Genomic DNA, 144,179 nt, shown 5'->3' with positions numbered 1-144,179 from the left:
TTTAAACTTCTTTAAATTCATCAATGGATCCAGACTTGCATTCCTCAAACTTGTAACTACATACGTTTTCTAATAGTAGTTACTGAATAATAAGGCATAAGTTTAAGAGGCCGTATAGCATCTGACATCCGTACCTACAGTAATAGTGCTTTTCATAGTAGAGCTCAATTAACTGCTTTAATTTCTGATGAAAAACTGGCAAAGATTACACACGCATAGCAGTATGTATTCTTTTTTTATTTTATTAAACAAGGTTGCTGTTGCATTGTCGCTTATTTCCCCCTGTATGCAAATTGGCAAGTGTCTTTAACATTTCCCGTCTATTTTTCATTGTTGACCTGGTGAACTTGAATATGGTCAGTATTCTGAGGCACAAAGGAATGACAGTGATGTCAGTATTCACAGTAAACATGAACGTTTGTGTTAGTTTTTGACAAACAGTTAGACTGAGGACTTGTGCATAATTTCATTGATTTTTCACGTTCATTTAAAATATATGAACTCAAATCGCACACAGTTCAGCTGTATGCTGCTACGTGTAACACATTGCAGATAGTGTAAAGTGATCAAATATTATTATTCCTCTGCAAAACAATTTCCTTCCTGGTTCGTGGTGCACATGTTTATGTTTGAGATATGTAATATAGAAGAATACATTTCAAACATCTATTAAAAACCTAACCGAATTGTATCAGCATATGCACTGGTGTTGGTTAAACTTCTGCCACTGAGTTTAGGAGTGTAAATCACATTGATTATCAGGCAATGAATGTTTGTATTAATCTGTGAGTACAGATTTTCTGTGTTATGAAATGAGAAATGAGTGCTCCATGAGAGAGCAGTGCCAGGTGCAGCCTTCGAATGCTGGTTCCTCAGCGGTTAACCGGGTATTGCATTACCCACCACTACTGCATTTTCCTGTCACGTTTCTTGGTCTTACTGTCTCTGCTTTGTATCACAAATAGTTGCATTAAGTAAATATTTTTAGATATTATTTATTGCCTTAAGTGAAGTACTGTATTTTTCAAACAAAAACATTAATCAACATCAGCATTTTTGTTGATTGTATAATCTTCAAATTATATTATACAAGCTACAGCTATCCGACCTGTAGCTTGTACAACACTCAAAAAAAAAAAAAAAAAAAAAGATTAATCCATAAGCCTTAAAGGTTCTTTAGTTTGTTCTCCAGTCAAATCCCCTGTTTCCCTTATCAGAGAGGTTTCAAGTAAAGCTCCTCTAGCAAGCTAAGAACCCTCAACTGTCCAAGGTCCATATGTTGTATGTTCTGGACTGGACTATTTGAAGAATTTTGGACTTCTGTCTGGTAAGTAATGTTGCCAAACATCTGTAGTAATTCTTATCATGGCAAAAGCAGTCTCTATATAAATAAATAAATAAATAAATAAATAAATCACAGATATCGGATTGTATTCTTGATGCACACATGATCTCCAAACTGATTGTTTTGTATTTTATAATAACCCTTGCTGTAGTTGCGCTCGATCATTAGTAGGCCACATGCTCATAAAATGTCCTTGTGCTAGAAACTCAATAACGCCGTGCTTCTCTGACAAGTCCTTTTAAATAACATCTATATTTGATTGTTCTGTGTTTTAAACAAAGCCGGTACTTTGACGATAGAAAGAGTTTTTTTTTTATTTCTTGGAGTGTCTTTATACTGAAGAAATAGCACAGAAGCTGTTTTCCTTTAGGATATGCCAGAATATTTACCACCATGCCACTGGTTATAGTATTACTCTACCTTCCCATGTAAAATTAGGATTATATAGTAGATAAAAACCAGTGCACTTTTTAAAGACGTGGGAAGGGACAATCTATTTATTAAAAAAAAAAAAAAAAAAAAAGGAAGAAGAAGAATAAAAGGTTTACAGTTGAGATTCATATGAGACTAAAATCATTATTCCAGTAATAATTACATAACTCTACCACTCCATGTAAAACTAATCCTGTTTGAACAGAGCTTTAGTTTTGAATTACATGACACATTTTTATTTATTATCCTTCAGAACAATCGTCTTTAATCTCTTCCTGTATTCCCAGTTTCAGGATTAACTACTGTAATAATTGGCCTGGACAGAATTATAAAGAATGGAGAATGTTGGAATGCCCGTTTTACCAGAATAACCTGTTGTCTTTTGGAAATTTGTTTTTGGTGTTAAATTTTGTAGTGCTCTTCTCACGTAGTGTACACCCAGAACGCCACATTGAAATATCCTACATCCTACTTTTTTTTTTGAAGCGGAGGACACCGCATGAGAAGTTGAGACACGGAGATGATCAGACAGACAGTGCCGCTGTTGCTCAGGGCTTTGGGGACTGCCAGGGCAAGACATGCCACTTCTGATGGAGGTGAGCGCGAGGGGTTACAGTGGCGTGAGAGCAGGGGCTGGCCATCTCTCATGCACAGCTGAAACAGCAAGTGCTCTGGCCAAGAGTTGAAACACTACACCCTCCTCCCCCTCTTTCTCTCACTCTATCATTCTCACTCTGCTCCTTTGATCTGAGACCCTTCTCTTTTTTTTCTCTTTCCTGTGTCTCTCCACCTGCTCCCTACATTCTCATGATGGGGTATCAGACACTTACTGTACTGTTAATTCTGCTTTGTCTTTCTATCACGCTTTTCTCTTTTCTGTTTTTTAGCTGTACGACTGCAGTAAATGGCCATCTGTGCAAACTGTCTCTAGCACAATGTAGTGAGACTCATGGCTGGCCTCTTCTCATTGCTTGTTATGCAGGCAATATAGAGAACTGGGACATTTGCCAGGATCAGAGGAGGAAGGGAAGAAAAATCCCCCTTTTTTGCTTGCAGAGTGACACATTTTGATTGTTTTTGTACGTGGGTAGTTGTGCGTGTGTGCATGCTTGCGTTTCTTCATGTGCATTTGTGGCCCTAAAGCAGTCTGAACATGAAATCTGATGAATGCTAGGAGACAAGCAGTCTGGTTTCAGTACAGGGCATAGTCCATACTTTTTTGTACAATCACCAGATGGTTTTCTCTTGAATTGATACTACTCATCTTTATCGACTGAACTACTTGCATAACTCCTCAGAGCACATAACTGGACTAAAATGTGGACTGAGGAAACTTTATTCTGATGGTGAAATTTTTTTTGTTTTTATGTTTGACATGAGAACATCCTGTAGTTTTTTTTTTTTTTTTCCTTAGCTCACTTGTGAGGCAAGAACAGGTGTTTGTGTGTGTGTGTGTGTGTGTGTGTGTGTACACAAATGTGTGACTGTGTAGGTATGTCATTATAGGGGAATTGCTGAGGAATGTAGTGTGAAGGCTTGGGGTTTTAGGGAATATTCAGTAGGGCTGCTCGATTATGGCAAAAATCATAATCACGATTACTTTGGTCAATATTGAGATCACGATTATTAAACCCGATTACTTTGGACTTTTACATTGACTTTGGAAACATCATGCATTTATTGAACTTTAAAAAAAATTCTAATTTTAACAGTGAATTTCATTAAATAAATATCATGCAAATGAAAAAAAATAATGTAAAACAAAATTATATATATGTATTTATATATATATACATATAATTTCTATCACTAAGCCTCTACATGTACTTTCCTTACTTATTCAAGCTAATACAAGAAATTTCTGCGTTTTCCGCATCTCTTTTTACTGTATTGATGTCTCTTTTGTAAACTCATCACATGACGCATTTTGGCAAATCGTATTACCATTTACATTCATGGCATTTGGCGGACGCCCTTATCCTGTGTGACTTACCTTTTTCTCATTTATACAGCTGAGCAGCTGAGGGTTAAGGGCCTTGCTGGGATTTGAACTCATGACCTTCTGATCAGTCCAACATCTTAACCACTGAGCTACCACTGCTCTGATGTATTGCCAGAAATGAACTTTAAACTTCCTTAACCAATTAAATCCCATCTCCTGGTTTTGATCAGCCTGTAGTTTCTCACTATTAGTGAGCTCTAGAAAGGAAATGAGTGTACTTAGACCAGGCTTCATGACGCTAGAGGAAATGAGCCCCATGATACCAAACGTTATTTCTTTTTGTTCCACATCGGACTCCTTGAAACCAAATTGTTTCCAAACGGCTGAAATGGTTTTATCTTCCTTGTGGACCAAAGGCTCACTTTCTGTCATCTTGGCTCGAGCTAAACTAAAAATGCCACAGCCTGGTGGGGATCGAGTTTGGCCTTTTAGGGAGTGGTGAAAGTGCGCTGCTGTATAATAATTTTATCTCGATTATTTTGTTTTCATCATCGTCAGATGCCAGAATTGAAATTGAAATCGAAAATTTGATTAATCACACAGCCCTAGTATCCAGCTGACTTATGTCCTTTTTTGGAATATAAAGAGTTAAAGAGAGTCGGCTCTCACCCACCTGTAGACTGTCAGCTGCTGGGGGCCTTGTAAAACGTCAGCTGTTTCTGTGAAGAGGGGTGTGTGTGTGCGTGTGTGCGTGTGTGTGTGTGTGTGTGTGTGTGTGTGTGTGTATGAAGGAGCGGTATGGAATGGTAGGAAGGTAATGGTGTAAGAGACTCCTTTGCTTGTGTGTGGGCCACTTCCCAACAACTCATAACCAATAAAATGTGTTTATTTAACACTAAAAAGCAGTTGGTTATGCGCACCCTAACAGCCGGCAGCGTGGAGGTCAGCTAACTTCTACAAAACCTTTTAGTTCAATCTCAGTGACTAGGTCATTCCCGATAAACTGGTAACAGCTTTCTCTGTTTTTACACAGATTCTTGTTTTCCCCTTTTTATTAAGCTAATGTAAATTTGTTAGAAGCAAAGCTGAAATTGGGCAAAACAAAAATTTTTCCTCAATGCTTTTACTCAACAATAAGTTGATCTTTGTAAATGTATAATGAAACAACTTTTTTGCAGTATGGTGGGGTTTTTTTCCTGCTTTGCATACAGGCTGGAAATTTCAGTCCCACTTACAGAAAAAATAGAGAACTGAAAGTCCTATCAGTCCACTGCTTAGAATATCTCGCTAGCAGACTAACTAATGCTGCTTGGAGTCAACTGACAGTCTAGAAACACAAATATGACTATTACTCAAAACTATTTATTTTTTTAAAAAAAGTCCTAGTTGTTAAACATGCTTAAAGATTTCAAGCCCCAGGGAACATAGTGTAGAACATAATAATATTTGTATAAAACTAAACTTTAGTCGATCTGAGTGCAGTCAAAGCGTCATCCTAATATTCTAATGAGCATGCTTGATTGACATTCCTCTGCTCGAAACTGCCAGCCTCCTACGCCACTCAGTGATGCAAGTGGGGAGAATTGCGATTGTTCATCTCTACATGTATGAATCTCCTGTCACAGCAGCCTATGTTTGCTCAGGTTGCCAGTTTTCATAACAGCACTGTGGGGAAAGACAACGAAATCAGACAAAACCCCAAGATTAGGCTGACCCAATTAGCATTGAAAACTGTACATAATTATTCATACTTTGTAAACATGTATTACGTACCCGTAAGACGAAAATGAACCTAATTCCCAGGTTTTCTTGAAGCTTAAATTTTTTTTTTTCTTCGAGCAGAGGTTATCTGTTATATCTTTCATAGGCCACTTATTTCCAGTGTGACACTGCAGTCAAATCTGGCCAAAAATAAATAGCAAATTAGGAGAGAGCAATGTCATGCTGCTTTTCCCGAATGAGATTTTCTTGAAAATGAGCATAACGTTGATTATTCTGAGGGCTGATTTGTGTGAAAGCGAATGAGCTCATTTTCACGATAGATTCATTGATATGTTCATATTTCTCAGACCAGACGGGGCTAGCGCAGCGCTGGAGCTGAAATATAAATGTTAACCCTAAAGGCATGAATTATCTTTATCCTTTTGGTCTTGCCAATTTTTCCCCCCCATGATATTATATTTTCAGAAGCATGAGAGCACAGCGCTCATCCTCGGTAAGCCTTGCTTCTCTACAGGCGTGCTGTGCCACACCGGCCTGTGTACAACCAACATGTTGCCCGGAAGAGAAGCAAAGGCAATCACACACACAGATCCCCTTATTAGGCTCGGCGCCAGCACTGTGTGCAAAACATTGAGCACTTCACTTATCAGAAGAGAGGGAGAGAATGTTGAGAGATAGAGAGACAGACACGGAGAGAGAGTAGCGAGAGTGAGAGACCGAGAAAGAGAGAGAGAGTGAGAGAGAGAGGAAATAGGACCAGACTCGTTATCAGTGATGTTTGTTATGCTTGTTATTGTGACTTCAGAGTTTTGGCTCACTGCTCTTGTGTTTTAGACCTCTCTTGTTTGTTTATTTCCACCACTGGCAAATTCTCCTCCCCCTTTTTATAGATTTTAATAGCATTCATATAGTTTATAGAATACAAGTTATGCTATATACAAAATAGTTTGTATACTGTTCACTTTAACCCTTTCTCACATTTTATGCTAGTAGAAACTGTGCTCTTTTGAAAATGCACTGACCCAACTATTAAACAAAAGTCGTGGCCTCCGAATTCCCATACCCCAAAAGCCTGTAGAGACTGCAAGGTCAGAGAAGGTCAAAGCTTGTGTGTGTCCCTCTTTGGGAAGCATTTGTGCACTGTACATGCACTTCAGCTCCACATGGTTATACTATGAGCTGCCTAGTATGTGAAAGTTCTCTTTCAGGGTTCACAACTGTTAAATGTGTAAAGCCCTAAAGTGTATACATGTATACAGTGTAGAGAGAGCTTTGAGGGTGCATACCTCTGCTTACTGCTGTTTATACCACAATGCTGTTGAATTTTCAAATCTGATTATTCAGAAGAGGTTGATATAATTTTCCATAACTGCAATTAAGTTTCTATAAGCTGCAATTCAAATCCTTTTCATGAATTTATATTAATGTGTTCTTTCTAGTACATTATCTTTTCTATAGTAACAGCTCATTTAAAGGTACTTGTATGTTGGAAGATGTACATCTGCTAGATCGATAAAAGATAATAGATAGATTTTTTTAAAACTGTTATTTAACAAAGAAAAATATAATTGTTGATATGGCTGGCTGTTTGTTTAACACTTATGGAAAGAGTCTTAAGTGTACGTTTTCTGTCATTTGCAAGTCTTCAGGACAGAGGAGTTTGCACTTTAATTATTACTATAACAAGCCGTATTTTTTTATTATTATTATTAACTTCAAGAAGGAAAAAAGTGCGGCTGGTGAGAGGATGAGTATGTTTATAGCTGTTATAATGTAAGTGATAGCAGGAACTAACTGGTCACTTGAATGTGTCACAATGTTAAATGCAACTATAAACTGCTGAAAATCGTGACCTCATTTGTTAATAAATTTGAAACGTTTTAATTGTTCACAAAAGTCTGTGGTTTGGTAAGTGGAATAAAACTGCTGTTACTGGAAAATAAACCACTTTGGGGTGATAATAGGGTGATGCACATAGCAATTGTAAAGCAGCGGCTATATTTCAGTGGCTTTTTGAGATACAGTTCATTTAAGACTAGTAGTTGTGGTGTTAAAGCCCCTAATGTGTGAGGGGGAGCTGGAACAAAAGGTGAGTAGGCAGCTGCATCTAGCATGGCTACACACACACACACACACACACACATATATATATATAAGAAAACTTATAGGCAAGGGAAATGAGGATCTGACTAACAGCTTTACTACAAACCCCACAGTAACACCCAGCCTCCCTGTCTGTTACCAGCGTGGACGCTGATGTATTGGAGGCAGTTGTTGAAGGCATATAAGGACAGAGGGTGAGGGGAGGGTGGGTTGAGTGAGAGGAGAGCTGATCGAGGTCCCACCATTACAGGGTCACTGCTGGACAAGTCACTTCTGTCAGACAGGCACAGCACACAGGACACACCATACTCTATTCCTATAAGGATATTGGTCATGAGTGAACACGTGGAACTGTAACCATTGAAGAAGGTTTGTACATGAGAAACAAGGATAACCTCCAAACTAAGTTTTTTCAATGAACTTATGGAATGTAATGGCATTGCTCGAAGTTTCGGCCTCAGGGCTTATGGTTTGCTAAAGTGTCATTTTGAGTGTGGTTTGCCTTAATCAGTTTAAAAACTTATTTCCTTCCGGCTCTCTCGCTCTGCTTATGCCTTTTTTTTTATTTATTATTTTTTTTAAAATTTTTATTACTTACAAAACTTACAAAGAATGGGTTTCTCTGAGCAGTCATATTTGTCGTTTAGTTGATGGACTGGTTTAAGATTTGAATTTGAACCCCAGTGAATTTTAGTGATGTAAGTTTTTCAGTGATTTAAGGGAAGTGTTAGTGAGCGCAGAAATAGAAACCACTTCACGGTCATCTCCCTGGGTCCTGGTGTGTAGACTGCTACAGCTCTGCCCTTAATATAAAGAAATCTTAATCAATCTTAAATAATATACTTTTAATAAATCTTAGAAAAGCGTAAGAGACTATGGAAAGTGTAATCTCTGAGTAGTTTGGACCAGCCGCCTTACTCAGTGTAGTGTATTGTCTCTGCAGCTGTTGGCCTGCAAATCAATGGATAATAGCAAAAGGAGATGTTTTGATTGACATCCCAGGTGGAATAGGGTATAAGCTATGTTAGATGCTAAACAACACGTGGTGTATAGTGGAACTTTGTGTACAGTTTCTCTTGAGGCCCACATTCTCTGGAGGCAGTGTCATTTACTTTACTATAGACTTGTGTGTATTTACTCTAAGCTTGAAGAGGAAGTGTGCATTTGTTAGATTTTAAGTCTGGTGATGTTGATTATAACAACTTATTCCCGCACGCACACACACGCAAACACCACAGGAGAGAATATGTTAACAGCTATGTATTAACTGTAACTAAGAAATTGGATCTGTTTGGTAAAAGTCTTATCAATTACTTCTAAATAATGAGCGATGTTACTGCTAGCCAGTGGTTTATCATTTATCTATAAAGTATGAGAATTTAGCATTCAATACTAATTCAGCCTACCTGCTAATATGTTCCTTCTGAAGGGCTTTAGTAGAGTAACAATAAAGTAAATTGTTGCACATTTTATTTGGCTTACTACATAAGTATTGGAATATTACTGGCTCACTAACTTTGAATATTTCGATATTTATTTTATTTTCAGAGTTACCCTTTAGATATTAAACTCTATAATTCCAAGAAGAAAATAAGCAAGATTAAGCTGAAACTTCTCAATTCTCATTGGTCAGTTTGTTAAGTTTGTAATTTCATATTTGTCATTTGTTGAGTTTGTTATTGAAACATGGACATAATCATTAGAGCAATACATTACTCTACAAAATAGTCAGGAGGAGTCAATAGCTCCTAACTGTGTGTTTTTAATGCACTGCTTTCTTGAAAATAATTCTCTTTGGCTGTTTGATTATGAATTGAGACATTACCAGCCATAAAATGTAAGATGTCATACATCTACATCTACGTGATTCTTGGGTTTATTTTTTGCCTGTCAGACCAGTACACACAGCGTATGACGTGCGTATAACCAGCTTTTCATACGTATTAACATTACTCATGCTGATGCTATTGGTGTGTCGCTGCATAGTGGAGGTATTCCCCTTTTCGGGACGTTTTGCGCCACACCCCATCGTCATAGGACTGGAGTAATGTGTAAGAAATAATTCAGTTGTTTGTTTTGTGTTATTATCTGCTGTTGCATTGGTGTTTGGTGGTTGCGGGTCCTTGCAGCGTGTGATTGTTGTAAGCAGATAGAGCTCTTTCATTATTAGTTCTAGCATTGCGTTGTCAACTGACAGGTCAGACCACATTCATCACACTGCTGCTGAGATAAACAGGTCAGTGTCACCTGCAGACTCTTCACACTCCCACAGCAGTACTGTGTGTCTCGCTGTATTCTCACTAATCACCAGGGTTGGGAGGGTTACTTTAAAAATGTAATCAGTACCACAATATGAAAGTAATGTAATCTGATTATTTTCGGAATACTTCAAGGTCACATGTAAATAAAGTCAAGAAAAAAGCAATATGATCTAAAATACTTTTATGTAGAGCTTATTTTAGAGCTTAAAAACATGTTCAATGTTTGGATTTGTTTTAATAAATAAATACATAAATAAATACATAAGCAAACAAACAAATAAATAAAAGATCACACTATTTACTATTGAAAAGACACACTATTTACATCACATAAATATATTTAAATAAAATTGGCTTTACTCTGCCCATGTTTGACATTTTTTCCCTACATTCTTTGGATGTCCATGCAATAAAATAAAATATTAGATGCCACCTGTGTGTCTTCTGCCATCATTTACACATTTGAATGACCGTGTAATACGAAGCAATGTGATAACATGAAAGTAAAAATGACCTTATATGGTCATGGGCACTGTTTCTATGGGAAATTTATTTAATCCTAATAGTATTCCCGTTTTTTACTAAACATACCTGTATTCTGATTACTTTGTTTTTTTAACGTAACTGTAAAGGATTACAGTTACCAGTTTTTTGTATCCTGATTACGTTACATTACATGTATCCCATTACTCTCCGAGCCTGCTAATCAATATTTGTTTTCTACAAGCAGTTACTGATATTAATAGACATTAATAATAAATACTGGACAGAGTAGGTGTTGAAATGTGTGGAGGCTTAGGGAAAGCCTTCTCATGGTGAAACTATATTAAAACCTTTCTGGATTGTATTAGTTTTTTTTTTCTTTTCTTTCACGTACTGTATGTCACAAGTAAAGCTATAGCATGTTAAAAACTGGTTACTTCCCAGTTGTTGAAAAGTTAATAAAACATTTCTACATTTTGGTGAAATATATTCATTTTCTTATTGTAGATGTGTCAAAGTATATTGCAGGCAGAAACAGTTTTGGTCAAAACTAGATTTTTCGTAAGGTTGCCATACGGCTGAGTGATACTACAATATAATATTGATATTATGATAAATTATGTCACAGTATACTTTGCTAAGATATCATGGATATCACTATCTTTTATTTTATTTTATTTTATTTTTTACATTTTTAAAAGTAGTTACAGCTGATTTGATGCTATGTCATGCTTACACTTGAAAAAATGTGAAATGTAAAACATTTTACAGATCTAAACACTTCTTAAAAATGAATATATTAAATACAAGTGACATTTGTAAATATAAAGAATGACAAATTTTTGTAGATATTAAAGTATTAATTACATTTTTTTACATTTCAAAACATTACTTTATTTCGGGGAAATTGTTAGCAAACCCATGTATCAAAGTACATATAGTGTATAATAGAAATACATGTTTTTGAGAATTGTTATTTTTTTTGCCACACAGGTATTGAATTGTGTGACGTTGAGGGTTTAAGCTATTACATTATGCTATTGATTTTGCCCCAACTTTATCCACCACTTTTTCCATCTGTATGTTGTGTAATGTCTGCAAACAAAAACAAAAAGCCCAGATGATTTAAAGTATATAAACCTAGTTACTGGTGCCTGAAAGTTACAGTTTGCTGGTTTACTCTGTTGAAAGGTTAGACAGTAGCAGCTGAGAATCAGAGCCCATCCCCCTTCCTGTTCTGCCTCTCTCTGTCCTGCCAGGAGAAATGCTGCCCTTGCATTGTAGCCCCCCCCTCCCTTTACAGATCAGGTTCCTCATATGATTTGTTGCTTAGCTCTCATGTTGTGTGTCTGCAAAAAAAAATACAATCATGGTCCTCACTTTTACACACCACTACACTATAGAATCATCATACAGTGAACAGAACGTACACTGAAAAGAAGAAATGGCAGTACACTGTGGTCAGCAGCTGAGTGACCATGTTGGTGTAAGCAAGTGCCTGCCAGTCAGGGAACATGAGGCAACAGGCTGAAAATATCCTGCAGTTGGTGCTGACAATACAACCCAAGGTTGGAGTAAATCACTGGAGAGTGTCCCATAGGGCATCATAAGTGCCATCACTGCCCCACTTAGGCTAGAACGAAGGTTCTGTAGAGCAATAATCTCACATAAACAGTGCATTATCTGTTCTGTAGTGTTCTTTTATTAGCAACTTAATTCCGCTAGTTCATGCTCAAATGAAACAAAAATATTCAATGTGCTAAAAATACCAAAGTTTAAACACAAGACATACAGGTCACAGTGGCCTGTTCAGGCTTAACGTCCATTTCAGGTGATCCAGTAACAACTGGACAGACAAGAAGGATTTCCGTTCACATCAGGTATATTCATGTGCCTCGAATGTCTCTTCAGTGACCATGTGTGGTCATATTTTGTTAGTAGTGTGTTTGCCAGATCTGCCAAAAGCAACCTGAGATCACTTCAAAGCCAGACCCAAAACAAGCCAATACAAGACAAAAAGTCATACAAAGTTGGATGGCATTTCCTAATTAAAACGTCGGGATAAAGTTATACTCTACAAAGTTATACAAAGTGAATAATACTCTAGACTGTCGTCTAACGGTGAGGCATTCTGTGCAACTTTTGCTTAGTTAATCATGTTTGATTTGCTTTTCAGCAATTGTATATGTAAAAATTGAGAGAACTATAAACCAAAACAAAATCACTGTAATATTTAAAAGTAACCATCATACCATATTCTTTAATGAAGCAGTGTTTCCTAATATAATTATTTGACCAAGGTGCTAAAATTGTGTGGTATTATTATAGATAACAGTAGCAGTGAGAATGAGTATACTGTATACAGAGCTGTGAAAAAGTATTTCTTCTGTTTTTGTGTACATCTCGTACTAAATTGTTTCAGAAATTAAAACAAAATCTAAGATAACACAAAGGTAGCCTGAGTAAACACAAAATACAGTTTTAAATGAAACTGTTATTTATTGAAGCAAAAAAAGTTATCCAGTACTAACTGGGCCTGTGTGAAAATGTATTTGCCCCCATAGTTACTAATTCCCCATATGAAACTGAATTCATAATGGGGTTCAGCTGGACTAGACACAAACAGGCCTGATTACTGCAAACCCTGTTCAATCAAATCAACACTTAAATAGAACTTTTTCAACAGCATGAAGTTGGTTAAAATGTCTTACCCAGTAACACACTATGCGAAAGTTAAAAGAAATTCCAGAAATGATGAGGAAGGTGATTGAAATACATCAGTCTGGGAAGGGCTACAAAGCTATTTCAAAGGCTCTGGGACTCCAAAGGACCACAGTGAGAGCCATTATCTCCAAATGAAAAAACTCACAGTAGTGAACCTTCCCAGAACCTTCCAAAATTCCTCCAAGAGCACAGCAACTACTCATCCAGCAAGTCACAAAAGAGCCAAGGACAACATCAAAGGAAATATAGGCCTCTACTGCATCAATAAAGGTCACTGTTCATGACTCCACTATCAGAAAGACACTGGGCAAAAATGACATCCATGGAAGAGTGGTGAGAGATAAACAACTGCTAACCCAGAAGAACATTAAGGCCCCTCTGAATTTTGCCAAACTCACCTTGATGATCCTCAGACCTTTTGGGAGAATGTTCTGTGGAATGATGAGTCGAAAGTGGAACTGTTTGGAAGACAGGGCCATTTTATGCCATTTACATCTGGCATAAACCAAACACAGAATTCCACAAAAAGAACATCATATATACAGTCAAGCATGGTGGTGGAAGTGTGATAGTGTGGGGATACTTTGCTGCTTCAGGGCCTGGGCACCTTGCAATAATTGAGGGAAACATGAATTCTGCTCTCTACCAGAAAATCTTAAAGGAGAATATCCAGTCTTCAGTCCGTAAGTTGAAACTCAAGCGCAACTGGATTATGCAGCAAGATAATGATCCAAAGCATAGGTGTAAGTCCTAGTCCTAGATGTAAGTGAAAGACTAATCTCCAATTATTGGAAGCGTTTGGTTGCAGTTATCGCACAAACAGATTTTAAGTGGGCAATTAATTTATTTTGTTACAATTTATTTTGTAACACTGGTGATAGCTGTTGGATAACTTTTTTCCTTCAATAAAAAAATAAAGAAAGAACAACTGTATTGTGTGTTTACCCCACTTGTCTTTGTCTTATGTTGTATTTTGTTTGAGATCTAAAACTTTTTAGTATGAGAGATACACAAAAACAGAATAAATCAGGCAAATACTTTTTCACAGCACTATTTTTATATAATAAAGAGCGGTGCTTATTTTGAGAGTGGTAAGAAGAAACACCCATATTAGAGCAGACTTTACATCTTCAGTATGCATGTTTTAATGCAGAGATCGAATTCATTTAATGCATGCAAAATGCCCATGCTGTGGACAATTTTTTATTTATTTTTTTAAAGTAGCCCGATTCCTTGAACCTGGCAAGACAGGTGACTGGGCAGTTTAGATGTGACCACTTGCATGTAGTCATTTAGATCTGCATCTAGCACTGTCCACCTGTGATACAATCACCTGAGACAGATGTTAATACCATGCATGAAATGGGTCAGTATTGTATTTATATGCAGTTATATTTCTTGGACTTCTAAAAACCGGAACGGTTATCTGCAGCCTATGTATTTCGTTGATGTGTTTGTCCATTTAAAGGTGATTATGGACAGAATATGGGCCTGTAGCTGTGAAGCTAGTCACATCATGAGTACAGAATAGTCTTTTCAGACAGGCTTCTCTGTCGTAGCTCAGTTTTACAGAATGTTTTGTTCTGCTTTTTGTTAATTACTGTAACAATCTAAAATACAAATCTCATTTTCACCCAGCTGTATACAGAGTCACAATGCAAGCTTGCATCTTCCCAGTACACTCTCATTGAAGCCTGTGCTTGCTCTTCATGCTCCACTGCTTTTGCGTCAGTTTTGACTCTTTTACCAGTTCCAGGACTGGCACCATATGGCTGTCGATGACTGTCATTGAGCAAGCTGTGGTTTGGGTGTTGTTTGTGAAGCAGCTCTTTTGCAATGAGCTGAATTAAACATCTGACAACTGTGCTGTTCAGTACACGGGGATCCTGTGCTAAGCTGCAAAGGTGATGGATTTCTGTGCGCTGCTCTGGCCCGAATCCAGTCCCAGTCCAGGCGCTGGCTCTTATCTCTAAGCCCCAGGCTACTCTGCCTTCAGTTCCAGGCAGGGATGACAAAACTGGACTCTCTCTCTCACACCCTGCAGAGGAGATTACATGTTCTCGCACTCACAGTTGCACAGAATGGCGTATGCCCACACATGGATGTGCGCCTTCTGTGCTTATCCAAGTGGAACTCTGGTGCTTCAGAGCACGTCAGCATAAGATGGATTGCAGCAGCACTGTGTTTGATAAGGTTTCTCTCAGGCAGGAGTACGTGAAAGATGTAGAGCTGTAATTATTTCAGTGATTTTCTAATTACTTCTTCAGTAGATTGTTTCCATTACGTAAATATGATCAGTATGCACTATGCTGCCATTCAATACTGTATTGACTTATTTTAGCGATTATTAAAAATGTCATCACTTATCACTCGGAAAACCACTAATATTACGCAATGAATACCACTATCTTTTGCACCAGATTTGGGAAGAACATTAAAATTGCGGCTGAACAATGTTATTTTTATTGTTACCGCGATGAGTATTGAAGCTTCCTATGCATAGATGACATCATATGTGTAGGACGAGAAGCAGAGCTCAGTGGTGAAGGAGTATCTGCCATCAAAATGAGTAGGCATGTGGGGAAGTACGGAAGATTTGTCTCTAAAACCAGTAGCGCTTTAATTGTCTTTGAGCTATATCTTGCAATAATCTCTCTCAAACATATACTGAGTAACAAAGACAGCTTGTAATCAAACTCTGAAGACCAGCACAAGCAGCATGCCTTTTTCGTTCAGGAAGTGATTGTGTTTTAGTCAGTGCCACTAGCGTTATCTGGTCAGCTTGCTACTATCAGCTTTGTGCTGGGTTTATTATTTATTAAAATACAAACATAATTTTTTTAAATAAATTGGAAAATTTGATCTTGCAGGGGTTCATCTTTGATTTCTTACATCACATATGATTATTGCATCATCCAGCAAGGTAATTACACATTTAATTTTTTTCTGCTTATTATGATCTGTACAACTGCTCTTGGTCCTCATGAACTCGCACTAGTTCCTTATGCCTTTTGAGCAACTGTGGAGTTGTTTGTATTGTTCTTGTGCACATACAGGTGCATCTCAAAAATTTTAAATATCGTGGAAAAGCTAATTTTTTTTTACATAATTTCATTCAAAAAGTGGAACATTCATATATTCTAGATTTGTTACACATAAAGAGAAATATATCAAGCCTTTTTTTGTTTTAATCTCGAAGATTACAGTTTACAGCTCATGGAAATCAAAAATTCAGTCTCTCAACAAAATGTTAGAATAAAGAATTTATAATACAGAAATGTCGACCTTCTGAAAAATATGTTAATTTATGCACTCAATTACTTGCTCTTTTTGCACGAATTACTGCATCAGTGTCGTGTGGCATGGAGGCAATCAGCCTGTGGCACTGGTGAGGTGTTATGGAAGCCCAGGTTGCTTTGATAGCGGCCTTCAGCTCGTCTGTATTGTTGGGTCTGGTGTCTCTCATAGATTCTCTATAGGGTTCAGATCAGGCGAGTTGGCTGGCCAATCAAGTACAGTAATACCATGGTCAGCAAACCAGTTATTAGTAGTTTTGACACTGTGGGGCAGCCCAAGTCCTGCTGGAAAAGGAAATTAGCATCTCCATAAATCTCGTCAGCAGATGGAAGCATGAAGTGCTCTAAAATCTTCTGGTAGATGCTGCATTGACTCTCAACTTGAGAAAACACAGTGGACCAACACCAGCAGATGACATGGCACCCCAAATCATCACTGACTGTGGAAACTTCACACTGGACCTCTCCACTCTTCCTCAATACTCCGGGACCTTGATTTCCAAATGAAATGCAAAATTTACTTTCATGTGAAAAGGGGACTTTTGACCAGACCACTGAGCAATAGTTTTTTTAGTAAAAATGTGTAGTTAATTAGCTGATTAGAGCTCGTCTCAGGTTGACATGGCTGTATTATAAATTCTTTATTATAATATTTTTGAGAAACTGGATTTTTCTGGTATCTCATTTTCATGAGCTGTAAGCCATAATCATCAAGATTAAAATAAAAAAAAGGCTTGAACTATTTCTCTTTATGTGTAATGAATCTAGAATATATGAAAGTTCCACTTTTTGAATTCAATTACGGGAAAATACTTTTCCTTTATATATATATATATATATATATATATATATATATATATATATATATAATATATATATATATATTTAGGTGCACCTGTATATGTATCCAAGAGTCATGTTACCTCTTTTTCTCTAATGTCAGACCATTCCATGCTTTTCCATCACAAAAGAGCTATTAAGAGCCAGGTCTCCGCTAGCATAATCAACTCTGTTCCAGCACCAAAAACCTGATAGTCTGGAACTGAGGCATTGATTACGTCTGGAGCAGAGAGCTGTTTAAGTTGATTGCCATGACATGACTTTAAGCAACTCCAGGCATTCACATGACCACCATAAAAAGGGGGTTTTGTTTTTAGGAGGTTGACGATTACTACTAATAAATAAACCATTTATATCAGAATAATGGGTTTCTCCAATTTGGCCATCTGCAAGTTCCCACCCACTAACCCCTATCATGCCACAGCTACAAACCAGGGAGGATGTAGGCTAACTTCCCCATTAACACATTTTTCAAACTACAACATGCACTATATCACACAGAGGATTAGTCATTGACACAGTGATTGACAGTGAGAGAGCAATGCCATAGATGTCTCTGTTTTTGTCTTTTGCGCTCAGTATTACGGCATCATTGGGAACTCGCAATCTCCCGGCGATAAAACAAACACTGTTCTGCTGTGCCACTTGCAAGCTTGAAAAAAGTCCAACTATTCTACTGGTAACTACATTACTACTGGCAATGCGATAATGGTAATGTTCAGAATAAACCATTAAATACGTTTATGTGGAAAATCTGTGGTCTTCATTCAAGCGCAATCATTGTCTATGATGGTATCCTTTTGGTGTGTGTATGTTATTTATGTTATTTAAAGCAGGGTTCGGGTTATGTTGTGGGCTTAGGAGTAATATTTGTCTATGTATGTGTGTATATATATATATATATATATATATTTATATATATATATATAAAATAAGTACCTGGATTCTATCATTATAAACTCCTGTCCGTTTTGTGATTGATTGCTGATTTGAAAGTTATATGCTTACAGCTCGCACTGTAATTTGGACTTGAATTAAGTTGCTTGAGAGCGCTTTTCTCCACAAGGCTTTTTTACAGACCGATTGTATAGATCTCATTTTGAACTGCCTTCTAGAAAAATCTGAAACCCAACACTTACAGTCAGTCACGTCACGAAATCAACTCAGATTCCACTCAACTGCAATCTATTTTACCTTGTGAGGTCAAAGTGTGGGTTTTACTGAGTATATAGAAATGAACTCCATTAAGATCTTGGCCGGTGAACTCCATTAAGATCTGCCATGCCAAGTCCTGTCTGACAGTCCTCTCTGAAAAAAGCCTCTCCTCTAACTCAAAAGAACTGACTGGTTGGTGTAAGTGTTACAGAATGCAGCTCTCCTTTTCGCTTTGAGACGGTTGTGCAGTGGAACAGTTTAGTGCATGCTCTTAGTGGTTCAGATCAGAGCTGGGGAGCAGTCTGCTGTGTGCTCCCAGGGTTAAAGGTTAGTGTCTGACTCGGGTTTGCAGATAAAGAAGGCTTTTCATGTGTGCTGGCCTCATATTCCAACGCGCAGTCTGACGCAGCAGTGCCTTTGAAGCTGGACGAGTCCTTTCTTCCTATCAACACATACTTTCTATCTGCAGAGAAAGAACGGTCACCACAAACATTTCTCTGTAGGATGAATGCATATGATGGTGTCACATTTACCAACCACAGTGCACCACAGAATGAAATAATCAAGCTAACGACAGGGACAGTTCCATAAAACCCAGCAGCTTGGTGTGTGTATGTGTGTGTATGTGTGTGTATGTATGTGTGTGTGTGTGTGTGTGTGTGTGTGTGTGTGTGTGTGTTTTGAATAAGCCTCAAATTGAACAGGAGTCCTAACTAACACAGTCTTCACACAGACAACTTTAAACCATTCAAATGTAGAAAATTATATAGAACAATAAATTGTTTAATATGTTGTTTTTTTTATGCCCAAGAAACTACTAAAAATGTCAGTACACATTTACTCTCATGGCAGTATGGATAAATATACATAAATAAACAATTTGGAAACATCTACTTGTCCCTCTGCCATCCGTAATCCCAACCCGGCTAGTAAACTATCATAGCTCCCAAGTGGACATGAGCTGGATTTTAGTATTTTGGTATTAGTAGTTATATTAGATTTTAGTGTCTTGGCTGCATATCTCACATCATATCAGTCTCCCTGGGAACAATTGCCAATTTTCAGATTGTTGAGTACAAAATGTGACTGTTGTTACATTATTGTAAAGGCCTTGTCCAAGGGCCCAACAGTGGCAGCTTGGCGGTGCCTTCAGGTGACTTTTCTGATCAGCAACCTAGAGCATTAACCATGAAACCACCACTACCCTGTTTACCCTGCAAGTACTATTAATTGCAGTAAAAGCAGCTAGCACACTCTGGAAGTACATGATTTGAAACGTAGCCCTACATGAGCTTTTTCTTCGAGAGCGTACAAAAAGGAAAAGTTATGTTGTTTTGCAAAAATCCCTCCCAAGCTAGTCTCTTGTCAATTTCACTTTGCATACTATTAAAAAGCAAAAAAACAAATACTACATTTGAAATGATCTTGACTACCTGAAGTCCAGCTTTAAACTAAAATTCTCTCGAAACCAATTTTATCCACTTTAACTATTTTTAAAAAATAGCTAAATAAAAATACATTGATCAATTATTATAGATTGATCATCTTGTTTGTTGAACAATTTATTGAATTTATTGAAATTGTCAGTCTGTTACTATTAGGGCTGCAACTAACGATTATTTTCCTAATTGATTAGTTGGCTGATTATTTTTCGATTAATCGGATTGGAGAGGGGAAAACTTTCAGTACCTTTTTTTTTTTTGGTTTATTTAAAATAAAATCCACAAACTGAGTATTACAAATATAAACTTCAGACTAAAACTTTTGTCCAATTATATAAGTCTGAAAAGAACCCAATACACACAGACACACTCCAGAATATATATTATTTATTTAGGACTGTAGTTTAATTCAGTGCTTTTGTGCATCCATAAAAATAATGCATAAAATCATCATGCGCCGTTGACTAGGAAGTGGCTTTTACTTCCAGTTAGTAAACAAATGCTAGTGTTCTATTTGAGATGATATTACCTTTCTAAAGTTCACACACTAGACGGTAGAGTACACAGTGTATAGTGTATGTGTATATAGGACGTCATTTGGGATACAACTTTAGTATTTACTGTCCGAAGTATGTTTTCGAAACAGAAGTAACGTAATGAGTAAACCCACCCCGTGCCGCGCACAGACCGACTAATCGATAATAAGATTCGTTCACAAAGATTTTCATAATTGATCATTATCGATTTTATCGATTAGTTGTTGCAGTTCTAGCTACAATATAATAATAATCAACTTGACTCTGCCCAATGTGAAACAGCTTCCCATCCTTCTCTGATAAAACTAATCCATCTGAAATTCTGTGTTGCCCTGAATAAAGCTTTGAGGAATTCTCTAACTGAGGATAAATCCTGAATCTGGGCTTTCCCCCCTGACTTTAGAGGGCCTTCTTTGAAGTAATGATGAGGAAATACTATTTCCTTGATGCCGTGCTGTGTGTAGTAAGAGTATGTGCTCCAGTCTCCAGTCATGCGAGTGTGTACGCAGTCTGGATTTGTGTGTAAATATAGAACACTATTTTAAGGCTTTTTTTTGAGGCGGAGATAGTTATAGCAGGTTTTAAAATTATCATAGCCCACATGTCTATTTTGAGGTAGCATTAAGCTCATTCATGCTTCCATTCATTCAGACATGTGCTGACTGTGGAAGTCCCGACTCCCGCACACAGCCGTCTGCGCTTAGTGCTTGTTTCAGTGTATTTTATTTTTAACCGAACTGCTGTATACACAGGGTAATATTTGTTTGTACAGTGCCCAGGCGATTGCTAAACAACAAGTAGGATACAACATGAAAGCTCGATTATTAGCTCTAACATTTGAAAGTTATGATCAGATGATACTGAAATTGTTTATATAATTCATTTCATAACAGATACAGTACATATTCGCACTGCCGCTGGTTATCATGAAGATGTATTGCTGTCTGCTCTCAGACCTGCGTGTTGGTTCAGTTTATAATCACATGCCTCGTGCGCAGTCGGGGATGCAGTATCCTGCCGCAGGACGGCGAGGCTCAGTGATGTGGCTGTGATGTCTCTAATGAAGCTGATACAGCACAGCTCACCTCCTCCTGCCCTAACAGCTCCAAGGGAAATGTAAACCTCCAGAGGAGTGTCTTCTCAGTCTCATCATGCTGCTCATCCTGCAGTCTAGCTCAGATTTCCTTGGCCGTTATCTAAAGAACACTTTCTGTCTGCTTATTAGGCAGTTAAACATGCATAGCATTCGAGATGCATTGCTACTTTTTTTACCCTTTTTTTGTGAACTACTTTAATGATCTATTTCTTTAATTATTCATTTGGCTGAGTAGTGTGCAGGTCTGATGTAGACAGCACAACATTTGTCACATATTTTTAACATATTAAAAGAACTCTATATTCGGCAAAGCTCAATGTAGTGGACTTCTGCATTTTATTTAGCTCCAATAGAGATATTTCATGGCTGAAAAGCTTGGTACAGTTTAATTACACTAACCTTTTTCTTAGCTATTAGAAGCTTAATTAGTTATTTCACCAGATCATCAGCACTGATACAGAACATTTTACCACGATTCATGCATGTGGGCATGAATCTTAATGAGCCAACATGTCGTCTAAACTCTTCATATGCAACAGCGAAGATAGCATGGATTTCTATTCATTTACACTTTGTAAAACTAACTAAATAGTGCAGACTCTGTTGGAAAACATCTGATGGGTAAAGCAAAGCTAATTAGATAGTTAAGATACTGCTGTCAAGTACAAGTAAGGCTATTTATTTAGCTAGCTTGCTTTCTAAAAAAAAAAGAAAAGAAAGACCAACAAACCAAGTCTGAATGCATGTTTTATCCAAGTAGTCTTGTCAAGATGCTGCCACTGTAGGAATGCCACTGCAAGCTTTACATTTTCATCTACTTGACATATCCTTTTACTCGAAGCAGCTGAGCACTTGAGGGTTAGGAACCATGCTCAAGGGCCCAAAAGAGGCAGGCCATCTATTTTTAACACATTTAATGATTTAACCTTAAACACTGAGACAGCACTGCCCTAAATGATGCTTTGTCAGGTACATGTTCATCATCACTGCATTTGAACTTTTAGTGTCACTATTGTCGGTCATTGTTGCGCTCCTAAGTTGAACCTTACTGACATGATCATCTTTAATAACACTACATATACATATACATATACATATACAAATACACAATAGGAAATGGCATAGGACAAGAAACATTCTCAGAATTTTATATGTTCATTTTATTCTTGCAAAGGATGAGGAATTATCACAGATTATTGTTAGCTAAAGAGATGCGTCCAGATTAGGGATGTAACCGAGTAGAAACACATTATTCTGCTTGAACAGACAGTGTGTTCTAAACTGATACAAATACAGCTTTTTTGTAAAATAAAGCTTACCAGAAAGCTTCACAGGCCATTTGATTGAGACTAGAGTGTGCACTTTCATGAAGCTCATGGGACAAATAAAGATGTTCATTATCCTGAATGTGCAGTGGTCCTTAGTAGCTGCTTGGTCCGGGCCATGATGGTTTAAATTACTAATAGTTTGTTTATATTTTGGGAAATAGTACCAATTAAATTAATTTGAATATATCGCTGGTACAAACAAAAATAATTACCGTGCAAGCAGGAATTAAAAACAGTCCTGTGCACATCTCTACTTGAGACCAGTTACTGTATGAACTGGAGTGATTTAACAATTCACAGACCATGCTGACAATGCTGGCATGGCATTCTACCACTTGGTTTTTTCCAAAACACCAGCCTTCAGGTTTATGCCGTGCCCACGTCAGATTTAAATCTGAATACTAGATGAGAATATTTGCATCACAAAACATAAAAGCAAGTTATATGTGCATTTTATTTTTATTTATTTATTTAAAGTCTATGCGTGTTTTTTGGTCTAACTCTTATGCTGTCTTCTGTTTTAGGTCCATAACTCATCATCATCATCATAATCATCTTCATCTCCATCATCATCTGATTTTTTTTCCGAGTGGGATTGGAACACAGTACAGACCCAGAGCGGATGATTACAGCCTGAGCACGCCGTGAACCGAAGGCTCTGCCAGGAGGCCTCGCTCCTTCCTTACTTACATACTCCTTTTTTTTTCACTGTGGGGGAAGAGTCACGAGCCCAGCTGCTTCAGACAGGTGGGACAGGGAGAGTGAGGGACAGTGTGTGGGCGAGAGAAAGACAGGCGCCTAGTTGCCATTTGCGGTCCTGTACACGCATCAAGACGGCCACAACCTTTGCCATCTGATCTCATCACGAGCTCCACCCTGCCCCCACCACAACCCAGCCAATCACAGCAGACATGGGGAGGAAAAAGATCCAGATCCAGCGAATCACAGATGAACGGAACAGACAGGTGAGAAGCTTTTTTTTTTTTTTTTTTTTTAAATTAAGTGTATGTGTATGTGTGTTTGAATTCTTTTATTACTCTTGACATTAAATGAATACAGTTTGTTGTATTTAGCAGTCTTTATTTTTGGTACCTCTGAATTATGCCATCTGTTTTATTTAACAGCTCTATCACTTGCTGTTTTTTTTAACTTTCACCCATTTTACCACCAGCCTGTTGGAATGAGTTGCAGAACCAAGTCTGTTTTTATTTTTCTCTTCTTAGCTACATAATTAGATTTATTTTTTTTTTTCTGGTTTTCAATATCCCACCAAGTCTTATTGACTCCCACAGTGACATTCTGACTGTTCCAGGTGTCTATACTTAACTGGCCTGCTTTCAGCTCTTAGTCAGCTCTGTTCTCCTTCAGATGCACTGGTGGGGTTTTTCTTTCTTATTTATCCAAAGGTCCATGAGTTAATTACAACATCTCTTTTATTCCCTGTAACAGCCTGTTCTAAAAAAATGTTTTTTTTAAAATTTGGTTTGATTGGTATAAAATCAGCGTTGACCAACACAACCAGCACATGTACTGCCTTCCCCTCCCCGCCCCCCAATAAAACAAACTCATAGAGACATATGTGTGTTGAGGCATCTGCAGAAATCCAGCACTGATGGCAGCAGGTGAGAGCATGACGTGTAAAGACCAGTAGATAAGCTCACAGTGCCGAGGTTAATTGGAAAGAAAGAAGAAGTGAGAAGAACCACATGCCACAAATGCACACTTTTTTTTCTTACTTCTTATGTTGCTATTGGTTACCTGCAAGTCTATTTTTTGATGCCAATTATCATGCGCTTGTTTGTGCTAAATTTCACATTATGCAAATAAGAAATACGATTTTCTCTTAATGAAATATATCACCTTCTATTAAAAAGAAGAAGCTGAATTCTCATATGTCATTAGTATGCTCATAGTCATCCACTGACCTTTGGTTTTTCCAAACAAAATCTTAATTTAAGATGGAGCGAATCAAATGTTGCCGTTTTATTTCTGGATAATATTGGATTTGGAAGAATATTATGGGGTTTTTTTGTGTACAGTCCCATTGTTTTAAGCGAGCCTTTAGTGCGGTGCTGTATCTCAGCAGATGGAATATGGTCAATACAGCTCTTTATTTGTGGCACTCCATCTGTGTCTCCCTGTCTCTATATATGTGTGTGTGAGTGTGCGTGTGCACATTTCTGTATTTACATGGAGATAGAGAAGGCCTGTGGAAAAAAATTTATTTGTGCATGCGGGGAACACGAGAGAAAGAAACAAAGGGCACCAGACTTAATGTTATTGAGTTGCATCAGTGTAATATGGAGGGGGGCTAGTTTTGTCAGAAGTAAATGAAATTTGACTGATGACAACTGATGAAATCATTTCAAGAATGTAAACTTTTGTAAAAAATGTGTGCAAGACATAAACATTTGCATACTTAATAATTTAATTTTGTTATTAAAAAGTGTTATTTATTTATTTATTTTTATGAATTCTTGTGGGTTCCTTATATATTTGACCTTCTCCTGCTCTGTGTCCTATGCTTTTGTTCTGCATCCCTCCTGTTATCTGTGCAGTCCTCATCTGTTCCTTCTTTCTCCGGCAGGTGACGTTCACCAAGCGCAAGTTTGGCCTGATGAAAAAGGCCTACGAGCTGAGTGTGTTGTGTGACTGTGAGATTGCCCTCATCATCTTCAACCACTCCAACAAGCTGTTTCAGTACGCCAGCACCGACATGGACAAAGTGCTGCTCAAGTACACAGAATACAACGAGCCTCATGAAAGCAGGACCAATGCAGACATCATAGAGGTAATGCAGCCACGGACAAACAAAGCGTCTTTTTGCTTTAACAGGTTTAGTTTGTAGATTCAAAAAGCTCCTAGCTGATTGGAAGCCAGGTCTCACCCTTGTTGGCATTATAATGCTAGCTGTGCAAATTTATCGTTGCTTTGGATGCTGTCTATCGTTCGTATAAAATAAAGTCAGTTGTTCTTATAAATTTCTCTTTCTTTTCCCTAGCAGTGTATGGTTTTCGTTCTTAGCTTGTATAGGTGCGGGCTTGTACACTTCAGAATGAATGAGAGCAGGTGTCGGGGGTCATGGCCTCCTGTGTGACAGGGAGCAGCTTGCTGCAGGTGTAGGCGAGGTTTACAGGCGTGTGGGTCCCTATAAGCCACTGGCTACTTGCCTGGAAGATGGTGGGACAGCAGAGGTAGGGACAGCTGGACCTTCTGGCTCCCCCTGGCCTTGGCCTGAAAGAGATGGCTACACACACTCACACACACAGCCCACACACCCTGTCCATTATAAGCAATTTGAGATGTGACTGCCAACATACACGCGTGTAGGAAGTCCATGTTGTTAAATATTTTAGATAATGCATTTGCTTCACAAGAATATGAGCTAAATAACAGCAGTTACTGTGATCTCAATGAATGCGTAGATGCCTACGCTTTTAAAGAATCATCAGAGAGATATGTGGGAGAGAGCACTTGCTTCATGTTAGTTGAGTGCATATGGGTAAGAAACTAGCAGTAGGTGTCTTTCTCATGACAGAAGGCCACGATAACAGATGTGCATGTTTCTTACTGGCTACAGCTGCAGATGGTCTGTGTGTGTGTGTGTGTGTGTGTGTGTGTGTGTGTGTGTGTGTGTGTGTGGGTAAGAGAGGAAGAGAACACATGTGATGTGGTAGAAGTGTTGTGTGTTGGTGCCGCTGTGGGCTGTATCAGCTCAAGGCCTACTGGGTAACTGTGTGTGTGCACGCTTTGGTGTGCAGTGGACCAGAAAGCTGCTTCATGTAATATTGAGATGCAGTGTGTTATGGCTGGAGCTCCACTTGCCCCTGACATCCAGCATCAGGGCCTGAGAAACTAGTCCAGCGGAAGGCGGTGCCACTGTACACGCCTTTAGATGCTCCAAAATAATGTCAATTTCTCTCTCTTCTTTCTCACACAGAGCATCTGGATTTTTAAATACCACAGTAAAATATTGTAAAGTCTTTATGCTTAGAAATTGTTAGCTCTGTATAAATTAATGACCAAATCAGTCTTTGCTGATTTCCCATCTCCCTCCATTTATCGTGTTCTGTATTATATCTAGTATAGTTATATACATATAGGCAGACATTCCATCACACTACTGGATGAATGTGCAATCATGCAACGTTTCTGCACTCACCAGATTCTCTCAGTGTCTTGCACAAAGCTCTGTGTGTGTGTGTGTATGTGGCTTGCATTTCCTGCCAGAGTGTGTTAATCCGCTTGACTGCAACTCCCAATGAGAGAGCAAAGGGACATGAGAAAGAGAGAGCAAGTGTCAAGAGATGTACCAAGATGAACTAAGTAAGAGAAGAATAAATTGAAGGAAGGGAACAAGAGAAATCGGAGAACAATCGGAGAACGTGCAAAAAACAGAATAATATTTATGCTGCGTTATCACTTTCATGACGCAAGCAACCGACTGTAGTCTTCAGCTCATGCTAACCGTCCTCCACCACAGAAGCCTTTTCAGAAACTCATAGACTTCAGCTGGACAGGTGCTTCAACTGAAGAACTTGTTCCTGAACCTTTGTGCTCCAAGATAAGCACTTTTCTGTGTAGCAGGAACTGCTGGAGCTTGCCACATTGTGAGTGATTTGATAGGTCAAATGCAAGCTATGCTGAATGACTAAACCACTTATTCAGAATTTCAATAACCTGTGTACAGCTGACAAGCAGTTCCAAAGCTTTTATATTAGCTTAACAAGAGCATATCAAGTGGTGATTTTGTGCAGGAGTGGTATGGCACTTGCACATGCACTTGCAGTTTATGTGCACACAGCAGGGTCAAAGTGTTACATTAAAGGACAACACAACTTATCTTTATAAGACTTTACAAGCCTGATCAGTCTTATCTTCCATGTTTGCTGTGTTGCCACATGCTGAAATGTCATATCCATTGCGCTACTTGTGTATCCATTTGCATCACCTCTGTTGTTTTACATAAGTACAGGAACTAGGAACTTTTCCAGGGACAGTGCACTTTTCATTCAGGAGAAGTTTAATTCCTCAAAAGGTTCTGGAATCTCAGTGGAAACATGCCTGTTGGTGTTTCCAGACCAAGACAAGAGGCCCACGCACTCTACAGCTTAATCTGACCATCTCAAAGAGATCCCTGTGACCTGGCACATCCCTGTATAATCTGCATGTGGTGGAGCAGCAAGCTCTTATGATCCTCCTCAGCCACCACAGAAGTGGATCAGGATGATCTTGTGGTCCTGACACTCCAGTCTGTCCCATGTGGAATTGTTTTGGTGTAGCATAGCTTAGCACACCTTGCCTCTGTACTGACATGCATCATTAGTAAATGGGCAGCAGGGCAGAATAATGCTTTATAAACAGTGAAGAAACCAACAGTTTGAGGTGTTGGTTCGATTAAAAGCTAGCAATACTCAAGCTGTTCTCAACAGTGACTCATATCAACTCCATAAAGCACTCCCTACTGCCTCCCCCCCCCCCCCCCAAAACCCCCAAGCTATGTGCACTGTTATCCAAGCAGCCGATGGAGAAGTCACATTAGACCCATGTATAAATCATGGGCACAGTAATGCAGGAAAGCACTTTTCAAAAGGGGCCACAGCCAAGGTAGGCATATAGGAGGAAATATCCATGCGTTTCTGTGTAGCCTCTCTGTTCTTTGGCCAGCCATAGTACAGCCGTGGCTGGGTGTGTGTTCTCCAAGGATGAGAAGAGGCCCCGCACATGCTCCGCATAGCACAAATGGGACATGACATTACATTCTGCCTCCACGAACAGCAACCCACACCAAACGCCCTCGTACACGCCAGCAAGACAGAGCGCATGAGGCTCTGAAAGGAAAATAAGCACTCTGAATTTGAGGAGGGTGACAGGATGGTAGGGATGGATAGATAGGAGGAAAAGAGGACAGGAATGAGTCAGTCCAAATAGTCGTGGGAGGGCATAAGAACAGGGGAAGAGAGCAAGAGGTGCATAAAGAAGAAGAGAACGAGAGAGCAGCTAATGGAAGAAGAAGGGAGGAGGATAAATGAGAGGTGGCTTATGAAGGCTGGAAGAGCAGGAAGGAAGAGATGGGGAGGGGGAACGGAGGGGGAAACGGAGGGGGAGGGGCCAAAGAGCGAAAACACGAGCTCCAACCATTCAGAGCGCGTGGAGCTCTGCAGGGGAATCTTACCTTGGCAACACAATAGAAGCCGGCCACATGAAAGAGAGAGCCAGCAGAGAGAGGAGCACAGGGACAGGTGAACAGATGGCCCAGGCCCAGAGACAAGCAGATCAGCTGACATACTCAGCCGTGTGCGTGTGTGTGATTGTGTGTGTGTGATTGTGTGAGTGTGTCTGTGTGTGTGTCTCTGTCTGTGTGTGTGTGTGTGTGTGTGTGTGTGTGTGTGTTTTAGAGAGAGAGAAGTGTGAATTAACAGGATTGCATTGGTGCCCTTGTCACTGCCTGATGGAGAAATTTTTTTCCCTTTCCTTTGCTGTCATTTCTGCAGACCTAAGCTTAATTTGTGCTAGTAGAGCACGGAAGTAACTGTACAGCTCTATGTGCTACATGTTCCCCATCCATCTGTTTCATTAATGATGACAATTTGTATTGAATTTACCATCAAATTATTCTTCAACGATAATATACTGTTACTCTCTTCATGGGTGACGCCAAATATCAATATTTGAGGTGCTATTCATTTTGAATCCAAACAGCCAAACAATTGGATTAATTTATTTTTTTGCCAAAACATACACCCTAAAATAATTAATATCCTTTCTTTTTAACTTTTAGAACATTACTCTTTACATGTGTTATTAATTTTAGATATTCATTTCTGCTCATGTTCATTCAAAACTCTAATCATTCTGGTGCTGGCAGTGTGCTGGCCGTGTTCACTTTTTATGAGGTTTTTTTTTGTGTGAGAGTTTCTCTTTGCCTCATACTGCTGTCAGGATAGTGAGAGGAGGATGTATGCTGGTCAGAGCCCCTTTTCCTTTCGGGTTGCCGTCACACCACCAAAGCTACTTATAGGAACGCTCGTGTGGGAAATCCTCTAAAAATAAGCCCACTTCATGCCAAAGCTTCACCAGGATGTCGCCATTTCTAACAGCATTCACACCTATTTTCGTCACTCTTACTTTCTTCTTCCAGCTTTCTGTATACTTTGCAGTTTCAGAAAGTCATGGTGTTAAATCTAAACAACCCTATAACACCTGATATAACACACCGAATGTAACAGTAGATATAAATGTCTCAGTTATTGAATTGATTGTTCAATATCTCGTCATGTTTTCCCCTCTCTGTCCTGTTTTGAACTATTTAAGACATTGCGAAAGAAAGGCTTTAACGGTTGCAACAGTCCCGAGCCAGACGGTGATGACTCAATTGACCAGAGCCCCCTACAAGATGACAAGTTCAGAAAGAACGAGGAACTGGATATCCTCTTCAGGCGATATGGCGTGAGTATTCCTCTTTCTCTTGACATTCTAACCTCATTCCCTCTCTCTCTCTCTGTCTCTTTTTCCCTATCCTGTCCGGACCTAACCGAAGGCTCTGAACAAGAAAGAGCACCGGGATTCGGAAAGCCCGGACCCTGAGGAACCCTTCTCGCTCACACCTCGCACTGAGGAGAAGTACAAAAAGATAGACGAGGAGTTTGATAAAATGATGCAGAGCTATAGACTGTCAGTGAGTACCAGTGTGAAGGGGGCTGTTCATGGCCCAGCAAGCAACTCACAGAGCCTGCTGTCAGCCCAAGCAACCGACTCACAGAGCACCTGCGTACCATGGCTCAACACTCCCCACCCCCCTTCCTCCATTCCTCTCAGTTTCCTCTGAATGTGTGTGCTCGGCCACAGGGACAGCACAATATTTACATCATTGCCCTCCTCCCCTTTACTTTGCTGTTAGAGCAGCTGAAAACAATTTGACCCTGTTCCTGTGCTGGCTCTGTTATTTTATAAAAGAAAAATTTGTCTACAATGACCAATGGCTGAACTTTTGCCAGAAATATGTGTCTGACACATGTGTCTGGGACTTTCCTTTTAGGTGCTAGAGAAAAACATGGCCCTCACTCATCTGTCCAGTATCAGTGCAAGGATTAATATTTCACCAGTCAAAAGTTTGGAGACACTTGACTGAAATATTTCTCATGATCTTAAAAAGCTTTTGATCTGAAGGTGTATGAATAAATGTTTGAAATCGTTGTTGTAGACAAAAATATAATTGTGCCAACACGTTCATTTCTTTCATTAGAAAACTAACATTTTATTTACAAAAATATATATTTTAAAGGGTTGACTTGAGAGAAATATTCCAAAAACCAGGCAGTAAGTGTGCAGTATATGTGGGAACTCCTGTAATACTGTTTAAAAAGCATCTCAGGGAAATTCCTCAAGAAATTGGTTGAGAAAATGCCAGGAATACATTTCTGAAAATTCTAGGCAAAAAGAGCATCTACTTTGAAGATGCTAAAATACTAAATTATTTTGATTTATTTTGGATTTTTATCACAACATAATTCCCAAAGTTCCACTTGTGTTATTCCAGAGTTTTGATGACTTTATTATTATTCTAAAATGTGTGGGGGGAAAAGAATAAAGAATGAGTGTGTCTAAACTTTTGACTGGTAGTGTATGTCCGACTCGTTGTAGAGAATGATGACCAGGCCACCCAGCACACCATTCAAGGGAGATGGCAAACGAAAGCATACAGCACTGCCTTCTTTCTTTTTTCTTCCTTCCGTTCTTTTATTCTCTCTCTCTTTCTCTTTCTCTTTCTTTCTCTCTCTCTGTCTCTCTCTCTCTCTCTCTCTCTCAGACACGCATATAAAAGATAGCAGATCTACAACCCCACTTATTAGCCTGCTCTGGGAATGCACACATTAGGGACTCTCTAGGGAAAACTGTAATACAGTCATGCATATTTAGTTATGTAAACTCAAATTAGGAAATTATTATTTCACTGCTTTCATTCCTGTTTGGTTTCGTCTGAAATTTTAAAAACAATGAGCATAATAGGATCCAAATTTCTGATGATAGCTTCAATTTCCAGTACATTACTGTACAAATCAGCTAAGGCAGTTTTTGGTGGACTTTTTATTCACTTACATTGGATACATAATTGTGTCCTGTCAGAATGAGGCCCCAGCTGTGGGCCATTTTCTTATTGGAACCATCTTGGGATTTTCTTCATTCTTGTTTGTATTACATTAAGCGGTTATATCCATTAGAAAAACAACTGGCAAGAAATGCAAAAAAAAAAAAAAAAAACAGAGCTGGAAACTGTATAGTGTATTATGTTGAACTCGCAACTGAAGTTAAATGCATGTTAAACATGATTCATGCAAGACTATACTGTGACCTTGAGGTTGCTGTAATATAATGTTACTGAACATAATACAGTGTTAAGTGGAGGACATTTGTAACCTTGGAGATTTGGCTGCCTTCTGTAATAGATTCATGGTGAACTAGTCAACTAGTTAGTGTTTTTTATATACAGAATAGCCTACTAGGTAACAGTATGAATTTGTCATTGAGTCCAAGGTGCTGTCCAGTGTTGTATGCTTCCTGTTTTCCTCACGCTTTCTCCACTCACTAACCCCTTCCCCACCGCCTGGCTTGTGTGCAGTGCTGTAACACATGCCCTCTGTCTGTCCCCTGGGCCACCAGCATGCCACAGTGGGCTATTGCTGTCAGAGTTTCCTCTCGGTTTTCTTGCTAATGCTGAAGTTAGAACAGAAAACACAATATTCATTATTTAATCCCCCTATGTTGTTGAATCTATTTTTATAATGTTCTGTTGAATTCTTAAATCTGAAGGTCAGAAGGTGTTGATTAATTTTCTAGAATTGCATGGCTATGATGTGTTGGCTACAAAGTGAATCACGTTATCGATACAACTCATTGTATTGTGGGTGTTCACATAAATTAAGCATAATGATAAAAACACATTATTTTAAGTGATATTTCCCAATGAAAAAGGTATAAAGGTTGCTTTGCTGAAGGTTTGCTGTAAGATGTTTATTTAACATTTATGAAAAAAGACTTTAGTGAGCGTCAGCTATTTGAGGTAACGCAAGCTGTTCCTTTATTTATATGGGAATGACAAGCTGCAAATTTTTGTCTTGTTAACTTCAAGAGAGAGTAAAAACAGAGCAAGAGGTAACTGTTTATAGCTGTTATAATGAAAGTGATAGTTTAGTGGAAGTTCCACAGTATTATATGTAACTATGTGTCATTCTTTTATTTAAAAAAGAAAGTGTAATCGATGTAATCCAAATTAAATCTGCTGTATAAGAGGAATAAAACGTGAATGGGTGTGCTGCTATAGGAAAACAATTAGCTTGGGGGTGGTTAATTACACATCAGACTATTAATTACGCATTGATTATTTTCCTATGACTGCACATCTTGTCATGTTTTATCTCTCACATGTCAAAGCATTGACTGGAACTATTATATGTTCACATCTGTGTATAATAATTTTCTTCCATAAGCTTGATTAGTGTGGTCAGTTTAAATGGTATATCAATAGTCTTGATCCACTTTCACCTAGTTTTGTAAAGGATTAAGAAGAATCAGGCAGGTTTCTTTTTCTCCTTGGTTTGTACTTCAGGGTGGACAAACTCTTATTTACATGATTCAAATAAACCTGTTTGAGAGAGATAGAACAGCAGAGCAGCAAGCAGACAAAGGACTCGAATAAGCAGACTGCTAAACTGGGTCCTTCTCCGGACGCAAGAGGCTCGTTGTGGCCCACATTCTAATTTTAGTGGCCCTGCTTTTGTGGAGGATCATGGTAAAATGGGTCTTCATCAGAGCTAGAGGACAGTTTGAGTGCATAGAGTACTGGAAGTGGCTAGTTGCACGTCACAGAACGCTAAAATGCTAGTCACCACAACTTTTTAAGCTGGCCTGAAGGTGTCTAGTGAAGCAATGCAAAACCCTATGTTTTTTCAGATTGTAAGACGCAACGGAAACAGGGTACAGTCTGGTCTAATTTGGGACTGCAAAGATCTTTGTAATTATAATCATCCTCTGTTTTTGACATAAACAGTTGAAAAGCGGTCCACATTTTAGACTGAACTTAAGATCGCTCATGTAAAAGTAGCAAAGTAGTACCTTAGAATATTAAGCTTCAGTGAGATGAACTTTGTACTTCTGACTTAGCTACACATGCTCTGCTTCTGGAGAGTCTGCACAAGTCACTGGCATGCTATTAAGATGTGTGCGTGTTTACATTACACATTATAAATTTGTGTGTCAGGAAAGCAAAGTCATCACTAACTCTATCATCACTACCTGTGCTCTCAGTCTACAGTGCCAGCGCCCACTTTCTCCATGCCAGTCACAGTGCCCGTGTCCAGTCAGAGTCCTCTGCCCTTCAGCAATCCCAGCAGCCTTGTTACCACTTCCTTCGTCACCTCCACGCTCACAGACCCTCGCCTGCTGTCACCACAGCAACCACAGCTCCAGAGGAACACAGTGTCTCCTGGTCTGCCACAGAGACCAGCCAGTGCAGGTGAGAATGATACAAAAGCCATGCCTACACTAATGTGGATACATTTGGAAGCAGATAAGGTTTTCTCTGTTTTGACCGTTGTTTTTTTTAAACAGACACCAAAAATGCATCTTGATGAAAGGGTAGTTTTCATGTGGTAGTGTTGATTGGCAAACCGGAGAAATACGAAAAACTACTGTCTGTTGTCCTATCAGTGCCATGTGATCCCAGGTCCAAAATATAGGTTGGCTTAATTTGGTGAATTTAACACACTATACATACACATAGTACCTTTTGTTCCCTGCTGCACAACCAGCCTCTGCGTGCTCGGTGTTGTGACCGATCATACAAAGAGTCTTTTTGTTGCTTGACCTGGCCATCATTACTGCCACACACTTGGCGGAAATAATATAAACTTCCTGGTTCATGTAGCATGTGCAGTCCATGCCTGCACAATATGGGCTTTTTGTCTATGGTCTCTGCATTTCTGTGTAGAAAGCAATTTTTTTTTTTAAATTTCTGCCAGGAACAGAAAACATTTTGACACAACAATGGTACTTTCAAATGTGTCTATTTTAGTGTGGAAAGAGAGAGAGAGAGTAGTGTAGCAGGGATGGAGGGGGATAAAGGTTGGTCAGTCTTGTTGATTATTAAGTTGGGTACACTGGGATTAAGACATATGAGATCCAAACAAGTATAAAGGTATGAGGAAGTGATATTGTTGTTCTGGTTCATGTGGTATAGAGCTAGAGCTCCTACACAGCAATAAATAAATAAATAAATCTTAAAAACTAGAACAATACAATGTAGCATAAAAGCAAGAGGCAATGTTTTAAAAAATACAGTTAGACTAATATGAATTGGATTCATAACTTAATCTGGAAACAAGCTACAAAGCTGAGGTCATGAAAGTGTGTGTGAATGTGTGTGTAGTGCATTTTTGAATGAACATGCCATATAATATTCAGTCCTATGAATAAGTATCGCTGTGGTGTGTAATAAATAAAATCATATTCTCTACAGGGGCGATTCATAACAATAATTAATTCATAATGTCATATCTATAAATTGTCATAATATATTAACCTTGAACAGCATTTATGTTGTCCACTTCATTTGCACACTCCACGTTGCACTCACGTGCACAATTAGTAATATACAGTCTATAGTTACGCCTGCTATCTGATTACCAGTGTGCACAATTTTGGTATTAATACCTCACTATGAGTGCTTGTTAACTCTGAATGCAGCCTTTTAAGAGTATTATCTCAACCTGTTCTAGGCATCGAGCTGTACGTATTTAACGGTGTCTTAAAAGTGCCACTGAAATTAATACATATTAGCACTTCAATCCTCTCAACCACTCATTTCTAACTTTCTCTTTCCCAGGTGCTCTTCTAGGAGGTGACCTGAATAACTCAAATGGGGCATGCCCAAGCCCAGTGGGTGAGTGTTGTTCATTGTCAATCCACCCCTCTCCAGGTGCTCAGTCCTCTCAGTCTAGGTAGCGGAGACGGCAGAAGACAGGTGTCCATGCAGTATTGATAGAGATGCTGTTAAAGTAAGAGCTTTTGAGCAGAGGTCAATCTTACAAGCCGTCTCTGTCTCCCTCTCCCCACAGTTGTGCACACACGAACACGCACCTGTTAGTAATCAGCGGCTGAGGGTCACAGTGCTCGCCTAGCTTGTAAACAGCAAGCACCAGGGGACCATGGGAAGGGGCGGGGTGAACAAAATGACAAATCTGAATGACATGAATGGTGTGGACTGATACCCCTTTCCCGAAGCACACACATTTCTGCTTTCCTATCCTGTTCCTTCTCAGCTGTTCCCCATATCTCACTTGTCCCTGGCCTCCAGTAAGTTCAGCAGACCTGGCCAAGAGCTCTTCACATGTAGCCTTGACACACACGGACAGCTGGTGTTTGAAGAGTCTGCTCATCAAAGAGCAAATGTGGATAAAGATCGCAGTTCACTGGTCAGGTTGTTGTGTAGAGACTGTTGCAACAGCACAAGGGTCCTGGTGTTTAGAGGATCAGGATCGAACTTTCAGTTAGCGCAAGTGAAGTAGTAGTCAATTATAGCAGGTTGTGTTGCTCCTACACAGTCTGTCAGTCTGTCTTTTTCTTTCTTTTTCTCTCTCTTTCTTTCTTTCTTTCTTTCTCTCACTTTCTTTCTTTCTCTCTTTTTTTTCTTCCTCTCTCTTTCTTTCTTTCTTTCTGGCTTTCTTTCTTACTTTTCATTTTCTTTCTTTCTTTCTCTCTCTCTTTCTTTCTTCTTTCTTTTCTTCTTTCTTTCGGTGCTTCTCTTCCTCCATTCTCAGCTGTTGCTGTTGAGAAGGAGCTTAGGGAATGTCAGCATTGACGTCACTCCGCATTCCTGCCATTCCCGCCGCCTTCCTGCAGTAATCAGACCCCAGGGCGGGTGGACAGGAAGACTGAGAGGGACATGAGACAGAAAGAAAAAGAGAGAGGGGCCCACACATATATAAACTGACACCCTATCTTACATACATACTTTTTTTTTTAGTCATATACCATGCACTTATTTAAGCAGGTATTTTGGGATAATGCAGAGCTCCAGGTCTCCTGATGTTGAAGGGTTGCTCACTGGCTCTGCCATTTGCGTCAGTGTTGCAGATCTGTGTGGTGTACATTTCCACCGAACTACACTGATGTAGAGAGTCAACAAATGGCATTCATAATGTCATATGCTCAGAGTACCACTGTTGTTGCTGACGCTTGTGAGTAGGCAGTATGATGGGACATGGGAATACCATACAGCAAAGTTTTGATCCCTAGGTAATTCATTAACTTTGCTTAAATATTGGCTAAGAGCATTTAAGTGTTTTGTTGTTATTTTTATTACACATTTAAGTGTTTTCTCTCATCACTGCTGTTTTGTTCACTTGTTAAACTTGTACATTTTTTGGCATGTTCCACACAGTGACTCAATGATCTAAGTATGTTTATAATAAATTGACTTCCATTACAACAGTAATCATTATAACTTTGCAGTAGTGTAGCTATAAGGTGTACAGTTAAGCTAGAATACTGAGGTATATGGATGTCCCATGTTGTCATAGTGTTACTAGTGGAGAGTCTGACAGCCATGGGAAAGCCCCATCTGTGTCCTTCTGTCTATGTCCCTGTCCCACCTCTTGTCCACTTGCAACACTGCCCTCTAGTACAGTTTTAATGCAAGCCCTTGCTCGTGAAAACCAGAAGCTGATAAGACTGATACTGATACTTTATTTTCTATCCCAGTTTGACATATGCCTGTCTTTCATTTCTCTCCTGCAGTGCTTAGTGTGTCTGCTAGAGTTTCACTCTAGCCTTTTACTTCCCTCTTAAAAATCTACCTCTCACAGCACTGCACCACATGGGCACAGACTAAACACCAGTTACCAGTAATTTCCCCTTTAATTTAGTCATAATCGGGTTATAGCTGGTAAGCAGGGGATTTGGGACATTTGCAACACGGAGCAAGTGTTGTTACAAAATGCAAATAACATGGTGGGATAAACTATAACAGGCTTAGCCTGACTTTCTTCCTGCTGTGCAAATATTCAACCACTGTGTTTTTCCTGGTAGGACACAAAAACACTGGAAAATGTCCCTGTATGTGTGTGTGTGTGTGTGTGTGTGTGTGTGTGTGTGTGTGTGTGTGTTCTCGGTCAAGCAAAGTTTTTCCAGCGTGTGTTTTGTATATATACACAACCATGACGCATTTGTCTCCTCTCTCTCTAAAGCGAACGGCTACATCAGTGCCAGGGCCTCCCCAGGCCTCCTCTCCGTCTCCAGTGTCTCAAATGGTAATAGCATGGGGAAAGTAGTCACAGCCAAATCCCCCCCTCCATCCAGCCCTCAGATGGTGAGCAATCGTAAGCCGGACCTCCGCGTCATCACCTCTCAAAGCAGCAAGAGCCTCATGCAGCTGGTGAGAACTACAACACACACACACACACACAAAACGGTACACACAGCACATAAAGGCCATATTATCAATTCAGAACCTCTAAACAAGCAGTTGTGAGAACATCGTAACCTGATGTAAAATAGCAGGTCCATAGCAAACTTTTGATAAGATTGGAAAACTTAAAACCGACAGCAGATTCGAAAAACCGATCAGCTGAGAGAAATGCCTAAATTAAGTGGGCTTACAGCAGTCAGGTCTGATTACAGCAAATGCTAGATAAAGTTTTCCTTCCTTCCTTCCCCTTTGGAGTTGTAATCCCCATTTTTCTGTCCATTCAACCTCACCCCCCGCAGACAGATGAGGAGCTGGAGTTGGTGACTGAGGTGAAAACAACTTACTTTTTTGGCTATTGTGAATTTTTGTTCAGTTTTGAATGGTTGTAGTGCAGTGATTGTTTGATGCCTTTTACTGTGTGTTTGCCTGACTGTGGTTGACTGCACACAAAGACACAATCTTGCTATAGCTTGCCTGCTCAAACAGTGTTTGATATTATTCCCCCTTACATATTCATATCGTACAGGATTGATGCTTGTTGAGAATGTCATTTTTTTTTTTACATAATGGTGCAAATGATCATTGTGTCAAAATGAAAACCTAAAAATACAGAAATGTGAATATATAGTTACAGAATCAAACAGATCACGAGTTCATACACTCAGGTGAACATACAGTAGATTCAGACCTCCAAATTACAGTGTGATGTTGACTTGGTATATTAAAACACAATGTTTGCTTACATAAGTGCACACACACGCATAGTACCTGAGTCACACCTGCATGATCAGACAGAAGCATCCAAGTATAAATCATCATTCTAGGGAGTTCTCTCTCCCTTCTCTCTCTCTGTCTCTCTCTCGCTTTCTCTCTCTCTCTCTCTCTCTCTCTCTCTCTCTCTTTCTCTCTCTCTCTCTCTCTGCGTCTGTGAGTGTGTGTGAGCAGGCATGTAGAGCTTACACGTCAGGCTGTGTGACTTGCCTAGTAGGATTGCCTAAACATTTTGGCATCTCTCTCACATGGCCTATCACAGAAGTAAAAAGTATGGTTTTTAAGTGTGATTGTGTACCAGGACGTTACAGTCCTAGTCTTACACAGATGACCCTGCTTCAAACTAAATAGCAATAAAAGTACTCTTAACCTCCAAACAAAAGCAGAACTTTACATGGTCCTGGTGAGTCACACAGCCATGTTTCTGCTGAAGCCTCTATTGACGTGGCATGTTCAGAGTGCACTGCATGTGTTTGAATCTGCATGATTCAGAGTGACCTTCAGTTTAGCCTTCATTATTGTCGTGCTCAGAGAGGGAGAATGATAGAAAGAGAGAGAGAGAGGGAGAGAGAGTGCTGCATTCTCCAGACTGTTTTAACAGAGGGTTTCTTTCTGATAGTCTTCTGAAGCAGCATTGGAACTTTCTGGAACCCAAGCATTACAGAACTGTTCTTAGGCTGAACCATGATGCAAAATGCATTAATATAAAATCAGATGTTTCCAATCAGAGTTTGTAATTATTAAAATCAATTTAAAATGTTGTTAAAAGATATCATGCTTCCCATGACATCTTAGAAAAGTGCATTGTGGCTATTTATCACAGTTGCGATATTATATCGTGACATTACCCAGCCCCCAGAGTGTGTGCTCTGTCATCCTTCTTGTCCTGTACACAGATTAAGCCCTCCGTCTCACTCCTTCCCCAGAATGCTCAACGGTTAGGTGCCTCCCAGGTGACCCAGCCTCTGACTACTCCAGTGGTTTCCGTGGCAACGCCCAGTCTCCTGACCCCATTCTCTATGCCAACTGCCTACAACACAGGTAAGAGAGTTACAACATGGAAACATGATGGCATGAAGCAGGAAAAAATAACAGCTCAAGGATACTGCAATGAAGCTAGCTCACATATGAAGCAGGACATCAGCAGTTCCTGCACAGTTTACAAAAGTTGAGCACAAATCATGAGATATAATCTCCATTCATTTACATTTTTCCTTATTGAAATCTCCCCCTCTTCCCCACTCCTCTTCCCCTTCATATCTGTAGAGTATCAGCTGACGAGTGCAGATCTCACAGCCCTTCAGGCTTTCACGCCACAGGGTGCACTGTTGCCGAGTAACATGACCACTTGGCAACAGCAGCAGCCATCAGTATCACAGCAACCGCAGCAGCAGCCATCCATATCCCAGCAACAGCAGCAGCAACCACAACAGATCAGTCTGGCCTCACTCAGCAACCTTGTGTAAGTTGTGCATGGACGGACCCACACAGCTCACACTCACACATTAATGTGGGTTATGCACTAACGGACACCTGCACTAACCTAACTTCTGACTGCATGTGTGATCACTAGTTTCTTTTCCTGCCCAGTCAAGCAACACTTGGGCAGCATCTTTATATAGATACATATATATATATATATATATATATATATATATATATATATATATATATATATATATATATATACACATACACACACACACACTATATAGCTATATAGTCCTGTATATAGCTGGACTGATGTGTAGATTGATATTTTAGATTATTTTAGATGTAGATATTTTAAATTAGGTTACATTTAGGGTTGCACAATATACACTATATGGCCAAAGGTTTGTGGACATCTGACCGTCAAACCCATATGTGCTTTTTGAAAACCCCATTCCATATTTAGTCCCAAATTTGCTGTTATAATATCCTCCATTCTTCTGGGAAAGCTTTCCACTGGATTTTGGCACATGGCTGCAGGGATTTTTTATCCATTCAGCCACAAGAGCATTAGTGAGGTGAGGCACTGATGTTGGTTGAGGAGGCCTGGGGTAAAGTCGGCGTTCCAGTTTATCCCAAAGGTGTTCAGTGGGGTTGAGGACAGGGCTCTGTGCAGGACATTTGAGTTCTTCCACTCCAACCTTGGTAAACCATGGCTTTATGGACCTCACTTTGTGCAAAATGGCATAGTCATGCTAGAACAGGTTTGAGGCCCCTTAGTTCCACTGAAGGGAAATTGTCACGCTATAGCATACAAAGACATCCTATACAATTGTGTGCTTCCACCTTTGTGGCAACAGTTTAGGGAAGACACATATGGCTGTGACGTCAGGTGCTCATATATTTTTAGCCATATAGTGTATCACTCATTAATCATTATTGCAGCATTGACCTGTGTAATATTAATATTGCTGAAACTTCTAATATTGAAAATTTAAAATGTGTATAAAAAAAGAAATATATTTTATCACAAGCTTTGCAGTGTAATACGATGCAAGGCTTATTACAGTGTGTAGGAATATTTTGCAGCCCTAATAGTAGAAATGATTGGACACTAATAGAATTATCCATTAGGATTAGAATCCATTAGAATTATAGTATTACAGTTATTAATTTAATGATTATGTACACAAGTCCTTCTGAATACCTTGTCTGATCATAGAGTATTTTTGTTAGTGGCTACCTATAGTGAGCTTTGTTTTTTAGCTTTGTGGCACCGAATTGGCTATGTGATATGCACACAGCTGAGCACATAAATGTAGCATCTTCTTTCTCTAATCTAAAATACTTACATGCCATAGATTTAGCATTTTTCTTATCAAGCATTTGCACGTGTTCAGTGCTGTCCATGAGTTCAGTTCCAGGGTACAGGTCAGACTTTTAAAGTAAATACTGTAATATTATTATACAGTCCTATATATCATATGACAAATTAAAAAAGCAGTATGATTTAAACTTATGATTTTAGAAAGTCATTCATTTTTAATTGATTTATTTTTCTAATATGTATTGATAATTGTGGATACAGTAGATGGAAATACTAACCTCCATTTAAAGCTTTTGATATCACATTCTCTAGTATCCCTATAAGCCCGTGTTTTCCGATGCTAACCAGTTTGTTTACTCCTCGTATGTATATATAGCTCCAAACTTGAGTCTGCAGAAGTTCAGCAGTAGCATTGAGTTATAGTTTCTGGCTATAAAGCATATATATCAGCTATTTTGTTGCCAGCACAAAAGTTGTAAATCAGGCCACAGTTTGCTGTGTGTGTTGTGCTGGAGCGGTGTACCTAATAACCACTGTGCAGGCACATGCACATGCTCTGTCTTTCTTGTTTTTTTGTTTTGTGGTTTTGTGGTTTGTAGTGGCTCAAGGTGTTTTCGCCGTGCATTTCTCACTGCTGCTAGCAGCATTAAGATTCTTCATTTGTTTCCTGCAAAAAGCTCGGATGTTAACAAAGGTTTGGGGTGTGTGTGTGTGTGTGTGAGTTTTGGGTGACTAATACTTTTCTAATTTTCCCTTTGTGTGTATGTTCTTGTGCTCTCTGTGGTCTGTTCACAGCATGTGGGGTGCAGACAAACAGAACGGGGAGATGGCTAACTGCATCTCCGGTCTGGCCGCTAATGTCAGGTGAATAGGCTGCTGAGGGAAATGTGTTTTAGTCAGTCCTGCACTGATGGCTCACTGTGCTAGCCAATCACACACTGTCATGTTGTCTGCAGTAGAGGCCGTCACAGCTACAACTTCTGATTGAGTCTCAGAAATAGAGACTCCGTGTGCTTTTGCTGCCAGCGAACACCTCACTTCATGCTTCAGTTCGCTTTGTAATTGTTTGTGATTTCTCTCTGCTGTTTTCCCTCGTCGTCCATCTGTGTTTGTCGTGTGGGTGGATATCAAGTTATGGGAAGGAGCTTGTTGTTTTTAAGATGGTTTTGAACAGTTTTAAGAAGATGTGACTGAGCTAAAACATGGAAGCAATTGAGAATACAACAGTTGCTAGGGATCTGAAAGCTCGATCAGTCTCCAGCATGTGTGACTTGGAAGTCATTCAGTCCAGCGCCCCCTGTAGGCCAGTGTGCACAGTAGCGTCTAGTGACCACGAGAGGGTGAAAAGGCAGGATCAATCATCAGGGCATTCATTTAACTGTGCCTGTAAATAAAGGGGTTTGAGATTAAAGCTGGGCACGCTGTTAAATGTAAGCACAAATAATCACTATATAATTTATATACTTGTTTGTTTGTTTGTTTTGGGGGTATAATGCCAATATAGTCTTAACAAATATAGTTATATATTGCCATAAAAATCATGAGGAACATGATGTGATTCTTGTAAGCACCATCATCACCAGTGTCTGTTGTCCCATGCTATTATTTACACAGATATAAATTCTGAATCTTTTTGCTGAACTCTGAGTAGTTTGTGGTTTGCAGGTATAGGACCACACATCCTTGCAATCTTAATGTTAGTGGAGTGTAAGTGATCCCCTCTTGCGCTATGCATTTCGCTGGTTATTCAGTAATCGTTTCCTTTTTCTATATTTTGTGGTCTCCTCATTATAAATTGTCCCAGAGTTTTGTTTTTTATTTTTTTTATTTTATTAAACACGTGCACTAGGTTTTGTCTCTTCTTATATAAGGTCTTGACTGTTGCCGGTGGAAATGCTTCACCACGTGACATAAAACTCCCATCAATAGCCAGTGTAGCGTTTGTGCATCATGTGCCTCACTCATCTTCCTGTATTCACTCTCAGCATGCTTCTCAAAGCTCTGTGTGACTGTGTGTGTTTAACCGCATGATCATTTGAAACACTGGAAGTCAGTTTGATGGGGGAGAGATGAGTGTCTGTGAGTGTATAGTGTTTTCCTGCTGGAGTAGACAGGTCATGGAGGTGTGTGTGTGTGTGTGTGTGTGTGTGTAGTGCATGTGGATCTACTGCCACATTGATCATGCCACCATTTTCTGTTTTAAAAATGTGAGTGCACGAATGTGTGTGTGAGTGTGTGGGCGGGGGAGTATTGATAAGAAGATGCTAGTGTGTTTCGCCTGTCTTTCTCTCTGCAGTGTGACCTCTCAGGCCAGCTTACTCTTGGGCAGGGAGGATGGGCTCAGCTGGTACTGTATTCTCCTAATCTTGCTGTTTTCTGTCTGACTGGCTGTCTTTTCTTCTGTCTGTCCGTCCTTTCTGACTTCTGTCAGTCTGTTGCACACTCAGTCTTTTTCTTGCTCTCTCTCTCTCTCTGTCTCTCCCTTTCTCTCTCTCTCCCTCACTCTCTCTCTGTCTCACTCTCTGTTGCTCTCTCTCTCTGTCTCTTTCTCTCTCTCTCAATCTCTCTCTCTGTCTCTGTTTTGCGCTCTCTCTCTCTCTCTCTCTCATCTTCTTGCTGTTCTAAGTGGCTAGGTTGCGTCTTTGTCACTTTTTCATGTTTTATTTACGTTTTTGTTGAAATTTAGCAACGAGGCATATTTAGCTTATTGAGCAAGTCACTCTGTACAAATCTATAAGGCTGAGGTATTATTTGCATTCTTCTGTCTCTGCCTTTCTCTTTCTCCCTGGACTCATAACACATGCAGGTATTGTTTGTGTAACAGCACACACAGACACACACTTACAGTAGGAACTGTTCTGTGGTTGAGGCAGGGTGAGCGTTTGGGCTAGGTGAGTGTGTGAGAGAGAGGGAGAAAGACCAGAATGAACCCTTTTCCACTGATGCAGGAAAAAATATTTTAATGATGTTCATGTAAATGAGAGCATAATTGTGGGGGGTTTCAGAAATTTTTAAATAAATCAAATCTGAATTAATACTGCAACATCAAATCACCGGTCTGAATAGAAAACAACCATTTTACTGTAAATTGCAACAACCTGAATTGGAGCTGAAATGCTAATAGTAATGGTACTAAACTTTCTTTAAGCACCTACAAACTCTATTACTAAAAGCAATCGAAACATAGAGCTCTCCCCTTGCACATCCCCTTGTGCTGTCTAGAGATGCTGGAGGACTTGGCTTTGGATAGGATAGCATGTGCACCATGAAAAAAATTACAATAAGCTAATTCTTCCAAGGTTATTAATATTTATATGTTATTAATTTCTATAACCCGCCAGCACCTAAGTAAGTAATGGTTTGGCTAGAAATGCAGGCTGATTCCTAAAAAAGTTCCCAGCTCCCTAAACAGCAATGGCACCGTGTCAGTGGAGTGAAGGAGTGAAAAAGACTGCATGGCTTAGGGAGCAAACTGCTTTCCTGTTGCTTCTACAGTGTTTCTGTGCTTTATCTTCTGTTTGTCAGAATGCCTCATAAGCAGGACACACACGCGCACACAGACACACACACCCACACACACACACCATGATGCTTGGTTTTTGTCCATTAGGATGGCTCAAACAGCTGCTGATTCAGGGCTGTTTTTATTGCGATTATGTGGCAGATTTGTCAAAAAATGTTGTCATGGGCTCCAGTTTAATCTCTGTGTAGTTTCTGTCAGCACTTTGTCTTTGTCATAACTCACTAAGCTGTTTTCAAAGCTCTTATTAATCTCTCTCTCTCTCTCTCTCTCTCTCTCTCTCTCTCTCTCTCCCCCCCCCCCCCCCCTATTTCAGGCCAGTGGGTCCCATCCCTCACGGTGCCACTCTGACGGTGAACACTAACCCGAGCGTGAGCATTAAGTCAGAGCCAGTGTCTCCTAACCGCGAGCGAACTACCCCAAGCTCCACGGCAGCTCTCAGCTTGTCCCAGTACCCAGGGACCGTGCGGGTAGACGCCTTGGGGCACTCGCCACTCCATACCATCAGCAGCAGCAGTAACAGCAGCGAGCGAGATGAGACAGGCCAACCACGGCCTCCAGATTTCAGTGTGGCTGCACTGGGGCCAATCAGAGCAACAGGAGATCAAATGGCCTTTGCAGAGTCACAGCAAAGCGCTAATGCCAAACGCATGAGACTGGATACCTGAGTCACATAAAAGCAACAAGCAAGAGCCACCCTCTGTCTCACACACACACACATATACAGACCACACACACGCATTTCACCTCCCTCTGACACACAGTTTCATCTGCAACCAAGACACATGCATGCAACTCACTCTTTCCTTGGCCTTTTTCTGTTTTTTCTCTCTAACACACACACACACACACACACACACACACACACACACACACACACACACACACACAGTGCATATATGTACACATACATGCAAGATAGTCATGGACAGAGGTGCCAACGCAGGTGCACATTCAAGCCTGACCTGTTCTGGACAGGTGTAGGATGGGACATTTTTTTTGTTTCTACAGAGCAGAGAAGAAAAAAAAAGCCAGCTTCACTGACCTCTGATCAGTCTTTATTGTCCTCAGCCCTATCTCCACACTGACACACTTTACTTTCTGATCCAAGTCTGGCTAACCCGCTAGACAGCCAAACACAAGCTGTTCATCATGGGGTGTAGATTAGCCTCTCAGAGACTGATATCCAGGGCATGTTATTGTTGTTTGAGGTTTATCCCTTTTGTTTTCTTTCTTTTGTGTGTGTGTGTGTGTGTGTGTGTGTGTGAAGGCTTGTTTTTGATGTTTATTTTTTTACAGCTGTTCTCTCCTCTCATGGTACTTTCTTCTTCTTCTATCGACTATCATGCTCAAACAGCTGTAGTACTGACTTATGAGATATTTGATAATATTGCGTTTTAATCATCAGTCAGGATCTTTGTCTTGGAAATGCAAAAGGATGAATCTCTCATGTACAGCTGACCTAATCAAGGTTTAAAAATATTTCAGGGACGGACTACGGTGACTCATGAGGTGAACTCAGCCGCACCATCTCTTAACGAACGTAGAGCTGCAGACAGACTGACAGTAATAATATTTTTGTGTGTGTGTGTGTGTGTGTGTGTGCGTACGCAGTGTGACAGAGATGATGTGGCAGTGACCGGTAAACAACCAAGTGCTCAGTTCGGTCACGGTTTCAGAGTTTGTTTCCTGCTTTTCCTCTCTGCTAACTTGCGTCAAATCTCTCAGCGGTGCACCTCGACATGAACAGCTCATTAGGGCCTCTCTTCATTTGCAGGAGAGAAGACCGGATTGTTTTTTTTTTTTTCCACTTTCTTCACTTTTGTACACACAAGTACGTATGTTTGTACCGTACGTATGGTGTAGTGGAAATGTAGCCCTATTTGTACGATTTGAACTCAAGTCCTGATATTAAATACAAATGTATACACGTTGCTCAGCTGAACACTCTGTCTTAAAGAGTGGGTGGCTGTATTAGTCACTACCGCTAGTTTATGTGAGAAGCAACCTAAAACTCTGTATTTATTACTTGTATGTCTGGCTTTGCGATTCAGATGTTTGTTAGTTCACTTATGAAGCAAGATTTTCTTAAACTGTCGTTTTAAGAACCCAGATGAGTTTAGAAGCGATCTGAGCTCAGGGTTGCGGGTTTCTAGGCTTTCAGAGCATGTAAATATCCAGTTTTCCCTCCTCCTTGTTTCTGCCCAGGCTCTTGTGTAACGAAAGGAGAGGATCGGAGGCAGAAGGGGGGTTTCTAGAACTCTCAGCACATGGGCATGAGGATTGTAGAACTGGAGAGGAGTGTAGCTTTGTGGTGAAGCTGAGGAGAAGCCAGGTGAGGGGGGACTGTACATAGAGAACTGTGTATGATCATACACATTGTGCTGGATCTGCCTAAAGCAGAGCTGTAACTCTCAGTGGACATGTCTTTCTATTTCTATGTGTAAATAAATTACCGTGTTGCGAGCGAGCCTAGTAGAGATGCAGCAGGGGGCACAGACATGGGTATGACTGTTTCAGGATCGATGCGTTGGGTTTTTTTTTTGTTTGTTTGGTTTTGTTTTGTTTTTTTCTGTAATTGATATTCTGATGGAGTGCACTTTAAATCAACCCCCACCATCCCTAATACACAAACCCTTCACCCTCTTTACTAGCCGGCTGTTTTTCATAAGAGGGGATGTTTTCTCTTTTATTCTAATCCCAGCCACTTCCCTCCATGTGCACACAATTAAGAGAATACACACACACACACTGCATTGCCCTCCTCACTTTTTTTGTGTCACGCCGCTGCTTTCATTTCCTTTTCCTTCATACTGGCTTGTCCACCTGGCTTTCAGTTTCACACAGTATCTGCAGGACTGTCCCTACTGGTCTATATAAAGACAATTCCTTAAACATACACACTTCATCCCTCCTCGCAGAAACAGCGTGTGCCGTTCAGGGAAGAAGAGCTCATGTTTGTTGCCCCACATGTCATGCCTCGTTTTTTGATGGTGAACAATTATTAAAGACAACCGTCACCTTTTGTAAAAAGACGTTGTACTTATAAACATAATAGATTAGACTTATCTCGACATGTGTTGCAAATGTGCAATTCTCAAAATGCAAAAAAAAAGAGATGTCTATTATTGAAACAATAATGTACACAAATTGTTTTATGGTCATTAGTGTAGTGAATAATAGAGTGAATAGAATGAAGGATGTTTCATTATTGATCATGAAGAATAGGACGAGCAGCAATCTCTGTTCAGAGACTGTGAACAGAATGGTTTTTTAATTATTTTAAACAGTGCTGTACGTGTATCGGTATCCCAAATCTGTAGTCGCTATCTGTCATTTCCCTCAAATGCTTAAAAAAAAGAGCGATTCGTTGTGGCATATCTAATGAGATGAAGTATTGATGATAAGAGTACAGTCTTGTTCCATAAATCAGGAGTCACCCTGAAGTGTATCAGAGGTTGGTTATTTTGGCTAAATATTGTGTGTATGTATGTATGTATATATATGTGTATATATATATATATATATATATATATATATATATATATATATATATATATATATATATATGCTCAGGTGAGATCTGCCTTGCATCAGTCCCTCCGTCTTGGCAGCTGATTTCTTTCTTTATTTATTTTTTTTATTTTTTATTTTTTTTCCTCGCCACCTCCTCCTTCCATTTCCCAGCGTCTCTTGCTCCCTTTCTCTTACTGTCCTTCTCTCTTTTGTTTGGCAAGCGGCCATCTCACCTAAACCATCACAACCAATAACTCATAACTCCTAGCCAAGAACACACACACACACACACACACACACACACACACACACACACACACACACACATACACACACACTCGCCTAGTACCACCTCGGGTCTGCACATTGGAACACCTGTAGAATTTAAGCCTGAGCTTTGAACAAATTCACAGATTTCTGAACATTTTCTTGAGGTGTGAGAAGTACGCAAGCTCTGATATGGATCTTTTGGTAATGGTAAGAGTCATTGTATTCAAAAGGAAAGACAATCGTCACGTGAATAGTTAACTTTCACCCCAATATCCCCCATGTATGATGTTTAGAGAAGCTAAATTTTTCTAGTGTTAATTTGTGCTGGTGACAGTTCTATTGTCTGTTTTTTATTATAATTGTTATAATGGTTCTCATTACCATTGTTGTTATCATCTTCGATGGTAATAATAATGATAATTGAAAGATTTTTATGTTCTGCATTTTTTTGTGTAGGGTAGGTACTTATTTTATTTGAATTTGACTTTATTTTATTATATATGAAATACTATATAAATATCTTTGTTTTCAGGTTTTTTGATTTTTGTTGTTTTATTTTTATTTTTCTTCAAAGGGGTGTTGCACGATTTATTAAGACAAAACCGTCAGTAGTGATATTAGTACTTATTGGTAACTGAGGGAAGTGATAAACAAGCTGATAGAGTGACCAGTCAAATGCTGCAATTTTTAGTCAATTGTACAAAACTGTCTCTACACATAGAAGAGTAGGGATAGCCACTCATTTAATTTATTCAGATCAGACACAGATGTCAATGCATGGGCGTAAAAACAAGCAAAGAATGAGTCATATAATAACAACTGAAATGTAATTTCATTAAGAATATACACCACACACAACTAGAATAGAAATTGAAGAAAAAAGTTTAAAGAAAAATAGCTAATATATTGTGTTCTGCTAGTATGCTTTGAGTTTTGTTGTAAACAAAAGATATTTTCTGTTGTTTTCGGAGAATGATATACAATTTGTGTATATTTTCATAAACAAGGTATGCACTGATATGTTATTACAAATTATATACTGCTTTTACAAAAAAGTGTTTGTTATTGTACCAAAGTATCCATTTGTCCTTTATGACCTTCCTCCTCCCCCCTTTTGCGTATGTTTTACTGTATTTTATATATTAAATAGACAAGTTGACCTACAAAGAAGTTCAGGTCTGATTTTCAGTTCTTTCTTTGTCAGCGTGTCTTATTGAGTTTGTCCTGATCAAGCATTCAATACTAAATCTTTACAGAAAAGTTTTAACTTATTTGTTAACGTTGAATGAGCTCTCAGGTCCCTGATTTAATCCTGAGCTCAGGTTACTGACTGAATGGAGTTTCGTATGTTCTCCCTGTGTCCACTTCGGTTTCCTCTGGGTTTGTCCAGTTTACTCCCAAACACATTGTTACTCTAAATTGCTCATAATGTGAATGAGTGTGTGAATGTGTGTGTGCATGGTGCTCCAGGGTGTATTCCCACCTTGATCCGAGTGTTCCTCGGATAGGCTCCTGACCCACCGCAACCCTGACAAAGATAAACCAGGTATTGAAGCTGAATGAATTGTTTCATTTAATTTCAATTGGTTTCCTCAAAGCAAACATTTTTATAAAAGTCTTTCAAGATTTCAATATACACTGATAGGGCACTTTATTAGGAACACTATACTAACGCTGGGTTGGGCCTCCATTTGCTCTTAAAACAGCTTCAGTTCTTCGTAGCATGGATTCCACAAGATGTTGGAAACATTCCTTTGAGATTCTGCTCCATGTTGACATGATTGCATCACACAATTCCTGCAGATTTTTCAGGAGCACTTTCATGCTTGAATCTCCCGTTCTACCACATCGCAAAGCTGTTCTATTGGATTCAGATGCGATGACTGGGAAGGCCACTGAAGAACAATGAACTCATTATCATGTTCATGAAACCAGTTTGAGACAACTTTTGCTTTGAGACATGGTTCATTATTATGCTGGAATTAGTCATTAGAAGTTGGTAAATTGTGGCCAAGAAGGGATGCACATAGTCAGCAACAATACTCACATAGGCTGTGGCATTCAAGCAATTTTTGATTGGTATTAATGGGCTCAAAGTGTACCAAGAAAACATTCCCCACACCATTACACCACCTCCACCAGCCTGGACTGTTGAAACAAGGCAGGTTTGGATCATGGATTAATACTGTTGGCCCCAAATTCTGACTCTACCATCTGTGTGCCTCAGCAGAAATCCGGACAGACCAGGCTACATTGTCCAATTTTGGTGAGCCTGTGCCCTGTGCAGACTCAGCTTTCTGTTCTTGGCTGACAGACGTGAAACCCGATGTGGTCTTCTGCTGTTGTAGCACATCCGCCTCAAGGTCGATGTGTTGTGTTTATTCTGAGATGCTTTTCTGCTTACCACAGTTGTACCGAGTGGTTATGTGAGTTACTGTAGCCTTTCTGACAGTTCAAACCAGTCTAGCCATTCTTCATTGATCTCTCTCATCAACAAGGCATTTTTGTCTGTATCTGCTCTCTGGATGTTTTTTCTTTACTGCACCATTCTGAGTAAACTCTAGAGACTGTTGTGCGTGAACATCCCAGGAGATCAGCAGTTAGCAGAAATATGCAGAAATATTCAGAAAAGGCCATCTGGCACCAACATTCATGCCACAGTCAAAATCACTGAGATCACATTTTCCCCCATTCTGATGGTTGATAATGGTGAACATTACCTGAAGGTCCTGCATTGCATTACACTGCGGCCACATTGGGGGATTTAGAGAATTGGCTCACTCATGATTAGAGAATTGCATGAACGAGTAGGTGTACAGGTGTTCATAATGAAGTGCTCGGTGTATGTATGTCTGTATTTGTACACTGTTTACTTATATATTTAGGAACAACATATATATGTTCTATTGCTTGCAACCACACAAACCAAGACTAGTGAAGTCAACATGTAATCGTATACTGAATTCCAAATCTTTTTAAAGGCTTAAATATGAAAGATTTTTTATCTTCAATCTTAAATGTGTTTTGCAGTTTGTCCACTAGATGGGAGTATAAGCCATTTTAACCATATTTGGTCAAACCCAAAATTCAGTCTTGTATTCATCATGTGCCTAAGCAAGCCTTATGCTTGCAGTTTTAGATGTTAAAGATGAGTGTTTCTGTGCACAGAGATAGGATTGTTGGCTTGATTTTTGTATTTTTTTTATTTTTTACTTTGCATAGTTGAAAAGATTGTGGTTATTCCAGGCAGGCATGAGTGTTAGTGATAATTCTGCACTGTTCTCAGCAGACGTGATGACCACAGTGTCAGCTGAACTGGTCAGTTGCAATGTCAAGTGCAACTGTTGAGGGCATGTCGGTTACAGATGCCCAGTCACCACTCATCTGATGTCCCAATAATAACAGCTCTCCAACATTCTGAATAATGGATCATTCAGCTTCAGGTTCACTAGAAACTTATGTTTAGTGGAATTTTAATCTTAGTCTTACACCACTGCCAGCTGTTTGCATGGATTAAATTCTGCCTCACTTCACTAAATTTACTTAAATGTCTGCCAAATCAATAAAATGCAACGTAAAAACGATTAATCAAGGTGTGTTCAATTAATACTATATTTAGAGTAGTTGTTAACATTAACAAAGCATTTACACACCAAGTATTGACAACAAAGTAACATATCATTCATATTACATGTATATATGCGTAAGTTTATATATATATATATATATATATATATATATATATATATATATATATATATATATATATATATATATATATATATATATATGACCCAAAGAAGCAAAGTAATCCTTGCCTTAGATATTATTTATTTTATTCATTTATTTTAAGTAGTTACAATATGAATCATAATATGTTTGGAATGGTTAATTGGCAGAATTTTGGCTTTGAATTTTTTTTGAAAAACATTTTATTCATTATCACTATTTAGTCACATGCTTTTGATCTTTTGATACGTGTATTAACTTACTGTTTCTGTGTTAACATTACTAATGTTTTTGTTTTTTTTGTAATGGAGATAACAGTTTCATAATGTTAACTAATGCATTAAATATTGTCAGAATCACAATTCAGTGTGTGAAATTTCTATTTAGATAATTATATATTTTGAGTCAAACGCTATCAAATCTATTTTTATATAGTTAAGGGAAGAGTAAACCAGTGCTCATTAAAGGTTAATTAGCTGCATATGATGGTTGCTATAAACACTGTTTATGTAGTAACTTCGCTGCCATTTTCCATTTGTCATATCAGCTGATAAAAATTCTTTTCCTCTATGACAGCTCCAGATTTGCAGTCTGATCTCCATGAGCTGGCATAGTACTCCTTTCAGCTGCTGCATGTCTGTAAAGTGGGTGGGGTAAAGGGATGGAGATTCTCATTTTTAAAAAAAATTTAAGAACATTGATGAATACAATAAGTAGTAAATAAAACAAGTTACGCTCCATTACTCAAAGATATTCAATTTGCATCTGAATGTATTGTCCCGTCTTTTTCTGTTTTCATTTTACAGATACCTAATTACTCAGCAGCTTCCAGGAAATCAATGGAAGCTCAATAATGGAGACAGATGGCACATGGTACTTAGCACACACATCTCAATTCAAGCTCTTTGGATTTTCTCTGGGTTGGTGGCTTTTAATAAGAATTAAAGGGCAATGTTTAAATCCATGGTCTTTAAAATGTAGTATATCTTTTTAATCTCAGTTAGATATTGAGTGATCATGTGGCTTTGTTTTATTTTAGAACTTGCTTATCTTTATGACCTACTATATTCCAAACTACACCCCTGCAGTTGCTTTTAGAATCCAGTTGCAATCTCTTGCATCAAGGGTGTTGTGCTGTGTCATGTGCTACAGGGAGCCTGTGGAAGTGACTGAGGTCATCACAGAGAGCAGGTGCTGGGGGGCAGACTGGACCAGTGACAGGATTCTTCCCCCTGCTCGCCTTTTGTTTTATCTCCCAGAGGACTCTCTAAATGCTGATCTGTATGTGTGCAACAACTGCCCATTTCTGGTTGCCCAAGTAATAGAGGCACAGCAGCAGGATGGAAATCTATTTAGAGATGAAAAAAGAGCATGGCAGACTGCTGAGGTAATGCAATTACTATCTCCTGCACCGTCTCACTCTCTCACTCATTCTCTCTCCCTGTCTATTCGTCTGGTCCTCAGTGAGTCTCATACTGAGCACAGGACAAAGCTAAAGAGCTGCCAGTGTCGTGATTAATGAAGGAAAGAAAAAATTACCCAGCAAGGGAGATGACGTCATCTTTACTTGTGAGTTTCTCTCTTGCAGTCTCTTTCCTGTCATCAGAGCTGTGTTGTGTGCTAGCAATGAAGAAGTCAGTGATGATAATTCTAAATCCCTTGGCCTTCCCCACAATCCGACATTTTTTTATGATTCATTAAGCAGAAGCTTAATAAATGATTTCATTCACTCAATCTAAGTGCAGAAATATTTTACTATTTTTATACCTCTACACTAAAGTGTACCTGTTATATCAATACTCCTTAATTCAATGAAATATCTTAGAGGTGGGGGTTTTTTCTTGATGTTTCCAGGGTATGTTTTCATTTGATACATGTAAGTAATTTGATTAAGCAATCAGAAACACAGAGGCAACTCAAATATTGTTTATTATGATATATTGTTCAAAAATCCCATCTGTATTTGTTTCACCTAAAAACAATAATAATAAAAAAAAAGGTAGATATATCAATGCCAAAGTCAATGAGAACAGCATCATTACACAGATCAATTAGGTATGCGATGCACTAATATTTATCAATCAAGACAAGACTTTCTTTATTTCCAAGGCACAGATAAGCAATAGTTATACTTCTCACTGTTTTACCCCACTTTTCCCCTTTCCATTTTGCACTACTGCAGTACATTAATAAATGTAATGTTGTTGAACATTTGTGAGATGAATAATGCTTGTAGAACGAATTTACTCTTCACCAGAAGACCAGGAGTCACCTTCATCAGTGGAATCCTCTGCATGGACAGTTTCATCTCCATCTTTCACATCTTTACACTGTAACTGTTTGGCCTGTGACATCTTCTGTTCTTCCCCTTCCTCCTCCACTGATTGAGGTATAAAGGTGTCCATGTCTTTGTCGGGTTTGCTGTTGGTTGGTGGTTGGCAGTTGGTGGTTTGCTGTTGGTTGATGGTAAGATTTCCCCAGTCCTCCCCAAAGGCCATGGTCTGGATTGGATTAATTCTGTCATATGAGTACCTCTCAGTCTCCGTTTGGTCATTTGGGTCATATGTAGCAGCCATCTCAAATTTTGATGTACTCCAAATGTCCTCCTGTAAGCTTGAACTAAAGAAGCTATGAAGGTCATTTTCTTTTTCATTAGTCTGACATTCTTCTTTTAGAGCATCTCTTTCGACAATATCCATGTTGTCTTTTTTGTTCTCCATTTCTACATCACCAAATTCTTCTGTAGTGCTAAGGATGCTATGGGATACACTTGTAATTTCCTGGCCCAAATTGTACCATTCTTGTGGAAGGCTGTCAGCATTTTCACCCATTCCACCACTATTACTGTCCACTGCATATTGCTGTTCCTCTTTGTTCTCCAATTCCTCTGCTTGAGGAACATCATAACTTTCAGATCTATCCTCTTTCAACAAACATGAGAGAAGGCCTGTGAATGATGGATCAGTGTTTGAGACTACATCCGTAGTAGGCGCACTTGCCCAGTCTAGCCGCTGGGTCCGCATCTCAGTCTGGGTAAGCAGCTGAGAACACTGGCTCACATTTGGAGATTCATCCTCAGAATTATTGGGCTCCTCCAGATCTGAGTCGTTAGTGTTGGTCTGGCTTTCTGGATGACTGTGTAGAGAAAATTCATCTGTGAAAACTGCATGAGTGAGCATTGACAGGTTCGACTGAACATCTTCCTCTTCTTTTGGGCAGGCTTGTTCTTTGGTAATAGCAGTTTTGAATAGAAGCACGTCAGAATGCGTGATCTCTGTTGACACCTCTTCACAAGGTTCTTCTGCAAGGTCTTGTTCTTGGGATGGTTCAGGCAATGGGGTGTCAAAATACTTCTTGTCTTCACTTTCACCCTCTGAATTGATTTCTATAGATTCTATATTCCCGTTTTCTGTATTGGGCCTGCATTCTGTTATGTCATCTTCACTGATATTGGCCTGCATGGTCACAAGAGTCTGCTGCTCATTCATCTCCCTGGTTTCATTGTATAAACTTGCACTCCAGTCATGTAACTGTGAGCTCTCTTCCTGTTTCTCAACCAAGAATGTTGACAGATGGTAGTTCTCAATCTTTGTCTCCTCCTCACCCTGACTGTTCTCATTACTATTGTTCCTGAAGTCACTTTCTGATTGATCTACCAAAATATCTCGCATTAGTGCTTTGACATGGCAGTCAAGGTCACCACTTTCATATTGAACAGCGGACTCCACATCCATGCTCTCTCTTAACACAGTTTGAACTAATCCATCTGTGACTATGTCATCTATACTGCCTAGCTCTGGCTCCTCAGATAGATCCTCCATGGTGTCAAAGCGTTTGGCGATTATCTGGCTCCAGTGGCTGGCCCCCTCATGTTTCTCCCTCTCTTCCTCACTGTCAGTAGGTTCACTCACACCCAGATGAGAGATTGGGATCTTGGCATCTGTCTCTTCATCACACTTGTAGTGTATGAGGGGACGAGTGTCTGCTAGTGTGTTCTCCTGAGCATAGCTGTCTGCTTCACCAGGGTCAGTTCTCCATGATGCAGAAATGTTTAATGACTCATCTTCATCACTCTGTCCCTGCTCCTCTTCTGCATTATGTTCAACTACCTGATCTTTGTCAAATGTATCCATCACTGCCTTATCTTTTTCACCTACCAGATTATCTTTTTCATATGTATCCATCACTAACTCAGCTTTTTCACCTACTAAATTACCTTTTTCATATGTATTTATCATTAACTCTGCTTTTTGTTCCCCAAGGTTTTCTCCAATCTCTTCCTCTATTATCCTTTCCTCCTCACCATTAGTCAATTCCTCTTCCTTGCTCTGCTCTACTTTTTTCTCTTGTTCCATTTCATTCTCCACTTCTTGCACTTTAATATCAAGCTCATGACCTTCCAGTGCTTCAATGCCAGGCCATTCAGCTTGTTCTACTTCCATTTTTTCTTCCACTTCTTCAGTTCCTTTCATAGACGCTCTCTCTACTTCTGGTACACTCTTCAGTGATTCTTCTTCAACAAAATGTATAACATCTTCCTTTACATCTGCCCATGTTAGAATTTCACTGTCATCTTCAGCTGGACTAAAGGAATCTGCAGACAAATGTGGTATTTCTTGGAGTAATAGTGAGGCAGGTTTGTTAGTGTTTTCCCCATGCATCTGTAATTCTGCATGATCAACATCTATCATAAATTCTTGTGTGCTGTTTTCAGCAATGTCCTCAGACTCCAACTCTAGCTCAGAGACTACAGCTCTCTCTTCTGGTATCACTGTTTCATTTTCTTCCCAGGCAGACACAGGTGCATGTGATATTTGAGCCATTTCATTAGACACCTCAGTCTCCTCTTCATCTCCATCCTCTGAACTATTTGCTTCCTCAGTATGCTTACTAGAAGAAACACTCTCTGGAGTTTGGGGATGTCTAGCTGGTGAGGTAATCATAGCTGTTTCATTGGTGCTAAACAAAACCGGTCCAAGTTCTGCCTTAAGGACTTCCTGCAAATCTTCATTTCTAGTGAGTATGGACTCATGCTCATCTACAGCTTTAGACACTTCAGAGGAAGAAACAGAAGCAATAGAGCTTGCTTCCTCCTCAGCACTATAATGATCATGAGAGCCTGCTCCAGTTAGATGCTTTTTGGATATAGTTGTAGCTGTTTCTAGTTTTTGCTTCTCTACTGTTACGATGTCTTCCTCTTCCTTAGTGGTTTGAGGTCTCTTGAGTGTCTCATGTGGGGTTCTTAGTGTCAGGTTCCATGTAGGAGTTGGAGTCATAAGGTTGGCTTTATGGGTGATTGATCTGGAGGTTGTATTCAACGGAGTGCTGAACAGACAGGAGGAGATGGCCTGAGTGCCTGGAGGAAACCCAGGGGACTTGGTGATTCCTTCTGTAAATGAAATTGGAGAACAATAAGAATTGGTTTGCATTATTGATATGTCTAATACTTCATGTAAAATAAAAACCTAGTCATATCACAGTACTGTACTTAAATCCCCAGTCATTGTAATATAAAGATTCTACTGCATGGCTTCTTCTTAATAATGCTAACAATGCCTATATATTAATCTTAGAGCCCTAACAATGCCTATATATTAATCATAGAGCCCTAATCATTCTCCCAGAGGCATTATCAGGATACACAGAAGTAATGGAGTAATGTGGATATTGATCCCTAAGCTTACATTACTGGAAATAGAGCCATCTGGTCTGGTGACCTATGGAGACTCGGGATGCTATTACCAGGACAGGCTCCATTTAGTAAAATGGCAGATCCTCTACACACAAGTGAAAAATTGTGTACAATTGTATCCCGAAGTTACATGAAAATCTAAAAATTTACCTAAAAATGAGACCGTCCTATTCCTCTTACTTGGTGATTGGTCGTTAACTCTCAGGCTTTCCCTGTCCAGCAAAGTTCTAAAAACACACAGAAAGAAATGATTAGCAATTTATGTTCTCTGCTTGATTTATCGCTTTGCTTGTATTTTCTCATTTGTAAGTCGCTTTGGATAAAAGCGTCTGCTAAGTGAATAAATGTAACTGTAAATGTATGTTATAAACATACTTACATTACTCTCCAAACCTACCTGTATACTGAGTAAACATATGAAGATACAACCAAGTTGCAGTAAAGTAGAAGGTAGAATTCTGTAGTTTTCAACAAATGTGTGGTTATTCTACATCTTATAATTTGGTTGATTAGATTAATTTAATGGAAATGTTTATAAAGGTGTCAATGAAAGCATAAACTATAAATGCTTTGCTTATTGGTCCACCAACACTGCCCTCAAAGAGAAAGGTAGCTCTATAATGTATAGTGATTATGCTGGAAAAGCAGAAGATGAATTGTACCATACATTTAGACCACTGAGACTATCCATAGAGATAGAGGGTTACATATCATAGCTAAAATCAATGACAAAGCACTAATTTTCTGTTTCTTCTTCGTAGTCCTTTGTTAAATTTTGGTATAAATTGCCTGTGTACTTACTATGACTACAGAGCAAATTTTGATTGAAGATTGTAGTCGCTAGATTTCAGTAGTAAAGGAGGAAGGGGTGAATGTGTGTAGGAATGGAGTCTCTAAAACATTGAGCATAAAGAAAAGAAGAGGTATAAAAGCTTGTGTTGCTCCCAAGCAGCATGTTTGAGCCCAGGGTTGTTGTTATGGAAATGAAGTGTCAGATTTGTCATTGTTAGGCCATCTGCAGTGCACATGCCACCGTCACTGACTTTATTTGTTTCACACTAGTGAGTAGTAATGGAGCTCACACACCATCAAATGCACAAGTGTGAGTGCAACAGGATGGTGAAAAAAAACATACAGAGCAGTAATAAATTGGATGTAGTAAATGGATGGACAAGGCATATTAAACTACATTCTTTATTCAAGATTTGCTGCAGTCATGATTTTAGTGAAGATTTTTAAAAACGTATTTAATACCTAAATTTGACAAAGGTTCAGGAAGATGAAATAGAAGAAAATGCTTTGTCTTCTAAACCATTTTGCAAATATATTAATCATTTCATGGGTCTGATTGCATGGAGAAATTAAGTCTTATTAAGACTTATGTTTTTCCAGCATCATCAAAGACTCCCTGAGCTCCATTTCTCTTCAGACCATTTCCTAAGATGGGTGAGGGGCTGTGTTGGAGGACCAATAAGGAAAAACCTATTTAAAGCTCTTTCTGACTCCATTAATATCAGTTATGCCAGTTACATCCTGTAGTTTATAGCAGTGCTGTCATGTCTACATTAAAGAATGTAGAAAAACCAAAGAGGAAGAGGCATAGGATTTCCATCATAAGGCCCAAGATGTAAACAGATACCTGTAAGTGGCCACCTCGAGGCTCAGAGACATCTTCATCTGCAGTAGATTTCGACTCTCTACCAACAGCTCACTTATCTGGTCTCCGAGATCCAGCTTCTCTGCCTCCAGGGCCTCCACATGAGCCTGTAAAGACAGGGGGATAAGAAGAACATTCAAATCCTTCCTTTTCATCTACTGGGTTTTATACTATTTACTTAGTTACACATGCTATAATTCCAATAAATAGGTCTGTGCCAAGTAATTTTAGATCAATGGTCGAAAACTTTATGGCACTGGATACCATTATCAGAGACTCATAACCTCTTACTCAGCATATTGTCATACAATGAAGGTCATCAGTGTATTGTAATGAATAAAATCATTATAGGTAGAACTGGACAATTGAGTGTTTCACTCTTACTAACCCTTTTAGGAAGCCTATAACTATCCCAAGAACCCAGGAAGAGCACATGAAGGTTTTTTACTTGTACTATTTGCTCCCTTTCTGATGAAATGTAAAGAAAAACAATGGCAGAAAGTCCAGTTATTGTTTTTGCATCTAATAATAATATAAAAACCTTTTGCCATATCTGAGTCATAATCCCATAATTATTATAAAGCTAATTCTATTTTCCTATTAACATTTTATAGACTTTGTGGCTACACAGATATTTGGAAAATAATAAGTTAATTTAACGCTGTACATATTCCCTCATGTGAAAGTAAAACATTTTATTTTTACCTGAAGATGTTGAAGGTCTTGATTCTGCCTCTGTCTCTGCTGTACCATGTTCTTCTCCATCAGTTCTCTCTTGGCCTTTGCACTTTCCAGCTCTTTGGCCAAATCTTTTATCTGCAGCTGACTCTCCTTCTTTTCTTGTTTGATCAGTGTCATGTGAGCCCTGGTTTTGTCCAGGCTCTCCTCTAGCTTCTTCATCTGTGTCTGGTACATGCCTGCTGCTTCATGCCAGACCTGGGCTGCTCTCTTCGAGTACTCTTCCCCCAAGCCCTGGAGGTTGAGAGTCTGGCTGTGCTGAGGAGCCATTAGCACAGGTTTTGAGAACGCACTTGAGGACTTCAGGGCTGCCAGGTCTTCTTGATGAACCTGCACCTGTAGAGAGACCTCTTTTTCAAGATGAGTTGCTTGTTCTCTCAGCCAGATCTGCATCCTCCTCTCATCCTCCAGTGCTTTCTTGCTTTCTTCAAGTTTTCTCTTAGCCTCAGCCTGTGCAGACTTCTCTTTTTGTCTCAGTATGTTCAGCTCCTCAATCTCCTCCAGCAGGATGCTGACCTCTAGCTCCACATGATCCTTCTCTCTCCAGGCATTCTGCAGCTCTTTTCTGGCCAGACTGAGTGCCTCCTCCTGAGCTTTCCTTTGGCCTGCAGTGTCTGGGTTTCTTCGCATGACCTGGATTTCCCCCCAGAGAAGCTGGTTCTCCTCTTCCAGTAACTTCACATGGTTCAGGTATGACTCCAGTCTCCTGTTCAACTCCAGCATCTCATACTTCTCTTCTCCAGTGTGGGAGTTAGGATGCCGAAAACTTGAGATCTCCATTTCAGTTGGATGCAGCTTGTTTTATGTCCACAAGAACTACAATGTTTGTGTGTCTTTGTGTATGTGTGGCTCAGTGGTCTGGCCCTGCAGAATGGCCAGCACAGAGGGACACTCCTTTCATAGTGAGTGAGGAAAGGGGGAGGGCACGGGGGCAAAGAGTGGTGGGCTGCAGAGGGGGAGGCAGTGATGTCATTTGTGGAATTAACTCTAGCACTGCTGCATCTCTCAGAAGCAGTAATTTATAGATTTTATAGAATAGGTCGAAAAAGAATATACATATTTAACATAAGCTTGAAAGTTTGTTTTTTGTTAAGTCATTGTTCTGTTAAGGAGGAAAGATTTTACTTAATTATAATACCTCACATAGCTGTTTAGTATATTACAGCAACAACATTCAGTGTAGAGTATATTATTAAAATAAACCATTGGGATAAAAGTAATGAATAAAATGTTCAGTGCACATTTCTAGACCACTGCATTCTTCACTGCGCCACCCTGTGGCATAATATAGTGGCATAATATATGTGTGAAGCACATATTTATTCTTTCATCTCCATTAAGTGCTTTATCCTGTTCAGGGTTGCGGTGGGTCTCGGTAACACTGGGCACAATTCACCCTTAATGTTATGCCGTAAATTGCAGCCCACCATGTGTGTGTGTGTGTGTGTGTGTGTGTGTGTGTGCACAGTATATTGAATTTTGTCAAATGTATCTAGTGTTTCCAGTAGTAAGATTACATTCAATTAAATATAAGATTATTAAAACTATTTCTAGACATTTGTACTAATTTCAAACTTTAAATTTTCTTTTTCTTTCTTGTTGCCAAGTATTTTTTTTTTCTTTCTAGAAATAAATGCTTAAATTAGCTAAATTATCTGCCAATAGAACAAGACTAAGCTTGAAATTAGTAAAACAAAAATGTCTAAAAATATATTTAATAAACTTTTATTTGATTTATTGTAATCTTATAATAGGAAATATTAGTTTAATTTGATGGTATTCTAGATAATTTCACTTGCTAAGATATCAGCTGTTTGCAGAGCTAGTCTCTTCTTCACCACCCTTACTTTCTTTTTCACTTGTGTGGGGAAGGTAGTACACTCATGCTTCCTCTTTCTTTAAAATATTCAAATGTGTCAGACATTTTAAAGTTTCATTGTGCCATTGAATGTGGCTAGTGTTTTTTATTATTATTATTATTTAAAAATATATCTGTATTTTTCATTTTCATGTGTGTTAAATTTTCCTCATGGTGATGATAAAGAGATTTTCAACCTTATATTTATAAAGATGGTCAAATGGAATATTGGAGTTTGAACATTTTCAATCATTTTGACAAATACAGTGTGACAGTCAATGTCTCCAGTCTCCAACTGTGGTAGATTCCTGAAGATGCTCAGTAAAACTTCTCTATAAACTGTACAAAGTTTGCCTGAGGCTACTTGCATTTTTAAAAAGCAAAGCACTGCCAAACCAAATACTGACTTTGTTTAGTATATTATTGTTTACTGCTTGTTTAAGTTTTTTGTATGTAGAAAACATTCAATTTAATTATTTTTGAAGTCATCATTGTGCTACAGCATTTCTTTACATGTGCCTATTTTGCACAGTACTGTGTGTGTGTGTGTGTGTGTGTGTGTGTGTGTGTGTGTGTGTGTGTACACACACACACACACACACACACACACACACACACACACATACATATCTAAAGAAATGCTGTCGTTTGCTTGTTTTTTAAATAGTTTTTTTTAAAGGTTGTTTAAAAGTGATTATTCTTGGAGAAATGGTCAGTAGTTTCTCCAGTAGTTTTGTGTTTAGTTCTACAAGCATTTTAGACAATTTTCGTAAAAGGTGACAAGAATTCTGGAGTTGACCATATATAGTGTAACAGAAATTCAGCTGCCATCCTTCACTGGATGGCAAAGTAGGTGGTGTGGAAAGATATTCTTCCTGTGAACATCACACAAAAATTATTACTTTTTTGGTATATATTGAATGCCCAGTTAAGATTCATGCTATTGTGGTTATACTGGAAGATTGTATCTTATGTGAACAAAATATAATAATATTTGACCGAATATAACTAAGTATCCGAAGTATCCGAATCAAGCTGAAACCCTTAATTCATTCAATCATCTTCAGCAGCAAATGTGTCCTGGTCAGAGTCATGACAGTCTCACAAATCAGACCACTGGTTAAACCATTAAGTGACATGTTTGCAAGAGGTAGGAGAAAGCTGGAGAACCTGTAGGAAACCCACACAGGCCCAAGAGGAACCATGAAACTCTACAAACATGACCAGAGCTCAGCATTGAACCAGCAACCCTCAGAACATGAAGCAACAACACTACTTTTTATGGCAACTCACCACTGCAGCAGGATTTAACTAAAGTTGAACTAACTTACCCAATGGATTAATTAACTAAGCAACCTTTACCTAATCTACTAATACATAGAAGTCTTTAAGTATAGAAACATGAAACTACAAATCACTAAAATGATGTACAAATACTAAACAATAAGTACGCTAAATAAGTATGCATTAAAAGAAAAAAAGTTTTACACTAAATACATATAAGGGTACTTAAAAAACTAGTATGCATGCTACATATTTTTTTTAATATGCGTAATTCAAAAAAATAAAATAAGTATGCATACAATAAGTATGCATATTTAAAAAATAAGTATGCATACTAGAATTTTAAGTACATACATGTGTTTTTCAAGTACGTCTACTAAAATTTAAAGAATGTTTGCCAAAATTTAAGCATGCATTCTTAAACATATGTTTGCATGAAGGTATGCAAAATAAATCTACTCACAAAAACCAGTATGTTTTTATTTCAAAAGATTTGATAAACATCTATAAGTCTCAGGGGTTAAATTAACATTTAGGACATGGGGAAGCTCTACTTATTTCATTACTGCCAACAACGTGTGGAACGGTACTGTTCAATGCGTGTTTTATGAAATGCACATCTTAACGCTGACATCATGGAAACGTGATTAAAAAAATATTTCATTACACAAGTTTCTGTTCTAATTATTTTATCCAAAAACAACTTTTGGGTAGTTCATTTTTCAAACCTTAGGTTTTTACTATTCCTTATATGTTAGCTTGAGTATCCGAATCAAGCTGAAACCCTTAATTCATTCAATCAACTTCAGCAGCAAATGTGTCCTGGTCAGAATCACGAACAATAAGTATGCTAAATATGTATGTTGAATATGAGAGGATGGTTCTTTTTTTTGCTGAGTATAGATCATGGGTACTGGAATGGACTCACTAAGCAGTATGACAGTATGTGGATTTGGACCACTGGTGCTGACCTTCTGAGCAAGGTGTAAGATTTCACAAATGAAGATTAAACCTCATATTCTGCTGTAACCACAGTTGTTGTTGTCAAGGCAGAATCCTTGATATTAATATTAATTTTTCATGGTAATAAACCACTCTATTCTTCTTCACAGGTTCTGGACTGCTCCACCTGAAAACTCCCAAGCACGATGTGTTTTCAAAGCCTAGAAGTGCTGATCTGAACAACTTGGAGGCAAAGAAGGGCACCATGTACAATAGATTTATTTGTGAGATGAAAGTGGCGGTATGGCCAAGTCAATGTAGACCACAACTCTAGAATACTCCAATATATTTATTCAGTTTAATCTGTCTGCTGAATCTGTAGTATGTGTGTATTCTCTTGTGATGTTGTTAAACTCCATCAATAAAACTTTAAAATACATGACTAGGGCTCCTGAGTGGCAAAGCAGGAAAGGGGTCAAGAGACCAATCAAATGCCACAGTCATCAAAACTGTCCGTGCCTTCTGGGCATGAGGGATGATGTACACTTTTTTTTATCATTGACAATCGTTTTTATCAATAGGCAATCGTTGGTGTCTCAGAGTTCATGTATGTGTAAGAGCACTTTTCTCCAAGCATGTCGCGCTGCTCTGTGAACCAGTATGAGTAGCAGTTGGAAAAGATGAGGTAGGCTGGCTTCATGGGTCTTGGAGTAAGCACGCACTAGCCTTCACCCTCCCCAACTAGTAGCTATTGTATAGTAGGGGAGAGCTGACTGGTGGATGAGAATTGGCAGGTGACCAAAAAAACAAGACTATTATGTGAATTCATTTATAACAGTAATGATATTCTCACAACAAAGGGTTTAAGATGAACAAACATGAGAATTTTTTTTTCAGTGGCAGTTTTGTAGCCAGCAGTTAGCCACTTTTACATTTCCTGTCTACTTCTAACAAATAATAATGAATTCTTCGCTCTGATAAAGTAGGCCCATGCATGAAAGGACAGATTGCACAGATTGAGGTAACTCAACTTACTGTATAAATATCTTTGATGTGAAAATTCTTGAAATTTACTAATTTACTTACTAAAATTCAACAAAACTTAAATTATAAATGTTTTGGTGGTTATTTTTTTGCTCAATACATGCAATGATTGTTGGTAGATGGATAAAAACAATTCTGGTGTGTCTAAGTTTCCAATTGTGAAATGCACTAGTGTAGGACAGGAGGGTCAAATTAAAAAAAGATTATAATTTAAAAAAAAAATTATGACTCATAGTTCAGTACAAATAACACCAAGGCTAGATCCTCTAACAAAAGATCATGAGGTGTCATTCATATTCAGACCATAAATATTATGTTGTGTTTCTAGTCATTTATCAGCATTTAAGAAAGTCAGTACTGTATCTTTCAGCCTCCAAGTTCAACATGGCATCACTCTGCATGATTCTTTTTCATCTTCTTTTCAGTTGGTTTATCTATTGACCTATTCATCGTCTCTGCCTCCAGTTCCTCTTCTCTGCTTTTCCTTTTTTGGATTGTGATGGTTCCTTTTCTACATCCGCTGTTTCTACAATCTCTGCTGGGCTGGTGTCTAAACTATAGCAGCTGTCATTTCTGTAGCTGGTTACTTGACTTTATTGGCCTTGGAGGACTTCTTTTTCTTCTTCTTGTAGACATCAGGTGTTGGGTGAAGTGCAGCAGTGCCCTCTTCCTGCTGCTCATGTTCATGACTCTCTGTAGTTTCTTCAGACTCTTCATTGGCCAGCACAATGTTCTTACTCTGTCCTTCCTCCAGAGCGCTGCTCTTTTCAGAGTGTTTCTTCTTTTTCCTCCTCTTCTTCTTGGAGATGCTTTCATCTGTCTGCTGATGTTCAGCAGTCTCTGCCACTTCGCCTTCCTGCACTATCTCTGTACTTTCCTCTTCCAGAAACAGTTTAGACTTTTTTTTCTTTTTCTTTGTGTCAGTGTCCACAAAAATATCAGTTATATCTTCCGATTCTAAATCTGCTTTGTCTTTTGAGCGTTTCTTTCGCTTTTTTGATATCTCCTCATTGTGCACCCATGAAGCCGCAGTATTGTCTTGGACACCATTCTCTTTGGGCTCATCTGACCGCTGCTTCTTTTTCTTGGCTTTCTTCTGTTCGGTCTTCTCTGCCCTCCCCTGGTCTAATGCAGAACTAAGCTCAGTGGGTGCCGCTTCACTAAGAGATATGGTTTGGTCCATCTGTTTATTCTTGCCATATTCTGCCATGAATTCCTGCTCTTGTTGCTCCAGTCTGGCTAGTTTGGCACTCATCGTAAGACCATGCCTGGCACCTCTGTAGATTAAAAATATATATATTTTTTTAAAATATGGTGTGCCATAAATAAATATAAATGTTAGTGTCAATTCAATTAAAACTCTACATATTACAGATTTTAAAATATTACATAATTCATAATTGATGCCTGTTTGTCATATATGCACAAACCAATCACGATGTAGCACAACAAACTCAAATTTCATTGGACAATGTGAATCAGAGTGATAATTTCCCAGTCTAATTCATAAATCAGTTGGAAGCTACATAGCCAGTCTGTTTTCAGTTTTTTAACAAAGGTGAAATGGCTAAAAGAAAAAAAAAGACGTTCATATCGTACTTTCCAGTCCGAATGGACAAATTAATCTGTGTATTTGGAAGTCGCATTAATGGTAAGTAGTGTTCAGTTTACTCTCACTTAAATACTGCTCTTGTACTGATTTACCATTTGATGAAATTATCAGTTGGTTAAATGACTTCCAAGTGCCACCTACAGGCCTATTTGGTGAAGTGCAGGCTGTTAGGTCAAGAACACAAAATGTGAAATGGCCTTTATTACATCACCACTTTTTATAATTATGCAATAATAGTAAAGATAACAACTAGAATAATAAGGAGACATATATTTATTAACTTTTCTTTGCCTCTTTAAAGAAAAAACAAATCAACTTTTTCTTGCATTTTATGGCTCTGGCAGCTGAAAAGATTCCCAGCCTCTGCTATAGAATTTCCCTGACCTCATCAGTAACAACCAACTGGAAAACCATGGGGTGCAAAGAGCTTACAAAGCAGGTACAGGATCTGATTGTTGAAAAATATCAATCAGGAGAGGGTTACAAAAAAATTGGATATACCAAGGAACACTAAAGAGCAACAAGCAGAAAAAATATGGCACAACAGTGACGCTATTAAGAACAGGACGTTCACCTAAAAGTGATGAGAAGATCAGGAAAAAAAAAACTGGTCAGGAAGGCTGCCAAGAGGCCTACAGCAACATTAATATAATTGCAGCAATTTCTGGCAAGTACTGGCTGCTCCCTACATGTGACAATCTCCTGAATTCTTCATATCGCTGGGCTATGGAGTTGGGTGGCAAGACTGAAGCCTTTTTCAACAAAAAAATAATTAATAAAAAAATGCATCTAATCTCCCAAAACTATGTGGAATAATGAGTTATTGTCTGATGAGACCAAAGTTGAACATGTTGGCTATAATACTAAAGATATGTTTGGCACAAAAAAAACCCAAAAAAACAAAACACAGCACATCACCAAAAGAACACCATCCCCATGGGGAAGCATGCATGATGATGGCAGCATCACGATTTGGGGCTGTTTTTCGTCTTTGGAACTGGGGCTTTAATCAGTTAGGAGGGAATAATGAATAGTTCCAAATACCAGTAAATTGTGGTGCAAAATCTTAAGGCTTCTGCTAAAACACTTAAGATTAAGAAGAATTTGAGATTTAATTTAAATCTGGTGCTATATTAAATCTAATAACGCTAATTAAATCTGTTTTTAACTGGTCATGGCATAATTATTAAAATTGTTTTCAATCTAATGTAGCATTTAAGAGACACAATTAATATGACTAAATTAAATAAGAAATTTCTGCTTTATACATCTGAAGAAATACCATATGAGCAAGTTTGTGGACACCTGACCATCCCACCCATATGTGCTTGTTGAACATCCCATTCCAGATTTAGTTCCCCATTTGGTATTACAATAACCGCCACTCTTCTGGGAAGGCTTTCCACTAGATATTGGAGCGTGGCTGTGGGGATTTGTGTCCATTCAACCACAAGAGCATTAATGAGGTCAGACACTGATGTTGGGTGAGGAGGCCTGGTGCGCAGTCAGTGTTCCAATTCATCTCAAAGGTATTCAATGGGGTTGAGGTCAGAGCTCTGTGAAAACCATGCCAGTTCTTCCACTCCAACCTTGGCAAACCATGTCTTTATGGACCTCGCTTTGTGCACAGGGGCACTGTCAGGCTGGAACAGGCTTGGGACCCTTAATTCCAGTAAAGGGGAATTCTTAATACAAAGACATTCCTGACAATTGTTGTGATAGTCAGGTGTCCACATACCTTTGGCCATATAGCTTATATAGGCTTATACAGTACAGTACAAGTAAAATTATATATTTTCTTTGTTTAAAGTAATGCAGTTAAATTATTCAGAAAAATAATTACAATGTCAATAGCCAGCAAAATGATTGTAATGGTCATTTTAGCTATTAACATTCACTCCTATTATATAATGCAAGTTTTTAAATAGAACAGTGCTGCACGCTCTGTTCATAATACTGTATAATTGGCATGACTCTACATCTGAGGAAGTAGTGTGATGTGTAGTCCTTACTTATGTGCAGTGCGTCCTCCACATGCTTTCATCAGTTCTGCATCAGATAAACTGGGTGTGTGAAAATACAAATGAAAATGTCATATATTTAGACCAGTTTTATATTATATTATATTTCTCTCTCACACACACACACACAGTTTCTTCTTATTAATCAAATGTGTAGATCATTGTGGTTATGCTATTGAAAAATAGAGAAAAACAGAAACATGAATACATGCACATTACATACAACAAAAGCTACACAATAGGAAGCATGTTAGTCTTTGAATACAGTTCATACTACTAAGTCAGCTTCCAACTAGACACTAATAAAATGAGAGAAATTACTTCTTGGTGCTGGAAAGATCTAGCTTCTCTTCGTCCTCAGAGCTACTGTCCTCCGAGTCAGATGAGGTTTGTTCAGGCTGTTCCTGCCCTGAGAGGAGAGTAGCAGACTGGAACAGACAGGACAGGAGTGAGAGGTTAGAATCCAAGACCTCAGCAAAATAAAAATGACAATGATATTGTCTTTCATGTGGTAGAAGATTTCTTCTTCAGCAAAACAGATGGAATACTGAAAAACTATATTATGTGGCTGTATTCAACATTTAATTTTTTCCATTATGTGTGTGCTAAGCTGACAAAGTTTGTACCTTGACAAAGCATCCATAGAGCATAGACTTGTTCATCATGGCCTTTCGAGGCTTCTTGTTAGAAATCATTCCATCTTCTTCTTCCTCCATTTTCTTCACCACCACCTCATTCTAGACCATAATAAAACAAATGTTTAATAATGTGCTGCACAGTGATGCAGTTTAGTCAAGGGACTTTAGGGGGATTAAATGGATGCTTTGCAGTCAGTGAGCCTTCTGGAGGTGAACACATGAGTTTTTGAGTTTCAGTACTGTAATACTTTAAGGGTGCTTTCACATATAAAGCATTTGGTCTCTTTGAATCACATCATATCGGGCTCCAAGCAAACTCTAGCACGGTCCAAATGCAGTAGGATCAACTTAGCTGCAGGAAGTTTACAGCACATGCTATGTATTTTGAGTTGCAGCTTAATTTTTTTGTATATGTCAGCTGCTAAACTGAGCCATGAGGCACAAACTGAGCCAAAGGACAGAACTGTAGCACTGCAGAAATGTGTACTGTAAATTAACAGATGAACAAAAAGAGAAACAGTGGATGCATTCACAAAATAATTATTTATATAATTATCTAACTATTTATTGAGCAACATATGTTCTATATGCTCGGGTGATTATTGTGATTTCTATGTGATTTTTCATCTCTGTATTTCTAACCAATAAATGAAAGAGTTTTACAAGTTTCAGATGCAGTGTGAACCAACCCAAACAAAATAAATTTTCACTCTGATTCGGACTAAGCAAATGGACCAATAAGTGCGAAAGTGCTGCAAATGTGTGCGCTGCTTTCCTTCGGTTTTAGGACACCTACCTGGTCTGACTCCACAGCCAAACTTGCAGATGCCTTGTTAAACACATGATCCCACCAGTGAAATGTGAACTGCTCACCTTCTTTATGGCCAACCTGAATGAGAAGCAAACACATGGCCTCAAAGATGTGAGACAACCAACTGCTACTTCTACCTTATACGTGGATTATAAAACAGTACATTTTACACATTCGATACAATAATCACTTTGTAGTCTTTACACGGTTAGGGTGATTTTACACATACTATATGAACAGGTGACAGGAAGCACTTATTCTTACCCCTCCTCTGTCACATTTCACTTTAACTCTGATTGCTTCAGAGATGCCGTTCTCAGCCCTTCCTAGACCTTTACCTATTAAGGTGACATGACAACAACAATTAGTAAACCAGTATCCACCAATCGAAGCTAGTACTCTGAGGTATCTCATCTCACCTTGCTCCCAGCCGTGACGGAGAAGCTGTTGCTCAGCGAATTTCAGTCCGCGGCTCTTTTCCTCTGCTGTTTGTGACATTGTTTTAGTTACCAGGAAAAGAATCTTAAACTACTTACTTCTGCCGCGGTAGCCAGTTATAACTTACCGGTAATTACCGCTATAAATAAACTCAGTCTATGATTAGAAAGACTGAACAAGCCAACCATCATGGCACTACTAAACTGGTACACACAAATAATCAAATAAACCTCTATCGTCTAATATACCATGAACTGCACGTGCGTGCAGACATGACACCGGAAGTGTAGATACCGCTTTACAGTTGACGTCACGTCACAACAACCAATCATGTCTACCGTCTAAACTAGAAAATACTAACCTACTTCTGCCATCTGCTGGTCATTTTGTAAAACTGCATGTTACCAGCAACTAACGTGATGAACTTCATTTTAAAATAAAATAAAATAAAATTATATATATATATATAATTTATTAAAGCCAAGTGTAACAAACTGTAACCAAGTTGATATATTATTGTACATCAGTATAAAAGATTTCACATTCTAGGAAATGGTTCATCAAGCAGTTTAGTTGAAGGATAGACCATAAATAAGTATACTGAAGGGTTGGTTTTGCATTTTATTTAATTTTAAATATTTTTCATACACCCTTATTACTGTAAAGTAACCAAAAGACATAGACATATCTTTTGGTGTTATTGGTGGTGTTGTGAATTTAGAATAAAGTTTAGAAATGTCTTAAATGTTGCAACAAAAGCTCTTTGGATAGTATCTTGCATGACTTTATTATTTTCACAATTCACATTATTTTCACATCACAAATAACATTTCCAGAATATTCATCAATCAAGATGAATCTGTACTGGCACACAGGTCCCTGCTAGGGGAAAAAAACAATAGAAACCATCACGTTAATTCTCATTGTTTCCACTACATATAATGAGTCTTTATTGGTCACATATATCTTACAGCACAGTAAAATTCTTTCCTGACATTCTGATCAGTCACCCAAAGTCTGGCAGGACTTGAATTGCCAACCTTCCAAACAGTAACCCAGAGCCTTAACTGCTAAGCCAACACTGCCCCCCATTCCAAATACAATTACAAACCATCAGCTAACCATTAAAATCATTACCATGTTTGGTCCTTAATGGTATCCACTAGACATAACATGCCAACAATAGAATGCAACAAATTACCAGTAGAGACCCACAGGGACCATTACAGTTTTCATTAAAACCAATACCATTCCCATTATAACCATTAAAACCATTACAAATTCTATGAGTTTTTCTATTGTTTGTCTGTGTTTCAGCAGGGTGGGATTTCTCAAATAAAATATACCTATCATCAGGTAAATATTAAATTCATAGCTACATAAAATATTGGGTTTCTATTGTATTTTTTTTTTTTTTCAGCAGGGATGGTGGATATTATATTGTTTTTGTACTGATTTTGCTGCTGTGCCAACCCTCTGTATTAGCTCATCTCTAACAGGGTTCCGGCTTGATAGTAATTCTGACCCTGACCTATTTGTACTACCATAAGGATATGTTTTTTTCTAAGCACTGCAAGTTTCTGTGGATAAGGGGTCTGCCAAATGCTGTAAATGTAAATTTATTGTAGTCTCTAAATAGAAATAAAAACAATGCAGTCTTGCTGGTTTGTAAAAATACATACATAAATAAATTCTTTTCCATCTTACTTTTCTCTGTACAAGTGCACATTGTGTCCAGTGTTTGACCTGCTTATCTGCAATGAGCAGAGGATGGATAGGAGGAGAAGTAGTTATCAGTACTGGAGCTGCTGTTTGTCCGGAAATCATTCTGTCAATGGCCAGTTTTAGCTCATCATCTCAGTGATGCTATTTTATTTCCACTACGTTGTTATACAGTTAGTAAACACCCTTTTAAAGTGTGATGCTTTGCCATTAAATACAGACCTCTAAGCTAGCTAAGCTAGTTTGGTTGTTACAGTGGGGTAACTACAGTTAGTTAGTAAACCGGGACAGAGACAGAGGGAGAAGAGAAGAGAAGAGAAGGGGGAAGAGGGAGGTTATTAAGGGATTGCCCACTCCCCCTCCTCTTCCCTGTGGTTCATGACCACAGCTGTATTTACACTCTCTCTCTCTCTCTCTCTCTCTCTCTCTCTGTGCTTAACAGATTGTAGACACAAAACCAAGCAAGAACGAGCGGGTTACTTTTGGATTAAAACTTTTTTTTTTTTGCGACATTATCGGAGTTTGGAGCGGGTTTTTTCCCCCCTGGGAAAACTTGGTCTCCTGTGAGCCTGAGCTCATCCACACACCTTCATCCAGTCTATACAGAATCACTAATGCTGCTCTGCAGCTAAGGTAAGAATATTACATCTGGCTATATCCGAAACCGCTGGATTTAACATGATTGATTTTTACAGAAGTAAATTGAAAAATATTTTAAAATAAACATGTTTATGAATTCATTTCTCACTCCCTTTGGGACACTTTTTCTTCATTTCAGCAGTAATATTCTTTATTCAGTAGAGCTAATACTTTTTGTAGTTATTATTACAGATTGTATGTATATTATGGACTTTTATTTATTTCATTTCTGTATGTTGAGTCTTTCAGGAGCATGGTAATTATAAATACAGAATAATCAAGGTATAAAGAGCTTCAGCAGTCAGGCTCATATAGTCTACAATAAGCTCTAATACTGTAAGTTTATATATATATATATATATATATATATATATATATATATATATATATATATATATATATATATATATAACTGATAGATAGCCTATGGTGTATACAACATTATAGCTTAAATCATTTAAAACTATATTTACTTACAGATATTTCTATCTTTGAGAATAAAACTGTCCATACCATGATGTAGGGGGGTTACCATAAAAACCTTTACAAACATTATATATACACATGTATGTAAACATTCATATCTATTAATATTGAATGGTTTCAACTGCTTTTTAAAAATATGTTTCCCAAATTTATTTAATTATGTTATATATTACTAACAAATAGAGTTATCGTGGGCAACCTTTTTAATGATAGTTCAGATAGATAGTTTATTATGATAAAACCAGAACCTGAACTATATCATTATGTATAGATACATATATCTAAACTATATCATTATTTATAGATACATATATCATTAGGACTCGAGTTGTTTACTGAGCTCCATAAGAAAGTGCTGAGGAAGTTGCTTTGTTTCTGGGAGTTGCTTTGTTTCTGGGAGTTGCTTTCTAAAGGAGGATAGACGTTGTGTTGCTTTTTCATGTGTGTGGAGTTTGGTTGGTACTGAATGTCCCCACAAGGATAGGAACATCTGAGAGTCTTTACAAAAGCTACAGCTTCTATTTTAAAAACTAAAAGAGTTTTCCTTTTAATTAAGTTGCGTTAGTAATTATGTAAATGAAAGTCCTCAGAAGTATAGTAAGACAAATGTGTATGTCTATGCGTGTGTGTGTGTGTGTGTGTGTGTTTTGGGGTGTGTGGGTGGGTGTGTGTGTGTGTTCCTTTCTAGGGTTAATGAAATGTCTGAGTCACAGAACAATAATGTGTAATATCTAAGTAAATGGAGGATTAGATGCTGAGCCAGTGTTAAAAAGTTCATTAGGTTTCTTGTCAAATGTCTGTGTGTCTCTTCAAAGACTTGTTATTGTGGAAGACTGTGCTGGGTCCATTTAACAGCTAATTCTATATGTGGACTGACCAAACCTCTTAAGAGTAAAAGTTCTGGTTTAGGATTGTTTTCTGAGCCATATTACTTTTGGCACACAATACAATTCAAAAATCTTCTTTAGGACAAACCTGAGATAAATGGTAGTATTTTGAGACGTTGTATAAATATGTGGACATATATCCTATTAAATACGTATAATCACTGGCTCGTCTGTCCTGTCTGCTTTGTAGCATGTCCTACAATATATCCATTTTCAAGTTTATATAAAGTTCAGAAAGGCCCATCAGTCTTTTGGGTGGTTGAGAAAAGCAACAATTCTTGCCTTGTTACTTTTCTGTGTATTGGAAGTTCTTACAGTTTTGCACAAGAGTACATCGATATATATTAAAACATTTTAATGATCACAGTGACAGCTGTGGTGGCCTACAGAGATGAAAAATGGGCCTTGACCCACCTGCCCTGTGTAAAAGGCTTTTCCACATGTTTTGAACCCACCACATTATACTGATATCTGGAGCTGTACCGACTTGGAACAGGCTTCTTTGCTGAGCGCTAGGTACCTGGCAAGAGTAGCAAATAAAACAGCATCTGGGATGCAGAGGTAGCATAACTGATTTTCACAGCAGACAATTTTCACCTGGTCAGCACCCAGCTGAGCCCCTCATCAGAAACAGACACGTGAAACAGCTCCTGGGATTTCCATGGCTATGATAGCTCGCTGATTTCTCTCTAGGTTCAATAGTTCACATCAATGATTCATAATCAGTTTTCAAGGGCTTTCTGTGATGTATAGAAATATTTGCATCATATTTGGCTTAATTATATGGACATATACATGTCCATATAATTATAATTATATGGATGCCAAGCAGGAATAATTCCCAGCTATAATGACTATGCAAACAAGATAAAATGGGTTTCATGCTGCATTATCGTAAAATGGTATATCATGCTGCATTATCATCAGTTTACATCTACACATTAATTGAAGATGACACTAAATGGCATGTAACATGCCAGCAGCCATGTCAGCACTCAGTTATTTGACAGAGGAAAATGCAAACGTTTATTTTTAAACTGGTGAGGCGATCATCATTAACCTTCACCGCTGTTGAATTCTTGAATCAGAACATGCTGCTTAGTTTTTTGTACCAGCTTAGCTCTGTAGTGCGAGCTGTAATTCAAATCACAGGTTTATATTCATATTAATGTACTCATTCTAATGCATCTTCCACATACATGAGCTCACAGATGCCTGTAGTGTCTCTGTGACTGACAGGAGAAGGAGAATATGCCATACCTTCCACCCAGAGATGACTCTCTGCCTCTTGCTCTTGGGATTGTCGGATGTCAGGATTTGAACGTGCAATCTGCTATGAAGGCTTTTCAGGAGCCCTCTCTTCACAGTATTGTATTACAGTATATAGTATCACACCCTTTATTTCAACTCAGCCTGAAACATCTGCTCTCCTCACGTTTTATTTGTAAGTATGCCAAAACATGACTAAAACATAGGCCGAGATGGTTTCTTCCTCTCTGTCATTTGAGGATAATCCAGAGATAACAAACCGAATGCCACTATAATATTTGTGTGTTTAAATGATGGGTTTGATGCTTAATATTCCTACCATGCACTTATATAATCCTCTGTCACACATGTGCGCTGTAGCCATGCAGAAAATTCAGAGCAGAGCTGCTTGCTGCCTGGCAGCGACTCAGCACCTTGACTTCTGGTCCTTTTTTCATACAGGGTCTGTTTTTCCTCTAGTTTCTCTGTCCACCCTCTCCTATGTACTGTACATCTCTCACCTCATCCTTCTGTTCCAGGAAGCAGAGTCTGGTTGTCTTTACAGTCTCTGTGTAATTTAACAGTATTTGTCATGTATATGTGTTTGGTCCGGTCTGTATAATATAATATAATATTCTCTATTCATGCTGTTGGTGTGTATCTCAGACCCTTCACCCTGCCTCTGAAATGAGAGTTGGATGAGTTCAAATTCATGGAATTGGCACTGGACTTGCCTTTGCTGGGTTGCTCTGGCTGCAGTGTGTGTGCTGTGGTGAGGGACCTTCCTGCTGGTGGTTCAGCTCTGGAGAATAGCACAGTGTAGGAGCCAGGGCCAATTAAAGGAGAGGGGCGAGGGAGCCTCACGTCTGCTTGCGGAGGGGAACATAATGAAATCTGATACTTTGAGGGTGAAATGTAGAACTACATATGTATTACGTAGGGAGAGTGCTGTGAGGGGGGAAAAAAGATCTTGCTTTCTGGCAGGAAAATGCTTGCAGAAAGGCCTTATGACTCTTTTGTCAGGACAAAGATAAGTTGCTTTAGTTATTTTATGAGACGTGTATTACTTTTGACTTCTTTATCACATGCATATTAAAGAAATTATGGTATACTGTTTTTCCAAATAATACTGCATTGCAGAGGAATTGCTGTAGAGAGCTTTTGGGGAGGACATACTTACCTGCACTTATACTTATACCTTCATGTGCAGTAATGAAGAGCTTTTATGTGAGGTAATAATCTTTGTTTATGCAACCATATTGCTGTTACTTCATTTTCCACTTTTATCCACTACCACTGATTCAGCTTTGTACGCGCAGTGCTGCAAACTGTCCTCAGCTGACAGAAAATGTTCTTAGAACATTCAGTAAATTTTTTGATAGGCTCAGTAGTGTTTTTAAAACATCTGCTGTAATAATGATTTACTTCACAGTGTTATTAGAAAGGTCACACAATGTTCCCAGTTAGTTAATGTGTGTGTGTGTGTGTATGTGGGTGTGTATATATATATACACACACAAATATATATATATATATATATATAAACATTTTTTGTTAATCTTCCTACAACATTGTCACAATATTGTAGTTGGGGTTGTAACATTTCCATAATGCTATTTTTGTGCCTATCCTGGAACATTGCCATTATAACTGATTATAACCATTATAAATAAATAAATAAATAAATAAATAAAAACATTTTCAGAACACCTGGAAACCAAATTTCCAAGTTTCCTGGTACTGTAACATTTAGGAATTGTTCTGTTAAACAAAATGATACCATAGTCCTATTGAATTCTCAGAATTTACAGAATAGTATTCAATTCTGATTGGTCAGAAGGTGTTTTTTTAATTTGTATTTTTATAACAGTTCTGACTGTACTGTTTGGCTATAATTTTGTAATGTTTATATTAATGCACTAGATCTAATATGTTATTGTTTCTATGGCAGATCTTGTATCACAAAACCAAAATCACATAAATATATTCTTTAACAAAGAAAATCCTATACTTGGGGTGCATGGTGGCTTAGCATGTTCGCCTCACACCTCCAGGGTTGGGGGTTTGATTCCTGCCACTGCCTTGTGTGTGCGGAGTTTGCATGTTGTGCTGCAGGGGTTTCCTCCGGGTACTCTGGTTTCCTCCCCCAGTACAAAGACATGCATGGTAGGCTGATTGGCATGTCCAAATTGTATGAATGGGTGTGTGAATGTGTGTGTGATTGTCCCCTGCGATGGATTGGCACCCTGTCCAGGGTGTATCCCTCCTTGTGTGATGCTCCCTAGGACAGGCTCCAGGTTTCCCGTGACCCTGTAGGATAAGAAGTATAGAAAATGAATGGATGGAATCCTATAATTGTTTATATTATGATGTTTTCTGTTTTATGTTTATTTCTCATATTTGGAAGGAGTCTCAAAGTGTCTGTGTTCCTTTAACTTTTCTGCTGTGGGAGAGTCTTCAGGATGGAGGATGTTGCACTCTGCTGTTTTACAGTAACATGACAAGATACACTTTTCTGTCTTAATACCTTCAAAAAAGAGAAAAAAGAGACGCTAGTGAGGGAAGGACTGTTTATAGCTGCTATAATGGAAGTAATAACACGAACTAACTTATTTTGTGGATGTTCACACACCATCAAATGTAAATATATAAAGAAAACTAGTATGACATGTTGTTTTTTAATAAATGCTAATATTTTTGTGGTATAAGAGGAATAAAACCATTTGGGACCATAGGAAAATAGTCTTCTGGCAAGTAACACTACACGTTGTGTCAGGGAGCATCACAGCACCCTGTCGCTGATTATTTTCCTATAACAGCACCTCCTGTCATAGCTAAGTCATTGGTTACAGTTATTTATTAAATGGGGGAGAATATCTTAGCTCTGTTTTTCCAAAATAATATTTCTTTTCTGCTGTTACATAATGGAAAATACATAACCGTTAGTGAAGTGTAATACACATAGAATCAAGATGGAAAAGTTGAGACCAGGATATGTGTGTGTGTGTGTGTGTGTCTCTGTCTGTCTGTCTTTCCCAGTTTATAACTGTCCCTGAGTCTTTATTAGGAATAGAACAGTGGGTTATAGACCTTGTTTTTCTCTCTCTCTTGTTTATTATAGTAACAGTTCTGTGGTTTTTAGCATATTGCAGGACAGGAAAAGCAAATAGGGGCAAGAGGACTAAGACATTGTTTACTTTTCAGGTAATATAAATACATAAATACAGATTCTCAAACCTGAAAACCCGAGAAATTTCTTCCTGGAAGAGAAAATAAATTGACTACGTGAATATTGAGAGGTTTATTTTTTTTTCCATTTTGTAAATGTGTTTCATATTTCATTTTTAAACAGGCTAGGTTCCTGAATGCTCTTTCCTTTTTAGTTTTGCCCAGGACATCCTCTCTGTTCAGCATCTGGAAGCTTCTGTCAAGCCATCCCTGTCTGCTTTCCTGTTTTTTTTTCCTTCTTTTTTTCTGCACTGCTGTGGGTACAAATGGGTGAGACTACAGGCACCACTCCTCTTACTGTATCTAAACAAATTCTTACAATATGAGTCAACCTATTAACCTAATAGCTGGAGGAGTCTATGACATGCAAAAAAAATTCTGTAACTTTACATTTTTTGGCATATTTTTGGTTGAAAAATATCTTCTACTGACTACCATAAACATTTATGACAACCTATCTAAAATAATCTACGGGTAGTTTAAGACTTGTGTAGGGTAATGTGTTATTATTTATTATTATTATGCCTGTAATATGGGTTAATATACTGAAAAAGCTGTTCGGAATATTCATTTCTGGTTGTTAAGTTTACTTTAAGTGCCTTTATAAATTGTTTAAAATATTAGTGATTTTCTCTCTGTTTATTTTAGGTTGGTTCATTCCCATCCTGTAATTTTTGAGTTATGAGTCATTTTCTTTAGTATATCTAGCTCTATATTGCAGGAAAGAACGTAAGGGTTAAATATTTTTATTACCCGCTCAGTGTGGGGAGAAAGAGAAGGAAAAGCAGGATTGTTTGCCTTCAGGGTAGACACTAAGTGTGCTGTGTGTTTTTCTGGTCAAATCTCAAACTTCCAGATGCTCTGATCGAAGCACATCTGGTAAGGATTTTTGTTTGTTTTTTGTTTTTTTTTAAATGCGATAAAATGTTTGCTATAATAAGAACCAGACTTCTCTAGATGAGCTCTGCACCACTGAATGGGCAAATCAGTGAGTAGGAGAGGAATGCCCTGGCAGATACTGGACTTCCTCTGGATGATAAGTGAGACTGTGGACTAAGCTGAACGTTGAACGAAATTCAAATCTAAAGCAATTTTATTTTATTCCCAGTTTTACAGTTTGGGTTTAAAATAGTGTGTGCTTTATTTAACATCTTAATATGAAATGTTGTTTTATATATTACGAATAATATAATGAGAAAAAATATACATATAAAAGAATTCATATTAATTTTGGCCCAATAATGTGGTTGCGTCATGTCTTTCCTGGCTCACTAAAAACTCCAGTGCTGGCTAAAAGCTTGATCTGAGGCCCAGGGAAAAGAGCAGGAGCCAAAGGTTTCAAATGCACTGTCCCTAGCACATGGATACTCTTTCAGACCATGTGTCAACCATATCTCTAGAAAAACCTTCCCAGATGTTAAAAGCAGCATTGTGATCATTGATGTGCACTGCGCATAGCTCACCTTTCTGTTCCTGCACAAGTCTGCATTCAAAGATCTATTGTTGTGAGTTAATAAGAATTTACAGTATAAGATACATTTCTGCATGGTATTTCTTTACTGTGCCCAGAACTGTCCAATAAAAGAAAAGCGAGAATGGCACACTTAAAGAGAAGCCTCCTAATACGTCAGAGAGAATTGGAGTCCATATTAGTGTCTGCAAATAAACTTGCCAGCCAACAGAATGGTAATTTGCTCCAGATGTGGTGAGTTTGTTGCCTGTTATCTTAGATTAAATTTTCAGGAGTGTATAAAACAGTACAACACAGATGCACAATATGTAATATTAAGAGACTTCAGCACTCCACTCTGTTTACAACCTTATCAGAGAGTTTAATTAATAATGCTTATGAACATCATTAGGCAGGGTCTTGTGCATGGTCTATAGTTCAGCTCTCTCTGTGAGAGGTTATTAGGCTTTACTTTGCAGTGCAGCTGAACAGCTGGTGGGTTTCAAGCCTGGAGCTGTGATCCTTTGGGTCCTGTTGGGACCTCCTCTCTTTCTTATTGCAGGCCAACAGTCCAGAATGCTGTGCTGCACACACACACACACACACACACACACACACACACACACACACACACACACACACACACATGGAAATCTGTAACAAATTTAACCTTAGTGAGATGAGAATATGCACTAGAGACCCCTATTCATCACTCTGTGTGTGTGTGTGTGTGTGTGTGTGTGTGTGTGTGTGTGTGTGTGTACATACATTAAAATCTAATCTGCATATTATATTGCATAAAACACAGACACACACACACACACACAGAAGCACAATCATTTAAAAACTGTCACATAAAACTGATTGGGCAAAAACAGAAGATGTAAAATTGGCTTGGAAATAATTAACATCATTTAAAGATGTTTAGCCACATGATTGAAGGCTTCCGGATCCCCATTATGTGTTTTGGACCGATATGAGAAACATGATAAAAATGATGTCATGGCTGGCCATGTGATTGGAACATATAATGGAGATGACTTCATCTGCCCTGATAGTGAAGGATAAATGGATCTGTCTGAGATTTTCCCTGGAGCAAAACTCATCTTTAAAGACACTGGCCTTTTAAGAAAAAAAAAAACAATCCACTATAAGGTAACTGTGCCTCAGTGGCCCATTTCTCATTCTCTAGCTGTTTATTAGAGATTACATGTGAACATTTCAAAGAACATTTCAAAGTGCTGCTATTCTCCTGCTAACAAATCCAAGCCTTAAAGAGCCTATATTGTGCAAATCAACTTTTGCTGATTTATTTGCACCAACTGTGAACCCTGGACCCAGGGCTGTTTCTAGTGATATATATATATACAGTGCATCCGGAAAGTATTCACAGCGCTTCACTTTTTCCACATTTTGTTATGTTACAGCCTTAATCCAAAATGGATTCAATTCATTATTTTCCTCAAAATTCTACAAACAATACCCCATAATTACAACGTGAAAGAAGTTTGTTTGAAATCTTTGCAAATTTATGAAAAATAAAAAAACAAAAAAAGCACATGTACATAAGTATTCACAGCCTTTGCCGTGACACTCAAAATTGAACTCAGGTGCATCCTGTTTCCACTGGTCATCCTTGAGATGTTTCTACAACTTGATTGGTCCACCTGTGGTAAATTCAGTTGATTGGACATGATTTGGAAAGGCACACACCTGTCTATATAAGGTCCCACAGTTAACAATGCATGTCAGAGCACAAACCAAGCCATGAAGTCCAAGGAATTGTCTGTAGACCTCTGAGACAGGATTGTATTGAGGCACAGATCTGGGGAAGGGTGCAAAAACATTTCTGCAGCATTGAAGGTCCCAATGAGCACAGTGGCCTCCATCATCCATAAATGGAAGAAGTTTGGAACCACCAGGACTCTTCCTACAGCTGGCCGCCTGGCCAAACTGAGCGATCGGGGGAGAAGGGCCTCAGTCAGGGAGGTGACCAAAAACCCGATGGTCACTCTGACAAAACTCCAGTGTGTCTCTGTGGAGAGAGGAGAACCTTCCAGAAGAACAACCATCTCTGCGGCGCTCCACCAATCAGGTCTGTATGGTAGAGTGGCCAAACGGAAGCCACAGCCCGCCTGAAGTTTGCCAAAAGGCGCCTGAAGGACTCTCAGACCATGAGAAACAAAATTCTCTGGTCTGATGAAACAAAGATTGAACTCTTTGGCCTGAATGGCAAGCGTCATGTCTGGAGGAAACCAGGAACCACTCATCACTTTGCCAACACCATCCCTACAGTGAAGCATGATGGTGGCAGCATCATGCTGTGTGGATGTTTTTCAGCGGCAGGAACTGGGAGACTAGTCAGGATCGAGGAAAAGATGAATGCAGCAATGTACAGAGACATCCTTGATGAAAACCTGCTCCAGAGTGCTCTGGACCTCAGACTGGGGCGAAGGTTCATCTTCCAACAGGACAATGACCCTAAGCACACAGCCAAGATAACAAAGGAGTGGCTACAGGACAACTCTGTGAATGTCCTTGAGTGGCCCAGCCAGAACCCAGACTTGAACCCGATTGAACATCTCTGGAGAGATCTGAAAATGGCTGTGCACTGACAATCCCCATCCAACCTGTTGGAGCTTGAGAGGTCCTGCAAAGAAGAATGGGAGAAACTGCCCAAAAATAGGTGTGCCAAGCTTGTAGCATCATACTCAAAAAGACTTGAGGCTGTAATTGGTGCCAAAGGTGCTTCAACAAAGTATTGAACAAAGGCTGTGAATACTTATGTTTATGTGCTTTTTTGTTTTTTATTTTTAATAAATTTGCAAAGATTTCAAACAAACTTCTTTCACATTGTCATTATGGGGTATTGTTTGTAGAATTTTGAGGAAAATAATGAATTTAATCCATTTTGGAATAAGGCTGTAACATAACAAAATGTGGAAAAGGTGAAGCACTGTGAATACTTACCAGATGCACTGTATATAAATATATTATTTTTTATCCAAAGCACTATACACTGTGCCTCATTCACACACCAGTGGTAGCAGAGCTACCATGCAAGGTGCTAGCTTGCCATCAGGAGCAACTTGGGGTTCAGCATCTTGCCCAAGGACACTTTGGCATGTGGAGTCTTGTGGGCCAGGAATCAAACCGCCAACCCTACGATTAGTGGACAACCCGCTCTACCACCTCAGCCACAGCCACCCACATGTTCAAAAACCATATTATTGGAGTTCAAAGTCACAAACTTTATCTATATATCATGCAATATTCATTTGCATAACTCACTGTGATTGGAGCATGGCTGAAATTAACATACAGTGCATGCAGATATGTCACACATTTGGCTACTCCAGAATATAAAGTCACAGGAGATTCACAGCAATGTTTTCACATTCTATTCTATATGATATGCTATTGCATGTGATTTGAGATGATACAGCTCTTTAGTTAGAGCAACCAAAAACACAAACTCAAAATAAATCTATAAATCCATTTGTTTGCTCTACAAATACAAAATTCTCTATACTTTCTGGGTAAGGTTTGTCTTTTTTGGCAATTCTTCAACTGCTCAGCCAACTCGTTATACTCACAGAACAGCTCATTTTCTTCAGGACAAATAGCTCAGTATGACTGCAAACAGCTGATTGAGCTTGCGGTTTCATGACTTTAAATAACAAGTCAGCAAATTTCTGCTCAATTCTAAAACAGAAAGAGGTTATAAAAGACTTAAAATTACAAAATTTTATATTTTGGAAAAATCTTTGCTTTAATTGACATGCAAAATGTCATATTTTAAAAAGCAAAGGGTTGTCACACCAAATATTGACTGTTAATTGTAATTCATTAATGTTTACTCTGTTACCTCTTTATAGTAGATTTTTACAATATACAAAAGATTTCATTATTTTTAAATCATATTCTACCCAAGCATCTTTTAACATAGTCCTGAATATATATATAATTTTTTTTTCTTTTCAGAGTAAAACTTAAATTAAGATGTGTTTCATTAACACTAGGAATAATCTAAATTGTCTAAAAATACTAGAATAACATGGACAAGAAGTATAGAAGAAGAAGATATGGGTCTTTTGTTTTGGTTTAGGCTAGGATATATGCAGCGTACTTTCCTAAGCAATGTGATTGATATACAGTGGGTCTGAGTTTGAGACCACATTGAAAACTTGTTTTTATTATTGTAATTCTTTTAACTGTAACTAAACAGAAAGTTTTAGAATTTTGAACATTCTAAAACAGAAAAAGGAAATGTGCAGCATCTTGACTATTCAATATTCAAGATGTTGCAGTATTTCTAGATCACTATTTCAATGTAAGCAAATTTGTGATATTGACCATGGTAATTTTTCCGTGAGTCTGATCCCTTCCATTGAAGCATGCATTCAGACAACACGCCCATGGATTTGATCTAACGTGGATCATCAGGTTTTATACAAACTTGTGGAGTCCGTGTCAGCTCAAGTGCACACTGTAATTAAAGCAAAAAAGTGGACATGCCAAATACTAAGAAACTCAAACTAAGAAATTTATGTAAATATTTCTAAGATTCTGGGGTGTGTGGTGGCTTAGTGGTTAGCACGTTCGCCTCACACCTCCAGGGTTGGGGATTCGATTCCCACCGTGGCCCTGTGTGTGCGGAGTTTGCATGTTCTCCCTGTGCTGCAGGGGTTTCCTCTGGGTACTCTGGTTTCCTCCCCCAGTCCAAAGACATGCATGGTAGGCTTATTGCCGTGTATGTGATTGTGCCCTACGATGGACGTGTACCCTGTCTTGTGCCCGATGCTCCCTGGGATAGGCTCCAGGTTCCCTGTGACCCTGAAAAGGAGTAAGTGGATGGATTTCTAAGATTCTACTTTTCACTCAAATTGTTGCTAATAATATCATTTGTAGTGGAAAACTTTGTGTTAAATTGAAAAAGAATGCCAAACAGAAGCATTTTCATTAGTGACTTTTGGATCCCACTAAATGTTTGAGCTTTTTTTCCTGATGCTGTCATTTTAAGCCCGGGTTAATTCAGTGAAATTAGGGTGATAATGCTGAACGTGTTATCTATCTCTGATTCATAGCTAAGTCATGAGGATATGGACTTTGAGTATCATTTAGAAAGTGGCTTTTCACTGTAGAGTGAATCAGAGTGTTAGACACAATAGCATTATGGCCACAAGGTCACAGTGCGGATGACTCATCAGTCCTATTTTTTATGTGAATGGCTGTTCTGGCTGTTCTGTGTTCACCATCGGAATAGGAAGAGTCGAGGTATAATCACTTCCAGTTAGATTAGCATCTGATTTTATTCATGCCACTACTCATGTCAACATTACAACAGAAGTTATTCAGCAGTCCTGTTTTTGGAAAAAGTGTGCTGACAGCCTAACCACTAATTCCCATAGTAGATTATTTGGATAGTTTCTTGATTACTTTCTGGTATTACATTGTACTCATCTCCTGATTCATCCAGTTTTCAATCAAATGTCTTAGTGTTAAATAAATGGCTTGATTAATAACAGAAAGGAGCAGTATTCTTAAACATGACTGAAAAACTTGATTTCTAAAGTTGTTTGAAATGTACTTAGTTTTGAATAAACAACTGTAAAGTGCAAGATTTTTCATCAAAAGTGGCCTAAATAACATTTGATAGAAAACAAAGGCACTTTATAGGTTTTTTTTCTTCCTTGGGTATACTCTATTCCCACTGAGGCAAATAAGTTCTCATTTACAGTTATAAATTTATTACAAGCTCTCAAACTTATACCTTGCTACCAGTTAAACCTTGAGATGTCTGAAAATGTAAGTTACAGTTTATAGTGAGAGTTAAACACGATTTTTTTTAAGTTTATTTAAAGGATTCACAATCTTGACATAAATAAATAAATCACTCACAAAGAGTTGAAACAAGGTTACTATAAACTGTTAATATAATGTTAATATTATTCTTCCAAGTAAAAAAATGTTGTTACTTCATTTCTTCCTGTATGTTATGTTTGTTGAACGTAAATGTTGTTATTCATTATACTGGAAAAAGTCTGATGATTAGACTTGAATTACTTGAAAGTTCTTGAATTTAGAAAGTAGTGTATAAACCGTGTGTTCATTTATTAGCCTTGAGTACTTATTCTACTCAGAAACCACTAAGCCATCATTTATCCATGTGTCCTGAATGAAAGCACAGATGTGCTAGTATTGAAACAGCCTCAACTTTTACTGTCTGTCCACTGAATGGAGTGTAAGCTGGACTTTTAAAGTGTTTACAATGCCTACATAGATCTCTTCATTTCTCTGCTTGCTTTTGCCCACACAAATATACTGCATATATAATTATGGTTGTGTATGGTCATGTTCTCTCTTAGGGCTCAAACCTCAGCATCTTCCTTCCCTTGAGCAACACACACTCCTTCTAGGTGTAAGGTTGAATTGTTGTTCTTACTGTGTGAGCAGGGGTTTTGGTGTATGTATGTGGTAGAGAATGTGTGAGTGTGTGTGAACCATACATTTGTTCAGAAGTGTGTTGTGTTTGTGTGGCCAGCACATGTCCCAGGCCCAGTAAAGCCACAGCCATGCAGTCTGTGGTTATATGGGCTCCAGTTGAGTAGCAAAACAAGCCGTCAAAGCACGAGGACAGTTTCAATACCCCTGGAGTCCGTAGCTGCAGCAAGCTAAAATGCCTTTTAAATGGGAGAAACCTGGCTTTTTTTAAAAAATGCCATAGCAATTCATTACTTCTATTTTGCTGCACTCATAAACCAGTTTTTACTCTCAAAAGCAGGGACACAGACAGTGTGATGTATCTCAGCTGGTCTAGAACAGGGGTGGAAAATACTTGAGTAATTGTACGTTGTTACTGTACTTAAGTACTATTATGGAAAATCTATACTTTACTCAAATATTATAGTACTTGAACAATAGCTAAACACTTACATAAATTTAAATCAAGTAAATTTACAGAAGAAAAACATACTTTACATTTTAATTTCAAAATTAATTGATCAGGATTTTTTTTTCTTCTTAAAAATCAAGATTTTAAAATAAAAAATCTCAAATGACATGATCCACCCCCCCCCCCATTTTTCTCTTTTCTAGCTGCTGTTGCTTTTTAAATTTGTTTAAAATAATATTTGCATTAAATTGTGTACAGCTGTGCTTATTTCTCTTTGAGAAAAGGCATTTTGCTATCAAATCTTTATCTTAAAGGCATGTTGAAGTAAGTTAGCATGATGTTTGGTAAATTTGCTAGCTAGTTTTGCTTTGTTGTTAATACCAACTTAGCATTCATTTAACAGTGTTGGAATGTTAATTAACTAAAAACTGATGCCTGGGTTGTTTTCAGTTAAAAATAGTTACTTGTACTCTTGTACACTTGTGTTTGTATAAGCCTAGATTCTTTCTTTCTTTCACTGAAGTAGATTTTGGCTCCATATGCCTGCTTTTAGTTGAGTACGATTTTGGCATTGTATCCTTACTTTTACTCAAGTAACAGTTTCTTTGTACTTTTTGCACTTCACATGTCAACAGCACGAACACTCCTTCAAGACAAAGAATCCATTTTTATTATACATTCCATTGTGTATAGATTAGTTAATTTATGTACAGATATATTAGTGCATTTCATAAAAATGGAAAGAATGGAAGCAGTTGCTTGCAAGATTTCCATATACATTGGGTTTTGTTTGTTTGTTTGTTTTTGTTTTGAGTTTTTTGTCTTTTTCACATCAGCCATGTGTTTTTTTTTGCATCAGTTACTGATGATGGCATGACGGGGTGGGGGGGTGTCTAAGCAGGAGAGAGACCTACAGTATAGAGGGAGATATGCAAAGGAAAGGGGCCACATATCCTGTTATTCTGTTTTCAGAGGACAGACCTGAGCATTGCATTGGATAACTCAAGGCTGTTCCCCAGAGCCAAACTCAACAAGGTTAACGTCTAATTCTGGGAAAATCAGGCAGTAGATCTTACATTTGGGATGTTGGAACCGAACAATCCACAACATGTGACAAATATGAGACTACAAAGAGATTCCAACTTGAACTGTTACCTGGAAATGGTGCGAGCTAAACAGGGTCATTTGTCTGACTGTAGAACTGAGACTGTGTTTTTCCATTGCAGTAGGTGTTTGTAATGATGAGTGAGATCTGTGCACAGTGGGGGTTTTAACACTTCACTTCGACAGTAAGCAGCTCTCCTGTCAGTTTCCACTGAGGAAACATATGCATTATCATAGACTCTAAGTGTTGTGCAGATTGTTGTGTTGTCGCTGATTTGCTGCTGGTAAATTTTGCATTCTTTCTAGTTTGTACGGTAAGTATAATGACAGCAATGACATGACATAAATGACAAGAGATAAGTATAAAAAGCCTGACTTTTTTTTAAATGTAGAAAATTTCCACTGTTGTAGACAGCAGAGCATAGATGGTATATTTCAGGCTTGTGCTTTCGTCAGCTGTAAATCACCATGATAAATGTGTCTAATGAAGCCTCAGAGGTCAGAGAGTAAAGTCACAGGTATTTCCATAAATCCTGAGAGGAGATGCTTCTGCTGTTTCATCGCTCACGCCATAAACCCACCACAAATGCTTTCCCAGAAAAACACATCTCTCACACACTCACACACACACACACGCACGCACGCACGCACACACGCGCACACACACACACACACACACACACACACATTTTAAAAAATATTTTCTATCCACTTGAAACACACTTAATACACTCACTTATCATATTTACCCTCCATGTGTGTGTGTGTGTGTGTGTGTGTGTGTGTATGTGTCTCTGTCTGTGTCCTTCTATATTTCCACATTTTATCCTTCTCTCTATCTCACATTGTCTTTGTCATTTTTTTCCTTTCACTGCTCACAGGGGTGGCATCAGCACAAGCTCAGTGTTTTCCACTCTTTTTGTGGTTGTTTGGGGGATTATTTTGTGGCTTAGAGCTTCTCTTTATATGCAATGTTGTGCCACAAACACCCCTAAATCCCAGCTGCAGTTATAACATTTTAATAGAATAGTTTATGTAAATAAATGTAATAACACAAAGCTGGTCTTGAGAACTGGCATCTTTCTAAAGAACTAATAAATGATCTTATTACACAAATTAAAATATGATATGAAAGCTTTTGGCCAATCAAAACAGAAGGATTTTGCCATACCACAGCCTTCTGAGTTACTAGAACATGCAACATGGAAAAGCAGGGTGTGGTATTCTACTATATGTCCCATTGAGTCACAGACTCCACATTGTTGATGAGCGTATGGAAGGGGGCCATACACGCCAACACCGCCCCAACACACACTCAAACAAAGCACACACACCCTCAACCCCTGTCATGTATCACGACCCTGAACCATAGCCACAGACAGCAGTGGTCTAGGATGTGAGTGTGTGTTCCGTACCAGCACAGAGGCACAGATGTGTTGGATTATGGAATTTTACTCCAGTTTACTGTAACAGGGTTTTACTGGTGCCACTGGTTTACTGAGTCTCTGAGCCAGCGTTGTGGTTGCTCCATCATTAACCATCTCTCCTTCAGTCTCTCTGTGTCTCTGTCTGTGTGGCTCAGTCTGAGCCAAGTTTTCTTTTTACTGCACTGTTTTTGTCAGTTTCAGTACGTCGAATGCTAATAATATGAGCTTATTGAAATCATTAAGCTGTTTTCATGCATTAGGGTGATTTCTGTAGGCATAGTTCATCGTGGTGGCACAGTGGGTATCCTTGCCACAAAGCGCCAAGGTCCACGTTTCAATCATGACCTTGGGTTACGGTCTCTGTGGAGTTTCACATGTTGTCCTCGTGTCTGCATGAGTTTCCGGTTCTCTGTTTTCCTCCAAACTCCCAAAAACATGCTGTTGGAGCTAAATTGATTCTAGGTGTGAATGAGTGTGTGAATGTGTATGCATGGTCCCCTGCGATGCACTGGCATCCTATCCAAGGTCTATTCCCACCTTGTATCCAGTGTTCCTGGGTTAGACTCAGGATCCACCATGACCCTGACAAGGATAAAGCACTTACAGAACTCGAATGAATGAATGAATGAATGAAAGGGTATTATGTGAGTAAAGACTAGACATCTAGTTGATTAGCATACAGGCCTTTGAAAATCGTTGATTAATTCCACAATAATGAAATGTTTAGTTCACTTAAATGGCGCTCTTAAGTTTTTCCCATTTCAACAACAGCTCACAAGATGTTGTAATTGATCCAACCTTGGAACACTAAATGAAGTTAGAGTTGTAATATCATAGTTTATATGGAAATTTAGCACTCTTAGGAGAAATAAAGTGGAAAGGTTTCTTTTAATTGTATAGGGCTTGTAGCTACCTAAAGGGCTTCTAATCTGGACCTTTTCTGATAGAGAAACACACATTTGTGGAGTTTTACAAGAAGATTTAACTTTTGTTTTTCTGACAGTTTCAATTTAGCTGTTTATATATAAATTTTAAACTGAGGTGATTATGAAATTAAAACAGATCATAGTTTCCACTTCAGTTCACCCCATAAATCATGGCAGGTTTGTCTGTTTTTGTGTGTTTCTGGAGTAAACTGAAAGTGTTGTTTTGTTTAAACTTGAAAAGATATCTCCATTTTGGCCACATTTGTCATTTGTCGATGGAATCTAATGAGTTACTTGATTAGTATGGTGTTATTTAAGACTTTGCCTGCATCATTGCACCCCACATCACTGGTCGTTGGCCCAGTCATTTTTCTCCCTCTGTTATTTTCCTTTGCTCCGCATCTCTTCGTTCCAAAAAGTGACTAATATTTTCTCCCTTAATTAACACTGAGCCTCAAACAGGAGGGAGAAAGGGAATGGAAATAATAAGTGCCATGTGCACTGTGTAGAATTTCATCACATACACATAATATAAAAGAGCAAAGTAGCCAAAAAAGGAGTTTGTTATTTAAACATCATTTTGCATTACGGGAATGGGAATTGTGGGAAATCCAAAAGGACAGTTTTTTTTCCTGTATGAGAGATTTGCACCAGGTTAGTTTCCAGAACCACCATAAGAGGTGTGACTGGACATTTGTGATAGGAGTTTAACCCCATACTGGTTTAACAGGCTAATTGAATACTTTTTTTAATTTCTGCCTTTTGTATTATTTCAAATGAAATTCAATTTTATTAAGTAAGTGGATGTATAATTAAATAAATAGAAGATTTCATGTATAAACTCACTCAACTCTGTTGATGAAGTCAGGTTAAGAATTTGTCTTAATCATAGCAGGTCTTAATTGCACCCATGTGAGCAGTCTCATTCATGCAAAATCTAACCTAACAAAATAGTGTAGAAAAGACATGCTTGTGTTTGTATTGGGGCTTTAGTATAGAGTTAAGTAATGTCTGAAATCAGTTTTAAAAATCATGGTCAACATTTTTTTCACAATCTGAATTTATATAGAATTCGTTTAAATTCGTTTAAGGATAGTTTTAAATATAGGTTTCTAAAAGTTCAGCTTTTAGGTAAACATCTGGATAGTCAGAAAGACGAGCTTGGTTCAAACCCAAGCCAAACCAATGACAACAAATCTCTGAGGTTAAAGGTAAAGATTTATGTGTCACTGTAGCAAGACAGTATCTTGGAAAATGGTAATGTTCTTAACATCTGTTAAGACAACCTTAAAGGCTGCTCGTTAAAAGACTGTACACACATTGAATCTGTAGTTATTTAACAACAAACAATATGTACAGTATACACCAAGATATCAGACAGTCGAGATCAAGTAACTAAATTTTCTCTTTGCTCTTTTACTCAGATATTGTCAGCTGTGTAATTTCGATGTTTGCGTAGTATTTTTTGGAGGTATCATAGCCATAGCTTATTTTACTCCAAGTCATTTTATACGATTTCATTTGTTCTCTTCATCATAAAACTTGTAAAAAGTGTAAAGAGCATCTGACATTTTCATATGGTGTTAATAAAATAAAATAAAAATATGGGTGCATGCTTAATAAAGCTATAACTCAAACATGCATTTGTGTCATTGGGATTGATTAGATTCTTGTTTGTTAGAGTTTGCTTGCTCTTTAATGTTTTCCCCTGAATTTCCATTGCCTAAAAAATTACAGGCTGAATTTTCACAACCACATGAAAGTAAGGTACTGAAATATACATAATGCCGATTTTTAAGCTGACTTTGCAACTTAGATCTTAGTTAGCCTATATTTATAAATATCTATGATCCAAAGTGAATTATGTAGCATGTTGTTTTTCTCTGTAAAAGTATGAATGTGGGTTTATGTTCTGAATCTGATTTAACTCCATACCTTTGAGACTTTATCCCAAACATGAGGTAAGTGTATAATAAAGAAGTAAGCGTGTGCACTACATCTGGTTTCATTTGTCCCTTGTTTTTGTGAGGTCCTCATGTGGCTCTGAAAGTAGCACTGTGAAGCGCTTTAAGTGATTGAACATCTTTGGTTTGGATGGTCAGAGCACAAGCGCATGGACCCCTCACTCAGCTTGAGAAACGTCTATGTCTCTGAGCGCTGCTCAATTGCTGAACGTGTTCGCCTAAAAATAGCCCAACGTATGGGACTCATTTTCCATGTGGGACACGTTTTAGAGTCTGAAAATCAAACAAAGCATTGATGAAAGAACTGGGAAAACCAAAAGCTAATCCTTTCTCTCTCCCTGTTTTTCTCTTTCACTCTCTCCCTCTTCTTTCTCTACTTCTGTCTGTCTCTCTTTCTCTGCTTGTATTTGTGTATAGCTTAATGTCTCTTTTTTCATTTTACCAGACCACATAAAAGCAGGAGAGGGGCAGGGAGGAATGGTCTGCTTTATCCATTAGAACCAACTCATAGCTGATTAGTGTCTCTGTGTGTGCTGAAACATCCCAGATACCTTTGGGTCTCATTGTGTTTCACTGACATTTTCAGCAAGCCACGTCACTAAGTTCTCACCAGGATGTTATCTGTGTTGTGTAGTGGAGTAGCTACATCATTAAGCTAGATTGCAGAAGTTTTCGGTTTTGAAATTCTAACCTCACCCTGCTATGCTCTAAAATATAAACACTGTTATTGTAGAACTAAATGCATATAACCAGACATGTTTTGTGCAGATTTATGTAATGTGGGTATGACTCTGGCACATTTTCATGTTACATGGACTTCTAATCATTAAGTGTGCTCTCTGTTTTCCACTATTTGAGAACCCTTTGTGGTCAGAAACACTTTTAATGAAGCAAAATTCAGAAAAAAAACATGGAGTATTTACTCCACAGCAGTGCAGTGACTAGTAAACCCTGCAGTTCTCCTTAATGAAAACCTTGTGCCTTTTCTTATAAATGTCTGTTTGTGACTTTTTTATTTATTTCGTTCCAGATTTATTCTAACTCGAGGACTGAGATAGAAATGGTAAATGAGAAAGAAGGACGTTTTCTTTCTTTTAAAAGCTCAAAACTTTCAACATTTGTATCCAAATGCTTTCTTTTGAAGTGGTCATAAACCTCTAACCATCAGTAATTGCATGCTTATCACAGTGGTACAACATAATTCATTTACTTTAGACAGATTCAGGAATCCACTTATAGGAATATGGGAATACATTTAGGAATGCTTTTCTTACTTAAAAGTAAAAGAGTTCTTTTACTTTGGACAAACAAAGCTTAATCATTCAACCTGGCATTAAAATAATTAAATAGTGGATTTTTATTGATAAAGAAACTGGATTTCCAAACTATAGGATACTACTTTCTTGGGTATTTTCATACTTTATATTTATCCATTGTTATAATGAAAACAACAGATCCACTTTCCATACTCGAGTGTGTGTGTGTGTGTGTGTGTGTGTGTGTGTGTGTGTCCGTCCTGTGAGTGGTTTAAAGAGCAGAGATGTCTCAGAAATTCTCTGGGAGTCTTTCTGTCCCCTACTTCATTCAGTCCCCATGTTCGTCACTGCTTAGATTAAAACCAGATGGTGAAACTCTCTCTCTCTCTCTCTCTCTCTCTCTCACTGTGTGTGTGTGTGTGTGTGTGTGTGTGTGTGTGTGCGTGTGTGTGCGGGTTTGGGGGGTGGTATCTACTTGAATATTATCAAAATAAAAATACATACTGTTCCTCAGGAGTATAAGTGTTTTGCAGCAGTTCCGCTTGTTAATATTAGATCAACATTATAATTACATAATTTCCATCCACTTTTTACTACCTTGTTTTAGTATCAGGTTTAATAACACATTTGAAACTGAAAACGTATAAATCTACTTTGTGGAAAGTGGATTTGAAAGCCTTATGCAAATATTAGTATATAAATATCTCTCTTAATCAAATAATTAAAAAAAAAACATGTTAAAAAATAAACAATGTTTAAAAAACAAGGGTTCGATTATGGCCAGATCTGGCATATTATCATGTCAGGAATGTTTTATTATATGCTGTAATAAACTGTATGTCCAATACATATACAATAATGTAAACACAATCAAAAGTTGTTTGAATATCTTGCTGAAATTCAAAGCTTTTATAATATTGATTCCAGTAATTATCTATCAAAAGTGAATATATCAGAAGTCACATTAGAAGGCACACAGAACTGCCCTACCAGCCAGAAACAGATGGCTCATTACTCCTTATTTGGTTCCTTAGAGAAGAACTCATACCAAATGTTGATAGAGAATGAATAAAGTAAAAGAGAGACATGAATAAAATAAAGGAAAATTCTGCAGCAATTAATGTGGATCTAAATAGCAGCAATGGTGGATCTCACAGACCTGAAGCGTGATATAGGGTTAGCTGTTAATGTTTATATTGCCTCTCTGGTTCAGAATGGTCTGAGTATTGGTTATGTCTTTCCTGTAACACTGTGCTGTTTTTTTCCTGCAGCAGTATGAAGTCAAGGTGGCTCTGTGTGGTCCTTTTTCTTTTGGGCTCTGTATGTAATCTGACAGAGTGCTTGGACCCCAGGGATCCCAATGTGTGCAGTCTATGGGAAAGGTAAGTCTCAAATGCAAGGCTAAAATTAACCAAACCTCATGAACACATTCTGTACGTATTGAGCACAACACATCTTCTGACTGAAACATTAATCAAAATAAATGAACGTGGTTTTGTTTGTAATATCAGTTCTGTGTCCGTCTCGTTTTAATTCCATGTATAAAGAGTAGAATGTAGTCAGATTGAGTGACTCTCTTTTTCTATGTTCTATAGTTTTACCACCTCTGTGAAAGAGTCGTATGCTCAGCCATTCGATCAGGTTTATGAGGAGCCCTGCTCTGAACCCTGGAGCGCCAACAAATGTGTTCGACACCGGTGAGATAAACACACACTCGATGGCCTGTACTTAAATGATAGACAAGATATTCCAAAGGCTGCAAAATGCTAACGTGTATACACCAATATACACAAGTATAAAAGTGTATGACATGCATACAGAATGTCACACACAGGTAAAACATACCATTAAACACATGGGAAACATGAGTCTAAGATATAGACTGGATACACTTGGGTGACTAGATTAGTGAAAACAACTACCATACAGATTCATTGTGCTATGATTCAGTAATGGCAGGTTTGTAGTCTGCATTGCAAAATGGTGCTCTCATGTCCTTCTGTAATTTCATCAGAATAGTAATGCCCAGTCTTTTTTTTTTTTGCATGACATCTAAACTGGCAAAAGAAAATAATCTTTTCACTGGATTAGATTTACAATAGGTTTCTGTAACTACTCTGTCATGATGGAGGAACATGGTAAACATTAAACAAAGTTTTGCTGAGTTTTGATCATTCTTTTTCTACATGGATAACATGTGGTTTGCTGCTTAGAGCACATAAGTGTCCTTGGGTGAATGGAGAGTGTGTAATCTAAACTTGTTTCTCTCCCCCTACTCTCTTTTCCCCTCTTCCTTGCCTTCTCTCTCTCTCTCTCTCTCTTTCTCTATCTCTCTCTCTCTCTAGGATAACATATAAAACAGCTTATCGGCAGTCAGTGAAAATGGACTATCGTAGGAGGTATCAGTGTTGCCCAGGATTCTATGAAAGCAGAAACAAATGTGTTCGTAAGTAACAAATCAGACTTTGGTGCTTTCTGTACCAGCTTTGGAATCCCATAATTTAACAATTACTTGGTTTAGATAGAACTTTAATGTATTATTCCTCCCTGTATGCTTTTTCTAACCTGTGTCTGTGTGTGTGTGCTAGCACGCTGCACCAAGGAATGTGTCCATGGAAGGTGTGTCGCCCCGGACCGCTGTCAGTGTGAAGGTGGCTGGAGAGGAGACGACTGTTCCAGTGGTGAGTTAAACACACACACACACACACACACACACACACACAAATAGAAAATTTGTGTTTCACCAGGGAGTGCTCTGATGCTGTTTCTTGGTTGACTTACTCTCTTCTAGTCTGGTGTTTAAAACGTTTTTGCATTCACATTCACTTTATATTATAATACTAATAACTGACCAAAGCCCCATTTCTGAGCAGGTTTTAAGAGTTTAAAGCCAGCTGGAATTGATAGTTATTCATTTGTAGGCCATGCAGATCTTACACAACACATTCCCCAACTTTTCTGGATCAGCTGCATAGAACCAGCATGCAGTATTCTCTCTACCGAGGGACTGCAGTCTTAATGGTGCAGGGCAGTGCCTTGTGAAGGGAATACAGACAGCTGAAATGGAAACTCTGGCCCCTTGTACTGGGTATAGAAGTTAAAATAGGATTGGCTGGTCAGAAAGGTCCCACTCTCCAATTGGCTGCTTTGTAGAGCCCGCTTATTAGAGAATAGGATATGGCACTTCCTGAATGCTTGAGTGCTGAGAGAGTTGTGGGAAAGAGGAGAAGTTATAATTTTAAACACAGCTTTCTTTCCCAATCGTAACTAATGGAACACAGTTCCAAAGTTGCAGATTCAAGCTATTACCTAGTGCTTTGGCAGCTCTTATTCAAACAAAACCCAAGTCCAAAAACGTGATGATAATGCAAAGAAAGCACAATTTATAATGCCACATAGCAACAGTCCCAAAATGAAAGTCAAACCAGTCTTGCATTCAATCAAAATGTACTGTAACTGAAAAAAGATAGTGACACATCTCGTTCCTATTTGTTGCCTTTAAGTGTTTCTAATATTTGCTGTAATTAACTCATAATCATAACAACTTGACTAAATAATCCTCTTAAATGATGCCCTGTGGGTTTGGTAATGGGAATGTAGTTTACAGATCAGACCCTCACCATGAACTTCTTCCACTGGGGGAAGTAAGAAATTTTCCCACATCAAAAAAAAATCACATTCCACATACAATGGAATTTTGCCAATTTATTTGGAAGTACTTATTGCATTTCTGTGAAAAGCCAAGGGTCAGATCAGATGCTCCTACTCAAGCACAGTTATCAGTATATAAACATCACTGACATAGTGGAATTGAGGACAAGAGAATAAAGGTGTCAAACAGGAGATTTCTTTTTTAAGAAACACTTTTTTTCCCCACATGCCCTTGTATCAATAAGTCCTGTATATTTTAGAGGACACTTTTAGCCAGGAAAATAATAAACATTAACATGAAGTACTTGGATATAGTTAGCTGGAGCAGTTCACAAACAAAACAAGTTAGTTTTGTGAGTCATTTGACAAGGCAGTGTTCCAGGAAGGCTTTAACCTAATAAAATTGATGTTAGTTGCATTTTTTTTCTGCTCATCAGTGTCTGCCTTTGCAAACAAACTCAAACAGGGTCATTCAAAGTTTCATACAGAGAGCCAAGCTGCTGAGCTCAAGTTTCTACAGTTTGACATCTTATCATGGAGCAGTTCTGTTAGCTGTTCACTGTCAAAGTTAGCTGTGGGTTCAAATCTCCTCTTTGGATAAATATTTCCTCCCTCCTGCTAAGCTGCAAGTAGATGTCAAGCAGCAAAGCATATACCGGTACTTGTATGGTTGTACAGTTAAATATGCATTTTGTTTCATACATGCTGTACCATGTTCTCTGTACATAGAATTGTATACAAAAGTTAGGGTGCCCTTGGCCATATTACATATTTTGTTGATTGGCAAACTTTTTACAATTATTTTTTCTGCAAATATTAATGCACAGTTAATTTATAATTGATGAATGTAATAGTAACACCCCCTTTGGCAAATATCACAGCTTGCAAAAACTTTTTGGTAGCCAGCTAGTATTCTTTCTGTTATTGTTTTAGGTATTTTCAACCACTATTCCTTCCAGTTGTAAAGTCTCAGAACTTAATTGATTAATGCATACAAGGCTATGAAAAAAAGGTATCAAAGTGCTTCCAACATTATTTTTTGCAGATTTTCCCCCCAACTAATTTAATGCAGCAGTCACTTTAAAAATCAATAGAATATTTATAGTAATAGTATGTCATATAATGAAACATGAATTCAAGTCAATTCCGTTTTATTTGCATAACACTTTTAACAATGGACATTGTCACAAAGTAGTTTTACCTAAATAAATTCTGGATATAAATTTTACATTTATATGTTTATCCCTAATGAGCAAGCCAGACACAACAGTGGCAAGGAAAAACGTGAGACAATAAGAGGAAGAAACCTTGAGTAGCCTTTAACCTTTAACATATAATTTTAACATGAAGTCTATTTTGTTTAACTTATCAACTGAAATATAAATAGAGCATAAATATATAATTCACTTGCAACAAAAATATAATGGATTTAGGCAAGTATACTGCTTGAAACGAATGTATAGTGTGACATAAAATGTGGAAGATAAAAGATAAACAACATCATATTACAAGCTTATTAAAGGTTACTGACTTCTCATTTATTAATGTAGAGTACACAGGTTTGTTAACTTACCCATAAAGATCACTAAAAGAAATTGTTTGCTTTGTGTAATTAAAATTTCTATACGTACCAACAAAAGTAATACCAGTTTTGTGATACGTGATAGTGATAGAGATTTTGGGTTTTTGTGTTCTTGTTTTGAGAACCACACATATTGAGGATGTATTTTAGTAAGTAAATGTATGTACTGTATGTATGTGAGGATGCTCGTATGTAGTGTCATTGATGGAGGTATAAGAAAGTGTGTGTGTGTGTGTGTGTGTGTGTGCGTGTGCGCATGTGTGATGGATACTCCTCTTATGACCCTTCATGTCTGAAGTCAACCTGATTGAAATCTAAGCCCTGTGTGAACTCCGCTTTTTCTTCAGTCTAAGCATCATCTGTGTTCCACTGTAAAATTTCTCATCTAAACCTCATTCATCTTCTTATCTCTGTGTAAATCAACTTGGCAGTCTTGACTCAAAGATGTAACATGATATCTTTAAAATGTAGCACAGAGATAATCAAGGGGTCATCTTTAGTGTGGAGGTAATTGTTTTACCAGCAGGTGTGAACTCTGCCAAGAGCTTCCAGAAAATGTCTTAATTGTGACAGGATCCCAGTGCATACTCAATAAGAAGCACAGTTCTTCTCTCCAGAAGTGCTACATCATGCCCACTCACATACTGTATCATGCCCATATATTCCTGCCATTTACTCTATCCTAGTTGACAGCCATCCTGAAGTATATGTCACCAATTTTGTAAGCATGAACTATTAAATAAAATGTAGGGAATTTGGGGTATTGTGCTAAATTAACATACTTACTATATTTTGTAGCATGCAATGCTCTGCAATGGGGCCCAGGCTGCAGCAAACAGTGCCAGTGTCAGAATAAAGGCCTGTGTGATGTCCTGACTGGATCCTGTCTCTGCCCTCCAGGCTACACCGGCTCACACTGCCAGGTAGGGTGTATAAAGACACTCAGGGTATATAGGGTCACCTAACATTATTTTAAAGGAGGCATTAATAGCAGTAGTAGTAGTAGTAGTAGTAGTTCACTATTAGGTCTTATTACTAGCACAATATTTTACAACTCATCTTTTGTTAAAGATTTCATTACCATTTCAGATTTCTGTACTATTTTTAAATAATACTTGTAAATGGCCATAGAGGTCCTGTAGATAAATTCTCTTTTTTTTTTTTCCTTTTCAAAGGAGCATGCATTTATTCTCATTTGTGTAAGTATAATAGCTTGTTATGGTAATATTTTCTATATTGTACATGTCTGCTGACAGGACCCCTGTCCAAAGGAATACTTTGGGCCTGGCTGTGCACAGCAGTGCCAGTGTGGAACAGGCGGCTCATGCAATAAAGAAACAGGAGAGTGTGTGTGTAGAGAAGGATTTACTGGGACATTGTAAGTAATTCTTTCACTGTATTTACTGTTCATTTCGACTGAGAATATCAACAAATGTATATGTACTGTCTGTGTGTGTGTTATCTTTGATGTGTTCATTTTTTCCTTGAGTTTGTAGTTTGTTAGGAGTCTGTACAGTACAGTGAAATCTCTGTACTCCACAGATGTGATACTCCCTGTGTGAGGACAGGCCGGTGTGCACCTCGCTGCTCGTGCCAGAACGGAGGCATCTGCCAGGGGAAAGGAGTGTGTCTGTGCCCACCGGGATGGACAGTGAGAAATTTCTGTTCTCTCTGAGACTATTGGACAGACTCTTGCCTTGATGGATTAAACTGTATTGAAATTGTTTGAGATATTTAATCTCTCTCTCTCTCTCTCTCTCTCTCTCTCTCTCTCTCTCTCTCTCTCTCAGGGGCCAGTATGTACAGAACGATGTCCTAAGGAAAGATTTGGCATAAATTGTTCTAAGGAGTGCTTGTGCCATAATGGTGGTCACTGTGACCCAGAGAAGGGACACTGTCAGTGTGCTCCTGGCTTCACTGGTGAGAGGTGGGTTTGTTGTAAAACACATCATGTTACAACAAGCAAAGCCCCAGATATTTTATTCAATAGTTTTATTTGAAACTTCATGGTTCATAGCTTTGGAAGTGATGCCATGTCACTTGTTTAGATAGAACTTTAATCTATGCCCAAATCACAGGTTACTTTAACACAGGTTGTAATACTGTTTCTGGGAGTATGGGTATGACAGTATGGGTATATGGATGTATGCATCTGTCCATTCTCACATGTTCTCACTCCACAGGTGTAACGAAGAGTGTGCAGTGGGGAGCTATGGGCAGGACTGTAAGGGTGTGTGTGACTGTACTAATGGTGCACGCTGCTATCACATCGATGGCGGCTGCTTGTGTGAGCCGGGCTTCAGGGGACCCCAGTGCTCTCAGAGGATGTGTACTGATGGAGCCTTTGGCATGCACTGTGAACAGAACTGCCTGTGTGACCGCCAACACACTCTCAGGTGAAGATTAGTGTAGTTTACCATATTTTATCAGTCCCTCCAGGATTTCGCGATAAAGCAAAAGCAAGCAAACTCCGCAATATTCGGAGGAGCTCGCAATTTTTCTAAATTGCTTCAGATTTTCCACAGATTTGGGCCAAGATGCATCATGTGACGTCATCACAACATGCATTCAGCCAAAGCCCTCTTCGATTCACGATTGGCGAACATAAGTACAGCTATAAGGTCTCATTTACCAACAAACATCACTGTGAAAGACAATTTCGCCAGTTCAAATAGTTTTCAGAAAAAAAGAGGCAGCAAAATCAAGCATTCTGTGAAATCCTGTATGGACTGTTTTCTGCATCATAATCCTTTATATGCACTACTTCCAGAATAATGGCAGAATATATTAATTTTGGAAGAAATCTTTCTTTAGTGTCACATATTACTAGTATCGTTTAATGTATTGATTTGTGAGATAAAAAAAATTATCACTGTATTCATATGTGAAATTTATCATGCTGGTTTAAGGTAAGTTTACAAGAAGATTGTAAATCTGTTTTCTGTGGATAAAAGTTGTCTAAAACTTATCCAAGGAGGTCTATGGTCCTGGATCCTAACACCTCCCTACTAGGAATAAAAAAGAATAAGAATTGTTTAATACATGTTTAATAATGATTGTTACAAGCATAAAAATTTTAATACACATGTATTGCAGTTGTCACCCATTGAAGGGAGAGTGCACATGCCAGCCTGGGTGGGCGGGGCTCTTCTGTAACGAGACCTGTGCTCACGGATACTATGGGAATGGTTGCCTGGAGCCCTGCCTGTGTGTGAACGGTGGGGTGTGTGATACTGTCAGCGGTTTGTGTCAGTGTGTGCCGGGATACACAGTGAGTGGATTTAACATTAATCAGTGATACATTATTTAAAAACTGGCATAAAGGCATTTTTGCTATAAGAAAAATGATCACCTGAAATTGAAATCAGAATTGCAACCAAAGTGCTTCTGAGGCTGTCGGGGATTATACATAGCTTTACAGATAAGGTAATGATGATATTTTCTGTTCTGTGGTCCCTGAACTGTGTGTAGGGACGCCACTGTGACAGGCACTGTGAGAGTGGCTTCTATGGAAAAGATTGCTCCTTTGAGTGTACCTGCAAAAATGCTATTTCCTGCTCTCCTGTAGATGGAACATGCTTCTGTAAAGAGGGTAAGCTAATCTACTGCTCTCAGCAACCAAACGTAGCTTACAAAGTCACAGTTGATACAGTTGGCTGACTTTGATTTCGTCTCACTGAAGCCATTTGGTCATTGCCTGTTAACATGGGTATGTACATGTTTGTTTTTTACAGGGTGGAGGGGTCCAGACTGTTCCATTCCATGTTTAGAGGGGACGTGGGGTCCAGGCTGCAATGCCACATGCCAGTGTGCTAACAACGCTCAGTGCCACCCAGCCGATGGTTCCTGCACATGCACGGCTGGATGGAGAGGAGATCTGTGTGACCAGCCCTGCCCTGTGAGTCTGCCTCCAAATACATACATTAAAAATCATCAGCAATTAGATACCATCAGAGATATACTGAGCCAGGATGTGCTGGTAGGAAAAACCACAACAGAGCCATTCAGACACCCACACCTGCTAAAATGCTCACACTCACACTCTTTTTTTTTTTTTTTATGGTAATGCTACACTGTTTTAGAAGTCATTGCCTTTGACTTTGCCTTTGATAGCTGTCATAAAGTTAAACTGTATTCCTACCTCATGCCTGGCAATCATTCCATTTAAAGCAAGATAATTCATACATGGCTGGGAGTTCAAGAGACCATGCTCCCTGGGTGGGATTAATGGCATTACTCTCTCACCTGTCAATCAGAGCTACACTAGCTAATTTGTGTCTGTCAGCTCATGGCATGTATAGCAGATAGCACTTTCCTTTGAATGTTTTCAGCTGCCCTGTGATGTAAAACGAGCATCAGTTTAAAAAAAAAAAAAAAAGGATGTGGTGGCTGATTTCACGTTTCACAGAGGAAGCATGTTAGCATTCAACAAAGTGGGGTACTAAATGAAAAAAAAAAATCAAGCTAATGATTAGATTAAGGCTGTGCATGCTTTCTGCTCACAGTTGACTGCTTTGATCATTGCTTCTGACTGAGAAGAATATTTTCCATTTCTGCTTGTTCTCGTTAAACAGGTGGGAAACTTTGGCCCAGGCTGCCAGCATAAATGTGACTGCCTCCATGATGAAGGTTGCCATAGTGTTACAGGACAGTGCCAGTGTCTGCCAGGCTGGACGGGTACAACTTAATTAGCATCTTTTCTGTCGGTTGCGCTTTACTGTAGTCACTGATATAAAGGTAAATAGTTGTATACTAGACCAGCGTAATTTAATTAAACCGTGTGTGTGTGTGTAGGTCTGCGTTGCACAGAGCAATGTCCACAAGGTCGATGGGGCCGTCAGTGTAATCAGAGCTGCTCGTGCCTCAACAGCGCCTCCTGTCTGCCACACAATGGGGTCTGCATGTGTAAGCCTGGCTATTGGGGATCTCAGTGTCAGCATGGTGAGTGCAGATCCTCTCAGTCACTGTGCATCAGCTCACTCTCAGATTTAAGTGTGGTTTAAAGTAGCTGCCCATTGTAAATCTTAAGTATACCTTCATAACTGGCCTTAACGTCATACCTGCTTTCAACATGTTATTGCTTAATATATTAAAATTACAGAATTGTCAGACAGAACCAAAGAGTCCAAGGTCATGTACAGTAGTGTGATCTGATTTAATAGGCTGTAGGTGCTTCTACATTTCAGAATAAATATGAACTGAAACATCATCAGATTTTCACACAAGTCCTAAAAGTTAAAGATAAAGAGAACCCAATGAAACAAATGGCACAAAATTATTATACTTCGTCATTTATTTATAGAGGAAAATTATCCAATATTACATATCTTTATAGAATAGAAGCTTTTTATAGGTTAGTTGTGTACAAATCCTGTTGTTCTGTCTCTCAGTGTGTACTCAGGGTGTCTATGGGGAGAAGTGCAGTCAAACTTGTCCTGCCTGTGTCCACTCCACCTCATGCCATCACATCACAGGCCAGTGTGTGTGTCTACCGGGCTATACAGGACTCCTGTGTGAGCAAGGCAGGAATCCTAATATACATAAATGCAGGCTCATACACGCACATACACAGTGATATGGAGTTTGGAAGATGTTAGCTTGATTTCTGTGCAGGGTCAAGGCATTAAACAATCCTCCTTAATAGAAGGTTTTTGATAAGCAGTGAAGAGTAACATACTGTTAGGGTCCTTTGTTATCTTTACAGACTAGTAAATGTTTGTTTATTTCAAAGATTGCAATCTGTTTCAAATAACTTATTTAGGACAAACCATACACAAAAGTATGTTGTTTATGGTCATATTAACTGAAAGATATCTGTGATTTCTAGTGTGTCCAGTTGGTCACTTTGGTAAGCAGTGCAGTGGTGTGTGTAGGTGTGCCAACAATGCCACATGTCATCATCAGGATGGATCATGTCACTGTCTCCCGGGTTGGACTGGATCAGACTGTTCTGTGTGTAAGTCAAAGTCGTGATCAGAATAATATTGGTTTGTTTTTGCTAAGAGTCATTCTAATGTCAGTTAATAATATGTATTTCTGACAAACCTCACTCGCATTAACAGCAGTGATGGAGACACACTTACCAATTTAAAAAATACATCAGAAAATGAATACATTTTCAGAGAGGTTTGTTATTCAATGCATTCAATATATTAATATGAAAGTTATATTATGCTACATAAAATAATGTAACTAAACTAAGTTTGAGATTGGATAGTTAGAATAAATAAATAAACTGTGTATATGTATTGTATTTATTTATTTAGTAAAAGAATAAATAGATAGACAGGCTCTGTTCAGGTGTACCATGCTAACTGAAGATAAGAATAAGCATTTATAATCAAGCAGTTTCATTGGTTCTCAGCGCAACAGGTTTTAAGTAAGATGAGTGACAGTTCTTTTTCGAGCCAGTACATTTGCCTATGGTTGCTGTGATTATGTTGATGGACTGTTGAGTGTTATTTTGGATATTCTTTATTTATTCATTAGTTCCTGTTGCTGTCTGTAATGTGCAATACCTCTGTTGCAGTGTGTAAAGCAGGGACATTTGGGACTAACTGTAATCAGATGTGTTCGTGCTCCCCTAACCATTCATGTGACCCTCACACTGGTGCATGTCTGTGTGAAACTGGATCCGGAGTGGACTGTGCACAAGGTATTCTTTCATTTTATAAGATTTTAAAGCACAAACTTATAGCAGATAGCAATATTTGAGCTGTATTAACACACTGCAAGTTCTTTATTCTGTCTTCCATATTTGCACCTAACCCAGCACCTAATGAAGAAATATTATAACATAATGCCTATGAAGATTTTATATTAGTTATAATATAAGTTATATTGTACTATTGTCATGGCACATTGTTAGTAATTGTTGTTTCTGGTTTCCTACAGAGCGAGTGGTGAGCGTGATGGTGCCTGTGTCTCCAGTGGAGAAAGACTCTTGGGGGGCGATTGTGGGCATTGTGGTCCTGCTGATCCTGGTGCTGTTGCTGCTAACACTACTGCTGCTCTATTACCGACGCAGACAGAAGGACAAACAGAGCAACACACCCACGGTGTCTTTCTCCTCCACCCGCAATGTCACCTCTGAGTACGCTGTGCCAGGTAGGAGTCACTACGGCTAATCATTTTTCTGCATTTGAAACATCCTGAGCATAATTCACTTTGAAAATGGAACACTTCAAATAACAAAGTATATTCTTATTACACTTTCTTTGCATTAGATGTTCCACACAGCTACCATCACTACTATTCAAACCCTAGCTACCACACCCTGTCCCAGAACAGACTTCCTTTACCCCAAATCCCTAATAACCAGGACCGGCTTATCAAGGTAGTCCGCTATGAAATGAATGGGAAGGCGTGTTTTTAATGAATGCTAATATTCAGTGTGAATACAGACATAAGTGTAGCTTAATACTTACTTCATTTACTTAAAGAGCAATCCTTCGCTCTGCTATTTTGTTGATTCAGAACACCAATAAGCAGCTGTTCTATAGTCTGAAGAATATGGAGCGGGAGAGAAGAGGCTTATTTGGAATGGAAACTAATGCTACTTTACCTGCTGACTGGAAACACCAGGAACCCCCTAAAGACCAAGGCATGCCTGCTTACTATGTCATTTACTGTATAGTTATTTCGACTTCACAATGTGTGTGGAGGCCTGGGCAAACCCTTCACATGATGGAATTATGACATTTTCTTAAAACATTCCTGTACTGAAATGTTTTGTATGTAATTCAATCAGAAATAAAGTTATAGCATGTATGTAAAGTCTGTTTACCCTCAAAAGTGAAAATTGGGAGAATTGGGTTTAAATATTCCATTCTGACTGTGTCACCGGAGCATCACAGATATTTTGACAGCTGATATCTGATTATTAGACTTATGTTAAAGCATGTAGCTATCTAACATCTTGATCAAATTGTATGGAAATCACTGTGAAACAATTAAATACCAAGGATATAGACATCTTTAGGCAAATGTATTTGTTACACTGGCTTCTTACACCGCATGGTCTTTGCAGGAGGATAGCCTAGGCCTAAGATTTAAAGGTATTTCACATCATTTTGGTGAAATAAATGTATTCCTTAATAAACCTGAGGTGTCAAAGTATGTTACAAGAAGAAAAACCCTATTTTGACCAACACTAGATTTTTATTTAGGGTTTTGGCTGTTGTTACACAATCCTCAATGAATTTATCAATAAAACCTTTTTAGTCTCCTCCTAATGTATAATTTTGTGTTTGGAATTTATTTAAATTCCTAACTTATGCTTTGCAGGAGCATTTGGAATTGACCGCAGTTATAGCTACAGTGCCAGTTTTGGGAAATACTATAACAAACGTAAGTGCCGTCTACAGTATCACTGTGTACAGTATGTTTGTTCCTGTGGTATGCACAGGTTCCAATAAATTTATTTTTGTCTCTATCACTTCCGTAATCTGCTCTCAGAATTGAAGGACTCCTGCATTGCTGTGAGCAGCAGTTCTCTAAACAGTGAAAATCCATATGCCACCATTAAAGACTTGCCTGGTCTTCCTCCATGCCCTCCTGAGTGCAGCTACATGGAAATGAAACCTGCTGTGCCTCCTGAGAGATCCTACACAGAGCTCCGACATCCAGTCCTTCCTTCCACTAGTTTCTCCTGTAGAGGTAACTTTCACTGAACCTTATTTATCTTAGCACATTTCATCCTGAAGGAAGGAAGCCAAGAGGAGTTCATGTCAGAGCACCTGATTGTGCATGAACCAAAAATTCCTACAACGCTATCATCCAAAGATATGAATTATAACCTCTTATCAGTAACACTGGGCTTGGAAGCTGCATTAATCTGGAAAGTTCACTAGCAGTGGATTTAAGAGGAAACAATCTGTCACTTGATTGGCCCATTTTTCAGAAACCATTTAGGCCAGTAAATTAATTCTCCCTACTGCTTTATACCTATGGGAGCATGTTTTACCCCTAATCTGAGGTCTTCTCTCTGAGATTAAATGGGGTTTGAGGAGCTGGAAATGTACAAGGAGCTGGAGAGGTCATATGAATACAAAGGGGGGGGGGGGGGGCAAAACATAACAATAGCAGGGGTATGCTAAAAAACACTGTGACAACATCTGCCTAACTATTTTCATTTTTTGCTGAGTTAGCTGTCTAGTGTTTACTTTAGCTAAAAAAAAAAAAACTGGATGAGCAAGCCTATGAATACAATACAATAAGAGTAGACTTGGACCTTTCAAATTTCATGTTTCATAGCACATGTTTAAACTAATTTTGCCCATTAGTTTTGTGTACCAAAGACAATTAACTTTTTTACAGTAGTTATTTGTGCAGTCAGAGCCTTTCTTTGGCTTTTCAGTAAGCTAGAATATTTTATGAGGTAGAAGCAAGAAATGTTCTTATTTGGTTTGGATTATGAAATGATCCATGTCCCATTTCTTCCAGAACAATGTCCTCTTGGAAATGTTCTGGAACAGGATCCTCAGAACCATTACGACCTGCCAGTCAACAGTCACATCCCGGGACATTACGACCTGCCACCAGTCCGAAGGCCTCCCTCGCCATCACCACGCAGACAGGCCAACTAATCACAGCCTCAACACACTTGAATGGGTTAAAACACAATGGCTGCCATGTTCCTAAAGCACAACCACTGCCAGTTTCACCTCTGTATTTTCCATACAAAGTAGAGAGGGTAAAAAACTGCTCCTGCATGGACAGGGGATTAATAGAGGAATACACTTGCCCAACTGTATGTCAACTCTAAGATCAGCATTTGGGTAAAGTGAACTGGTTTCTATAACTTCCTGCAGCAGCACAACACTGCCATCTGATGGACATTGAATTCATTTTTCAACACATGTAAATCTTGTAAAAGGTTATAAAGGTTGTAAATGCTTTTCATTTTAATACTGAGTTATGGTTTCATGTTACTTGGCCCTGCTGAAAAAAGAACAGTGGTAACCATCACAGAAATTCTAATGGTTTCTTCTACAAATACCATTACAAACCATCAGCTGTTAACCATTAAAACTATCACCATTATTGGTCTTTAAATGGTATCCACTAGATATAGCGTGCCACCAATAGAAAGTAACAAATTACCAGTACAGACCCACCGGGACCATTATAGTTTCCATTAAAACCAATACAATTCCCATAATAACCATTACAAATTCTATGAGGGTTTCTATTGTTTGTTTGTTTATCAGCAGGGTGGGAATTCTCAAATAAAATAGACCTATCATGAGGTAAATATTAAATTCTCATCACAGTTACATAAAATGTGTCTTTGAAAGCTTATACATTATGGACCACATTTACATTTGTAGAATCTCAACTTTCAATGTCAGCTGAATGTAATCCTTCAAGAATTGTAAATACTGTAAATAAACTGGAGGAGATTTTTATGCATTTCGGTCTGTGTGTAATTTGTTGATACATTTACAAGTTTCATTACAGCAGTCTAGGTCAGATTTCACCAATGTTTGTCCTGGACGGAGCAGTATTTTGCTGCAGCATTCAGAGACACTAAAGCCTCTGGTATACTTTGTTTTTGTTTTTTTTTTTACACGTAAGCACACAGTCTACTCCATTTGACATGTATGCGTACACGGCGGTCGACGCATGCGCATTACGAAAACTTGCACTACCCCTCCTGGCCTACAAGAGTCAGTACAGAGCAGTAAAGCAGGTCTTCTGTATGAAGGACGACAACGAAGTAGAATCACAACACGAAGCATAATGCTTGGGTAATCTCTCGCCACAATTAGCACCCATAGACAAATCCTTATACGCTTTAAGGCTAGAAATGCGGGTACTTTCTAACCTGCACTCGTTTCCGTCTCACGTTTATCCTGTTTTTTTTTCTTCGACTACCTTGAGAATCACCGGGCCTGGGTCACTGCTGCCACATTGTGGAACAACTAAATAGTTCAAAAGAATTAAATGCGCATGTGCAGAGTATGCGTGGTTAGAAAAATCTGGTGGTGGGCACAGTATTCTGCTGATGACAAAATTTGCGTACTGTACGCGGTTCCGAGCGTACACGTAAAAACTGCATACTTTCTGCTTAAGGCTCAGGCTCTCAGGAGTGATACTGCTCATGCATGAGCTACTAAACAGAGTTTCAGCGATCTGATGAAGAAAACAAGAAAGTAAACAGTACTTATTAATCCAATGTAATAGGACTAACCTTTTTTCCTCCAAAAGTGTGACTTCCCCAGAAATTTTTGCTGATCATGACAGAACTCAAACAGAACACAAATATAATATTTTGCTTGTATCTTTTCTCATTTGTAAGTCGCTTTGGATAAAAGCGTCTGCTAAGTGAATAAATGTAATGTAAATGTAATAATATCAGATTGTATTACACGGGAATTTGGAGAAACACGAAAATTACTTCTTGAAAGTCAGCGCCCCCAGTGGTATACGTCGGGGTCTACATTTGGACTACTGTGCAAACATAGCTTTTGGGGTGGGGGGAGAAGAAAGAAATATACTTTTTTATATATAATAATAATAAATTTAAAAAAATATTATTATTTTTTAAAAAGCCAACTGGAGCGCCCGACATAACGTGTCCATTTAAAAGTGTTTGGGGAAACCATGACAAACCAAATACATTTAGGCTACCATAACAAATCGTTCTCCGGCATGGCAACAGTAACATACAGCTGACAGGTAAAAACCGCAGCTATATCTTAATTCCGTGGTTCTCAAGCCGGGGGGCGCGGAAACATCGGAAGTGGGTGCAAATTGTTTTCAAGAAGAAAAAAAAACCACAGACATGGCATCTAGCGACTTTTTGGACAAACCGTAGCGACTTTCCAAATGTCGGCAGTACTGTCCTGCAAGCGCGAGGTCTTGTTTTCCCACTGCACTCTCACCTCTCTCTGTGTCTTCTCTGTTCAGTGAGTGTCTGAGAGCCGGAGCAGCACATCCCGGTGATCACACGGCAGCTGATATGGACATGAATGTAAAAAGAAGCAAGTGCAGGTGTCCCACTGATTTAACAAAGTCATGAATAACGAGACGCGCCTTTCGTCCCAATTTACGTCATTCTTATATGAATGTTTTTAGAATACAAGATGAATGTAATGCAACATGTTTAACATGTAAAATAGTACACGTTATTACAGCCTAGTTCTCTTGTTCAAAGTAGTTATAGTGTTCAGAAACATTTTTGATCATACATGTTCCATACCTGTCCGTTATATAGTTTTAGAAAAGTTTTTTTTTATCATAAAAGTTATGAAAAGTATTTTTTTTAAAAATCACAAAAACCAAAAAATATCTATCTATCTATCCATATATCTATCTATAACAGTTTATAGATTAGGTTATAGATAAGCTCGATAGATTTTATATAGAATAGATCATTATATGGTGTTGTGCGCCACATGATAGGAGAGGCTTGTTGGGGGGGGGGGGGGGGGGGGGGGGGGGTTAATGCTGTAAAACGAACTGTTAGTGTATTTACTTAATGAAATTGTAGTGCGACTGGAAAGCCCCAACAGTGTGGACTTAATGACTTTGATAAATTCTAGCCAGCACATTAAACTTAACAAATAAGATAAAAGCATGTCGATATAATGTGCCTGTCAGCTATATTAAATGCAACTGTCTTCATTTTGAAAGCATGTGTAATGCTCATTGTTTTGTCATTTTAATTAAGTTAAAATAATCTTAATATTTAAACTGTGCTGACTGCCTGTTTACCCCACAATATGTTATCTCATCTCTTCATTTTGACATAGTTTTTGTAATGTTGAATGAGACATTTGACATTCCTAATAGTCAGAAATAGCAAACAGAAAGGCCTACATAATAATGTACTATTAAATACCACGTGTTAGAGTCTGTCATGTATTGTATAGTCTATATGAAGTGATTTCAAGGACACAGATTTAGCTCAATGTAGGCAATAGTATGACAAGATTTTTTTGTCAAGTACTAGGCTTAAGCCTAATTCATGTCTATTTATATTTATGAAATGAACTTAAAATGTTTAATTTGAAGACAGTACTGCATAGAACACCAACACAGCTGAACTTGAAGTGCAGTTAATCTGTAGTGTTATATTTCCAGAGGTATGCCTAACAATATAATGTATTTGTGCATGTTCCTACTCCTGCACTTTCAAACTGTATTCTATATTGTATGCTGCTTGTGTACAGACCCATGTATATATATTTCAAATTAAATATTTTCTTTTGATAGGCCATCAAATATGGCCTGGTTGTGTTGCAGAATTTGTCTTTGCAGGAGTCTGAGCAGGCTTTCTTCACTGGTCCTGATTATCATCACAGGTAAGAGTAGAAATTTTTTTTTTTTTTACACAATGTCCAATGTGTCCTTTTTTTAAGCGTTAACAGTATCTCTGTTAACCTAGCAGTGATTATGTTTTCCATTTGCTATGTCAGTGAAGTGGAGGAATTTAATAGAGGAATACACAAACGATTGAAGAAAGAAGGGAGAACATTCATTTGGTAGGTAGTGCTGCTACATACTTTAAAATCTGGGCTTTAAATATTTAAGGATCAAGAAAAGTCATGTCAATAACATGTTATGTCTATTCAGATTTCTCGCATCTCTCTCTGTTCAATTTTTTTTCTCAATACAGAGGGCCTTTATTGACATGAAAGCTTCAAGAAACAGTACTGTTCAAATCTTTGCTCTGTAGTCACTAAGCTCTTTTAAATATGACATTTAAAATTACAGGGTTGAACATGTTCAAGTAAATGTTCCTTATTTCATTCACTTCTCTCTCTCTCTCTCAGGAGTCAGTGAAGACAGAGCTTCTGTCCAAGTGGCAGCTGATGAGCAAATGGGTTTGTGTGTGTGTTCAATTGTTAGTATTTATTATTTTATAAAATATACACAATCTTGAATCTGCCCCAGAGACATTCTTGTGTCTTGCCTTTAAAATATGTGACTGAGATCTTGTGACTGTGTAACTGGTTGTAGTCTGCGTTGTGTGTTTTATTTAATCCAGAAAAAATGTAGGCGGACGGCAACTGGGTCGACTCTTTTGTTTATTCTCTCCCATTCAACCGTAACACGAAAAGGAAGAGGAGGAGCCAAAACAGGAAATTACACAAACCAATGACATCACGACAACCAAAAGGGAAAGCACTCACACAGTCACACCAGGTACACATCTCCTTTTTGTGTAATTCTACACGTTAAATTTATGGAATGTTTTCCATACCCATTACAACTGCAAAGGCCATAGCATAGGATTCCTTTTTTACTTTACTCGAGGAGTTAATTATGCCAATTAATTAGTCACACAAATTGCTGAACATGCAGCTCTTAGCAACCAAGTTGAATTGCAAGAAAGAAAGTAGTATTTGGATGTAATAAACCTTTAAAACTACAAGTAGTTAGTATTTGGTGGAAATACTGCCTTACGGTCCTCCAAAACTAAGGTCCTAGAAATATGGTCCTGAAACTGCAGCCTCCGGCATTGCAGGAACATACTATTGCATGAATTTATACAAAATGGCGATATACTTCCGGTTTCACTTGACTATATAAATTTTATATCAAATTCGGGTAGAAAATATGAAGCAGACTCAAAAAAACACAATATCTCAAATTAAATAAATAAATAAATAAAAGTAAACTAGATAGAAAATGTAACGTATTAAGAGTACTGTATGAAATGTCAAACTAAGTTTGTTAGCCAGACACCATCAAGTTGTGGATACAACTCGAAACATACAGTTTAAAGCCATTCTTCTTCTTACTAGAAGAATGACATACGCCAACCTCATAATGCGATTGATATCGTTTACAATAATGCGTGGAAGATTTTGCAAGCAGTTAGGGTAAAAAGCCATGCTGACAGCGGTGACTAAACGGCAAGTAAAATCGCTTCCGGGGCACCACCGAAAGTTGCGCTATCCACCGAGACTAAAGCGGAAGCGACCGTGTATAGAGTCCAATCAGATCATGCTGAGGAGTCGACGTCATTACCTTGGCACTAACCAATGAGACCCCACCCGGTTCTGCTGGCTGTCCTTGAGTTTTGGTGAATAGCGATGATAAGTTCGGATCATTTTTCTGACTCGGATCTTTGAATCTCGTTCAGCAAAATGAACGAATAATTTTTTCGCGTCATTTCGTACATTTCAGCAGAATATAATTAAAATGTTACACGTTAAAATCCCCAACACATTTCGTCCTCACGCAAACGTTGATCACATTTGGAATAAAAAATAAACTATAGGTGAATGCAGCCCCAAGGCCAAATTATGAGAAACAGAAATGATTCATAGCTTCAGGCTATGCAGTCTGTTAGTTCACCTCACCTCCAGATCCGAGTCGTTCTTTCTTTTGCCACGATTCGTGCAGTGCTTAAATTCGATGCAATAATAACTTAATATAATTTTAAATAAATAAATAAATAGAGATGGAAACGACCAAATGTTGCCCCCTGAACAAAGGGGTTCATGTGTTTACTCATGTGATAGTGCTAACGCTGCACTAGTTTTGCTGACCCAATGTTCTGTTGCTGTTTTTGCTTTTGTCCTATGTTTCTCATTTAAGTGTCCAACAATAATCTGTCCACACTGATGGATTACAGTTACCCTGGTACCATTTTTCCATTGTCATAATGTCTTGGTGAAACCTTTCTTCATGTTCATCATGAAAAAAAATATCTTTATTGACATGTTGCACCCCATAGTTTTGTATGCTTAAAACATTTGTCAACTAACTGGACATATACTTTATAGCCAAACTTATGTGGAAACCTCTTCTAATTATTGAGTTCAGGTGTTTTAGACAGACTTTGCTAACGTGTACATAAAATCAAGCACATAGCTATGCAGTGTCAATAAACAATATTGGCAGCAGAATGGGTTGTACTGAAGAGCTCAGGGCCTTTAAACATGTCACTGTCATAGGACGCCACCTTTGTCTATGTGCTTTTAATGTGAAATGGAAGTGTCTAGTAGCCACAGCTCAGCCACAAAGCAGGGGACCACAGGTGTACAGAGCAGGTCAAAGGATGGCTGAAGCGTGTAGAGCATTAAAAATCACCGATCCTCTGTTGCATCACTCACTACAGAGTTCCCAAGTGCCCCTGGAAGCAACATTAGCACTAGAACTATGCATCAGGAGCTTCATGAAATGGGCCAAGCAGCCATATACAAGCCTAAGATCATTATGTGCAATGCCAAGCATCCATCAGCTGGAGTGGTGTAAATCACACAGCCACTGGACTCAGGAGCAGTGGAAAAATGTTCTAGTGATGAATCACACTTCACTATTTGACACTCTAATGGATGAATCTGGGTTTGGTGAATGCCAGGAGAACGCTACCTACCAACAGTAAATTGCCTACAGCAAAGTTTGATGGAGGAGGGATTATGGCCTGGAGCTGTTTTTCAGGGTTTGAGTTAAGCCTCTTTTTTTTGGTAAAGGCTAATATTAATGCTACTGCATACAAAGACATTTTAGACAATTGTATGCTTCTAACATGGTGGCAACAGTTTTGGAAGGCTCTTTCCTGTTCTAGCATGGCAATGCCCCTGTGCACAAAGCAAGATTCATAAAGAGATGATTTGACGAGTTTGTTGTGGAGGAACAACTCCAGTGGCCTCTCCTCAACCCCACTCCTTAAGGGATGAATTGGAACTGGAATTTGAATAACTTTCAGTGCCTGTCATTGATGAGCCATTTGATTTGTGGTCCAAAAAAATTCCTTCGTCTTGGATCAGTTATTTCAGAAAACATCTGTCTCAAGTATTGAAATCCTTCACCTTCTTTGTTCATTGCTTTCACAAAGTTTTTCAGCAGTCTAAGGTAGGGGAAGATTTAGTGATTTGGAAGCACTGGGCAAAATATAGGAATTGGGCCCTCATTTCAGTGTTTTAACATCAATATTTAAATTTTCAGCATATATTATTTCCCATTAATAATCAGGCACAGACTGGGACCAAAAAGTGGCCCTGGAGTTTCTGGCCCAGAGCAGCCCACCACACACCACATCATAACACACCAACTCATTGATGGTTAGACCAATTTTTAACACCACTTACTAGCATAAAAATATAACAATGCAGAAACATAAGTAACAACAGTCTCTAGTGCTCTAATAGTTACGCAGGTGGATTTGACACTTTTTTTTTTCTCCTTTAGCCCACCCCATTCCTACCCATGTTCATGAAGTTCTGCCCCCAGGACCTACTGTGGCCTGTAGAGTTCAGCTAGAGTTACCAAGTTCAACTGTCATTAGCAAGGATTAGCTTTAGCATGACATCACTTTCAAGTGATGAGGCAGGCTGTTGATGTATTAAGGCAATTGCCTTATTTCGTTATTTAGATATTGTGATTAAAGTACCCAACTACAGAATAATGCTGATAGAATAATAGAATAGTGAGGGAATCTATAATAATGAACAGGAGAGTAGTAAGAATAATAATATGCAGCAAAATTGTAAGGCACTGCAGAATAATAATGGAACTGATGTATGTAAGCAACTTTATTTAACCCAGCACACAGTGCTTATATAGAAGTTGGTGATAAAGACAAAATCTTCCTCCAGCTAGTTCTTTTTTTTTTTTTTTTTTTTTTTTTTTTAAATTTACCTGTTTGTTCCACTCACCACTCCAATGTTGCACAATGCAGGAACACATCTGCAGTCCTCTTTTATAGCTAAAACAATTTCGCACATTTCACACAACAGTGAATATCATGGCTATGAGCAAGTTTAGGCACAAGATGAATGACTTAGTTTCCAGAAACCTATAAGCATCTTCCCTCTGCATGCGTTAATGTATTGCATTTGGTGATTAATAACCATTACATTTCAATTTGCCCCAGTTGTTGTCTAATCATATTACAGAAGGTCTGGGTCTCCTCTGTGCTGCTGGTAGCATTTACACATTTAGCTTTTGCCTACTCTGCCATTCAACTACTTGAAAGTTGTTATAACAGTATAAACATGAAATTCTGGTTATGCTGATATACGTCATGTTTGGTCTAAGCAGAGAAAATCTCTTGGCTAATGTAGCTCTACTTCCAGGGTTTGCTACACTGATGGTGAAAAGACGATTTGAGACAATTGTCATTTTGTTTAGTAGCTGATGGCCTTACCTGATTAGCTTTGTGATTTATTAAAAGTTTAAGAAATATGTGCAAAAATTCAGAATGCTGACAATCACCATTACAATCACAAAAATGGAGTATGTATGAGAGTTTTTCCTCATATCTGAGTCAGAGATCATCCACTTGAGACAGATAGTGAGACTCGGTCCAGAACCTATCTCAGGTTACTCTCAGGAAGAGTGATGATGAGAATGTGTAAGCTCCTAAACACAAGTTACAGTGATCTCAGAATCAGAACTATATGCTATGTGATCAGAGATAAACAGACATGTATTTGAATTTATCTTGGTGTGACTGGTGCTCTGGACATCTAACATACAAGTGTCAGATTAACACAAACATTGATGCCACAAATGAACATACAGATACAGAGGCCACTCTAACTTTACAAAGTGTATAGACAGTAACACTGATGTACAAATAAAGTGCATAATATGGGTAAAGTGACCTGGTTTCAATAAGCTCTTGCAGAAGCACAACACTGCAACCTGGTAGACTCTGGCTTCACTCCTAACAGAGAACATGAAGAAAGCAGAGATAAATCTAAAAACTGGTTTCATGTTGTTACAGATGTGCTTTTATCTATTTACCACCATGTTTTCTTGATGCTAATTTTTAGCACAGTCCTCATCTTCACAGTTGAGCCAATTCCTAAATGGCTTCCTAGGTCCTACACCGTCATCTACATGATTTAAAAATGTGATTTGAGATTCAACAACATTCCTGGCCTGAGGTTCAGCACTTTTTGGGTAAATGTTTGTTAATTGAAATATGTACAACAAAACCTTTCCTCAGCAAGTTTCAGCCTAACACCCACACAAGAAGCACACACACTACTCTTATTCACCATGAATGTAGGTGATAACAGGGCAGCTATAGCACTGCTTTTGTTTTTATATTTATATCTATATATACATCATATATTTCTATCTATCCATATATCTATCTATCTATAGGGATAGAGAGAGAGAGAACTGTGCAAAAGTCTTAGGCACATGGCACATGCAAAGAAATGCTATAGAGCATTAGAGAACAAATCCAAGGAGTTCGAAATAGTATTATTTTTTTTAATGAAAGAATTCAAGGCACTGTTTGTGTACACATTCTACATCAGTAATCAACTAATGTGTAGAACAGAATGATTAATCAAAAAGTCACAAAGCAGAAAAGTTGAAAAAGAAAAAACAACAGTTGTTGCCAATTACAGAATACTATATTTTCAAGGTCATGATGGTGGGAGAATGGGGGAAGTTTTTTCTTACCATGAAGATTATTTTTTAAATTGCCACACCCCACCCCATATATTTTAAATACATATTAACATTAATGATTGTTGGTCATGCATTAATTATTCAACTATCAGTAAATATATATATTTGTAATTTCAACAGTAGAAATTTCAATTGGTCTCAATTCCATTTGTAAAAGTGAAAAAAAAGAAAAGAAAGAAAAAAATGAAACTGCTGCACTGCCTGACCAAAACCCACAGCATTCTAGCACTAGCACTTGAGCACAATAACATGAGGAGGGAAATTCCGCTATTTATGTAAGCTAGTGATGTCCAGTCCACCACCTTCTGAGATACAGACAAGTTCTTGGGCTATCTTAGAATAGAGTCATGTCCCTTGCAGCTCTCCAAATGAACACACACGGCATATGCAGGTCTCCATGAATTCATACAGCTTCGTGTGTGTCAGCTTACATGCAAGTTAGGATTGTTTTCCATGACCAAAGACCAAATCTGATAAGTGAGGGCTACTTGGAGGCGGAGGAGTGGACACCTGTCATTTAAGTAATAGCTGCTTCGAGAGAGGAGTGACAACAACAACAAAGTCAACACTTTCAGCTGTCCAGCCTGAGGATACAAAATATTCTACACCCATAAAGACTTTTTATACATTTCAATTCAATTAAAAATTTAACTGTCCTCATGAAGATACGAAATATCAAACTAGGGCAGGACTTGTCTTGTTTTAAATCCCCTATGCGTTGGCTTTCAATGCAAAATTCAGCTCTCTAATGTACACAAAGTGACTTGTACCAATTACTTACACACATTCTTGTGCTCCATGTCTTCTTAGGTTACAAACAATAAATGTTACATCTTAGAAAATAATTTCAAATTGTATTATATTCTTCGCTACCTTGTACCTAAATGTATTATCTACAATTGCTATCAACAAACAATTGCATAGACGTTCAATACTCAAAAGCTCATATAAAGTATGCACGTGTTATGTTTAGTATGACAACTTAGAAAAGGAACTAACAGTTATCATATATTTGTCTCTGATTCCAACACTACCCATTGCCTTTTGTAAGAGGCTGAGAATAGGAACACTGGCACACGGTGCTACTGAGACACAAACACTACATTCATGTAAAGGCACAAAATAGATTCTTAAATAAAGTGACATGGTCCTGTTAATCTTCCCTTTAAGACTGTGCTTCCTGCATTCACAAATTTGATTTCCAACATGACTTAGTGTTTAATACTTTTCCTAGGATATCTGAATTATGAAATCATTTGCTAAAAGTTGAAAAAAAAATATATGCAAAGAATAGCTTTACAGTACAGTACAGTCAAAGACACTCCTGACCCTATGGAAGTAAACTTGCTGACAGGAGTACTAAGATGTGCGTGTTGTGTTGTGACAGCATTTTATAAGACAGCTGAAGACGGATCCTGTTCTTTGGATAAGTGTGAAGGGATGTGCCTACCTCTCTCCCTGAACATCTCTATAGGAAAGCAGCTACCTAGCTCACATGCAAAGACGAGTATACAGTACTATATACACAAACCCTATATAGCAACCCAAGCGGCATGCAAACAGTCTGCCAGACAAAAGCTTTTCATCTACCCTGCAGATTATTACATACAAAATAAGAATCAAGTATATAAAGTATGAAAAATAAAAAAATATATAGATGACCAAGTTAGAAAAAGAAATTGAGTCTCCCAGTTTGCACAAATAACTGATCTTTCTGAACTGGGTAGACATTATGGTTGTTCCTGGGTCTACATGATGGAGCAGTTTTCCGGTTTAGGACCTCCCTGTGGAGAGAGGGAGGAGAGGAATTTTACTACTATAGTAAAAAACTACTATAGTATAATGGCCAAAATGATGTTTTGGGGTTTAAAATGCCTGACCAGTTTCAAATAAACAATTAAAATGTTTAATTCAAATACCAGGATACAAATGTTTAAAATATATTATTACAGTAGTAAAGATAAACAAAGCACAAAGAAAGGATTGAGCCTCTATCATCTATTAATCGTTAAAAGATGATAATTAACACACTTAACAGCAAACATATCAGTGGTTGAATAAAACATATGGACTTGTCACAATTTAAACTAAATAATAATATAAAATAAGTGCAAACACAATATTTACATTCTTTATGAAAAATTTTCAACCAATATTTATCACAGTTTTTAAATATGCATCAGTTCAGGAAGTTTTAAGAATTGATTTTAAATTGTATTGGAGGGGAAAATGTGCTTTTACTAATATAAAAATGTGCTTTTGATAATTGGCTTTTGAAAACATACATACATACATACAGGAAAAAACCTATTACCAAAATAATAATAATTTTTTAATCCCAATTTTTTTTAATCAGTTCTTAAAAACTGCTATAAATCTCTAAACCATAATACGAATAAATATTATCATATTTAATTATTTATGAATTTACTTTTTCCATTTACTGCTTTAATTAATTGTGATATGCACTCTGTGAGTGTACTATTCATTCTGTACCTGTCTGGGTTTGTCGTTGCCCATAATAAAATGGGAGTGGGAGACCAGGCCCTCAGGGAGTCCTCCTCCTCCACTGGTGAAAGAGCGAGAGGCGCTGGAGACTCCAGAGCTCGCCGAGACACAGCTGCCAGCATTCCTGTCTGACGGTTGTCCACATGAGCCACAGATCACCGTGCGGCTACGCAGGTTATACTCTCCATCTCCACATGTACTGTGAGCGGCCTACACAACATACACAACCAAGAGAAAAACAAAGACTTTTTAAAGTTGTTCATGATAATTATGGTAAAGGCATAAGGATGTTTCTCATAAGCAATGACTTCATATACATCATGACCCACTGTTATATCTAAATACAACTAAGGGCTCCATTTGTTTGTCAGAGGTTTAGGACTGAAGGAAAGAAATATGCTGATGTAAAGCATTACATACCATTTCCTCATCATCTTCTTCCTGGAACAGTGTGCGTGTCACTTTCCGCATTGCCATCTCCTAGAAAGAGAAGTACATGAGCTAAATCCATTTTGGAAAATGTCTTGCGTATATGATGTCAGGAAGAATTGGTTCATGCCTCACCTCTCCAGTGGAGCTAATCAGAGTAGTCTGGAAGAGATCTCCACTTCCCCAGGAGTTCTGACTCTTCCACACCAAGTCGGAGGGAGGATTGTGGGTCCCACCGACTCCTGCAGCCCAGATCTATAAACCCAGAGACAAACAGAGACAGTGTGAGTTCAGTTCACTTGAGTAGTTTATGGTCAGATTACATCAGGCTCAAAGTATGTACAACATAAATCATAGACACTTTGTTGTTGAACATCCCAATCTATATCTATGGGTATTAATATGGAGTTGGAGCCCTCCTTCGCTGTTGTAATATCCTCCACTCTTCTGGGAAGGCTAAATTTTGGAGCGTGGCTGTGGGGATGTGTGTCCATTCAGCCATAAGAGCATTAATGAGGTCAAGCACTGATGTTGGGTGCAGAGGCCTGACGCACAGTCAGTATTCCACTTCATCCCAAAGGTGTTCAGTGGGGTCGAGCTCAAGGCTCTGTGCAGCAAACTCTTCCACTCCAACCTTGGCAAAGCATGTTTTTATGGAGCTAATTTTGTGCACAGGGGAATTGTCATGCTGGATTTGGTTTGGGCCTCTTAGTGAAGGGAAATTGTAATGCTACAGCATTAAGTTTGGGGAAGGTGTGACAAGTCAGATGTCCACATACTTTTGGTGCATGTGTGTATATAAAGGAATACATTGTTATACATGTTAATAACAAAATGTCAGAAACAAACTTGTTTAGCATATGATAGAATTTCAGTGAGTGAAATACAAGTGCACACATGACTAACTATGCAGACAAACATCGAGAATACAGTAATACAATTTGTAAAATAGTGATATGTAGTAAAAGTTATAGTAAATTGACAAATTGTCTGTTACTTTTCCAATTATTTCCTAATTAAACTCAGTAAAGAGTATGCTTTACTCCACCAATTTGTTTAGGTTCAATAGTCCATTTCCATGGAATCATGGCCTTATCAGACAAACAATCATGTACTGATAAGAAAAGATCAGTAACTTCACACAGACACAAACTAGAAGTGGTGACGGTTATTGTACCTGCACTCAATTATTAACTCACATCTGAATAAGCTTACTGAGGAATTTACCAAGAAGAAATGTAGAAAAATGGCTATATACAGTATACAGTTCAAGTTTTTTTCTTTATTGCTGTTTTTCAAAAAAATGTCGAATAAAAAAAGAAAAATACAAAGCCCAAAAACTGAGATTCAACTTTGATTCTGACTTGGAACCCAGTTTATAATACTTTAGACTCAAAGTTTATACTTGGTGACTTGGTGACACCTCTGAGAATTCATTACCATTGTATAGTATGTAGTTAACTCACTGTAACAGTCTGTCCCGCTTTGAGGGTGAATTTAGGTGGGAACTTGTAGATGATGGGAGTACCGGAGCCCACCTGCCTCTTCACCTGCCAGTGGCCCAGAGACTGGTCCTGAGAACAGGGAGACAAAAATCCTGAACTAATGACAGAACAGATCATATATGATGATATAGTAGTATGAAAGTATACTATGACAATAAAAAGATGAATAAGCTATTTCTAAGTGTGGCAGATCCCCATGTAATATGCTTGATTACATTTATAATAAACCAAGTGAAAAGTAGAGAATATGCCATGTCTACTAAAAGTACATATCATAAATGCCGTATTTATCAGATAATAATTAATGGCTTCTGTGCTCGATCATAACCCATTTAAAAGGCTTGGAAACCTTACAGGCTTATAAAATGATAACCTGAAAATAATTGTATGATTATCACATCCTGAATTTTTAACAGGACTATAATTACAGATTATAGTCTTATTTTAAACATCATCATGTCCTATTCCTATGGCACTTACCCAGCAGTTTGTTGTGATGTCATTGTCCTCTTACCTGGTCAGATTTGTTGCTGAGACGAACATATTTGCCCTCCAGGTCCACCTCGTCCACAGTGATCCGGCCACTGGCTGAGGCCTGCTGGGAAATGCGAGTACGTGTCACTGTCCCACCAGTCACGCTGGAGGCCTCACTGTCCGTGTCATTGAGACGCCGTTTCTTAGTGCTACCAGATGAAGTGCGAGTGCTGCTGCTCTGAGCCAAGCGGGTCTGAGTGTGTGTGCCAGAGCCTGAGGTACGAGTGACTGATATCACACGACCAGGAGGAGGACTGGGAGAGAGACGCAGTCTAGAGCGAGACAGTGTGATTAGTAAAGGATTACCTGACCCACCACATTGTAAAAGCTGAGCTGAGCTGCAGGACATGGACATGAGCATGTCCAACACATCAATCATTTATTACTTACCTCTCCTCTTCTCCTTCCAGCATTTTCCGGTAAGCACTGATCTCCATGTCCAGGGCCAGCTTGATGTCCAGCAGCCCCTGGTATTCGTCCAGCTGCTGCTGCATGCGCTGGTGCAAGTCCGCCATTTCCTTCTCCTTCTCCTCCAACCGTCGGCGCATAAGATCTCTCTCGCGAGACAGAGCCTCCTCCAGCTCACGCACCTTAGCCTCCCGCGCAATCAGCTAACATATACAACAAATACATGTAGGTATAAATCATATACAATTAAGAATATAGCATACACTTAGCATTATATCATATTGTAAGGTACGTCATTTTTATATTCATTACAACTAGCAGATGTGTCGGAAGAACAGCATTTAAGAAAAGCTGTAACTTCTGCATTCACAACTGCATCACAGTTATGCCTGCACAGTGACAGGGTGAGATCTCAGTGCTCTTGCCCCTAAACCTAGTTTAAAAAATGCTGAATGACCATTGTGTGTGAATTTTTACCCTCCAGTTGGTGGTGCTATTGATCTTCAGAGAGTGTTCAAGTACTCTAGACTGACTTAATAAGGAGAAACCTTAATAAAACGCTTCCTCACATTGCAAAACAAAAACAAAAACAAAAACAAAAAAACAACTATTCTACTGACCACTTGGAAAAACACTGCCAACACAGGGAGAACAGCAGTGATTCAAACATACACACACACACACATCTCCTCCTCTTTCATTACTATAGAAAGTACAGAATATGCAAATAAATACATAAATAAATAAATAAATAAATATACACACAGTTAAATATACACATGTGAATCATGGGGGACATTCTGGGCAAGTTGTAACAAGTACAAAGAGCTTACACAATCAGATAAGACAACTCTATAGAACCAAAAGATAAGAACAGTTATCTAAATCAAGAATGTGAAACTCATTACAGTCAGATAGTATATAACAGGGCATTATGGATTGAATAATTCATTTCATTTGGGCTGTTTTTGATTTATGCATCAGCACATTCATACTGTACTATATGCGCATCTCATTGAGTATGGTATGGATTGCAGTACCATATTGTTGGTTAATTGGACTAATTGTGTCCTGTTGAATTTCGTCAATCATGCTAAACAGTCAAATGATGATGCCTTTGGACTTATTATGGTTTGTGGGATCCCCCCCCATACACTGAAGATGGTCTAATCAACCAAAAACATTTTGTATTTTGTATACTATTATGTTTTTGTATTTTGTAAATATATATACCATTAAATTCAGATGTTTGCAATGCTTGGCCAATTTGGATTTTATTCTATTTTGAAGTGTGAATTTTTCATAAACCTAAAGGCCCAATAGCATTTGGATGAACAAACAGAGGTGTGGAATAATTATCCTCATATAATGTACTTCACTGGAACAGTCATATCTAATAAGGGGACATGAACTCTAAAGCGCTTTACCTTGTACTTTTTATTGCTAATCTGTAGTTATTGCTCACCTGTTTCTGGAGCTGGGATAGCTGAGAAGACATGCTCTCCAGCCTCACACGTGTCTGCTGCAGCTCCTCCTGACTTGCTCCGACCAGGTGACTGTTTCTATCCGCGGACTGGCGCGCATTCTCCAGCTAGAGGAAGAATCAAGTTTCATCAAGTTCATGGGACAGATTTCAGGCTGTGTCTGCATTTAACACAACTGAAGAAGAACACAGTGAGTAAGTGTAGCATGGCTCATAATGTAATAATAACCACAGCCAGGTTATGCTACCCTGGTACTGTAGGTCTTCTCGATCTCCTCCTTGTAGATGCGGAGCTGCTCCTCATGCTGTCCACGGAGTTCAGCCAGAGCCTCAGCCAGCTTGCTCTCGAAATCCATCTGTCTACCACCGTCAATCTCCACCACACGTGACTCATGCCTACGCTTTGACTCGCGCAGCTCCTGCAAAGGCCTCATATTAGGAATCATAATAGTGCACAACCCTCTAAGGTATTATTATTATTCTGTACATGAATCATGATTGGGTGCTCTCTTCAGTAGCGCTCCATTGTCTGTATACCCGTGTTAGCTTATACAGCATGTAGAAAAGCGTTTTCTCACACTTGGTAAAGCCCAGCAGAGCAGTTCGTTAGGAGTATTAATGATTATACAGCACTGACCTCAGCATAGATGTTCTTCTGGAACTCCAGCTCCTCTTTCAGAGTCTGGATGCGGTTCTCTGCATCCACCCTCCTCAGCATCTCATCCTGCAGCTGCTTCTTAGCATCATTCAGACTACCTTCCAACTACAAATACACACAAATGAGGTTTTCAAACCTTGATAATTTTAAGGGGAGGGGGAATAGCATCATGATGAACCATGAGGGATGAGACATCAATGTGATGCATTCTATTAGTCCTGTGTGATTGTGTCATTTCGTAAAATACTTGTTTTACATGCATTCTTAAGTTAAGAAGAATGACTTTGACTCAACCACAGATATCACATCACATTTATGAACTGATGCATCTGGACTACCCCAAAATGAGCCTCAGAAATAGAAACCTGGCATTTTATAAATAAAACAGCATGCAGTATACTACCTTAGCCAACTGAGCCTTCAAATCCCTGACTTCACTCTCCAGAGACCTCTTTTCTCCCAGGGCTGTGGTAAGAGAAGCATCCTTGGAGTTCAGGAGAGCTTCCAGATCCTTTAGCCTGGCTAGAGCTGACTCCAGATCAGCCTCTTTCTTACTGTTCCTACAGACACAAATGAGCAAGACAACACAAAGGGTTATGATATTAGCACTAGAACAAAACAATGCCTTAAGTAATGCAAGTATTGTACTGCGGTAGCACTTGGATTTTTCAACTGTGTAAAATACAGTAAAATGTAAACTACTCTTTCTGTTGGTGTTATTTCCGTTGAGCATTGATTTAATAATTGATTTGATAATTCTGTTGATTGATATATTATGATAAATCATATTTTATTCCAAAGTTAATTGTAGTATTTTATTTCCTTTTGTTCATATACATTTTTGTCTATTTTATTCTGCTTCGGTTACACTGAGTTTTTTTTATATGGCTCTACTTATAAATGAACCCTCAGTGGATCTCAGTGGGCTTATTACATGTATAAAAATATCACAAATGACAGTGGATAGCTGGCAACTGCTCTAGAAACCTGGCATTTCAGCTGACTCTGAAGGTATGAGCATTCAAATTTGTCGTTCTGATAGACCCCATTATTTACGTGCGTCAAAGCACATATGTAACTGCTTATTTTTCTTTAAAAAAATAATCTGCAAACCTACCAGTTTTTGAGGCATTTCTGAAGGTTAACTTGGGTAATGAGTCTGAATCCTTTAAAACCTATAAAAGATGACCTTAACTGCCTTTACCAGAATAATATAACTTCAACAGCCAACTCAAACTCTACACCATATGGGCTTTACTGCACGGCTATTCATTTAACATTGGATAAACACCAACACAGCAAAAATGCAACCCATAACAGAGGCAAACCAGCCTAGTAAACAGATCAGTAAAAGAATGGCTGACTGGAGGAGGGCAGTTTAATGCCAGTGTGGGATTGAATTAGGGAAAGAACCAGAGCCAGTGTGATGCTGGGATGAAACATTACAGCCCCCAAATGATTAGGCCCCAGTGTCACTAATAATAACCAGCTGAACTGAAATGATTTCCAGAACACGATCCTTCATCTCCCTGCCTTTGTAGCCTCTCTGTCCATTTCCAAAGACACTAAATGAAGGACAAACTAATCATGTTAGCAACATACAAACATACTCCAATCAAGCCCTTAAAGTGCTTCATTTCATTGTGGCTCATCCATCATGTTCAAGAGTAGATTCCAAAAAGCAGCAAATTAGTTACACAAGTAAATGATTGCTTTTAACTTGTTCCATAACTTGTAAAACCCCATTCAGTCACACCCCTTCCTTCGCATCACACCACCCGACTCTGTAAGTACTATACCCTCAGACAACACACTTAACCAGCAGTGTTACACTAAAGAAGCCTTTAGAATCAACTCAATGTGCAGAATCTATAGTTCTCTTTGAATATTATACATTTCTACATGGGATAATAGGGAGGTGCTGGGTGATTTCCTAATGACAAATAAAAGCCTCAGAGCTCTTCTATTTGTCATCAGTAAATCACCTGATTTTTCACCTGAAAATCACCACTGTAATAGCTACACTGCATTCTCCACAGGACAGCCATTCCACTTCTATAGCAGCACAGATAGCTGCTCAGTGTAGGTGCCTGGTCCATGAGTGTGGATAGATTTTTTCCTTGCAATCTGAACATAAAAATAGATTTCATAAAAAATAAACCAGGATGTTATGTGGAGTTGGTTGCCTACAGCATATTGCGGATATTTTGGCAAATATTTTGAACAAGCACTGTTAGGAAACTGGACTGCATTTGGAAGCATGCACTGCAGGCTGAAAGTTTCTTTTGGTGGTCTAAAAAAAAAATTTTTTTTAAATAAAATATTTGCATCCAGATGCAGTAAGGAAAGTATGACTGATGACTGAGTCACCAGACCACAATGTTCCCCTGCTGACAGATTTAAGTTTTGTTCTCATTAAACCAAGCTGTATGTTTTTGAAACAATGACTATAATGAAAGATTTCACCAATGGCAACTTTTGTGATGATAAAGAGCAGCTTTATGAAACTAAGGAACTACAGTTTTGGCTAAGACCAGAGGCTTATGGAGGATATCTGCACTCTTTTTTGTGTGTGAACATGTTACTCAGTGCCTTTTAGCAACTAACTTGCTGCATACAAGCTTCAGGTTTAATGTTTAGTTTCTTAAAACTGAAATTCAGCCACCAGGCTGTTTAAAATTTGCACAAAAAACCTCTTAATTACATGATGTCATTTCATAATTAGTTCTTGCATAAATGTTAAGTGTGAAAAGAAGTTTAGCTGAATAATCTATGAGATACGAGCTTAAGTATTTTGTGTGTATCTTTAGTACAAATGCGGTAATTTGTAGAAACAAATTTGGTGTAGAATTTTGTGAGATTCAGATAGCTGAAAGAGTGCACGCAATAGATTAATCAAATGCCTTACTGGTTTATAGACTTGGTTATTGGTGGCCGATACATGATTTTAGCAATAATATTAATCAATTGCTTGTGTTTAACACATTCCATTTTACCAATCTATATTTCAGCTTTATTTTTAAACAATCAATAAATAGTGCATCAATGTATTATTCTTCTGCCAACATATATCTGCCAAGTTCTCATACCACATCACTGCAACAATGTAATCCTTATTTTGGTCTGTTTAGTTCTAAGCATCTCCAGGAACACGTCCACCTATTGTCTCAAAAAAGCTGCTTGTAAAGCCATTTCCTAATTCCAGAGTAGAATATATTAAAACGCCCTGTTGCTATGTAAATACCTCTCCATCTCTGTGTTTTTGCTACTGTTAAATGAGGTCCCCAGCAGGACACATGAGGACCAAGTTTGGCTTGGAGTTTATATTACACACGCTATCACCAGCCCAGGATCATTCTTTCCTAAAATGTGTATACAAAATACTAAACAAAGGCTGTATATGGAAGGAGATAATAATACAGAAGTGGAGACAGAATGTGGAACAGCAAACAAATCTCACGTTTGAATAAAAAAAAAAAGAAGAAAAAAAAAGGTTAGGATAAGATTGGGCTTGGTGAAAAAGCAGAAGAAAATCATCATACATTATTAAATGGGAATTTAATATCGGGCTTGGTATTACCAAGCCAATATGCACAGAAAGGTAATTATTAGCTTGTACATTTAAAATAAAATAATAATAATAATAAAAAAAAACGTGGCTGGAAGAACATGCTATGTGCATTTATTATCCCAAAGTAAACATCACAGGGCATAATGAAAGCAAACAGAGAGAAACAAACAGATATTCTCTGAGAGGGAGAGAGCAAGAGAGAGAGAGAGAGAGAGAGAGTGAGTGAGAGTATGAGTGTGTGAGAGAGTGAGAGTGTGTGAGAATGAAAGTGTGAGTGTGGGAGTGAGTGAGAGTGAGAGAGCACATGTGAGAAACAGGAATGTGACCCTGTGTCATTACTATCTTTATTCACTTGTGTAATTAAATGGCACTCACAATAAAAGCATTCCTGAAACTTTCCTGTTGGGTGCTCATGCCAGCAGGGACTCGGCTGACCACTGAAGGTGGAAATCCTGACTATGGTGTCTTCAAGGACATTGGGAATAGGCTTTCCCCAACCATTACTGCTGCTATGGACTAAAATACTCTTTAACCAACTAGAGCCAAAGCACTGCAAGCACATACACACTTCCCACAATACCTCAAAACACTAGCTATTCATTACACACTCTTAGGAAAAAGGTTAAAGTGTTTGTTTCTCTGGAGGGGACCCCTATCACAAAGGGTTCCAAGTAGAACCCCAATAGAAACCCAAGAACCTAAATATCTTAAAATCCCCTGAGATGCTGTGGGTGAATTAGAATAATTCCAGCTAATCCAGAAAAAAAGTCAGGCAGTGGACTAGACAAGTCATGTTATGGCAAACACTAATCCTTTATGAAAACAACAGAATTCCCAGTTACGGTCCCACACACATGCACACACACGCCGTCACACAGTCAGACACATGCTACACAGACACACCACACACACTTACAGGCCTCCAGACATGCAGAAACACAAACAGACACACCGGCACATGCACACAACATCATGCTTATATTCAAATTCTCTGCATTCTGGTCATGCATTCTTTCTCTCATCCAGCATTTAATGCACACACTGCACTTCTGCTCTTGTCAAAGTTCTTACTAATTAACACACAAATATTTTCCACACATGCAGGTAGCAGAAACAGCATGCTCAGGACTTTTGTTTGTTAAACCTATCTCCCAAAGGTTCCTGGATATCTGGAGAGAAGCTTCGGTGTTTGATGAAAGCATTTTACATTGCTTCAATATTTCGGACATCTGTATTAACACCATCGTTAACCAAACAGAACTAAATGTACTGCAGTACAGTTATCCTTTCTTGTGTTAGCCACTTCAGTATTGGGTGGTGCCATGTGTGAGTCACTCCATAAACAGCCAAGTCTCAATGAAGGGGCCTGCTTGCTCCCAACGGATCTACACACTTCCCTTCTCACCAAAGGACAACTCTGAGTCATACTTACCAAGAGAAATCTGGTCTTTGGCATATTGTTGAAAAAGTAAGAGGTATTCATATAAACAGTCTGGAAAGAGCAGCTGCCCAAGCCAAAAGCATGACCTTTATTATATACACCAGGAAACAGGAATTGAGAAAAGTTTCCAAATTTTGGATAAGGCTGGAAAATATATCAAACAAAAAGGTCCATAATCTCACATCAAGCAAAGCAGAGACAGAAGGGTTTCTAAAAAAAGCAACATGTCAATGTATCCACACTGCGATATTAGTTAAAATATTAAGGACATTTAGGAAGTCTTTGTAATAAGATACTAGAGCTGTATTGTGTTCTTCCAGTAAATTGTGCAATTCTGTTAGAGAAAACTGTTTGAAGCAAGGCTGAGGAATGCTTGTTGGAAAAAAACAACCTTTCTTCCTGAAATGGGGTGGAATGCAAAATTCGGCTACTCATCACTGACTGTTTATCACTATGCTAGAGATCGACTTGATAATGCACAATCTGATGAACACAGAGGAGTGTGCAGTCTTAATCGTTCTAATTCTTAGCTTTCCAAAAGCATATTTCCAAAATCATATCATCACGGCACTTCATCGATAGCATAAACAATTATCAAAAGATCGGGAGGTTATTTACACTAACCTCAGACACACCCCTTAGATAGCAAAGTTAGATCTGAAACACGCCCAAGACTTTCTGCATGAAGATTTTTGCCCTCTGAAGTATTAAGCCATTGAAGGTAAAACAGTTATTATGGCGTTAAAGAATAATGCAATAATTTATTCAGAGTGGTTGGCATACAATTGGAGTGCAGAATATTTGTGTAGCTGTAAGGTTGAACTGAATCTCAGCAATAAAACCACACACATTCTTCCCCCTTGCACCAACAAATGCCTTTACTTCTTAGCAGAGTTGGCCAAATAGTCTTTGCATAAATTGATTTGCATGTCCTCAAAAGCTGAAAAATATGGAGTGAGAGATCATGTACACTTGTTGGTTATGAATGATCATTACAGCACAAGTTGATATATGCAAATGCACAGACTGTTACAATGTGCTCCGGTGGTAATGTGTAACGGTAAGTCCTAACAGCAGAAGTAGCCAAAATCCTAACAGCAAATCCTAACAGCAGAAGTAGCCAGCGTGGCACTTTAGTAGTGGCATGCTGCTCCAGAATAGAGTGACTCACTCTCTCCTTTACTCCACCAACTATAGAGAGACCATTTCATGTGGAGCATACTCTATCATTTCATAATGAATCATTGGCTTTCTATACAAACCCAAAATACTTTATGACTGGCTTTTCAAAAGAATAAACACAGGCAGATTCTGCGGCAGCTCAGTTCCTCTCAACAAAGAGCTTGTCAACATACAGCTGCCTCTAGTTTAGAGTGGGATGGAGGCGGGGTGTGTGTGTGTGTGTGTGTGTTTAGAAATGGAGAAAAGTGAACCTCCTCTTACAGTACAGGCCTCGTGGCATGGCCACGTGAGAATCCATTCACACACGAACCATGGTCACTCTAACTTTTGTCCACAGGACCCCTTTACAATCCCCACTGCAACTCACCTGAGACCACAAAGTGCATTAACAAGAAGTGTCTTACTCATAAGGAACTCAATACCTCAATTTCAAATGTTTGCCACAATGACTATTAGAGTTATGGTAGAAGAGGTCAAATGTTAGGCAAAATAATGCATTTTATGTATAACAAAAGCAAACATAACATATTCAGTGCAATTCTCAACATGCATCTTTCCCTAAGAAACTGCTTTTATTTTTTTGATTAAGAAAGTGAATGGAAGTTATATAACAGACTTAGTGAGTCATTCTGCAGTTTCCCTAATTTCAACCACAATTAAATGGGAACCATTCTTTATAAGCGCATGCATGTGAGTAAATGCGTGTGAGTGAGTGTACTTTTGCACAAAATCTTTTTCTGATTTATACTGAGTGACTGACTCATAGCTGCTTGGCGAGCTATAGTTTAAAAAAGCCCAAAAGCCATGGAAACTCTGATCCACTCTACAACACACACAGGATTAAAGCCTGCACAAACATTCCAGTATGGAGTGGGAAGTTAGACCAGCACTATGGACAGCTAGAATCACTCATTATCCAACTTCTTCCACACAAAAAATCTTTGTAAGTCTCTAAAATCATCCAGCACAACCTTTCTCCATCTGGTTTCCATTGTCATTTCATGAACAAGATTGAATTTAGCTCTACTAGACTGAGAACAGTGTGGACCTCAGTGGAGCCTGAAGAACCAAAGATCAGCAAAAAGAAATGAGTTGTGAACTTGAATTGTTCTACAGGAAGGTTTCGTAAGGAAGTATAACCACTCAACCAGTCTGCGCATACAAGATTGACTATGAGAGGCCCCGTCTCACCTTGCACAATCTGAGAACATTATGACAGGTGAGCTCAGGTGAGATCATGATGATGATGTTGGACTCAGGGGTGCAACCACATACCCAGAACAGAAAAGACAGACATGAAGAAAGAACTGAAAATAGAGACAACCTTATTCAAATCCACTGCTATACTCATAATCAGATCCTCCCAGCCTCCGGCCTGTTCTCACCACATGCCTCATGTGATCAAGCTGCTTTAGAGTTAGAAGAGTTTGGGAAGCATGTGAAGTGAACAGGGAGTGAGCTACAGTCATCGTTCTGCCCTTTTTAGGCCACGGAGTCCTGAGCTAAGCACCACAGAGTTGCGTTCAAAGCTGCACTCTTTGGAATGTTTCATTATAAAAGCCTATAAATAAACATGTGCTCCAATTGTATCCCAGAACAGATAAATATTAACAAAATAGATGATGTCCTAATTTGATTACAAATATGATATTTTATACAAGTTAATGTTAGATTTGACTGCTGTACACAGTATATTTACAGTAGGAGAGGACAGGACAGCATTATTTAGCAAAATATGTGACTATCCAGGATGCAACATAAACAGGAAAATGTGATAAGTGTTATTTTGCATGCATGTTCCCACTGATATGCCAACTGCTGGAAACTGGGAGAGCTTCTATTTCATTCCAATGTTCAGAAATACATGTTAACTTATAACTACGCATTACAGACCCTTTCAGACTCATAAAGAGGAAATATCCCTATAAGCACATAAAATCAGATGATATAATGAAGACAATTTGATAAACAGATGAAATGAAACTTCTAAACATGATGCACATGTCTATTTTAAACTCATTAAATTTTTCCTCCAGACCAAAAAAAAAAAAAAAGCTTTGAAACTTGTTCCTTAAACAATGGCCTAAGGTATCAAAGACGTTGGCGATTAAAAGCAGTAAGGAAAAGAGTCAGGAACTTAAATACTTGTCTGTTCACGTAGCTGGACGGATCCATTTTAACTGCAAGCTACCATACACTGTGCAAACTTCCTCTTTGTGCCAAAAAGGTGTGTGAGCCCACACCCTCCCCCACACCCACAAAACTCTTAGAAAATGATGATGAGGGTGTGAACATTTGAAATCTGCCGGAGTCAGCATTTGTTTTGCTGAACTATAAATTGTCTACGTGAACTATAAACGGTCTTTCTTACACACAGTCTAGAAGTTTAAGCCTTTGTAGGCACAAAAACAAGAATAACTAGAATTTCTTGGTATGTGGTGGCCATATTGTTTACAAATCTCAACATTTTTTATCATTATTGGAGTTCAGTCTTTGCTCATTAGTTTGACACCAATTTTGTGAAGATTGGCGAAAAATAGGTTTCACATATTATGCAAATTAGCTCAATATCTAAGTAGGTGGAGCTATGGTTCATGCACTATGGGTAAAATAACATACTTTAGAGCCACCATTAGGCTGAGTAATGGCATGGAGTACTACCTACTGACCCAGTTTCATGTCTGCATCACCTACGGTTTGGTCTGTATGTCTACTGTAGCCTAGATTTATTTTTTAATAGTATAATGTAATCACTGCATAGCTATGCAAAGGTGTCTAAAAATATCCACAGTAACCAAGTAACAGAAGTAGGCAGATGAAAGAAAATTCATTTATGAGGAGATATTTTTTGTTATCTGAAAGCGAATATCAGATATCACATTCATCACCCACTGAACATTGTTTTTGCGAGCTAATAAAGTAACTGTGTTATTCGTTTACTGGCAGCTAAGTAATATAGTAAGCCTGTTTGTAGTCAGCCAGTGCCGATTTTAACCAATGAATCATAAGCTCACATCTGCCATCCTTTCAAATTTCTACCATGTGGTTAGCAGTGGTTTGCACATGTCAGGAAACAAAAGAACCTATTCTGATTAACACAGGTTAAGACTGACTACCCACTCATCAACAGCACCTGTCTCTCCCTCCACACATATGTGCACACACACACACACACACTCAACCATAACATAAGGCTCACTGTTTGCTAATAATGAGGGAAGGCAAATGCTCATGTCCGGGGTGAGGTGGAAGGTGTAACAGTGGCCACACAGAGATGTGTCATTCATCTATTTCAGGCCATGTGTTCATGTCGTGCCACTTCACGAGGCCAGAGCTACAGAGATAGTTAGCGTAAATTGATCTCAGTGAGGGGAGCTAAAAAAAAGACAGCATTTCACTAGGGGGGTTCCCACCAAGCACGATGAATCAGACGGATTATTAATTCTCAAAGTAAACTGAATTCTATAATCCCCTAAAACCCCTAAAAACACACAGACATCATAATAGGAGTCCATTCTAAATGTCCTCAACACAGCAATGACTAAACTTTTCAGTCTACAATATTGTATGTATAAAATAATTTGTGTACAAACGTTATTTAAGGAATAGAACAAACAATCCACATCTGGGAGGCACGGTTACACAAAGTTGATTATTTTCAATTTGTCTTTTTACAAGACAAAAAGTGCATCGAAGTTGCATCGATTTAACAGGTAATTCGGGGACAAATCATATATATTTGTATAAGATTTTATTTTATGGTTGTTTGCACAACAAGAACATAAAATCACGAACAAACTCCTACACAAATATGTGTTTACAATTAGAACACTGTATGAAATATTGTGTTGTATTGCGTAATTGCATAATTTACACACCCTTACTGACATACTTTTTTTTTTTCTGTAATCCACAGAACAGTCCCTTTCCTCATTTAGGTGAGTGGTTTAGGGTATTGAGAGCTCTTTCTGAGACTGTCTGCTTCCCTCAGAACCACAAAAGTGCCGATGAGTCACAGCTCATTCCAGTCAGCGCCAACTCACACACCCGTGGTATGGCTGCTCCATTGTCACGGCAACCAAACACTCCCAAACAGCAGCAGCTACTGGGGCAACGTGAGAAACAAGATGAAGGAGCTGAGCGTAAATCAGCATCATGGGATAAATGAGTGAGAAACGCTGACCGGAACAAGCGTCACAGTTACTCTGGTCAACAAATGGATTATGTCCGCTTGTGTCCATATCTGAGCACAAAGACCTTATCAGAGGAGAATAGCACTGCTGTATAAGCAGGAGCTAAGCACAGAGCACTGACCATGCAAAAAAATTATGCGCAGAGAAATTATTTTCCATGCACAGATCTGTCTCTAAATATGTATATTATAAATATATTTTTTATGTATATACTCTGCCCTCACATTTCTGGGCCACACCCAGGTTACATAACACTCTAATGTAAATAGTCTAATCAATGACTTCAATGACAGCAAGACAAACTCTGATAGTGCAACAATGCTGGCAGTCAATGAAGGAGTCGTTATAGAGCTACTAGTATTGCCCTGACCTAGTCTCGTTGCCACGACAGTAAATGCACCATGTTGGTATTACCACTTTTTTTTTAAGAAGCAGCCAGCATTTTCCTATTTACACAACAAATAAATATATCAGCATTTAGATATTCCTGAGGCAAGAAGAGATGACAGAGTATGCAAATGACACTGCTCATATTCCAGTTCCTCTCCTAAATCCTGATAGACCAGTCACATACTGTGATCACCAAAGTCTACACTAGCTTCACTAGGCTCGGCATAGATGCAAAAAATCAACTAAACTGTGTTAATGTTATTACATTACTGTTCCGCCCTAGTACACTGTGCTTGGATTCCTTCCTGATGAACGCAATTTAATGCAAATAAAACAGCATTTAAACAATGTTAATTAACAAACCGAAATAACACGCTCAGGTAGCCGTGGCAGGGTGTGGCGAGACTTATTCGTTATTCCCACACTGCCAGAGGTAGTTAGACGACATACCTTTCCACCTTACAACGCTGCTGCCGGAATGTGCTGAAATGTGTGTTACTAAACGGCTCGGAGCTTTGCTGTGAATGCAGCTCCTGCATGTAAAGTAACAATGTGCAGATCTCCCCTTGGGGATTTAACAGGTATATCTTTACCTACGCAACACTTCCATAAAAACTTACAGGGTGAAATATAGCAATCATGTGGGTGTGAAACATGAATGGTGGAAAATCCCTAATTGACACTGGCATGTATAAATCAGGATTAGGACAGGTAAAATGCTTGAGGCACTGTGTCTGTTTACAGAATTCCTGCTTTGGGAATTCCTATTTATATTTCAATGTTTGAAAGGAGACTGTAGGAGACTAGTCTGTGTGCTCATAAATGTGGATACATCACAATGACAGAGGAAGGAATAATAGATACAATGAACATTACAGACTTCAAAGGCCAGGGGAATATTAGAATGCATGCTTCGTTCATGCATGTCTACAACGAAGTCATGTAGACATGCATGACTTCGTTGCTAAATAAACTTATGAAATAAATGAGAATCAAAGTTGGGTCGATGGGTAATGATCAGGCAGCTATATAGATTTTTGAGTTTACAGCAAGATAAATGATAGATAGTAGGACTCTAATCTGACTGGTTTAGATTTAGATCCAACCAAGCATTAGGAACACTAGAAGCCTCTGCCTGCCTATATGTTATATGTATTCATACCTGGCTTTGAGCTCTTTGTAGTCCTCGCGGATCTTGCTGAGCTCTAGCTGCAACCTGGCTCTCTCCTTGGCCACCGAGTCGAGAGTTTTACGAGCATCAGCCAGCTCATTCTCGTACGCTGCCTTCAAGCCACCCAGCTCCCGGCTGATCTCAGTCTCAGACTCTGTGATACGCAGTCGCAGGCCGGCATTCTCAACCTCCAGGGAGCGCACCTTATCGATGTACACAGCTAGACGATCGTTCAGGTTGCTCAGGTCCTCTTTCTCCTGCAGGCGAGTCATACGCGTGGGCGAAAACGTGTTGGACGCCCCACCACGGCTGGTTCGTTTCTGAGCCGGACTCTCCATCGCTGGCCTTGAGGGGGATTACGAAGACTAGAGCAGTAAAGCTGTATGGGGAAGAGAGGACATGCAATGAGGGAAGAGAAGAGTGAAGTGGGGTACAATTGTGCTTCAGAAGTGATGGGGAGGACATGTACATCACCATTTTGTCCATACTCAAAACACAGTTGGTTAAAAGCCACCCCAAAAAAAATTAAAAAGAAATTAAAACAGAACTGGCATCCCAGACTAGGGTTAATCAAGATTATGATAAAAAGACTTCAGATGGTGAATCACCTCTGCATTTCAATTTAATACAATACTAGGCTTAATCCAAGTTCAGTGAACTGGCCTATTGTGTTTCCGAGATTAATTCATGACCAAGATTTGAATGTTCAAATACTCCATATTCTCCACTACCTCCCTTCTCTGCCCATCCCTTCCAGTCAGTGCCCCACCCCTTTACAAAATCATTTATATGTATGTAAGTTGTGGCACACTAAAATGTGTAAATGACTGACAAAACAGTCAATAAGGGTAATAAACTACATGAGCAAGTTTAAACAAATACCTGAGCAAACTTCAGGATCGCACAAAAGTTTGCATGTTGTACTAATAAAATAGTAAGATTGAACGGTGTCATTTTGTTCATTATAAAGCAAAGCAGACTGTGAAAAAAACAAAGGCAAAAGAGTTTCATTTTCTCCCCATTCTTCTTTTACAATTTACTCCATCTGAGGCACACTGAGACATGTCCTTAAAGCAATTAGACACTCCCCCACCACACCCACCAAACCAGAAAACTCTTACTACACGGGAAAACACCATCGAAAGGGCAAAGTGCAAAATAAGTCAATCTTACACACACTACTTTAGTTTAGCTCAAACGCATTCCTATTTTATAAGAAAATACATAATAAGCTAGTTACATTTTTACCTGATAAAGGGAAGTGTTGCAGAGCAAAGCTCTTGTGGAGATAAGAGAGTTTGTGGAAGCTTGCTGTAGCTGCTACTTCTCTCTGTAGTGGAGGAGTTTCAAAGCGTCTGTCTGCCTTGCTCACTCTGTCTCTGGCCTTGGCTTGCTGCCTTTCAACCCTTCCCTAGCAGGAAAGAGTGAGAGAGGGAAGGTGGGAGGGACAGGAAAAGAGAGGGCGGCACCACAAAGGAGAGCAGAGCCTTGTAGTTTTCGGTCTATCCTTTTTTCTCTCCATCTTCCCCTCAATATTTCTCCCTCAGCCCATCTCTTCATGACTTATTTTATTCTGTTGGTTATTTTCTAGTACAGACTTTAAATCCTAGTGGAAAATTCAGTGCATAAACAAAAGTGAAAGTTCTGCAGGTTGGAAAAATCCCTTTCAGTCCTTTACACGGGCAATAACTCTTCAATCCACCTCAGACAAGCCCGTACTATACTATTTAATCTCTGGTAATCCAAATATACAGGTACAAATAAAACTCCTTCCTTTTCCCCAAAATCCAAGGACATACTTTAAAAAAAACACCTTTTATATACCAATCTAAATCAAAGATTTACACAGACACAAACCATATATAAAGAAATTCCCAGGCAGACCACTTGCGAACACTATTTATTGAAGAGGGGTGGCTTCCTAAAAATCAACTGTCCAATCAGGTGTGTAAACAGAAGAAAACTGACAGAAATCTGGGAGGGCACTTGGGTTGTGTACCAGTAATTTTAACTCTAACTTGCTCCTAACTAAAGTCTACTCCTCCTCTCCACTCCTCTTCATAAACTAGGCTTTATACTGACTAGATGGTGCAAACAAACTGACAGTGATTCAGACAGCCTTCTCTTCTTTACTTCTCAATCTGCCAAAATGTCAGTGCTCATGAAACAATCATTTTTATCTCAAAGGCTGGAGTCTTGATCTGGGTTCAGAGTTATCAATTCCTGCAATGAGAATTATAGGAGGAATGAGCCAAGAAACTCAACTGCAGCAGAAGCTCTTCTACTGTGTTCATGCGCATGGAACAGTTTGGTGATTTCCCAGCAATAAAAGTCCAACTGGTGATGCACTGAATGCATTATAGCAAAGAAATCACCAGAATTTCTCTCTGATTCTCTAGAGAATACATAGTAGGATTATAAAATGGGACAAAAACTGAAAATAGAAATTGCAGCATTTTAGTGCAATGGGTCCCTGGTTCAATCCTGAGCTTGGATTACTGTCTGTGTGGAGCTTTTCGTGCTGTCCCCATGTCTGTGAGGGTTTCTTCTTGGTTCTCTGGTTTCCTCCCACTTCCGCCAGTAAATAGACTGGCTAAACTAAATTGTCTTTACCATGACTTGCGAGCAACAAGTTGTCTAAGAGAGTGATTCGTTTCTGGACACACTCACAGAGAGATAGAGACACAGAGAGAGAGAGAGAGAGAGAGAGAGAGAGAGAGAGAGAGAGAGAGAGAGGGGTTTTAAATATATTTTGCTGAAATGAACTAAATGACTTGAAAAAGAGATTAGTTCATTTAGCTGAACGAGGTTCAAAGATCCGAGTCAGTAAAACGATCCGAACTTCCCATTAGTAGTGAGCATTCCTGTTGTTGGATGATATGAGTGAAACCCGATGGGGTCTTCTACTGTTGTAGCCCATCCACCTTAAAGCTTAACATGTTGTGCATTATGAGATTTTGAGACTGAATTTCAAATAAAAACATATATAGGGAAGTATGCAGTTGACTTTATGGTGAGGACTGGTGATTCAGAGTCCCCTATGATTCTCATGTCATGCCTACCAGATGCACGCACGCGCTCACACACACACGCTCACACACACACCCACACACAAGTCTCTGTTCTACAGCAGGGCTGTTGTTCCTCCACCCTTGCCTGAGCCCACTGCATTCTTCACTACACAATGCTGTAAGCTCTTTCCTGGTGAATCCTCATCTGACCTGCCGCAAACTGTGAACACCATTCTGAGATGACAAAATCACACTGAATAGTTCAGCACCTGTTATGCAGACTTCAGGAGACAATTGTCAGAATCAATTATCAACTGAGATATTTAAAGGGGGAAAAAAAATCTTTATAATTAGCGTGACCTTCAATGGTGTCCAAGATTTTTTTTGTAACGAAATTCCGAGTTTACTTTTTCTGGTTTAAACGTCTTTCATCCACAGGTTACCAACATCTCACTTTGGTTAGCGGTTTCCTACATAATGCTGTATGACTACCCACTGATAAAGGTGCCTTGCTTCATGGTTATCTAAAGAGAGCAATGCAGCAGAGCTTTAATCCTTTAGTCTGTCCGCCTCTCTCATCTCATTTGTACTCTCTACTTTTAAAAACATATCAGTTTCCAAAGCTTCAGCTTTCATGATAATTCCGGCATCAGCATCATCATGCACATCATGTTGTAGACTGCTAATGCTAACTAGCATACTAGCCAAGTATCTGTCTTATTTGTGTCGGTATAACTGCACTGCATTCTGGAACACTGAGCCCAATGTTTGTTGTCTCCACTACTTCTAGGCTGGATTTCTCATTAATATGGCATTGAATGTCACTAGAAAATGATGAATGAGAAAGAAGATTTCACACTTTTTTTTTTTTTTTTTCAAAAAGCTAACAGCAAAATCTGCTCATAATCAAATCAAAAATGTTTGAAATGTATTCTTGTATACACCACTAAACACCATATTATCTACGCTTGCAATGTCCCCCTGTGATATAAGCATAGCAATCACGAACTTATATTGGGAATAACACAAATACACCACCAACTAACAAATTTGCACCACTATCGCCAAACACTTAATGAATATTTCTAAATAAACAACTGTAATGTCTCTTAACCCTGTTGGGGGGGGGGGGGGGGGGACAATAGAAACAATCACAGAAATTTTAATGGTTTCCACTACAAATACTACTACAAACCATCAGCTAACCATTAAAACCATTACTGAACTTTAATGATGTATACTAGACAAAACATGCCACCCATAGAAGAAAAGAGACCCACAGGAACCATTACAGTTTTCATTAAAATCAATACAATTCCCATTATAACCATTACAAGTTGTATGAGGGTTTTTTTGGGGGGGGTTTTTTTTTAGCACAGTTGAAAGTGAAAACTACATGAAACAACATGCTTTCTGGATAATCAGTGCTGCTTGTCCACACCAACAATGCATAGATGAATAAGCAGATAGATACAACTCACTGACTTCATATGCCAAGAATACTATACACGATACAGTAAAAAAGGTGCTCTAATAAATCACAGTCTGGAGTTCCAGGGTTGACTACAACTGCAGAGACATGCACATCTGACCACAGACCTCTTCAATATAATTAAAAGAAACATTTAACATGGAAAAGCCTTCCTTAGGCCGGTTGAGTCATGCAGGGCTTTCTGTGTAGGCGTCTAATAACGCCAACTGCTTTCCCTGAAACAGTGAAGAACACTATTTGCGCAAGATTACATTATAATCTCGAACAGCTGAGTCATGGAGCAGGAATGATTGGTTTCCTAATCCTTCCGCAGCTCAGGTTAATTCTTAAGAATCCAGATTAGGGCATATGAATTACGCAGTAAAGCTTTTCAAAAGAAAATGGATTAACTCACGGGAATATCGTTCCTAAATGTGGTAAAGTTTGGGATTGTGTAAAATGCGGCATTCCTCCTCGTTCGCCTCACTGTGTGTACCAAACACTCTGCTCCTCCCTCTAGTGGACATTAAAAACACTACACTTGAGAAAAGTGTGTGATCAAATACCAAACACGGATTAGAGAAGGTTTATCCTGTTATCAGTGTGTTTTACTCCTCAAGAAAGATAGAGTATATTATAGATTTCCACAGATTTCCCTTATTTCCAAAAATTCTTAAAACCTATAGTCAGTGATACCCAGCCAGCATGATTTTTTAGTTAGTTACAGATACAGTTGCCTTCGTAACACTTTTCTAGACACTCAAAGTGCTTTACATTGTATGGGGGAATTCTCCTCAACCACCACTAGTGTAGCATCCACCTGGATGATGCACCAGAACCACACCACACACCAGCTATGAGTGGAGAGTGATGTAGCCAATTCAGAGATGGGGATTATTA

General features: G+C 38.5%; 5 protein-coding genes across 18 annotated transcripts in view; 2 read left to right on the top strand and 3 right to left on the bottom strand.

Moving 5' to 3' along the window:
• The window catches only part of mef2d (myocyte enhancer factor 2d), a 62,505-nt gene extending 12,314 nt beyond the window's left edge, over positions 1-50,191 (top strand). For 2 of the 11 annotated variants that reach the window (XM_053629297.1, XM_053629306.1), the window contains 12 exons: positions 23,230-23,670; positions 25,293-25,496; positions 30,246-30,383; positions 34,010-34,217; positions 35,586-35,642; positions 37,948-38,135; positions 38,468-38,497; positions 39,866-39,980; positions 40,206-40,401; positions 42,493-42,561; positions 43,994-44,044; positions 45,534-50,191. In XM_053629297.1, the coding sequence (XP_053485272.1) occupies positions 23,617-23,670; positions 25,293-25,496; positions 30,246-30,383; positions 34,010-34,217; positions 35,586-35,642; positions 37,948-38,135; positions 38,468-38,497; positions 39,866-39,980; positions 40,206-40,401; positions 42,493-42,561; positions 43,994-44,044; positions 45,534-45,885 (1,662 nt within the window). In that variant the 5' untranslated portion in view covers positions 23,230-23,616 and the 3' untranslated portion in view covers positions 45,886-50,191. Of the gene's footprint in view, positions 1-3,932; positions 7,914-23,229; positions 23,671-25,292; positions 25,497-30,019; positions 30,155-30,245; positions 30,384-34,009; positions 34,218-35,585; positions 35,643-37,947; positions 38,136-38,467; positions 38,498-39,865; positions 39,981-40,205; positions 40,402-42,492; positions 42,566-43,993; positions 44,045-45,533 lie in introns of those variants that run through there. The other 9 variants (XM_053629315.1, XM_053629323.1, XM_053629333.1 and 6 more) reach the window with 9 other exon arrangements.
• A 4,349-nt stretch (positions 50,192-54,540) lies between these two features.
• nes (nestin) lies at positions 54,541-61,695 on the bottom strand. Its single transcript, XM_053653517.1, has 4 exons — positions 60,787-61,695; positions 60,064-60,188; positions 58,575-58,651; positions 54,541-58,121 (listed from the first exon to the last, which is right to left on the bottom strand). The coding sequence occupies exons 1-4, from the start codon at positions 61,597-61,599 to the stop codon at positions 54,976-54,978; spliced, it is 4,161 nt and encodes a 1,386-aa protein (XP_053509492.1). The 5' UTR covers positions 61,600-61,695; the 3' UTR covers positions 54,541-54,975.
• Positions 61,696-65,156: 3,461 nt separating this feature from the next.
• gpatch4 (G patch domain containing 4) lies at positions 65,157-71,786 on the bottom strand. The gene is made up of 7 exons (XM_053629273.1): positions 71,449-71,786; positions 71,294-71,367; positions 71,015-71,107; positions 70,207-70,317; positions 69,902-70,008; positions 69,572-69,622; positions 65,157-67,224 (listed from the first exon to the last, which is right to left on the bottom strand). The coding sequence occupies exons 1-7, from the start codon at positions 71,525-71,527 to the stop codon at positions 66,531-66,533; spliced, it is 1,209 nt and encodes a 402-aa protein (XP_053485248.1). The 5' UTR covers positions 71,528-71,786; the 3' UTR covers positions 65,157-66,530.
• A 991-nt stretch (positions 71,787-72,777) lies between these two features.
• On the top strand, positions 72,778-110,345 carry pear1 (platelet endothelial aggregation receptor 1). Of its 2 annotated transcripts, none has more exons than XM_053629261.1 (24): positions 72,778-73,822; positions 95,974-96,081; positions 96,295-96,396; positions 97,045-97,145; positions 97,288-97,380; positions 100,731-100,855; positions 101,189-101,310; positions 101,475-101,583; positions 101,723-101,859; positions 102,116-102,328; positions 103,029-103,203; positions 103,404-103,524; positions 103,667-103,830; positions 104,507-104,609; positions 104,727-104,873; positions 105,323-105,454; positions 105,760-105,888; positions 106,462-106,587; positions 106,827-107,039; positions 107,159-107,268; positions 107,409-107,535; positions 108,219-108,281; positions 108,390-108,590; positions 109,377-110,345. In XM_053629261.1, the coding sequence occupies exons 2-24, from the start codon at positions 95,975-95,977 to the stop codon at positions 109,517-109,519; spliced, it is 3,063 nt and encodes a 1,020-aa protein (XP_053485236.1). In that variant the 5' UTR covers positions 72,778-73,822; position 95,974; the 3' UTR covers positions 109,520-110,345. The 2 variants fall into 2 exon arrangements, with proteins under 2 accessions (XP_053485236.1, XP_053485228.1); XM_053629253.1 differs by having other exon boundaries at positions 73,271-73,822; positions 95,971-96,081.
• An 8,756-nt stretch (positions 110,346-119,101) lies between these two features.
• Positions 119,102-143,787, bottom strand: lmna (lamin A). 3 transcript variants are annotated; one of them, XM_053629226.1, is made up of 14 exons: positions 143,695-143,787; positions 140,046-140,208; positions 138,789-139,176; positions 127,253-127,409; positions 126,829-126,954; positions 126,440-126,610; positions 126,174-126,299; positions 124,691-124,911; positions 124,281-124,572; positions 123,728-123,835; positions 122,397-122,516; positions 122,253-122,312; positions 121,821-122,042; positions 119,102-121,108 (listed from the first exon to the last, which is right to left on the bottom strand). In XM_053629226.1, the coding sequence occupies exons 3-14, from the start codon at positions 139,133-139,135 to the stop codon at positions 121,073-121,075; spliced, it is 1,986 nt and encodes a 661-aa protein (XP_053485201.1). In that variant the 5' UTR covers positions 139,136-139,176; positions 140,046-140,208; positions 143,695-143,787; the 3' UTR covers positions 119,102-121,072. The 3 variants fall into 3 exon arrangements, with proteins under 3 accessions (XP_053485201.1, XP_053485215.1, XP_053485208.1); XM_053629240.1 differs by lacking the exon at positions 140,046-140,208 and having other exon boundaries at positions 143,695-143,753; XM_053629233.1 differs by lacking the exon at positions 143,695-143,787 and having other exon boundaries at positions 140,046-141,044.
• Between the last annotated feature and the right edge of the window lie 392 nt (positions 143,788-144,179).

Source organism: Ictalurus furcatus, chromosome 1, assembly GCF_023375685.1.
Source record: "Ictalurus furcatus strain D&B chromosome 1, Billie_1.0, whole genome shotgun sequence".
Classification (NCBI taxonomy): domain Eukaryota; kingdom Metazoa; phylum Chordata; class Actinopteri; order Siluriformes; family Ictaluridae; genus Ictalurus; species Ictalurus furcatus.
This window is presented reverse-complemented; position numbering and strand designations above follow the sequence as displayed.

What these genes read in the sequence shown, in the direction of transcription:
- nes (XM_053653517.1), bottom strand. Translation starts at nt 61,599, where the DNA reads ATGGAGATCTCAAGTTTTCGGCATCCTAACTCCCACACTGGAGAAGAG. An exon ending in AAGACCTTCAACATCTTCAG is followed by an intron (nt 60,189 to 60,786) that starts GTAAAAATAAAA and finishes CTGTCTTTACAG; the next exon opens with GCTCATGTGGAGGCCCTGGA. An exon ending in TAGGACGGTCTCATTTTTAG is followed by an intron (nt 58,122 to 58,574) that starts GTAAATTTTTAG and finishes TTTCATTTACAG; the next exon opens with AAGGAATCACCAAGTCCCCT.
- gpatch4 (XM_053629273.1), bottom strand. Translation starts at nt 71,527, where the DNA reads ATGTCACAAACAGCAGAGGAAAAGAGCCGCGGACTGAAATTCGCTGAG. An exon ending in TGGCTGTGGAGTCAGACCAG is followed by an intron (nt 70,318 to 71,014) that starts GTAGGTGTCCTA and finishes ATTATGGTCTAG; the next exon opens with AATGAGGTGGTGGTGAAGAA. An exon ending in TCTATGGATGCTTTGTCAAG is followed by an intron (nt 70,009 to 70,206) that starts GTACAAACTTTG and finishes TGTCTGTTCCAG; the next exon opens with TCTGCTACTCTCCTCTCAGG.
- pear1 (XM_053629261.1), top strand. Translation starts at nt 95,975, where the DNA reads ATGAAGTCAAGGTGGCTCTGTGTGGTCCTTTTTCTTTTGGGCTCTGTA. An exon ending in CTCTGAGTACGCTGTGCCAG is followed by an intron (nt 107,040 to 107,158) that starts GTAGGAGTCACT and finishes TCTTTGCATTAG; the next exon opens with ATGTTCCACACAGCTACCAT. An exon ending in GGAACCCCCTAAAGACCAAG is followed by an intron (nt 107,536 to 108,218) that starts GCATGCCTGCTT and finishes TATGCTTTGCAG; the next exon opens with GAGCATTTGGAATTGACCGC.
- lmna (XM_053629226.1), bottom strand. Translation starts at nt 139,135, where the DNA reads ATGGAGAGTCCGGCTCAGAAACGAACCAGCCGTGGTGGGGCGTCCAAC. An exon ending in TACAAAGAGCTCAAAGCCAG is followed by an intron (nt 127,410 to 138,788) that starts GTATGAATACAT and finishes TTGTGTCTGTAG; the next exon opens with GAACAGTAAGAAAGAGGCTG. An exon ending in CTGGAAGGAGAAGAGGAGAG is followed by an intron (nt 124,573 to 124,690) that starts GTAAGTAATAAA and finishes GTCTCGCTCTAG; the next exon opens with ACTGCGTCTCTCTCCCAGTC.